This window comes from Rhinatrema bivittatum, chromosome 6 (genome assembly GCF_901001135.1).
Source record: "Rhinatrema bivittatum chromosome 6, aRhiBiv1.1, whole genome shotgun sequence".
NCBI lineage: Eukaryota > Metazoa > Chordata > Amphibia > Gymnophiona > Rhinatrematidae > Rhinatrema > Rhinatrema bivittatum.
Window position 1 is genome coordinate 300,074,231 of NC_042620.1, and position 144,179 is coordinate 300,218,409.

A 144,179-nucleotide genomic window follows, 5' to 3' on the forward strand; every position below is an offset into this window, starting at 1 on the left:
TTAAAGGGGTGTCCATCATGGTTAGCATAGGATTATACCAAATAGGAGCCATTATAGATTGATTCCACGAACACATGTGTTGGGGGCGAGTGGAATCAAAGAGAATAGGCTTTGTGTAAAGAACGTAAGATTGGGTTAGAGGCAAATGGTGCTGATTTTATGCCAGGAAAACAAGAGAGTGGGAGAGGAGATAGAAGAGAATGTTCTAATGCCAGCCATTGTGGTTGCTCCCACAAGTCGGTATTACAAGTAAAATGATAGGCCTGCTGAAGCATAAATGCTTGGTGGTATGCATAAAAGTTGGGGAAATTGACTCCCCCCCCCCCCCCCCCCCCCTCTGATTTGATAAGTTTTAACTTAGACAAGGCAATTCTTGGGGTTCTATTTTTCCTTAAAAGAGGAAAGAATCCTATCTACCTGTCTAGAAGGTGCTGGAAAAAAAATGGGTATCATAGAGAGTATACATAATTTTAGGGGCTACCACCATTTTGATGGTGTCTAATCGGCCCCACCACATCAGGTGAAGAGACCAACTGAGGGTTAAGTCCTTGAGAGATTGTAGTATGCGAGATTCAGTGTTGGAGATCGTTGATTGAGGGTCCGAGTAGAAATATACCTAAGTATTTAATACTATGGGGGACCTTCTGTATGACGGAGTTGGATAGATCAACCATGGAGCCCATAGCATTAAGAGGTAAGAGTTCAGTTTTGTGCCAGTTAATTTTATAGCCAGAGAGGAGTATGAAGTGATTTGTAATAAATGGGAAAGTGAGAAGTCAGGGTTGGAGAGAAATAGTAAAACATCTGCATATGCCGACAGCTTGTATACTTCAGATCCAATTGTTACACCTGTAATGTGAGGATTTTGTCGAATTGCAATAAGAAGAGGTTCCAAAGCCAGGTTGAAGGGGAAAGGGGACAACCTTGTCTAGTCCCTCTGTGTAGAGAAATAGGGGACCTGCGATTATTTATGTATAAGAATGCTGAAGGGGAGTGATGGAGTCTAATCCAGGAGATAAAATTGGGACCAAATCCAAATTTGTGGAGAGTGGGGAAAAAAGAAAAGACCATTCTATGCGGTCAAAAGCTTTTTCCGCATCCAGGGATATCACAATGACAGGAGAGGAGGCCGAAAAAAAACAGCTTCATGGATATGAAAAAAGAGCCTGGTATTGGCTATGAGCCTGTTTTTAATGAAACCAGATTGGTCTGGGTGAATCAAATGAGGCATTATTTTAGATAGTCTAGTTGCCAATATTTTATAATCTGTATTCAATAAGGAAATGGGTCTATAATTGCCAACTTCCGTTGCATCTCTTCCTGGCTTTGGAAGAACTACTATACATGCTGCAGAAGATGTGAAGAGGTGTGGCTGAGTCGGAGCTAAAGAATAAAATTTCTGTAAGTACTGTAAGTTCCTTGCTGAAGGCTCTTTAGAAGTCCATAGTAAAGCCGTCTGGTCCAGGAGCTTTTCCAACTGGAAGGGATTTGATTGCGAGTTCAATTTCCTGTGGAGTGATTGGCAATTCAAGGTCTTGATACTGTGGAATTGTGAGGGAAGGATGTGAAAGTGAAGAGAAAAATAGTGCATCTCTTCTGAGGTGTCAACTTCCTTTTGATAAAGCTTTGCATAGAAGTCACTGAAAGCTTGTAAGATATCTGCATCTTGAGTCAGAACTTGATTAGTAGCAGATTTGATTTTAATGATACGTTTTTTCTCTTCCCTTTTCTTTAAATAAGTTGCCAATAGGTGACCACATTTGTTGTTTTCTGCATAGTATATGGCGTTGGTGTGAAAGGCATGCAGACATACTGAGGCACTAAGCAACTGATTGTATTGAAATTTAGCCTTAACCACAGCTGCCAATGAGCTATTTGTCGGGCGTCGAATGTGTTCTGCTTCCAATGAAGTGACAGATCTTTGGAGGAGATCCATTTCTGCTTGTTTGTTTTTCCGTTGATGAGCAGAATAACTGTCTCCCCTTATGGTAGCTTTGTATGCATCCCAAAGGGTGGATAGTGAAATTTCGGGAGAAGAGTTAGTAAGAAAATATTCAGTGGTTTTTTTCACAGATGTTAACCAGGAATTCTGAGTCTGAAAGCAATGAGGGATTGAATCTCCACATTCTGTCCGCTGTGGTTGGTGATTGCAGGCCACATTGGAGGATAATCGCTGCATGGTCCGAAACTAATATGGGAGCAATCGAAGCAGAGAGAATCCTCGATTAGACGATGGGAAGTTAAAAAAAATCAATGCGGGAGTAAGAGGAGTGAAGGAATGAAAAAAACATTCCCTTTCTGCAGGGTTCAGAAGGCGCCAAGGGTCCGATAGTCCAAATGAAGACATGAGATGCTTGAGTGTTTTGCTTGATTTGGAGATATTTAAATGTGCAGATTTCCTATCTAGGAAGGAATCGAGAGCTTGATTAAAGTTGCCTCCAATAATGGTCGAGTTGGAGTCTGTAGTAAGATGAGTGAAAGTATCTTGGGAAAAGGAAGGTTCGTCCAGGTTTGGAGCATACAGATTAAGAATGGTGTAGGATTCCTTGTTAGAGGCTTGAATGAGATTCCATCTGCCATCTAGATCTGCCGATTGCTGAGTGACCATAGCGTCCAGCCGTTTGTGGATGAGGATGGCCGTGCCGCAGGACTGAAGTAGACTTGTCCTACCCATTGCTGTTTAAGAGATTCAGTATGTGTTAAACAAGTCCCCTGCAGGAGAGTGATATCAGCATGCAATGATTGTAGATAAGTAAAAATCTTTTTTTCTTTTAATAGGATGCAAAAGACCTTGAACATTCAGCAAAACCACAATGAAAGAAGCAATTGTAGTAGTCATATGTTGAAAATTGAAAAAGGGGATGTGCAATGAACAAACCTGTACTCCGCTCGCTTTGGTAGAGGTGGGTGATTAAGCAAAAACAATAACAAAGGAGAGAAGTAGTAAACGAGAGGTAGGGGAAGAGGAAAGAAGAAGAATATAGAAAGAAAGAGAAGAATATGAGTCTGGATAGGTTCCAAATAGTATTAGCACCAACCGTGCTAAGCTTATGATTCCCAAGAGGGATAACTTGACGGGCCTCTAGGTGGACCACTGGCCATTCCGAGCGAGTCTTGCCGCCGATATAGAAAAAAAAGTGATTCCAGTTAGGAAAAAAAAATTGAAAGGTCATCTTATATTACCTCCAGTTATCTTGCACTAGAGATGATACATGAGTATGCTCTTATTCCTATGTTGGCATCCAGATCCATAAATAATCAGGTCACCATGTCTTGTGCGTGGCCATTGACCTGAAGAAATTCCTTCTAGTTCCTGAGGATGTTGAAAGAGTCTCGTTTGATTATGGTGGGTAACCCGCATCTGCGCTGGGTATAGCAGACCATATTTTGCACCAATATGTTGAAGCCTCAGACGCAGTGCAAGAAAGGCTTTCCAGCACGCTGCAGTAGCTTTAGCCAAATCAGGTACAAATAATACGTTATGGCTTTAATATTGGACAGGCGCTTGAGTTCTGGCAGCCACCAGAATTTGTAGAACTTGAGGATAGCGCAGTAATTTGAAAATAATTGGCCTTGGGTATTTAGAATTAGGAGATGGCTTGGAAGGCACTCTGTGTGCCCGTTCAATTTCTAGCAATGAATCCATTTATATCATTTCCTTCTTCCCCCTTCTGTAACACCAAGTATTCGGACATTGTTCCGTCTAGTCCTGTTAGATTAAATCCTCCATGTTTTGGAGGCGTTCCATCTCCTTAGTCATATGTGGAACAGAAGCAGTAGTTAATAGTAATGAAGAGACTTGGGATTCCACATCATCTAGTCGGGATTGGTAAGATTCCAGTTTAGCCGAGACTGTGTGTAATTCACCCCGAATCGCATTAGTGGCGTCTATATTTACATTAATCAGGTCTTTTAGCTGCTGCAGTTCAGTGCGAACAACGTCAGCGGACGCCATTACCTTTGTTGGCAGGGCCTTGTCAGGTGAAGGCGGATCAGCCTTGGTTCTTTTGGTGCCTGCTGCCGCCGCAAAGGCCACTCCTATTTTTCCGGTTTTACTGGATGCCATCAGTAGCCGTATCGTTAGGGGAGCCGGATTGTTAAAGAAAGCTGGAGAAATGCAAAAAATAGTATTTCCTTTCTTTATTGAATAGACTCAAGCGGAGCTGCATGCTTAGGTGGCCATTTTGATCGCTGCGCGAGAGCGCCCCCGGCATCCCACTACTCTAACTATTGCCCAATTTCTAATTTGCTATTCCTGAGTAAACTAATTGGAAATCTGCCTTAACCAGGGTTGCCAACTGGCTCCAAATTTTCAGGACAGGTTGATCCAGCCCTGGTTTTACCCCATGGCATGCTGGGATTTATTCTGGGATCTATTGCATTCCTTAAGAAAAACAAAACTAACTGGTACATTTTTAAAGGCCGGCGCATGTGAATCCTGGGAGATGCGCACGCCAAGCATATTTTCAGAGCAGCCTGGTGCACGCATCTGTGCTCGGGTGTCCCACTTTTGTGCGCAAGGGGGAAAATCTTTTTAAATACGTGTGGCGATGCAATGTTTTTGCCCAGTTCCCTCCCAGTCCGCTCCAATTAAGGAGCGGACTGGGAGGGAACTTTCCTGATCCCCTAACTACACTACCTACCCTAATTTTTGTTTTATAACTTACCTGCTCCATCGGAGCAGAAGTAAGTTACATGCGCTGGCTGGCTGCCAATGCATACTTCCACGGGATATGCGTGAGGCTCGGCCCTTTCTAATATGCACTCAGCAAATGCAGGGTCCAGCCATGCACGCATCCCCCAGTTTTAGTGCAGGCAGCGCTTTTAAAATTCGGGTGATTGCTTCTTGCACATTCTAGGTCTTTACAGTGGGTTAGCATCTCTTGATCAGCTATTGGTTATTTAAAAAGATACTGCACTGTGATTTCTGTTTGCTACGGTTTCCTTGTCAACTTGTCCTGTCTCGGCTCTGACAAGGTTGTGAGTCACACAGGTATAAGTTGCTTGATTATAGTCGCTAATTTTTGCTCAGCAGCCATAGATTTCAATGGATGATAGACTTGAATGGGAAAGATAAACAAATGAGAAAGATGTTTTGTTTAATTCATGGGACCCTTCTTTTCATTTCAGGGATCCACAAAGGAAACAAAAATAGACTTGTTTGTGTTTTGGCCATTTGTTTCAAACACATGTGCATTCCTAAAATGCTGTAATTATGACATTGTTAGATATCTCCAGTGTTTTGACATGCTTTCCCATGATATTCTTTTGGAGATGCTCTGTAGCTTTTTATTGAGTTGCAATATATTATAGTGGTTCAGATCTTTTCTTTACTGATAGGTCTTTCCAAGTAAGAGGTGGAGAAAAAGTTTCCAGCTGCAAATATTCAAATTAAAGGAGTGTCCTTGTCAACAATTTTATTTAATATATATTTGGAACCATTAAACCCTCTTATGTATTTAAACATTTTATGTACCGCACAATCCTATGTTCTAGGTGCTTTCCAATTTAAAACATACATAATAAATTACACAGACAAAAATTAGCATTACAATTTACATAATACATACTTAAATGACAAATGTTTAACTTTCAAATGATGATCTCAAGTCCAACTATACCTGATCTAGGCAAAGGCTTGTTTAAAATTATAAGGCTTTAGTTGCTTCTTGCAGGTTATCCACTTCTAGAGAAGTTATCACCTCTCTTGGAGTCAATTATCACATTTATGCTGGCGATACCTGGCTTATTGCATCTTAACTCCTTAGCTCTATTAGCTTCCTGCATGAATGCTTTAAATTTTTGGATGGAGGATAATATATTTTAAATATGAATAAAACCAAAACATGCTGGTTTAGCCACTCTATTCTGCTGCCAGATACCTGTAAGCTCCGGCTAAATGGAAAACTGATTTCATTGTCTAAAGAAGTTTGTTATCATGGCATAATGATTGTTTCTATGTTATCAATGTTCTTACAGATTAAAGATAGATTTTAAAAGCCTTGCACAAGCAAACAGTCATTTATGCACTACTCTAGTACTATGTGAATTTTTAAATAGCTGGAAAGGCGCTCATGCATCATTGTGGGCAATATTATATATATATCTCGATCATTGTAAGAGGGCACTTTGATTTGGGGTAAGTTTTCAGGAGGTGGGTTGGGGGAGGTGTTATAGACACATTCAGAGGTATCCATTACAAAACTGACCTCATTAAAGAATTTTTGACCCTATAAGTGATAAATTCTAGCAAGAGGAGTTGATTTGTACACTGCAGTCTCTGCTAGCTGCATAATACAAATCAACTCCTTTTTATCACGTTAATGAGGTCACTTTTTCAATGGATACCTCTGTTTCTATAACATCCCTCTAACCCAAACTCACCCCAAATCAGTGCCCTCTTACAATGGTCTGTATATAAAGTATCAGACTGAGCCTTATAAAGAGGCTCTCCCCCTCTCCCTGATTCTCCTGCACCTAACAAGGAGCAGTAGCAAAGTGACACACAAATGCTTTTAGGTTATAAAATAGCACATATTTATGGGCACACGTGCAGCTCTTTTAAAATCTTCCTTTTAAGTTATTGCTACATGCTACCTTTATGCTGAAAATAACCCATTAAGTAAAACATCTAATTTTTTTAAAACTCTTTATTTTTAGTTTTCAAATCAAATTTAATAATACACAGTAAACAATCCAAAGTAAAAAATACTCTAAATGCCATATTAGACCACAGTGGGAGGAGGAACATATAGGAAAAGGCCATGGGGAATGGCTTTAAAACAATATGCAATATACTCAATTAACAAAGACAGCTGCTTAGCAGAAAGACAACCCAATTTATACAATATCCACTCTATCCGATGAAGAAAATGTCCAAATTCCCTGACTATCTTCCAAAAAAGATTGTAACTGGATAGGATCAAAGCAAACAAATTAGGTAGAGCAAGAGTTATCACACATTTACATGGATAATGTATAAAACAGATTGCTCCCAAGGAAAGTCCTTCATTGCTAAGAACTTCTTTCTCTGTTCTTACGTTGCCTTTGTTATATCTGGAAAAATCCAAACATTTTGGCCTCTGAATAAACAGTCTTTATTACAAAAATATAAACACAGAATATTATTGTGATCTTGCATAAAGACAAATGACACTAATAATGTAGCTCGGTCAATCACAGTTCCTTCTCCGGAATTTTCAAGGAAATCAGTTAAATTGGAAGGGACATCCACAGCATTGTTATCCAATGATCTATTAGCTGGAAGAAAAAAGATCTTCTCTATAGGAAGTGCTTTCTCTGGAATTTTTTCGAAATTCTTTTAAATACATAGAAAAAAGATCAGAGGGTGCACTTACTTAATTTTCCTTGAATTCCTTTATCCTCAAATTTGAAGATCTAAGAATTTTCAATATTCTCAATTCTACAAGAAGACAAGCTTTGACATGAACTTGTACATCTTGTATTTCTACTATAGTATTTTTCACCTCAGTCACCTTCTGTTCCAAAGAGACCAGCTGTGTTTCAAAAGTTTGAGATTTATAATGTAGGTCTGTAGTTAGGGAGACCAAAGAGGTGAGAGATTTATTGACTGACATTAGGATAGTCCAAAGATTGTCCATAGTGATAACATCAGGCTTAGCACATTCAGAAAGATAAGGAAAAACTATAGAAGGAGTCCCAGTAGATATAACAGTATCTGCCAAACCTGCTTTGTTTGAATCCTTCATCAAGGGAGATAATGAGACCTAACTTTCCTCTGCAAACCATGCCCCTCGAGACTCTTCTTTGGCATCCAAATGCTAGAACTGCACCAGCAAGATGGAGGAAACCGGGCCAGATGAGAAAACGGAGCCTTCCAGCAACTCGGATGCTCCTAATGAGGCCTCAACCGAGGCAACATGTCCAGCAGAAGGGCATGGTGATCGGGGCTGAGACATATGCCGCTGACAGGCCAGTGTCCCCAGATCTGGCCAAGCCAGCTTCAATCACTAAACTCTGGGTAAATTGCTTTTTATTCAATGATGTTTGAAGGGGAACCGGAGAACTTGCCGTCTTGCCCTGCCAAACAGCTCCTTTCCATTTCCCCATTGCAATGAAAAAAAGGTAGAAGTGGAAGAAATAGAATTATACAGGGAATTCCCAGGAGATGTACTGAAACGCATCTGCTATGCAGTGGCCATCTTGGATCCTCCCCATGTAAGATATCTAATATTAAAGAATGGTTTTAGAATCATAGTTCAGTCTCTGACTGGATCTATTGACTCTTGCAATGTTAGTTATATGGGTTTTCCAAAAGATTAATGGGTAGGTTTTAAAACCCGCACATGTTATAAAATACAATACGCACATGTGCGCCCAATTTTATAATGTGGGCGGGTTCAGACTCGTGTGTGCAATGGGGAGATTTGCCAAAAAAACACACGGCCAACGTGAGTAGGCCTTTCCCAGTTCCCTCCCAATTCACTCCAATTAAGGAGCTGAATGGGAGGGAACCTTCCTATCCCCCTAACTACCCTGCCAACCTTTTCCTCTCTCCTCTCCTCCCTGACCCCTAACCCCTACCTATCTAGCCTAATTTATTTTGTTTTTCAACTTACTACATCCTAGGAGTTGAAGTAAGTTGTGTGTGCCAGCCAGCTGTGAGTCACTGAGAGGTGCTGTCCTAGCCTGCCCCTTTTTGATGGCCCATCATTTCTGCACTTACAGGAGATATGCGCATGGCTAAGCCGTTTCTAAAATGTGCTTGGTGCACGCATGGCCCAGCCACACACGTATCTCCTGGTTTTTGCACACATGGCCTTTTGAAAATGTGGCCCTACATGCACAGTGAATGCTTCAGAATGTCCCATGAGAGAGCATATTTTATTTATGCTATGAGTTCTTCACTGACTACCTGTAACTTATAAGATACATTTTAAAATAGTTTCATTAGTCTTTAAATTCATCAATGAGAGGTCCTGGCTACCTGTCAAGGGTGATTTCTAAATATGTCCCTTTGTGATCTCCTGAGAAGCATCTATTGGTGCTTCCCACTGTCAAAAAGTTATATCTTCAGGAGCATTGGAAATGGAAACAAATATTCTGTAACTGGCAAAGTCCTATGGAGTTATCTTCCAGAGAAAGTGCAGATTATTTTAGATTTAAAGATTTCAAAAAGGAGATGAAGGCTTAGGGGTAGACTTTAAAAAATAGCGCGATCGCGTACTTTTGTTCGCACACCAGGCACAAACAAAAGTACGCTGGATTTTATAAGATACGCGCATAGCCGCGCGTATCTTATAAAATCCGGGATCGGCACGCGCGCAAGGCTGCCGATTTTGGGCAGCCTGCGCACGCCGAGCCGCGCAGCCTGCCTCGGAGGGAACTTTCTTTCGGCCACCCCCCCCCCACCCCCCGCTCATGCAGAGCCCCGGGACTTATGCACGCGCCGGCGGCCTATGCAAAATAGGCGCGCTGGCCCTGCTCACGTAAATCTGGCCGGATTTACGCGAGCAGGGCATTTAAAATCCGCCCGTTTATATTTTACACAAACTTTTAGCTTTTGTCTTCAACTGTTGAACATGAACATTTTACCATCTTATCATTGTATATATCTTATTTTGATTGTATTGTAATTGGTAATAGATATTTATAAGTTATGCATGTGTTATGTTTGTTTTAAATGTCTTCTATTTCATTAAAGCTGTTACAAGTTTTATTGTATAATGTGGGCTATAAATATTTCAAACAAACTATAATATGTTATTGTATACTTACTTGTTTGCAGGTAAACCCATAGAAGTGTTAGCTTTTAAAACAAACCATTTATTGATGACAAATGCATTTTAATACTTATTGAGGTGAACATTTCTAGTGGATAACTAGATACAAATATTTAAACTAAACATTTTAGGGATGATTTTATCTTTAGTCAAAAAGGTGGGAAGAGCAGTAACAATTTTTAATAGTTAACTCTTTTTTTTTTTTTTTGAAAGATTCAGATAAATGTAATTCTAGCTCTGTGTGACAGCATAAACCCAGATTAGGTTATTAATCTCCCAGAGTTATTTATTCATTTTGACATAGTGAAATTCTGTCTTTAATGTTTTTCTAAACCTTTCGAATGAAGTCATGAATTGCTTTCGGAGAATACAATTTGTTCACAACATCAAAAGCTGGGGAAGAGCAGAGAGCTAGGAGAAGTAAATGAAGTCTATGCTGGAAAGGAACCAGAAGAAGAACCTCTGGCACAAATCTTTAAAAAAAAAAAAAAAAAAAAAGACACATTCAATTTGCCATAAAGAAGGAAAAGAGTCATGTTTCTGAAAAAACTAGGTCATGTGATTTGTCAAAGCTGAGATTCTCAGGGAATGGATAATTTTGTGTCCATAATCCATTGTGATATATCTAACTTTAAATATTTTGAAAGTAGTTTAAATATGTAGGCACTTCAAGGTGAATTTTAAAAGCCCAGCACGTGCCAAAACTGGGAGACAAATGCACAGGCCGGGCCGGCGCACGCCAAGCTGACTTTAAAAGCAGTCTGTGTACACGCATTGTCTCCCACTACGTGCACAAAGGAAAAATTCCAAAAACGAGGCGGGGAATGGGCCTGGTCCGGCGGTGTCTGGATGTTACTGGATTTACCATAGAAATTTGTGCGTAAATACTTATGCGCCAGGGTCCCCTGCCACGAAACCTTTCTTCTGCTATGGACGACGTGCAAGTAACAAAATAAAGATAAGTAGGCAGGTCGGCGGGGGTTTTGGAAGACTTATTTCTTATCTGGGCAAACTGGGAAAAGAGGTAATGGCGTCAGCACGCATGTCTTTTAAAATCCTCCCACTTACGCAGTTGAACTGGCATTTGTGCGCATAGGCGCTTGGCCATTTAAAATCGTGCCATCAGGCTGTTTTATAATGTGCACCTCTACTTGCATATGTTATAAAATGGCCATGGCGCGGGCTGATGAATGTGCACCTATTAAAGTTGCCATCCCTGACGGTTACTTTAAAACAGGAACCTGGCCATCCACATACACATGTACATAGGGGAATGGCTAGATGCGCTGCAGTTTTTTTATATCCTGCGAGCAGATACACACTTATGTCATAAAATCGGCTGGGGCCTGCATTTGTATTCCCTATTTTAAGCATGTGTGCACACAGCAGGGGAATGTCAGCTTTGTGATGCACAAGTGAAGGAATATTGTAACAGGCACACATCCAGGACATCACCAGTTTCACCAATTCGCCCACCAGTTTGCCCAGTCTACAGCTAAGTCTTCAAGATCTCCCTGGTTCTTCAGCCTGCCCACAAATAAGCGATACATGGATGTCCATCTCCCGGTTTTGGTGTGCGTATCACTTTTAAAAATTCACCTTTTACTGTCTTTCACAATAGATGACAAGGAAATCATTTGTACGATATGAGACTACTTGCATTTTCCAACTTCTCCTTAGAGCAAATACATCAATAAATGAGAGAAAATAAATTTTAAATTCATTTTTTTAGTGAATAAAAGCATCACCTCTTGACTTTATTTATTCTTATTTTCTGCATCTTCCTAGAAATAGTTCACTGCAGATTAAATCTCAACATGCCTAAAATCCATCAAAACAGACATAAAATAAATGCATCTTACTAAACAATACAAAACCACAGACAAGTATGAGAAGTCCTAAAGAAAATAAATTCAAGGAGCACTTAAACCTCATTAAAACTTTAAAAAAAAAAGCATGTCTCTACTTTCTTTCTAAAAATGTTAAAATCCTTTTTCCCCTTGCACCTCAATCAAGGGCATTCTCAGAGTTGCCCCAACACATGAAAAATCTCAGGCACAGCAAGCAGGCATGAAATCTAAAGCTCCAGGGTGATGGTAGTATCAGCAAACGATCCCTAGATAAAAACAATCAATGGGCAGATTTATACCATTTCAACTTGTTACTTGAAGAACAGCGTCAGAAAATACGTTTATGATTAATGACGAGCAACATAAATAGCGCATGCCATTGCATATGGAGCCAATGAAGAGCCACTAATGTAGGAGTGATATGTTTAGTAGTTTAACCCTGAACAGCAGCATGGCAACAGAGTTGTGAATCAATTGAAGAATCCTTACAGGAGCCTTCAGTATAGACTATTGCAGTAGTCAAGCTGACCAAAGAACAGAGGGGGTCATTTTCAAAAGCTATCGCACGTGAAAAGGGACTTTTCGCGTGCGATCACTAAATGGGGTCTGAGTCGGGGCAGAGTCTGCCCCAGAAGAGGAGGAGTTGGGGTGGCACCAGGGCCAACGCTGCGGTGACATCACTGGCAGCAAAAGGTCAGGACCCTTATCGCCGCCAGTTTCGCACCGAATAACTACACCTTTTATGGTGTAGATATTCGGTGCGAAAGCTAGCAGCCAGCGCACTGCAGTGGTGCAATGGCTGCCGGCTTTCGCAGGCCCACCCCCCCCCCTCCCCCATTACTGCCGGATTTTCTAAGGTTTGCGACCTTAGAAAATCCAGGCCAGAGATTGTAAAATCGTTCTAAAAGAATTAGTGAATAAAAGGTTCCTTAAAGGTCTAGGCTCATTTTTCAAATCACAATGGACCATTATTGCTTCTGTTAAGGCGTTATAGTACACCCTAATGACTGCATCATAACTTTAATATTTAAATGAGGGAAAGGGGCAGGGTTAGGGCTGGGTAAAAAAAAAAATTATGTTGGTACCACTGCAGGCAATGTTTTACACATTATGGCTGGCATTAGTGCCAGAAATAACAATCCCTTTTGCAGTGGCGGTGCAGCCACAACAGGGCTGGATAAAAATACACTGCCGCAATGCGGCTGATTGCACACTATCACCCCCGCCCCTTTTCTGGCCGCAGCTCATCATTCCACCATATTTATAGTGGAATGATAAATCCTTCAGTTAATAGCTTAACCTTATAGAAATACATTTTAACCATATTTTTCAAATGTGATGTTAAAGATAATTTAGGGATCAATTTTAAGGCCAATGTGTTCACATGGCCATGCTGATTATGCATATCTTATAAAATCCAATGGCCAGGCGCACATGCACGCCAGATTTTAAAATTTGCACATGCTTCTGTGGGCAGCCTGTGACTCTTGCACGCGGGGGGGGGGGGGGGGAATTTTACAAAGCAACACTCGGAGACGCAAGGTTTCCCCAGTTCCCTCCCAGTCTGTTCCAATTAAGAAGCAGACTGGGAGGAAACTTCCCTATACCCCTAATTAACCTTCCTACCTTTCCCCCTCTCATCCCCAACCCCTACCTCCTGCCTAACAGTTTTTTGTGTTTTTTTTTTTTTCTGCTTACTTCAACTCCGAAGTTGAAGTAACCTTCATGTGCTGGCCTGCTGCATGCAGGCACTTCCCCGGGACAGCAGCTAATGGCGATGTCCCGGCCCAACCCTGCCCTCCCCTTTGGAGATGCCTGGCACCTCTACACATACCGGGGTTTACATGTGTGGCTGGGCCTGTTGTAAAATGCACGCAGCGAGCATAAGGCTTGGCCACGCGAGTAAACTCAAATGTATGCGTGTATCCTTTTTAAAATCCTGACTCTACAATCTAAAATCAATCTCAGATTAGGGGCTTTAGACACATTTTCATCACAGATTCCAACCCACCCTAGGGCAACCCTTTCCCTAGCCACAAAATGAAGGTCTTAAATTTGTTTAAGACCAACGCATTTTAACATAAGAGCATAAGATTTGCCATACTGGGTCAGACCAAAGGTCCATCAATCCCAGTATCTTGTTTCCAACAGTGGCCAAGCCAGGTCATAAGTAGCTGGCAGGATCCCAAGGAGTAGATTCCAAGTTGCTTATCCCAAGGAAAAATGGATTTCTGCAACTTTACCTTAATGGTTATTGGATATTTCCTCCAGAAACTTGTCCAAACCTTTTTTAAACACAGCTACACTAATACCTTTCACCACATCCTCTGGCAATAAACTCTAGAACTTAATTATATGTTGATCAAAAACATATTTTCTCAATTTTAAATGTTTTACCTATTAATTTCATTGTGTGTCCCCTGGTCGTTGTACTTTTTTAAAGAATAAACAACCAAATAAAGTTTACTTGTTCCATTCCACTCATTATTTTATAGACGTCTATCTTATCTCCCCTCAGCCATTTCTTCTCTGTGGTAAAGAGTCCTAACCTCTTTAGCCTTTCCTCATAGGTGAAATTGTTCCATTCCCTTTATCATTTTGGTCATCCTTCTCTGTAACTTTTCCAATTCTACTATATATTTTTTTGAGACGTGGTGACCAGAACTGCATGTAATACTCAAGATGTCACACCATAGAGCAATACAGAGGCATTATGATTTCTGATTCATTCTGATTCCTTTCCTAATAATCCCTAACATTCTACTTGCTTTCTTGGCAGCTACTGTACATTTTGCAGAAGATTAACATTTTCAACAATGACGCCTAGATCCTTTTCCTGAGTGGTAACTCCTAATGTGGAACCTTGCATTGTGTAGCTATAATTTGGTTTACACTTCCCTAAGTGCATCACTTTGCACTAGTCCACATTAAATTTCATTTGCCATTTGCATGTCCAGTCTCCCAGTTTTGCAAGGTCATCTTGCAATTCCTCACAGTCCTCTTGCAATTTAACAACTTTGAATAATTTTGTGTCATCAGCAAATTTGATCACCTCACTACTTGTTCCCATTTGCAGGACATTTATAAATATATTAAAAAGCACTGGTCCCAGAACAGATCCCTGGGGCACTCCACTATTCACATAAGAAAATGCCATACTGGGTCAGACCAAGGGTCCATCAAGCCCAGCATCCTGCTTCCAACAGTGGCCAATCCAGGCCACAAGAACCTGGCAAGTACCCAAAAACTAAGTCTATTCCATGTTACCATTGCTAATGGCAGTGGCTATTCTCTAGGTGAACTTAATAGCAGGTAATGGACTTCTCCTACAAGAACTTATCCAATCCTTTTTTAAACACAGCTATACTAACTGCACTAACCACATCCTCTGGCAACAAATTCCAGAGTTTAATTGTGAATTGAGTAAAAAAAAAGAACTTTCTCCGATTCATTCTGGCTTGTTACGGCGGTTACTACCCCAAACCAAATATCCAGATTACTACCTCCACCTTCCTCTATTCCTGATGCCTTTCAACTAGCTTGATCACTCCATTCTTATACTTCACTTTCAATGCATATCCAGCATAGTTCTCTGCTTCAACAGCAGGGGAAAAGAAAAACTGTTACTTCACACATCCAGCAGAGCTCTCTGCTTAAACGGCAGGGGAGAAGAAAAAAGGGTTCGCACTCACAAAGCGGGGAGTAGCTGGCTTGTTACGGCGGTTACTACCCCAAACCAAATGTACCTGATACTTCACTCTCGACGCATATCCAGCATGGCTCTCTACTTCAACGGCATCGGAGAAAGACTGATACATCACGAATTTCCAGCATAGCTCTCTGCTTCAACGGCAGGGGAAAAGAAAAACTGATACTTCACGCATATCCAGCATAACTTCAACGGCAGGGGAGAAGAAAAAAGGATTCACACTCACAAAGCGGGGAGTAGCTGGCTTGTCACGGCGGTTACTACCCCAAACCAAATGTGCCTGATACTTCACTTTCGATGCATATCCAGCATAGCTCTCTGCTTCAACAGCAGGGGAGAAGATAAACAACCAATAAGGGCTGTATAACATAATCTGGGTAAAAACAAATAAGCATGGGTGTAGCTTGCTTATTGCGGCGGTTACTACTCCTACTACCTCTAACTAATCAAGCTAGATATTTCACTTGGATGCAGCTCCTCCACCGCTCTCTACATTAATGGCGGGGGTGGAAGGGAATTAGAACCAAGAGCTAAGAGAAACAGATAAGTATGGGAGAAGAAATGAGGGAAGCTTGCTGGGCAGACTGGATGGGCCATTTGGTCTTCTTCTGCCGTCATTTCTATGTTTCTATGTTTCTATGTTAGTTTTAAATGTGCCCCATGCTATCTTCATAGAGTGCCCCCTAGTCTTTCTACTATCCGAAAGAGTAAATAACCGATTCACATCTACCTGTTCTAGACCTCTCATGATTTTAAACACCTCTATCATATCCGCCCTCAGTCGTCTCTTCTCCAAGCTGAAAAGTATTTCCTCATAGGGGAGTTGTTCCATTCCCCTTATCATTTTGGTAGCCCTTCTCTGTACCTTCTCCATCGCAATTATATCTTTTTTGAGATGCGGCAACCAGAATTGTACACAGTATTCAAGGTGCGGTCTCACCATGGAGCGATACAGAGGCATTATGACATTTTCCGTTTTATTCACCATTCCCTTTCTAATTCCCAATATTCTGTTTGCTTTTTTGACTGCCGCAGCACACTGAACAGATTTCAATGTGTTATCCACTATGACACCTAGATCTTTCTTGGGTGTAGCACCTAATATGGAACCCAACATTGTGTAATTATAGCATGGGTTATTTTTCCCTATATGTATCACCTTGCACTTATCCACATTAAATTTCATCTGCCATTTGGATGCCCAATTTTCCAGTCTCACAAGGTCTTCCTGCAATTTATCACAATCTGCTTGTGATTTAACTACTCTGAACAATTTTGTGTCATCTGCAAATTTGATTATCTCACTCGTCGTATTTCTTTCCAGATCATTTATAAATATATTGAAAAGTAAGGGTCCCAATACAGATCCCTGAGGCACTCCACTGTCCACTCCCACTGAGAAAATTGTCCATTTAATCCTACTGTTTCCTGTCTTTTAGCCAGTTTGCAATCCACGAAAGGACATCACCACCTATCCCATGACTTTTTTTACTTTTCCTAGAAGCCTCTCATGAAGAACTTTGTCAAACACCTTCTGAAAATCCAAGTATACTATATCTACCGGTTCACCTTTATCCACATGTTTATTAACTCCTTCAAAAAAGTGAAGCAGATTTGTGAGGCAAGACTTGCCCTGGGTAAAGCCATGCTGACTTTGTTCTATTAAACCATGTCTTTCTATATGTTCTGTGATTTTGATGTTTACAACACTTTCCACTATTTTTCCTGGCACTGAAGTAAGGCGAACCGGTCTGTAGTTTCCCGGATTGCCCCTGGAAATCTTTTTAAATATTGGGGTTACATTAGCTATCCTCCAGTCTTCAGGTACAATGGATAGGTCTGAAATTTCATTTTTTAGTTCCTTCAGAACTCTGGGGTGATTTACTACTCTTCAGTTTGTCAATCAGGCCTACCACATCTTCTAGGTTCACCATGATTTGATTCAGTCCATCTGAATCATTACCCATGAAAACCTTCTCCATTATGGGTACCTCCCCAACATCCTCTTCAGTAAACACCCTAGCAAAGAAATCATTTAATCTTTCCGCGATGGTCTTATCTTCTCTAAGTGCCCCTTTAACCCCTCTATCATCTAATGGTCCAACTGACTCCCTCACAGGCTTTCTGCTTCGGATATATTTAAAGTTTTTACTGTGAGTTTTTGCCTCTACAGCAAACTTCTTTTCAAATTCTCTCTTAGCCCGTCTTATCAATGTCTTACATTTAACTTGCCAATGTTTATGCTTTATCCTATTTTCTTCTGTTGGATCCTTCTTCCAATTTTTGAATGAAGATCTTTTGGCTAAAATAGCTTCTTTCACCTCCCCTTTTAACCATGCCGGTAATCGTTTTGCCTTCTTTCCACCTTTCTTAATATGTGGAATACATCTGGCCTGTGCTTCTAGAATGGTATTTTTTAACAATGACCACACCTCTTGGACATTTTTCACTTTTGTAGCTGCTCCTTTCATTTTTTTTTCTAACAATTTTTCTCATTTTATCAAAGTTTCCCTTTTGAAAGTTTAGCACGAGAGCCTTGGATTTGCACACTCTTCCTCTTCCAGTCATTAAATCAAATTTGATCATATTATGATCACTATTGCCAAGCAGCCCCACCACCGTTACCGCTCCAAGTCCTGTGCTCCACTGAGAATTAGATCTAAAATTGCTCCCTCTCTCGTTGGTTCCTGAACCAATTGCTCCATAAAGCTATCATTTATTCCATCCAGGAACATTATCTCTCTAGCGTGACCAGTCAATATTGGGGTAATTGAAGTCTCCCATTATTACCGCACTACCAATTTGGTTAGCTTCCCTAATTTCTCTTAGCATTTCACTGTCCGTCTCACCATCTTGACCAGGTGGACGGTAGTATACCCCTATCACTATAGTCTTCCCCCGACACACAAGGGATTTCTACCCATAAAGATTCAATTTTGTATTTAGTCTCATGCAGGATGTTTATCCTGTTAGACTCTATGCCATCCCAGACATAAAGCACCACACCTCCTCCCGAGTGCTCCTCTCTGTCATTGCGATATTTGTACTCCGGTATAGCACTGTTCCATTGGTTATCCTCTTTCCACCATGTCTCTGAGATGCCAATTAAGTCTGTCATCATTCACTGCTATACATTCTAATTCTCCCATCTTACTTCTTAGACTTCTGGCATTAGCATACAAACATTTCAAAGTTTGTTTTTTGTTTGTATTTTCATTCTGCTTTTTAATTGATAGGGATAAGTTAGAATTTTTTAGCTCAGGTGAGTTTTTAGTTACAGGCACTTGGGACTACTTTTCTAATTATTGGAACCTCACTGTCGGGATGCCCTAATTCTAATGCATCATTAGTATCCTTTAAAGATACTCCGAACCATGCGCTGCTGAGCAACTGTCGGCTTTCCCCTTTGTTCTAATTTAAAAGCTGCTCTAGCTCCTTTTTTAAAGGTTAGTGCCAGCAGTCTGGTTCCACCCTGGTTAAGGTGGAGCCCATCCCTTCGGAAGAGACTCCCCTTTCCCCAAAAGGTTCCCCAGTTCCTAACAAAACTGAATCCCTCTTCCTTGCACCATCGTCTCATCCACGCATTGAGACTCCGGAGCTCTGCCTGCCTCTGGTGACCTGCGCGTGGAACCGGGAGCATTTCAGAGAATGCTACCCTGGAGGTTCTGGATTTAATCTTTCTACCTAAGAGCCTAAATTTGGCTTCCAGAACCTCCCTCCCACATTTTCCTATGTCGTTGGTGCCCACGTGTACCACGACAGCCGGCTCCTCCCCAGCACTGTCTAAAATCCTATCTAGGTGACACGTGAGGTCCGCCACCTTCGCACCAGGTAGGCATGTTACCAGGCGATCCTCACGCCCACCAGCCACCCAGCTATCTACATTCCTAATAATCGAATCACCAACTATGACGGCCGACCTAACCCTTCCCTCTTGGGCAGTAGGCCTTGGGGAGATATCCTCAGTGCGAAAGGACAATGCATCACCTAGTAGGGGTGTGCATTCGGATTGACCGCATTAGTAAAACGCAACTCATATTTTTTTTTTACTTAAAAAATTGATTCGACAGAAACGATCGGATTTCCCACATATCGAACATAGATATGTTTGATATGTTGGAAATCGCGATTGTTGAGCCAAAATAAAAATATAAACCCCCTCACCCTCCTTAATCCCCCCCCCCGACTTACCACAACTCCCTGGTGATGGAGCGAGGAGTGAGGACGCCATTTCTGCAATCCTTGGCGAGAAGCATGTGACATCGGCGGCACGTCGAGTGACGCCGGCGTCACGTGATTCCCGGCTCGTTCGCGCTGGACGGCTCGTTCGGCCCAAAAAGAACTTTTGGCCAGCTTGGGGGGGTCAGGAGGCCCCCCCAAGCTGGCCAAAAGTTCTTTTTGGGCCGAACGAGCCGTCCGGCGCGAACGAGCCGGGAATCACGTGACGCCGCGTCACTCGACGTGCCACCGACGTCACATGCTTCTCGCCAAGGATTGCAGAAATGACGTCCTCACTCCTCGCTCGATCACCAGGGAGTTGTGGTAAGTCTGGGGGGGGGGATTAAGGAGGGTGAGGGGGTTTAAATTTTTTTTTTGCACATATGTACATATACCCAACTCATTGGATTTTTTTTATGTCCATATTGGCCGCAAGTGGGACCCCCTTTCGGACATAAAAAATATGAACATAAAATTTTGCTCTGCACATCCCTATCACCTAGAGAGCAGGTCCTTGCTACAGGATCCTTTCCTGCTACACCTGGTTGGTGCTCTCCCATTATGAGACCTTCTTCCTCCAAGGCAGCACCAGGGCTGCCAGTCTGAAGTTCGGACAACTACTATGTCCCTGAAGGTCTCATCTATATACTTCTATATCTATATACATTGCAGCACACATTACAAAATTTTCAACTTACTTGCGTAAAATCCAACATACAAGGGTTAAATACGTGTAAATTATATAGCTAAAATATTCATGCAAATAGTTAAACACACATAAAAATTCATGAGTATAGCAGTTGCAAATCTGGATAGTTTCTGTTTTATCCACCTATAAGCCTGATTTTCAAAAGCATTTCAATGTTTAAAAATGAATTTTACACATGTAAATGCACTTTACCTGTGTAAGTGCACTTTTGAAAATTACTACAATAATTGCCATTGAATTGTTCAAAAGATTTATCTGCTGAAGTGCATGTTATGCACATAAATGGCTTTTGAAAATTGCTATAATAGTTAAAATAATAACAATTTCTTTAAAAATCCACCTGTAAATCTTGAAAGTAGCACTTATCCAGATAGGTCGGAAATTATCTGGCTAAGGTAGTAGTGGCCTTTATCCGGATGGATTTATTCGACTAAAAGTAGCAGACAAGCTGCTATTTAGCCAGATAAAAGTGTTACTTATCTAGCAAAGTCAGATAGCAGGGTGTATCTAGAAAGCACTATTTATCCATCAATTTGACTTAGCTGGATAAATAGCGCTTTTAAGATGTAGGAGGGGTTTAAAACCTGGAGAAAAAGTCCATAGAACATTATTAGCCAAGTAAAATAAGGAAAGCCATAACTATCCATGGGAGTGTGTAATAAGAAATAGATCTTATTTATTATTATTATTTATAATCATTGTAAAGCTTGTTGCTATGTTATGTTACACTGTGAACCGAGGTGATGTTGTTTTACGTGCCCCGGTATATAAAAATTCTTTAAATCTTCTCTTTGGAATCTCCTATGTAATTGTGACCCAGGCTGGCCACCATGAGAGACAGGATCCTGGACTAGATGGGCCTTGGTTTGGCCCAGCATGACACTTCTTTCTATATTTATTTAAAAGATTTCTATTTCACTCACTCCAGTTCAAGGCAGATTACAGAAAGACATGCACAATAAAAGAATAAAAATAACAAAGATACACAAAAATAAACTCATATTTCAAATAAACCATAAAACAAAAGGGACCTAAACAATAAAAATAAAGGAAGTAAAACAAGCAAATTAACAAAAGAACTGGCAAGGACAACTGGATTGAAATCAACTCTAAATGCTTGCTTAAAGAGGAACATTTTTCAGGCTTTCTTAAATGACATTGGGTTCTGCATAGTTCTTAGCTGTGCTGGTAAGAATATTCCAAAGGCCAGACCTTCCACAGAGAATGCACGTTCATGAGCTTCAGAATGATGGACCGTTCGGTAAGAGGGCATTCCAATAAGCCAGTATTTGCTAAACAAAGTGTACGTGTAGGAAGATATATTTGCAAAACAACGCATATGTTCTTATCTACTTAATAACTCATGGAATAGTAATATCACTGCATTTTAGTATCATTGCTTGGTGTTGAGCATTACCACCTGTGTCTGCCTATACTTCCTTTGAGACCTAAAGAAGTACCTTTGTCTCATCTTGGTCAGCCACAGAGTCTCTGAACTCTCCATTTCCAATAATACTGTAATTTAACACCTTAAATCCACAGCATAACAAAACTAAGCAAGTCACTAGTATAGTGTCCTCCATTAATCTCTTTTTTGCTTTCTTTGGCATATTTACAACCTCTAGCTATATAATTTTCATTGTAGGTCGAATGAATCAAAAGCATTTGTAAAAATGAACTGATTTGGAAACTTCAGTAGAAATAGAAAAAACATTTAGTTCTAGGTTGGAAGTATTATTCATTCCTGCAGATGAATTTGAAATATTGCATAGTACCACACATAGGTAAAATTTTCTTTCAGTGTATTGATTCAGTGCCGCCTTTTACCACCTTAAAAATCATGCTTTAAGAAACTTCATTATTGTGCTCTTGCCATGATGCTGTCACATCTACGGTTGTTTATCAAGCTATGTAATTATTACAATTCTATTCTACTATGCCTGCCAGCTGCCAGAAAGTAAAGAGTGAAAATAAAACCCCTAGACTGCTGAATGCTTTACCAATGGATTGTTATTAAAACAAAATTCTTGGAAGCAGTGTTTATATGTAATAACTGAACTGTTTACCAGCCAATGCATTTTTTTTAACACTGGTAAAATCCAGCAACCTCAATTGAAGAGAGGGACAGATAAATGGATGGATAGAGAATTTTTTGAATCAGAAGAGAAAATACAATTGTGGGGACATTTAGAACCAGAATATTTTACTATGAATTGTACAATCTCTGTCTCTTCACATATATTTATTTGCACTCATCTTTTCTTTTACATGGTATGGTAGGTGCAGTGTTAAAAAATATTCAACTTTTAGGTATTTATAAGTCCAAGCATTCCTAATGTCTGGTTTCACAGATTATTCTAGTGATATTGCTCTCTGACTGCAGTTCTGAGCATGATCATTCCAATCACCTCCATCTGTTTTAGAGAAACTAGAAATGGGGCATCTATTCATGTGCTGGGAGGTAGACAAGCCAGAGAAAGCTACAGACCATAAATAGAAAAACAGCAGAGAAGGTATTTAAACGTGGAAAAACGTGTGTAATGTTTCACTTACAATGAAATACTAAATGATATCTGTTCAGTTCTTATTTACATTTTTATATTATGACTATTTGTTTTGCAGGCATATGCATTTGTTTGAAACAAATGGATAAAGTACAATGAATGAGTCTATATTCATTTCATTCATGGACCCCCAGAACAAATAGAGGTACCATAAATGAGAGAACCTTTTCTCTCATTCATTTATATATCCTTTTCAAGTCTATGGTCCATTAAAGTCTGTGCTATAAACAAACAGGTGTAGGTAATTATAGTAATAAAATCTTGCCTATGTGACCTCACTGCTTTGTCAGACATGACAGGACAAGTTGACAAGGAAACCACACAGAGGGCAAATCACAGTGCAGTATCTTTTTAACTAGCCTATAGGAACTTTAGGGATCAAGTAATGAGCTACTCCCATTTTAAACTCTGAGCATGTAGTTCCTTTCTAGCACTTGAATAAAAGAACATGTTTAGAGAATCTTTCTGAGATTCTTTTAAAAAGCTAGAAACTTTTGGATCTACCATTGGTAAAGGGTTGCTTCTAATCTTTGTGCTGCAGTGGATTCACTCACTGTGCCAGAATGATAAAAGCAATGGCATTGTTTTTGTGTTTGATTCTTCAACTAGATCTCTGTCCAGCTCTTCTGTTTGAGTTGGAATATAGACCATACTGATGTAAACGGAAGCACCATCTTCTTTTTTAAGGATAGCCCATAGTAGGGGTGTGCATTCGTTTTGAACTTAAATGTAAAACGCAACTTATTTTTTTTAACTTAAAGTGATGAGGCGAAAACGATCGGATTTCCAACTTATTCAACATAGCTATGTTTAAGTTAGAAATCGCGATTGTTGATCCTAAATAAAAATTTAAACCCCTCACCCTCCTTAATTCCCCCCCCAAGACTTACCAAAACTCCCTGGTGGTACAGCAGGGAGTCAGGACGCCATTTCTGAACTCCTTTGCGAGGAGCACGTGACGCCGACGTCACTCACTCCTCGTTGCACCCAAAAGTTCCTTTTGGGTGCAACAAGGGTCCCGGAGCGATCGCGCGAGGAATCACGTGACGCTGCGTCACTCAGACGTGACGCCGACGTCACGTGCTCCTCGCAAAGGAGTTCAGAAATGGCGTCCTGACTCCCTGCTGTACCACCAGGGAGTTTTGGTAAGTCTTTGGGGGGGGGGGGGGATTAAGGAGGGTGAGGGGTTTAAATTTTTATTTGCACGTATGGACATAGACTCAACTTATGGAGAATTCCATATGTCCATATTGACTGAAATTGACCCCTCCCCCCTTTCGACTTATGGACTTATGAACATAAACTTTTGCTCTGCACATCCCTAGCCCATAGTGCTTCTTCCCTAGTCCAAATCCCTTGCATTTCAGTTTCTCTGATATTGTTTTTGTCAAAGGGCTACTACTCCCCCTTTTCTGTCCATTAACCAGATATAACCCAGGATGACCATATACCAATCATGAGACTCAATGAACCATGTCTCTGTAATAGCAACTATGGCAAAGTCTACTTACACCATCAAGGCCTGCAGCTCTGGGATTTTATTGCCCAGACTATAAGCATTTGTGGTGATAGTTTTCCAATTTTTCTCCCTTTTTTTGCTGATCTTCCTATTTACCTTTTCTGCTTTTTTGAGCTGATTGTTTTCTCCTCCCAATTCCTGCATTGTTTGGGGGTGACATGGCAAATTAGTATTAACAAACCCTGTTGATGGTACGCACTTAACTGGCTTGCCAATGACTCTCTGCTGTTCCTGTGTAACAACTTGTCACTTATTCAATTCAATCACACTTTTCTAACACCTTTTCAAAGCAAGTTGCCTATTTTTCTGGTTTTTATTTCTTAATCAGATGTTTAATTCAGATAGTAGAAAAAAAAATGATTCCCTAGCTCCCTGGTCTTCTTTCTTTGTCAAAAGATACACACAGATAAACTAGAGAAGAAATTACCTAACTCCCTGGTCTCCTTTTAAATGAAAAGGCTTATAACCATACACTAAAAGACATTACCAACTTTTCCTGACTTTTAATCAAGGCACACACACTTGGAGTTAGTTTACCCCACAATTTCACCTCTCCCCTAACTTTTAAGTTCCAATATTACCCAGCAAGCAATACTTACAAATCTTTTACAGCTGCCCACCAAACCTTCATTTCCATACAATTCTCCCTCAGATTTGCAATACTCCTTCAGATAAAGTACAAGAACAAGGATACCAGGCAAAGAATACATGGACAAGGGACGAAAGGCAGAGAAGATTAATCTGAGATGGGAAGTATCCTGTGAGGGAGGGTTTTATGGATCTGGCCTTGCTTTGTCATGCAGCCTTCATGCCAGAGGATACAGAAGGTTTGAATGGCCCATTGAGGACCCCTGCTGGCAGGAGTCCAGCCTCATTACACCTTCGCAATATCTTTCTGTATTACTTACAAAAATGTTGAAAGAACTGGTCCATGGACTGCTCTTTGTAGCACAGCACTAGTAATTCCCATCTGCTTGGAGTGAATTCCAATTACCATAACCCTATGTTGACTCCCACTCATCCAATTGCTAACCTTATCTGTCAATCTAGGGACCATACCAAGGATGCTCAATTTATTTAAGCCATGCATGCAGAAATATGTTAAAAGCCTTACAGAAATCCGAATACATTACATACAGCACTCTCCCCTGATCCAACTCAGTCAAAGGAATTGATTATATTCATCTGACAAGACAAACCTCTGGTAAAACCTTACTGCCTCAGATCTTGTAATCCAATGGATTACATAAATAGCAATTTTATTAATTTACTCTCCAGAGACGTCATATAAAACAGATCTAATTACCTTGTGAGTTTGAGGACCAGGCTGGCAAGGGAGGGGATGGAAGGGGTGCGGTGATGCGTACGTTATCAATTTCTAGTCCTCTCATTGGTTGGGCTCCATGCACACCCTTCCATATACTTGGTTTTGTTTTTTTTAAATCGTGTTATTCCAACCATTCTTATAAACTCATAAACTATAGCTTCTCTCTCACACTATTTTCTTCTCTATCACAACAAAAGCCTCTCTAATACATATATCATATGTTATTGTTTAATGGCATTTGATATTCCACTTTTTATCATGAATGAATATGGTCATCCCCATAGTCAACTAAATGAAGATATTACAGGTTTTCTGACAGGTGCGATGCAACTGGACTGCTTGCAGCTGCAACTTCAAAATCAACTCAATCCCCCTTCATCTAGCTGTATAATTTATGCTTGTACTTCAGTATGACCTACAAGTGAAGGAGCATTTTTTTCTAGTCCAACACCCTGACTTACTGGAAATAAAGATGCTGGTGGCTAGAGTGCAGAAATGTGAGCCCAATAGATACAGGGGGAGTGAGGATTCAGCGGAGGAAAGAGTGGTGTCCCCTATCAGTAGTACTCTACCAGCTATCACTTCCTCCACCATCTTTTCATCCCGGCCACCCACAAGATAGGCTTTCCTGACACAGGACATAGATTCAGCAGTTGGCAGCAGATAACAATATTCCACCCAACCAAAGAAAACCTCTGCTCAAAGCTTCGTCATGCAGATCTTATTGCAATCACAGCCACAGATCCCTTGGCATACTGAGTACTCAAGGCCAGAACTGGCTACACCTCCTAAAGTCACCCAGCATCTCCTTTCTTACCTATCAAGCTGCTTCACTAGTGAAATGATATTCTCAATGGACCTTCACATTGTTTACGTCATCTAGCTTCAGAGATGATAGAAAAGTAGGGCTTCTTTAAGAAATACCTTCCTTCTCTAGGGTTTCCCTGAATTTCTATGTGAGTGGTAGAAGGACTGAGTGCACAGCTACATAAAACCAATGCTCACATTTTTTTGCCTTCAACACCTTGCTGTTTTTTGTCACCGCTGTTGCTTCTGATGCCTGGCTTCCTTCTCCTGCTCTGTCTCTCCCTTGGTTGCATTGGGAAGTTTCGGACCCAAAAACAAAATGAAAATCTTTACCTTCCCTGCCCCTCTCTGGATGCCTTAGCACCACTGTTTTATATACATTTATTTTTTTATTTGACTTATATTCTGTTTTTTTCAGGCATATCAAAGCAAATTGCTATGGCTGCCTATGTGTTCCTCCTGCTGTGCCTCTTTCTTGGTTCAGTGCCTTGTTGTGGAGATGCCATTTTATATGCTGCCTCATTGTGCCTTGCTGTTTTCATTCTACTAGGGATGTGAATCGTTTTAGGACGATTAAAATTATCGTCCGATAATTTTAATATCGTCTTAAACCGTTATGGAACACAATACAATAGAGATTCTAACGATTTATCGTTATAAATCGTTAGAATCATGAGCCGGCACACTAAAACCCCCTAAAACCCACCCCCGACCCTTTAAATTAAATCTCCCACCCTCCCGAACCCCCCCCCCCAAATGACTTAACCTGGGGGTCCAGCGGCGGTCCGGAACGGCAGCGGTCCGGAACGGGCTCCTGCTACTGAATCTTGTTGTCTTCAGCCGGCGCCATTTTCCAAAATGGCGCCGAAAAATGGCGGCGGCCATAGACTAACACGATTGGACGGCAGGAGGTCCTTCCGGACCCCCGCTGGACTTTTGGCAAGTCTTGTGGGGGTCAGGAGGCCCCCCCCAAGCTGGCCAAAAGTTTCTGGAGGTCCAGTGGGGGTCAGGGAGCGATTTCCCGCCGCAAATCGTTTTCCGTACGGAAAATTGCGCCGGCAGGAGATCGACTGCAGGAGGTCGTTCAGCGAGGGTTCCGGCGCCTCGCTGAACGACCTCCTGCAGTCGATCTCCTGCCAGCGCCATTTTCTGTACGGAAAACGATTTGCGGTGGGAAATCGCTCCCTGACCCCCGCTGGACCTCCAGAAACTTTTGGCCAGCTTGGGGGGGGCCTCCTGACCCCCACAAGACTTGCCAAAAGTCCAGCGGGGGTCCGGAAGGACCTCCTGCCGTCCAATCGTGTTAGTCTATGGCCGCCGCCATTTTTCGGCGCCATTTTGGAAAATGGCGCCGGCTGAAGACAACAAGATTCAGTAGCAGGAGCCCGTTCCGGACCGCTGCCGTTCCGGACCGCCGCTGGACCCCCATGTTATTTAAGTCATTTGGGTGGGAGATTTAATTTAAAGGGTCGGGGTGGGTTTTAGGGGGTTTTAATGTGCCGGTTTTGCGATTTTTCGATTTTTCACGATTTTTCACGATATTTTACCCCCCCAAACGGCAACAATACGATTCCCTCCCCCTCCCAGCCGAAATCGATCGTTAAGACGATCGAGGACACGATTCACATCTCTACATTCTACTCCCTACTTAACATTTTACTCTGTCTCGAGTGCTGATGGCGCTGTTGTTGATGCCCTTGCCCGTCCTTTGGTGCTTTGGATTTGCTGTGCTACCATTTGTGTTACTTTATCTCTACCATGGTACCTTGTTCTGCTTATGCTACTGTTATTTGTGCTGCTTTGCTCCTCTTTTGGTGCCTTGGGGACTTCATGCCACTGCTTTTGATGTCTCTATGCTGTTTCCTGTTTTCAGAATGAAATAATACACAAAATGTTGTGTTATTTTTCTATTTTATTCTATTGTTTTTAGTGCGCACTGTCTGATTAGTGTGTACTATATGGAATCAGTATGCACAATTTACAATACAAAGCACGCTATGCAGAAATACTGTGCACCGACTCTAAATAGGTGAATTTTAAAAGCCCAGTGCATGTCAAAACTGGGAGATACACAAATATGTTGGGCCAGCACATGCCGAGCAGATATTAAAAGCCACCTGGATATGCATGTATAGCCCTCTGCTTGCACACAAATATTTTTTCAAAAAAGGGGCAGGGCATGGGCATGGTCTGGGTGGGGCATGGGCATTCCTGGATTTCACATTGAATAAATGCGCACGCCAGTCCCCTGCCACATAACTTTACTTCTGCTATGGACGGCATGTAAATCATAAACAAAAAAATACCAAAAATCAGCGAGGCTTTAAGGTTCGGGGCTAATGGGAGAAGAGAGATTATTTAACTAGGGGGATTAAGAAATCCTGTCCTTTACATGAGCAAACTGGGAACGTGGCCAATTGCGTTGGCGCATGTGGTTTTTAAAATCCTCCCCCCCCACTTACATGGTAGAAGCGGCATTTGGGCGTAGAAGAGCACGCCCACTTAAAATTGCACGCACACGCTCAGCCTATTTTATACCATGCACACATATATGCGCTTAGTTATAAAATAGCTGTGTCCAATTGGCGTGAGAGGGCAAACATGCACACGTGCGCCCTTATACCTCTTTAAGAGTGTGCTTATAAAAAAACAAGAAAAATAATTAGGAAAAACATTAGCAACAACAAAAATCAACCCGTAAATAACACAATACGAAATGAAACAACATTTTTTTGCCTGCACGCCCCTTCTTTGTGTCACTTTGATCCATTCTTGGTATCTTGGGGTGCTGCTTCCTATGCTGCTGTAGCCTGTCTACACGTCTGATAACATTAGGATGGAAAGCCTCAAGAATAGAGTCCAAAATAGGATGCATTGCTTACCCCATTTACCTCAATTGAAACAACATAACAAAATTATTTAGCTTGAGAAATGATATGAGCAAAATGACAAACTGGCAAACAAAATGAAATAGTGATGTGAAACAAAAGCTTTTTCATGCACACCCCTAAACTAGAGGAGGAATTGTAAATCAAAAGAAGGAATGTGTGGAGGGCAGCAAACAAAAAAAGCTGAAATAGTGAATAAATAGTTTTGCATCAGGAATGAGCAAAATGTGTGAACTTTGTGTCATTATTTCTGTTTCTAAACAGCTCCAAAAAATACCCACATACATGCTCCCTTTCAAAATATCCCTTAAGTGATCAATAACATAATGGGAAAATTAGGTCTTGAGGTTATGTGTGTGTCAGTTATGTTCTGTCTAGTTACTCTTGCTTCTTTGTACATTGGAAGCATGATTTTGTAACAGTGCACAATTGGATAAAGTCTGTGTGCACATTTTACCAGCAGACTTTACCCTGAATTTTCAGTGAACTCAAGTGCATGTTTACTTTGAAAACTGGGCTGGTAAACATTAACCTTCATCAGCCCAAACTTATGCCTGCCCTGCCAGGTGAAATTATGTCCATACTTTTTAAAATACAAAATATAGGGCAGATGCGCGCATATGACCTGGCATGTTCAGCCAATCTCACACACGTATATTTACTACTGTCTGCCTGTATGCCCGAGCGACTGCTTACTTTCAAGTTTCCTCTATTGTTTCCGGTTTCTTGGCCTCCTCGCTCTGGGTCACTTGATTGTAACTGTAAAGTGTTTACATATGCACTACTGATTTTTGTCTAAGACTGCATCAGGAGGGGATAAGCATAAGGAACAGCAAATCAGTGGCATATTTTGCATTTCTTAACATGATTATAATATCTGCATGGGTCCTCCAATCTATACAGCTCAGAAGAGAAAGAGGACAATGCTGAGAACTTTACATAGAGTTTACAGGACTCAGACACATTTTCTGAATCTGTCTGAGGAGGAAGTAATTTGCAGGATCGGATTTAATTAGGAAACCATAATGTATCTCTGCCAAATGTTAGAACCTGAACTGCAACCTATCACTCAAAGGGACCATGTCTTGCCAGTACACATCAAGGGCCTTTTTGCTACCGGCACCTTCCAAACACCACAAGGAATCACATCTGGAATCACTCAGTCTGCCACCTCAAGGTGTCTAGAGCAGGTCCTGATTGCCTTGCTCAGGAAAACACACTTTATCTCCTTCCTCTCCAGAAGACAGGAACAACAACAAAAAATGACTGATTTATATCAAATTGCATGCTTCCCTCAGTCTTGGGCGCTATTGATTGCACTCACATGCCAATAAGGGCACCAGGAGGAGATTAGGTCACCTACGGCAACCGCAAGGAATTCCACTCCCTAAATATGCAAGTGGTCTGCAACGCCAAGGGCATCATCACAAATATGGTGCCCCACTTTCTAGGATCCACTCACGATGTCTACATTCTATCACAATCCAGAATTTATGACCACTTCCAGCAAGGACACATCACTGGGGGACGACTGGTAACCAGCTCAGGTTCGGACTGGTCAGACGCATTTCTGTCCTGCGGGTGATCCTGTAGCAGATCAGCCAGTGTGTTCTCTGGCTCCTCTTTCTCCTCAGGCTGTTCCAGCTGTTCATGGGCTCCCTCTTCCTCCACATCTGAGGAGTCAGGGATTACCCACAGATGGAGAAGAGACGGCTGAGGGGGGATATGATAGAGGTGTTTAAAATCATGAGCAGTCTAGAATGGGTAGATGTGAATCAGTTATTTAATCTTTCAGATAATAGACTAGGGGGCGCTCCATGAAGTTAGCATGTGGCACATTTAAAACTAATCGGAGAATGTTCTTCTTCACTCAATGCACAATTAAACTCTGGAATTTGTTGCTAGAGGATGTGGTTAGTGCATTTAGTATAGCTGTGTTTAAAAAAGGATTGGATAAGTTGTTGGAGGAGAAGTCCATTACCTGATATTAATTAAGTTGACTTAGAAAATAGCCACTGCTATTACTAGTAACAGTAACATGAAATAGTCTTAGTTTTTGGGTACTTGCCAGGTTCTTATGGCCTGGATTGGGCAGTGTTGGAAACAGGATGCTGGACTTGATGGACCCTTGGTCTGACCCAGTATGGCATGTTCTTATGTTCTTAATTTCTTATGCCGGTACAGCATTTAGGGTCGTCTAGGTGAAGGTCCAAGATGCTCATCATCTGGCTCCTCTACAAAAAGACATAAATAATATCAAACACTGCCAATCAGTGGGGTAGATTTTCAAAGGGATACGCGCGTACCCCCCGAAAACCTACCCCAAATCCTCCCTGCGTGCACCGAGCCTATTTTGCATAGGCTCGGCGGCGCGCGCACGCCCTGGGACGCATGTAAATCCCAGGGCGTGTCGGGGGCATGTTGGGGGGCATGCCGCAAGTTGGGGGGCATGCCGCAATTTGGGGGGCATGCCGCAAGTGCTTTCCGCAGGTGTAAATCTGCCAACAAAGGTAGGGGGGGTTTAGATAGGGCTGGGGGGGGGGGGTTAGGTAGGGAGGGGGAGGGGAGGCGGAAGGAAAGTTCCCTCCGAGGCCGCTCCGAAATCGGAGCGGCCTCGGAGGGAACACGCAGCGCGCGCCGGGCTCAGCGCGCGCAGGTTGCACAAATGTGCACCCCCTTGCGTGCGCCGACCCCCGGATTTTATAAGATACGCACGTATCTTATAAAATCCAGCGTGCTTTTGTTCGCGCCTGGTGCACGAACAAAAGTACGCCTGTGCGTACATTTATAAAATCTACCCCACCGTGTTCTGTAGTTTGGTTCATATGGGATGCATGCTACACTAGATAGCTCTGTACCTCAGGACTAGTAATTACGTCTATTAATGGCCCTAGCATTCTATATAGCCACAACCCAGCTTTAAACTCCAGCTGGCATTCCAAGCCAGGCAGCAGAGTGCTTGGGGATTATGATTTTCAAAGAGACAGACCATTTTCACTGTGCTGTACAGATTTGGGTCAGTCTACTACTTATACAAACACAAGGCTCTGTCCTTTGAAGATTCATGAAAGTAGATAGAATCATAACCCCCCCCCCCCCCCCAAAAAAAAACAAAAACCCGAGACCCCCAAATGTTTGCACTGCTGGGAAACATGACATTTCCTATCTGTTGGGGACCTTGTGAGGTGGAAAGTGGCAGTGAAATAGGCCTAGGGTGAGCATACAGCTCCATGTCAAGGGAGACTAGCCAATCAAGTCCTGGCTTTACCCCATTGCTTTCGTTGAAAAGTTGTTCTGACTTCTCTATTGATTTCCATAAGAAAAGCAAAACAATGTCTCATTGCATGCACTGGTGTAAGCCAGGAGCTGGTTCTTTGTATTTTCTGTTGACCAGGAGTTACTTGGTCACGCTACATGCAAAGGTAATTTATAAATCAGCCAGTACAATATTCTTGCTTTTCTCATGGAGCTAATCGTCACCCTATATAGGCCCTAATAAAGAACATCCCTTATGCTTTTTAATATACAGGCTATGTAAGTAGACCTTAAAGAGTCAACTTTATTAGGCCATTATAAATACTGACATCATTTCTTCATACACACATGAAAGACCACTGCACAGTTTGTCCTAGCTTGTATGAACAAAGCTGAAGCAGACAAGGTGTATGCTGCCTTTGTACATACATGTGTAGATCATACATTCCTACAATTTTAGGATGATTGCAAAAAAACAAACAAAAAAGTGTCCCCTGTGTTCATTAAAGAGCTTAATAGAAATTGCTATACACTATAAGAACATAAGAAAATGCCATACTGGGTCAGACCAAGGGTCCATCAAGCCCAGCATCCTGTTTCCAACAGTGGCCAATCCAGGCCATAAGAACCTGGCAAGTACCCAAAAACTAAGTCTATTCCATGTAACCATTGCTAATGGCAGTGGCTATTCTCTAAGTGAACTTAATAGCAGGTAATGGACTTCTCCTCCAAGAACTTATCCAATCCTTTTTTAAACACAGCTATACTTACTGCACGAACCACATTCTCTGGCAACAAATTCCAGAGTTTAATTGTGCGTTGAGTAAAAAAGAACTTTCTCCGATTAGTTTTAAATGTGCCCCATGCTTTCATGGAGTGTCCCCTAGTCTTTCTACTATCCGAAAGAGTAAATAACCGATTCACATCTACCCGTTCTAGACCTCTCATGATTGTAAACACCTCTATCATATCCCCCCTCAGTCGTCTCTTCTCCAAGCTGAAAAGTCCTAACCTCTTTAGTCTTTCCTCATAGGGGAGTTGTTCCATTCCCCTTATCATTTTGGTAGCCCTTCTCTGTACCTTCTCCATCGCAATTATATCTTTTTTGAGATGCGGCGACCAGAATTGTGACAGTATTCAAGGTGCGGTCTCACCATGGAGCGATACAGAGGCATTATGACATTTTCCGTTTTATTCATCATTCCTTTTCTAATAATTCCCAACATTCTGTGTACATGTGGATAGGTTGAGATGTCAGCGATATTACTATGGGAGTAACTTTAAGAAGGCTTTTTAATAAGTGCCTGATGGATATGAGTACATCCTACTTAAACAAAACATTACAATGATCATCTTCTTGCCGTAGATGAGGCATGGTATCCAGCTGGCCAGCTCCACCCACAGCTGCCTCAGATAAGGTGCTGAGTATCCTTCTCAGGAGTGAAGCTGATGTGTCTGCCTTCTTCCGCTGCAATGCTCCTGGACTACTTCTGCTTCACAAGTCTCCTCAGGTCTCTCCACTTGTGCATTAGTTCCCCAATGCTACGGTTGTGGTAGAACACTGAGTTGACAGTGTGCCTGATCCGCTTCCAGATCTGTTCCTTCCTGTATGCACCCACTCTCTTAGACTGGGGTCCATACAGCAGATTCTGGTACCACATGACATGCTCAACAAGCATGTCTACCTCAGCTGGCAGGAACTTGGGCTTGCGAATCAGAGATGCACATGCCTGAGACATGGTGAAGGTGGACAGTAAGTGGGCAATTGATCCTTTTGTAGGCAGCCCAATTTGAGTCTCACCCGCGTAAATTATGTGCACAGGTGGGTCCTATCTGTGCGCATTGCTGTTAAGTATGCAGTCATTAAAATTGATGTGGAACATATGCGCGTTGGCTGATTTGTGCGCGCTGCCTATTAACATTAATGGACATGTGCGTGCAGGTAAATTTGTGCATATAGCAATTATAAATTATATCCAACATGTCTGTGCGAGTTGATTTGTGTGCATTACAATTGACATTCCTGGCGCATATGTGTGTGCTGTTTCATTTTGGCACGTGAACTAAAGATTCTTTACCTACAAGAGTTAATTGCTATTCAGCTTAGGCTCCAACTACTCTTTAACATTGGGGAGAACCTGGCTGCCTTGCTGGGTGGGGGACTGGGTTGATTAGCAGCTGGCCATGATTGAGTTGACCTTCTCTCTGACCCTGCAAGCCAGATCTGGCAGTATTCACAAGGGCAATTATGTACACAATATCTGTGCTGAGGCTGTTTAAGCAATGAGGGGGAGCTTTGGAAGATGAAGTTTCATCATTGTGGAGAACCTGAACACTTGGCTGCCTTGCTGAGTGGGGAAGTGGATTGATTAGCAGCTGGCCATGACTGAGTTGACTTTCTCTCTGACCCTGCAAACCAGTTCGTGCAGCATTCACAAGTATGTGCATTTACTGGTGTGTTGTATGCTGTGGCAATAGGAACAGGAGTAAAATGTTTAGGTAAGAATGGTTTACAAATTTATGCCTAGGGGGTAATGTTAATGTTAGTTCTGGGATATTTGTGTCGAGTTTGACTCTCAGATTTGGTCTTTTCAGTGTTTTCTCTGTTAAAGGATCCATGCCAGAGTTTCGCTTTCAAACATGTCTTGTTTTCTTCGCACATGCCTGTGTGAGTTCAATAATCAATGTATTGCAGCTACTCACATTTGTATGTCACTTGAATCTTTTCCCACTATACTAGCTCAGCTAAATATCTTGTAGCCATATGGTATTCTATAGCTTTGCATGTTGAAGCCTTTTGAGAGGTAGAGGACCTGTATTACATACCTGGGACAACATAGTCTTTTTTTCCAGTCTGGGGGCAACCTAAAGCTCTAAAAGTGGTGAGGTAACAAACTAATTTGCTTTTCATGTCCTAAACAATATGAGCATGTGGATGGGTTGTACAAGATGAAAAATGTGGAAATGAAAGAACAGTAAATTGATAGGTAATGAGTACACTGTTTCTATAATTGACTACATATGTGCTGTGATATTTGAAGAGTCTGCAATTTGCTGAATTATTTTGTCCTATGCCTGCCCCTATACATGGCTTCATGGTCTGTACAGTACTGCAGAGTAGGCATTCTGTCTAATAGTAGAAAAAGGTATAGGGTGGTAAGTACAATGGTGTTCTGACCCTCAGCAGTTCCTCCTTCACGATGTGTTTTTTATAATCCATATGTGCACTACCACTACCCTCTGAGTGTTTAATCTTTCTTCTGTCTGCTGTATTAGTTACAATATGTAAAATAAACTCATAAACCAAAATATAACCAAAAACAGTTTTTGCTATACAGCCCTAAGTGCCTCTCTGAGGTCCACAGCTGTGAAGAAATAATGAGACTGCTAGGGAAGTTTTAGTCATGTGTTTTCCTATGTGTTGAATGTCCATGTAGTTGGACATCACAGCTGTACATATAGCTGGTGACTGTGCTGCTCATCTTCATTGTGATGCTGACTGTGCCACACCACCTTGGCTTGTCAGCTGGTTGTTCTTCTTTGACCATTGGAAGATATATTGAAGAGTTACCATAAAAGAAACCAGTGTCATTTTCTTTGTGCATGTTTTTTATAACTATATTCCCCATGACCCATTCCCTGAGCCACCCTTCCATTCATGACCCCCTTCCTCCTATGACCCTCACTTCCAACCATGACCCCCTTCCAAGAACCCACACCACCCATCCATTCCATGACCCCTCTCCTCCTTGAATGACACCCTCCCCCTTCCATCATCACCCCTCCCTTCAATCACCCTGCCCTCATCTAAAATGAACATGCCTGTGTAAAATAGCAAACATTTTTTAAAATACATTTGTCCAAAAATATTATAGCTTTTAAGATTATACATTTTTGTTCTTAAAAAAAAATAAGGGATGAGGAGAGAACTAAGGACCAAAACTATTTACAGAAAACAAAAACCCCAGGGAGTTAGGAAGGCCGGGACAAGGGTCAGGACCTGTGAATGAGAACACCCAGGGCCCTTACAGCTGCACCCAGCAGCTACACGGCCCTCAGGATCCCATCTGTGTTCAGGACCATTCTCACCTGGAAGGCATGCATGCCCCTCAGTTCCCCTCACACCCCCCTCATGAAAGCCCAAAATACCCACCTACTCAGAGGCTCATCATCGGGAGAAGGTGCTCCCATTGTTGAGCCTCTGCACTGCTGACGTGAGGGAAGGTGTAGAGGAACCAAAGGGCTGTGTATGCCTTCCTGGGCCAGCAAAGGCTGGCTTACCTGTGTCCCCAGATTCTTAAATCTCCGGGCAAAATGAGGAGGATGCCCTATGTGGGGGAGGGGGCTATGGAGAGGCCTCTTTATTTGGAGGTGGCTGCCGCCTGCAATGTTGCCTTGGGGAGGGGGGGGGGATTCCAGCTCCCCCCCCCTCCCCCGCAGCGGCTGCAGCTGGTTCTGATGCCGGAGCTGGGTCTGGCCTTTCCTGTTCAGGTTCTGCAGCATTTTAAAACAAAAGGAGGGGTCAGAATAAACTGTACATTCATGTGGAAAAACATGTAAGAATGTTCCATTAGCATGGAAGGATCACTTACTACTAGGCCCAGCCTGCTCTGCCCACAGCTGCTCTAGCCACCTTTTCTTTAGGTGCAACCACCAGGCCTTCTTCAGCTCCTCTATTATTTTTTATTTATGTTGACCTTTGATTTGAGATCACATTGGTTTACATTCAGGTACTGTAGGTATTTCCCTATCCACAGAGGGCTTGCAATCTAAGTTTGTACCTGAGGCAATGTAGGGTAAAGTGACTTGCCCAAGTTCACAAGGAGCAACAGCGGGAATCAAACACTGGTCTAGTGGTTTGTAGTCCACTGCTCTAACCACTAGGCTATTCCTCCCCCTTCTATCTATTGGAAACAATGGAAAGACTACCAATAATGTACTCTGTAGGTGCTAATAAGACTTGCATACTGGAATGTGACAATGAGTGCTATAACTACATTTTGCTACCATGATACTGAGGTTCAATACTCATGGAGCTAATAAGCAATGCAAATAATCTTTGGTTTACATTACACTCTACATCCATAACCCTATACTAAAACACTGTTTCTCATTTTCCTCCCACAGTGCCCCCATTTGTAGTAGATTACATAACTCTAAAGACTGTCCACTTACTCTGGTTGAAGTGGGCAGAACAACATCACTGGTTTAAGTTAGGCTGTGCTGCACCAGAGGTGGACACTTGGGCCAAGATGGGGTTGATGCTACCCGTAGGAGGGATACTATGGGTCCCCACCATTGACAGGTGGAGTGGGCTGAAGGACAGAGGCCAGCTGACACTTTATCAATACCAGCCCTCGTTCCCCACAGGTTGAGCCTTTGGGTACCGGGACAGGCTGGACTTAGGTGGGATTCCGTATGTCGTCATCGATGGAAGGATCAAGAGGTCAGCCCAAAGGCAGCAACAGTGGAGAGAAGAAGTCTGTACTGGACAAGGCGGAGTCCAGGAGACCTGCACACCAATAGAACCAAAGTCAGACAGGGGGTGCCTCGGCAAGAACAGGCCGAAACCTGAATAGGCCAAGTCCAGGACGTAGACTGACTAAGCATCATAGGGCAAGCTGGAGTCAACAGCGTGGTCAGGCAAAGCAGAAGTCATAATCAGAGAAGGCAATCTGAGGGTAGGTTAGGAATCAGGAATACAAGAATGAGGAAACCAGGAACAGGAGTCAGCGAGGATCAGGAACCAGGAATGAAGGAGAATCACCAGGAGGCAATGAGCACATGACCAGCGTGGAGACCTGTTGCAAAGGCAATCCTTAGGAGCCCAGCCCAGCCCTACGTACAGACAGTACTTAAGACAGATAGTGAAATACTAAGAAATTAGGGAAGCTAACCAAATTGGTAGTACAGTAATAATGGGAGATTTCAATTACCCAAATTTGACTGGGAAAATGTATTATTGGGACATGCTAGAGAAAGTTCCTGGATGGAATAAATGACAGTTTTATGGAGCAATAGGTTCAGGAACTGACAACAGAGAAATTTTAGATCTAATTCTCAGTGGAGTACACGATTTGGTGAGAGAGGAAATGGTGGTGGGGCTGCTTGGCAATAGTGATCATAATATGATTAAATTTGACTGGAAAGGGGACAGTAAGCAAATCCACGGCTCTCATGCTAAACTTTCAAAAAGGGAAAATTTGATAAAATGAGAGAAATAGTTAGAAAAAAATGGAAAGGAGCAGCTACAAAGGTAAAAACTGTGCAAGAGGTGTGGACATTGTTAAATACCATCCTAGAATCACAGTCCAGATGCATTCCATACATTAAGAAATGTGGAAAGAAGGCAAAACTATCACCGGCATGGTTAAAAGAGGAGGTGAAAGAAGCTATTTTAGCCAAAAGATCTTCATTCAAAAATTGGAAGAAGGATCCAACAGAAGAAAACAGGGTAATGCATGAGTGTTGGCAAGTTAAATGTAAGACATTGATAAGACAGGCTAATAGAGAATTTGAAAAGAAGTTGGCCATAGAAGCAAAAACTCACAGAAATCTTTTCTAAATATCTCCGAAGCAGAAAGCCTTTGAGGGAGTCAGTTGGACCGTTAGATGATCGAGAGGTTAAAGGGTCAATTAGAGAAGATAAGGCCATCACGGAAAGATTAAATTATTTTTTTGCTTCAGTGTTTACTGAAGAGGATGATGAGGAGATACCCATATCGGAGAAGGTTTTCATGGGTAATGATTCAGATGGTCTGAACCAAATCACGGTGAACCTAGAAGATGTGGTAGGCCTGATTGACAAACTGAAGAGTAGTAAATCACCTGGACCGGATGGTGTACACCCCAGGGTTCTGAGGGAACTCAAAAATGAAATTTCAGACCTATTAGTAAAAATTTGTAACCTATCATTAAAATCATCCATTGTACCTGAAGACTGGAGGGTGGCTAATGTAACCCCAACATTAAAAAAGGGCTCCAGGTGTGATCTGGGAAACTACAGACAGGTTAGCCTGACTTCAGTGCCAGGAAAAGTAGTGGAAAGTGTTCTAAATATCAAAATCACAGAACATATAGAAAGACATGGTTTACTAGAACAAAGTCAGCATGGCTTTACCCAAGGCAAGTCTTGCCTCACAAATCTGCTTCACTTTTTTGAAGGAGTTAATAAACATGTAGATAAAGGTGAACCGGTAAAAGTAGTATATTTAGATTTTCAGAAGACGTTTGACAAAGTTCCTCATGAGAGGCTTCTAGGAAAAGTAAAAAGTCATGGGATAGGTGGTGATGTCCTTTCATGGATTACAAACTGGGTAAAAGAGGAAACAGAGTAGGATTAAATGGACATTTTTCTCAGTTATAGGGAGTGGGCAGTTGAATGCCTCAGGGATCTGTATTAGGACCTGTACTTTTCAATATATTTATAAATGATCTGGAAAGATACGACAATTGAAGTAATCAAATTTGCAGATACAAAATTGTTCATAGTAGTTAAATCACAAGCAGATTGTGATAAATTGCAGGAAGACCTTGTGAGACTGGAAAATTGGGAGTCCAAATGGCAGATGGAATTTAATGTATATAAGTGCAAGGTGATGCATATAGGGAAAAATAACCCATGCATTAGATATACAATGTCAGGTTCCATATTAGGAGCTACCACCCAAGAAAGAGATCTAGGCGTCATAGTGGATAACACATTGAAATCATCAGTTCAGTGTGCTGCGGCAGTCAAAAAAGCAAACAGAACGTTGGGAATTATTAGAAAGGGAATGGTGAATAAAACAGAAAATGTCATAATGCCTCTATCGCTCCATGGTGAGTCTGCACCTTGAATACTGTGTACAATTCTGGCCGCCACATCTAAAAAAAGATATAGTTGCGATGGAGAAGGTTCAGAGAAGGGCAACCAAAATGATAAAGGGATTGGAACAGCTCCCCTATGAGGAAAGACTAAAGAGGTTAGGACTTTTCAGCTTGGAGAAGAGATGGCTGAGGGGGGATATGATAGAGGTGTTTAAAATCATAAGAGGTCTAGAACAAGTTATTGTGAATCAGTTATTTTCTCTTTTGGATAATAGAAAGACAAGGGGGCACTCCATGAAGTTAGCATGTGGCACATTTTAAAACTAATCGGAGAAAGTTCTTTTTCACTCAACACAATTAAACTCTGGAATTTGTTGCCAGAGGATGTGGTTAGTGCAGTTTGTGCAGCTGTGTTTAAAAAAGGATTGGATGACTTCTTGGAGGAGAAGTCCATTGTCTGCTATTAATTAAGTTGACTTAGAAAATAGCCACTGCTATTACTAGCAACAGTAGCGTGGAATAGATTTAGTTTTTGGGTACTTGCCAGGTTCTTATGGCCTAGATTGGCCACTATTGGAAACAGGATACTGGGCTTGATGGACCCTTGGTCTGACCCAGTATGACATGTTCTAAAAAAACAAAACAAAAAAAACCCAAATACTTTTTACCCATGATCTGTACTTCAATTTTAGAAGTGGAAGCATACATTGAAAACTGCAGCAGGTGCACAAAGTACCTATAGATATTTGCCCCTGCATTTATAGGGGTGCTTCTTGAATGGAAAACAATCTGTTATATTCCTTCCTTGGTAATGCCTCCTACCAATGTGGAAGGATGTGTATTTTTAGCTGCATTAAGGGATGGCAGTTTTCAGATGAGTGATTTTCATCATTAAGCTTTGAAAATTGTTCTGCCCAAGAAAGATTTCTGAAGGAGTTTAGCTAGCTAAGGAGTGAATTTTTAGTTTTGTGCATACAAATAGCATATATATATATATATGGAAGTAGTGAAGTAGCATGAAATCATGGATATTCTCTTTTATTAATGTCAGGAGTATGTGTGTACTTTCCATTCTACAGGTACATTTTACCATGGGGTAAGCTGAAGTATTCTGGGACTGAATTCAGAACTACACAGTTAAATATAATTTCCTATTTTCTACACAGCTACAATTAGGGCCGGATTTTAAGAAGTACGCGCGGGCATACATTTATGCATGCAACCTGGCGCGCACAAATGTACGTCTGATTTTATAACATGCGCACGCAGCCGCGCACATATTATAAAATCCGGGGTTGGCGCATGCAAGGGGGTGCACACTTGTGCACCTTGTGCGCGCCAAGCCCTAGGGGAGCCCCGATGGCTTTCCCCGTTCCCTCCCTCCTCGGAGGAAACTTTCCTTCCGACACCCTACCAAAACCCCCCTCACGTTTGTTTTACAAGTTGCGCCTCCCTCCAGGCAGGCATAGGTTGCACTCGCCAGCTGAGTGCCAGCACGCGATCCCCGGACTACCCAAGCCCTGCCCCTTCTTTCAAGACCCAGGACATACGTGCATTCCAGGGCTTGCATGCATCGCCAGGCCTATACAAAATAGGCTTGGCGCGTGTAACACCCCTGAGCATGTAAATCTTCTAAAATCTGCCCCTTAGTCTCTGTAAATGTAGGCAAGTCCAGCTAGGCCCCAGCGGCCCGCGGCGGCGGTTGCCGGGCCTTTGGCTGCACGCCTGGCCTCACGCCGGGTCTCGGCATCACAGCAGCTAGCCACGCCCCTACGCACACATGGACTAGCCACCCTGATATAGGTTCCAGGGCAGGGCCTAGTTCTGCAGTGCACCCTGATTGAACTCATGTTAAAAGGAAGTTGCTGGCCTCAATTCCTTGCCTTGCAATCGGGTCGGTTTGATCCTGAGATTTGTCTTGCTTGTGTTCCTGCTTGCCTGTTCCTAGCCTCGTTCCAGGATCCTTCTGTTCCAGTTCCATTCCTGCTTCCTAGCCTCCTTGTTCCAGGGTCTTTGTCTTCCCGGTCTTACTCGGACTGAGCTTCTGGTATAGACCTCAGCTTGTTCCTGACCTGCCTGCCACATGCCCAAGACCTCAGCTTGTTCCTGACCTGCCCAAGACCTCAACTTGCTCTTCGACCTTGCCTGACCTCTGGATCTTGACCCTTGCTTCATTGACCACTCCTCGGACTGACATCTGGACGCTGACCTTGCTTGCCTGACGTCACTTGATTCTGGCTCTGTCCATAGCCTTGTCATCGCCATCTCTGTTCTGGTTCGTTCTGCTCCAACCTGTTCCCAGCCTCAAACCTAATAGTGCTCCTCTAGCATCTGTGGGCATGCCGGACTTACTCTCTCCCAGGAGGCCCACTTAAGTCCAAGCGGCCCGGGTTCCTATGGGCTCCTCCCGGGGGGACCTCGGGCTTCCAGTGGTGAAGCTCTACACTGCCTTTGTCTCCTTCCATGCTCTGCCCCCTGTGGACAGTCCCTGTACTGCCACAGGACAAGAGTCAACCCCCGAGCGCAACAGGTTGCCAAGGCCATGGACTCGGCAGAGTCTCCTGCCTTCAGGGCCCTACCAGGACTGGCCGCTATAGTAAAGCAACAGCACCAAGCACTGGAGACGCTGGCTTCTTCAGCAGAGGAGCTACACTCCCAGCTACAAGAGACTGCTATGGCCAACCATGTGGACCTCCCAGCCGCTATGCTTCCTAAAGCAACTCTGGAACTTCCTGCATCTTCTAGATACAATGGGGATCCATGCTCCTGCCATGGATTTCTTAATCAGTGCTTTGTGCAATTTGCTCTCCAACCCTCCTTGTTTTTGAAGGAGATCACTAAGGTCACCTTCATCCTATCCCGGTTGGAAGGGAAGGCTCTGGCATGGGCTTCTCCCTTATGGGAACATTCTGATCCCATCCTCTCCAAGATGTCTGATTTCATTGCTCTCTTCAAGCAGACCTTTGGAGATCCTGGTCGGATGGCTATCGCCAATCATAATCTACTCCATCTTTGTCAAGGGTCAAGGACCCTCTCTGAATACACGGTGTAGTTCCAAACCTTAGCCACAGAACTTGGGTGGCAAGAGGATTGCCTGCAAGCCATCTTCCTAGATGGACTCTCAACTGCTCTAAAAGATGAGCTCTCCATCAGTGAGACTCCCATGTCTCTAGAGGACCTGATCTCCCATACTGGAAGGATTGATCATCTCCGGCAAAGACGTCTAGAAGTAAAGACTCCACGCTTTTCTCCAGTCTGCCCTGCTAGTGCACCCTGCACTCCTGCAAGGAATGAAGCACCACCACCTCCTCCATGGTTGAACCTATGGAGGTGAACCAGGGACAGTTGTCTCCCACAGAACTTCTCCACAGTAGAAAAGAAGGGCTTTGCCTTTACTGTGGCACCTCTGGACAACATTTGCAGTCCTGCCCGGTCCGTCTGGGGAAACTGCAACACCTGAGCCCGGCAGGGGTCACGAGCTTGGGCACTACTGTTTCTCGCCCTCAACCTTTGCTTCCAGTATCCATGGGCATCAAGGCCCACACGTTCAACACCACTACTCTCATCGATACTGGAGTGAGTGGCAGTTTCATTTTGGACAATATCGTCAAACTCCTGGGAATACCCCTTCAATCCATTGGAGGTGCGTCTTCGTATTGCCTCCATTAAAGCAGAACATCTTCCAGGTCTAATTACTCATCGGACCGTGGCTTTCACCTTTCAGAGGGCACCCTCCATAATGAAGAAACATCTTTCTATGTGTTGAAATGCTCAACACATCCAGTAATTCTGGGGTTGCCTTGGATTCAGACTCACAAATCCCAGTTCGATTGGCAATTCCTGCAGCTGGTACAGTGGGGGCCGAAATGCCAAGCTACTTGTCTCTGGCTGGTGTCTCCCATGATACTGGTTTTGAAGTCATCTATGCTTCCTGGTCTGCCTCCATAGTATGTGGAATTCAGCAATGTACTCTCAAAACAGAAAGCAGACACTTTGCCTCTGTTACGTAAGTTCAACTGTTCCATTGAACTTCTGCCAGGCATGACGCTTCCCAAAGGCAGAACCTATCCCTTGTCACAGCCTGAAACTCAAGCTATGTCAGAGTACATAAACTCCTTCAAGTTTTCTTTTATTAGACCATCCGATTCGCCTGCAGGAGCGGGGTTCTTCTTTGTGAAGAAAAAAAAGATGGTGGACTTCATCCTTACATTGACTATCAGGGTCTCAATGCTATAACGTGCAAGGACAGTTACCCACTACCCCTTATCAGTGAATTATTTGACCGCTTTGAAGGCGCCAGAGTATTTTCCAAGTTGGATTTGAGAGGTGCGAACAATTTAGTACGTATGCAACCTGATGACATCTGGAAGACAGCATTTAATACTAGGGATGGCCATTATGAATATGTAGTCATGCCCTTCGGGTTATGTAATGCCCCAGCTGTCTTTTAGTGTCTCATGAATGAGATCTTCAGGGATCTCATGTACAAGTTTGTCATCTACCTTGATGACATTCTGATATTCTCCAAGTTCATACTGTCTTCCAATGATTGAGAGAATCACTAGAGAAATGTTTGTTTGTACGCACTCGTCTACCTTTCCTAGGATTATATCTGACCGTGTCTTTTCCATGGAATTCCATGGAAACCGTGACTGGCCCCAGCCAGTTAAGCTGTGAGCCTTGCAACGGTTCCTAGGCTTCACTATTATCGAAGCTTCATTGCCAGCTACTCCTCCATGGTCACCCCACTTACAGCGATGACTGACTAAGAAGGGGGACAATACCCAGAGTCTGGACACCTAGAGCCATCGCGGCCTTTCAGAAGCTCAAGGATGCCTTCAGCTCCAGTCCGTGTCTCCATCATTCGGATCCCAAACATCCATTTGTAGTGGAGGTAGATGCCTCAGCAATCAGTGCCGGGGCTGTCCCAAGTCAACACTCACCCACGGGCAAGTTAATTCCTTGTTCCTTCTATTTCCACAAGTTCATCCCCACAGAACAACGCTACACCATTGGTGATCGTGAACTACTAGCAGTGAAGTTAGCTCTTCAGGAATGGCCCCCTGGTTGGAGGGGGCGCAGTACAAATTCACTATTTTCATGGATCACAAGAACTTAGAGCACTTCAGAGGCTCAGCTTCTAAATCCCCATCAGGCTCGCTGGGCCTTGTTTTTTTGAGAGATTCAACTTTAATTTCTGTTTCTGTCCTGGTTCCAAGAATCAGCGAGCTGACATGCTGTCTCAATCCTTTGAGCCCAAGGATCTTCTGGAAGTTCCTAGCTATATCATCGATCCTGCCTGTATATCAATAGCAGCAACCACTGCTATTCCAGTCGGGAAGACTGTCGTCCCTCGCTGACTACGAGAGCGGATCTTAAGGTGGGCCCATGATTCAAAGCTGGCAGGTCACTCTGGCCGTGCCAGAATGCTGGAGATGCTGTGCCGACACTATTGGTGGCCCACCATGGTACAGGATGCTTGGAGTTATGTGGAGTCCTGTCCCACTTGTGCACAACAAAAGCCACCAACAGGAAAGCCTTGGGGCTTGCTAAAGCCACTCCCAGTGCCTACTAAACCTTGGTCTAGTATTTCAACAGACTTCATCACGTATCTTCCCCATCGCAAGGCAACATGGTGATTTGGGTCGTAATTCACCGCTTTTCAAAGATGGGGCACTTCATCCCGTTGCTGGGTCTTCCATCAGCCCCAGAATTAGCAAAACTCTCTTCTTGAGAAACATCTTTCGACTTCATGGACTCCCCAAGGAGATTCTCCAATTGGGGACCATGGTTCGCTGCCAAGTACTGGTGCTCCCTATGTCATAAATTCAGTATTTCCCTGAACTATACCTCGGCCTATCACCCTCAGGCCAATGGGCAGGCCGAGAGAACTAATCAGACCTTCAAAATGTTCCTACATTCATATGTCAATGAACAGAATGATTGCTCAGACCTTCTCCCTTGAGCCAAGCTGTCACATAATATTCATCTCGCAGCAGCCACCAACACGTCTCCCTTTTCAGTGGTCTTTGGAAGGCAGCCCCATCTGCCTCTTCCTGTGCCTGTGATGGTTCTATCTCCTGCAGCACGATCCATGGCTCAAACTATCCAACAAGTGTGGACTCAAGTAAGAGAATGACTCTCACAGGCTGCTGAGCATGCTAAATGCACCTCTGATCTCCAACGACCTGCTCCACTCTTCTGACCTGGCCAGAAGGTCTGGCTGAGTGCCTGACACATCTGTCTCTGACTTCCTTCTCATCAGCTGGCCCCAAAGTATATCTGTCCTTTTCCAGTACTCAAAGTGGGAGAAGTTTTCTATCAGCTCCAGCTACCCCGGTCCATGGGCATCCACAAGACGTTCCACGTGTCTTTTGTTGAAGCCTCTTGTCTTGTCTTGGCCCTCTTGTAAAGACCCTCCAGCTCCATGCATCTCGGCAGAACCTAATACTTCTCCGCAGGTAAGAGAAGTCCTTGATGTCTGACGATGGCGAGGCAAATGGGAGTATCTCCTAGCTTGGCAATTGGGTCGGTTTGTTCCTGAGATTGCCCTTGCTAGTGTTCCTACTTGCCTGTTCCTAGTCTCGTTCCAGGATCCTTCTGTTCCAGTTCCGTTCCTGCTTCCTAGCCTGTTTGTTCCAGTGTCTTTGTTCATGTCCCTGGTCTTAACTCTGATTGTCCTTCTGGTATGGACCTCAGCTTGTTCCTGACCTGCCTGCCTGCCACCTGCCTAAGACCTCAGCTTGTTCCTGACCTGCCTGCCTGCCCAAGACCTCAGCTTGGTCTTCAACCTTGCCTGACCTCTGCATCTTGACTCTTGCTTCGTTGACCACTTCTCAGACTGACTTCTGGACTCTGACCTTGCTTGCCTGACCTCGCTTGATTCTGGCTCTGTCCATAGCCTTGTCATCGCCATCTCTGTTCTGGTTCGCTCTGCTCCAACCTGTTCCCAGCCTCGAACCTGATAGTTTTCCTCTATCATCTGTGGGCACTCCGGACTTACTCTCTCCCAGAAGACCCTGTGAGGCCCACCTAAGTCCAAGCAGCCTGGGTTCCTACGGGCTCCTCCCGGGTGGACCTCGGGCTTCCAGTGGTGAAGCTCTACACTGCCTCTGTCTCCTTCCATGCTCCGCCCCCTTTGGACAGTCCCTGTCCTGCCACAGGACAAGGGTCCACCCTGAGCGCAACATATACATGAATAGTTTTTCCTGCCTAATCTAATTCAGAGAAATAGTGTGAGTACTGTCATACCCATGTAAACTTTAGCAAATGTTCAAAGAAAAATTGTCTGAATAGTTTCTTGTTGAATTTTTTATAGTTACAAGGGTAAAAATGTACACATGTACTTTATCACTAGGCAGCTTAATGAAAATTGCCTTCTTAGTGCTCAAAGAATATTCTAAAATGGATAGATTCCTTCTATTGTCACTAAACAATAGGAAGACAGTCACTGTGAAATGATATCAGATAACTGATAGCCACAGACTCCAAAATCTGTTTTATCAAAGGATGTATCCAAGTCTTTGGGAAAAAACCATTGATAAATCAAACATAAAGTAGGAGAAAACCCATAGTGTGTCTGACCCACTGTTTGCTATTCTTAGTAGATTATGCTGAGGTACACCAATACACTGATCTAGTTGAAAATGAAAAAATAAGGCACAGACTCCATTTTTTTTCTCATAGAATTGGAGATTCTACATTCATGGGCTCAATGTATCTTGTACTGCAGTGATTAATCAAACTGTGCAGCCCATCAGTCTGAATCAATTAGAAATCTCTCACAAAGCACATTACACTGAAAACCTTTGCTTTGTTACTAAGGTTTGATACTATTCTCTTCAATCTTAAAAGACAGAAAGCAAAAAAAAAAATAATGGAACAGCGAGAGCAACATACACATTTTATGGAGATAAATTGAAAGCTATTTGCTGCAATATTTGCTTTTAATACTTTAATTTTTCAAACATTTCAGCATGAGAGAGAGAGGCATACATATTTTATTGTAAATCTTTTTTCTGTTTTGTGTTATGTTAATTTGTCTTCCTTGTCTACAATTTCAAATACCATGCTATCATTTTAAAAAATGATTGTTATCAAAATAATGCTGTAAACACCGAGATATTCTACATCTTTCAGTTTTCTTTCCTTATCTTTTACATACAGTTCAGTTTTCTGGGAATCAAATTTATTTGACTAAGTTACAAAGCAATATATGGAAGAGGACATCATTGAAAAGATGCATGATTTTGTTTTAAATTTATGACACTGGGTGACAGATGGAAAGAGGCATAAAGAGCTCATGAGCCCATTATGTTTACACCTTCTCTTCCCTCCCACTAGAGCATGCAATTAATTACTTCAAATAGATATTGTGCACTGAGTTATAGTTAAGTGATATGAAAACATGTAATCTGCATATTGTTCACAGTGCAGTGACTGAACTGTAGGGAAAACTCCACATTTGGTAAAGGAGTCAAAGAATTCAAATCAAGCAAGGAGGCAAACATTAGTCTGGCTCAATCTTTGTTAACAAAAATGTTTTTTTCTCCTCCTGATCCACTGGGAAAATCCATATTTTTCCTGCCAGATCAATGGAAAATTGAAAGTGGATCTGCAAAAATTCTAAAACTAGCTGAAAAATCTGATGAAATCCTTTCTGACTTTTCCAAAACCCCCAAACAAATTTACTAAGATTTGACGCAAAGTCCAAAAAAATCTACTCAAGCACTATTAACAAGTTTGAAATTCTTTCAAACTTTTAGGGCCTGATTCATCAAGGTAATTTTCCCCATAGACAGAGAATGGGATAAAAAGCCTTAGTGAATCAGGCAGTTAGATATCTAAATATTAAAATCCCACATTTCAAGATTTTTTTTGAATTTTACTAGTAAGTCATGAAATTTATATCAAATCTATTTTTGAAAGATGTATATATCTTTACTAGGAATATTATTACATGGAATATACTGAACAATGGTTTATCTGAATCTTGTTATTTGGAACTTACATTTCTCCTTTAAATTATTTTATGCAGTTATTTTCTAATCCATAGAAAGATATATAGTGGTCCATATTCAGTCACTGTCTGGAGAGCAAAGTTAGGGCCTGATTCAAGGTATTTCTCCCATTCAGGGTCTATGAGGAAAAGACTTGATGAATCAGGCCCTTAGCCAGATACTTAACTGACTAATTTTGGAGGTATACTCAAAAGTGCAGCCGTACTATTAAATATAGCAGGCAATCTTAAAGGTAGCCAGGTAACATTAGGACAGCACTTTGGCCCAACCAGCCTTAGCTGGATAAGTTATCTGGCTCTGAATCAGTTAGCCAACTAATGTAATTCCTCCCTGAAACATCCCCAGAATGAACATAAGAACATAAGAAATTGCCATGCTGGGTTAGACCAAGGGTCCATCAAGCCCAGCATCCTGTTTCCAACAGAGGCCAAACCAGGTCACAAGACTGCTTATACAGTCTTGTATATAACCTATGTATATGTCAATAAAATAACCTATGTCAATTTGCCAATGTATATAGATGTCAATAATATAACCTATGTATACGTCAATAATCTCTCGACCCCTGTACATATTACTCCTTTTGTACCTGTTTTCACCCTCCTCCCCGCCCCCTCCCCTGTCTCGACCACCCCTACCCCTCTTCCCACAAGTTTGCTAGTTTTTGCTCTGTTTCTGAGCTTATGTTAAACACTGTTCCTTGTAAAGGCTTTGCCTATATATCCATTGTTGTAAGTTATCTGTAAACCGGCACGATGTGCAAACGGTTGCCGGTATATAAAATAAATAAGAACCTGGCAAGTACCCAAACACTAAGAAGATCCCCTGCTACTGATGCAATTAATAGCAGTGGCTATTAGCCAAGTAAACTTGATTAATAGCAGTTAATGGACTTCTCCTGCAAGAACTTATCCAAACCTTTTTTGAACCCAGCTACACTAACTGCACTAACCACATCCTCTGGCAACAAAATCCAGAGCTTTATTGTGCACTGAGTGAAAAAATTTTCTCCAATTAGTTCTAAATGTGCTACGTGCTAATTTCATGGAATGCCCCCTGGTCCTTCTATTATCTGAAAGTGTCCTTAATGCCCTTAAGTTATCCAGATATATTTTAGCCAGATAAGATAACCGGCTAAAATATAGCTGGCATGCCCAAATGTTTATTTAGCTGGATAACTTCAGAGTTGTCAAAATGCTTCTGGATATTTGGGGACAATCAAAATATTGGCATTGGTGCAAACCCAACAGGTAATTCTTACCCTTGGGGTTTGATCCAATAATCAAAGCAAAACTGCACAGGTTGCTTTCCTTTAATTATTGCTCCCTCAAGTTATCTACAATGGTTTCCTCTGCAGTTAATCTCTTCACCTAAAACATCATGCATAGTTTTGAATAATTAAAACTATGTGAATTCAATACTTTACTCTCTCCCTACTCCTTGCTATTTTATAAACATCAAAAGTATGTGCATATTTTTGGTATTACACACATACTTAACTGCACAAGAAATAGGCAGTTTAAGGGTATTCCATAGCAGGGCCAAGAAGAATGTGCATACGTTGCTGTTTTATGAGATTTACATGAAACATTAGTTTACACTGTTTTACACCTGCTAATTTTCTAGTGCAATTTATCAGACGTCTGCGGTTTGCTATTGATTGGGTGTGAGGTCAAGGTGAACTGGATGACATTCAGGGTAATAGGAGATTTTCTATGACCTGGAGAAGGATTGGATGAACTGGTGGAGATATTGTCTAACTGGTGATTTCAAGTGCTTGCACATTTTTAAAAATATACCAACTTGAGACAGGGGCAAGATGGCATCCTGATTAGTCACGAAATAGAGCCGCCTCTATTTCCTCAGAAAAGTAAGCTGTTCGAGCTAACTAATGCCTCCCAAATGCAAGGGGAAAGTGAGGGTTTTTCCCCCTCTATCTCCACACAACTCACCAAGCAGGCACTAATTACCAACTTTCTGACTTTCGGCGCTGCAAATCCTGGGGCAGTGTCCCCTTCCCCCCCCCCCCCCTCTCCCCCGATGTGATCTCGCCTAGAGTCAACTGCCAGGGGTGGAAGTTTCCCTCGGCCCCCCCCCCCCCCCGACATACGACCGCCAGCAGAGGACAGCGGATCCCAGACGCCCTGCAGGAGTCGCTGAGTGATGAGGTCAGCGGCGTGGGACTGCAGGAGGAACTACTGCTGGCATCAGCACAACCAGGAAGCAGGAGAGAATCAACGAGGGAGGATTCTGCAACCCTTGACAGTTTGGCTACTCTGTTGCCTTCTGAAAGCACCCCCTCAACATCAGGTGAGCAACCTGAGTCCCCTGCTAAGCCCGCGGTCATAACATTGGAGGCCCTATGGAAGTTAACTGCTGGGCTTTCTGTAACAGTGAGAGCATGTAATAATAAGATGGATTTATTAACTACTTCGCTGAGCTCCAAAATTCAATCTCAGAATTCTCTTTCAATTGTGAAGTCTTCTGTTAAGAGTTGAAACTGAAATTCAACTTTATGGCAACGATTAAGGATAGAGCAGCCTTATCACAAAGGCTGTGTTGCGCTGGAGGTGGACCCTTGGCCCAGTGCAGGATTGGTATGGCCCTCTGGTGGGACCCAGAGAGCGCCTACCACCAGGAGATGGAGCACACAAGGAGGCAGAGGCTAACTGGAGCTTCGCCAATAGCAATCCGGGGTTTCCGCAGGTTGAGCCCTTGGGTACCCGGACCACCTGGACTTAGGTGGGCCTCAGAGGGTCTCCCAGAGAGGTAGCAGAGAAGTGTGCCCACCAGGAGCAAAGGTGTGTGGCTAGTGATGAATGGAGGCACTAGACCTGAACCAGGATCACCGGAGACTTCTGGAATGCAGCAAGAGATGAAGATCCTCTGAGCGAGATAGGCAGACACTGCCACGGGCAGTGTCTGAGCAGGCAGGTCTGGTGGTCACAGGAGCAGAGTTTCCGAGTGTAGCGCAAGGGTCAAAGCCAGGGTATTAGTCCGAGGGTGGTCAGCCAAAGCAAGAGTTAGTTCCAAGATCAGTCCATACGTAGTCAGCAGAGCAAAGGTCAGTTCCAGGTGGCAGTCAAGCGTGGTCATATACCTTCTACTACAAAATTGGATCCCTATATGGTTCAAGCATTATGTGGCATATAAATCTAAATAGGGTATCAATTGTTCTATGGCAAAAAATATATAGCAATCATTATCTTGATACGTTTACACAAATACCTCAATAACAAAGTGGCTCCCAAAGAAATAGTCTCCTGTCTCATGATCGAAATGATATGTAACTTTGCTACATGAATTTTGGTATATAAAAATGTTAAATGATTAGAAACCCCTTTCGTCTCTCCTGGGTAACCTTAGATATCAGGAAACATACGAATCTTGAGGTGCAAGCCTATTTTGCACCCTAGGTAAAGCTTTGGTTATTTACACCCCCCCCCCCCCAACACACACACACACACACACACACACACACCCCCATTGGAGAAGGATCCAGCACAGTACTCCCTCCTCCCTACAGCAATGGATATACAGCAGAGAACTGCTCCCTTCATTAGCAGTTTTGACTCTGGCACACTGGTGGGATTTTGCCTCATCCAAAATCTTGGCATTCTAGGTGACTGCCTACTTTGCCTAATGGAAGCACCAGACCTGTAGGTACTGTGGACTATAGCAGAACCCTAAAAATGATAGAAAACACAATCTACTCTGTGAAATCAGAATTCTGGAACTGTCTTTGATAACTAGCCATCAAAAGAATTTGAAAGAGCTATACACTTGTTTAAAATAGATTTGCTTAGCAATTTACTAAATCTCAGAAAACTCTGAATTGACTCCATTTTATTTTTAAGAAAATCAAAATGGATTTAATCAGATCAGTGGATTTGCTTCAGATATGTTTATTTTCAGAATGTCTATGAAAGTCTGATCCAAAAAACCTTTAGAGGACCAATGTCTGTATTAGGTGGGTGCGCAGTAAAGCCCACCTATACCCTGATACTTGTTCACTAATAGAGCTGCTGCCTGCCCCTGCCTCAGCCAGGTCCCACCAATGTGTTGTCAGGGAGAGGTAAGTGTGCAGCATTCATGGCGGTCCAGATATCGCAAGTGAAATGCACACCCCCCTCTGCCTTAGCTAGCAGTGCTTGATGCGACTGCGACACTGGTTATACAGGCTGGGGTTGACCTTTCTGCTGAATGTGGTTCTGGAGGGGACTTTGTAACTTAGACCTAAGACCTTCAGCAAATGCTTGAAACCCACATTCTCCACTACCTGCAAGGGGCTGGTCATCAAGGGCAATTATTTCCCCAATGCTTCTGGTTACAACTTTGGAGGCTGCCTACCTCCTACCCAGGGATAGCGTTACTGAACACCACCCCAATTTCTCCATGGAGGGTTGTCGCTTCTGACACATGGCAGGGGGCTGCTGGCCTGCCAAATGACTGCTAGAAGGAGCTGAGGGCATAGGATGACTCTACTTCTTTTCAACCACTTTACGCTGCCTGGAAAAAGGGGTCCCCTGACTGGTACTGCAACCATCCCCAGATGGCAGTACCGTTGGGTGTTTCTGCATATGATGCATCATTCCAGAATTAGTTAGATGTCCCATTTGCTTGCCTCTGCAAATAGCCCTGGCACAGTAATTACACTGAGCAAAACGCGGGTCCTCCGTCACTTTAAAGTGGCTCCAGATCACAGCCTAGAAAGGGGGGGGGGGGTAGTGTTGCGCGCTCCAGCCGCATTGGCACCGCAGCCGGACCTGCTCACCTCGTACGGCCCTCCACATGCGCTGGCTTTGCCGCCGCCGCTAGCTCCCAGCGACCAAGGCATCCTACGGCTTCTCCCGGGCCTTCAAGGCCCTCTACCTGTCCTGTCCTCACGCCGGGGCTCAGTGTCTTCCATGACATCGGCCCCACCCCTAGGCACGTGGACCACGGTTCCCTTTAAAGGGCACAGTGTGGGAACCCAATCCGCGGCGCCAAGATATGACATCACGTAACCCAAGAGGTGAGGTTTTCCCCCAGAGCCTGGCCTTGGCAATTGGGTCGACAACGTTGGTGCTCTAGTTTGCCTCGTGTGTTCCATTGTCTCCTGTTCCAGCATCTCTTCATTCCCTGTGTCTCTGTGTTCCTGTAGCCTTCTCAGGTAGTACCTCTTCGGACTGACTTCTGTCTGCCGCCTGGAACTGACCTCTGCCTGCCTGACCATTCTGTCTGACCATCTGGAACTGACCCTGGTATTGACCCCTGCTTTGGCTGACTATTCCTGGACAGATACTCTGTTTCTGACCCTTGCACTTCACTCACACTCTTTTCTGGCCTACTGGGACTACCAGACCAACCTACTTGGAAACTCACCACGGCTCCTCCTTGACTAGACCCACCTGTCTCGCTCGGAGGACTGGAACCTTCCTAACATCTCCAGAACTTCTACTTTGGGTCTAGTCCATCCATTCTGCATCAGCCATGCACCCTTGCTCATGGTGGGCACACCCCTCCGCTATCTCTCCGGGACACCACCAGGGTCCCACCTAAGGGCTCAATCCGTGGAAACCCAGGACTGTTATTGCTGAAGCTCCAGTTAGCCTCTGTCTCCTTGTGTGCTCCGCCTCCTGGTGGCAGGTGCTCTCTTGGTCCGACCAGACGGCTGTACTAATCCTGCACCAGGCCAAGGGTACACCTCCAGCGCAACACTGAAACCACCTTACTGATAGCTGAACCAAAGTTGAGAGTGCTTCAAAAGTAAAGAGAAAATTGAAAACTAAGAAAACACTTGCTGCGAAAAAATCTGGGCACGATGATTAAACACTTAGAATGAAAATTGGCAAAAAAGGAAAATGAGCAAGACTACCTGCAACAGTAGGAATCAAAATTATCTGGTGTCAGCAAAATTCTAAGCTAAAGTGTCAAGTGTTGCAGAAATGGAAATGCCATTCATATAAGAACAGAACTGAAATTTCTGCAATTGAAAAAAGAGAATGAAAATAATAAACCCAGAATGGGAAAACACTGGGTTTACTACTTAACCTAAAAGTTTGCTTAGAAGGAAAATAATTTAAGAAAAAATGCTGTGCCACAGATAAATCAGGGCATGACAATTGAACACAAAATTTGGCAAAGGAGAAAAAGTAAGCATGGATACCTGCAGAAGTCAGGGGCACAATTCTTCTGGTGCCCCCAAAAAACTGGCATTGGCAAAGCCTTGAAATGAACTGCCATGCATGGCAGAAATGGAAATGGCTTTCATACAAGGACAATACAGAGGTTTCTGCATTTCAAAAAGAAAGAAATAGAACTTGATAAACAGTCACACTTTAAAATGGAATTGTCTATGAAAAGAAGAATGAAATATATCTGAAACAATGTTGACCTTCCTTCTGCTTACTGACCAGGAGCAGAAACATTTTTGAGGCAGACTCGAAGTAGGCTGCATCCGGGTATTATATAGGGTTAAAAAATCCCTTGAAAAACAGGCACCCAATCAGAACAGCTGCCCATAAGCAGTGAATCAAAATGAAAAACAAGTGACGGTAAGTGGGAAGAAACTATCTGAATTAAAAATAAAATAAATGAAATGAAAATAAAAGGCTGTGAGTTACAAACATGTACTGGGGAACTGATTTGACTAAGGAAAAGGTTATGTAAAAAGCTACAGATTCAAAAACATTTTTTTTTCCCAAAAAATGCCTCCCACTTAATCATGGAATTTAAACCTCCCGGGATTACTATCTGCCAGGTGTAAATATATTTCTGTTCACACCGTAATAACTGTAATGCAATGTGACCACCTCTGGTTTCAGAAAGCCGTTGAATAATGAAAAATGTAAGTTGGTCAACAAGCCGTTAATGGACTTCTCCTCCAAGAACTTATCTAAACCTTTTTTGAACCCAGCTACACTAACTGCACTAACCATATCCTTTAGCAACAAATTCCAGAACTTAATTGCTTTCCTTCTCTTGAAACCGCAAATATCCTTGCTAATGCATTATCAAATATGCAAATAATACTTATATTTTTTTTCGAGCCCCCGCAACTGACTCAATTTCTCATTGGGAAAACCCCGCTAACACCCGTAGGGAACAGTACTGCTTTAAGTCCCTCATAGAAAATTATTAGTTCTCTGTGGTTGCTGTGTTAATTGCCTCAGTAAATAAAATAACTTTTCTTGAAGTTGTGTTTCCTACCCCTCCATATTCTGAGGACTTAATTTAGAGAATATTTTACATTGTGGGAATGTCTTTTTTTTATTGTATTTTCTTACAAGAATAATCTTGTAAATTTTTGTTAAAATGCATATACAAAAAAAAAGACGGAGGCAGATGCAGAGGTTCTGGACAGGATTCAGGAGGAAGGCATGAAGCTCGGAGGCGAAACTCAGAGCCTGGAACACTAGGACGGAAGCCAGTGCTATGCACAATAAAAGCCAGAATCCTCAGGAGGTTTGTCAGAATCTGCTGTTATCTCCGAGAGGAGATGGCGCTCTGTAGAGAAAGCTGGGAGTTAGCAATCTGTCAGAAAGCTCTGTTAAAGCTTGTATTAGCAATCTGCAGTTATTTAGAATAGTAGGTGGATCCTTGGGCCAGTGGCGGGTGAACACACCCTCGGGGGAAATCCCGAGAGGGACCACTGGTCAGGCTTAGTGTGGGAGACAGACACACACTAGTTCTTTTATTAGACAATATGGTAAACCACCAGAGGTGGCAGTAGTGAGCTGGAAGCACCCTGGCTGGGTTGTAGTCCCTCAGGAATTGGAACAGCAATCCCAGGGTGCCTGAGCTGTAGAGAAACTAAAACAGTGAGTAGGAAGTATATGCTGAGTTCTGGAACAAGTCCTTGATGGTAACACTCACACAATAGTCTCTTAAGGCAGCCCAGGAGTTGGTATGCATGTTGTGTCCATCGCTGCTCGATGCCCTCATTCTGCCCTCTCTACCTCTGTGGTCCCTCCAGGTCTGATGGACGGCTGGCTATCACGGCATCTCCATGTCATCTTCCGGACCGGCTCGACGCTGCAACTCCACCATCTTGTCCTGATACCTAGGGTGTGTGTGCATCCTGACTCTTGTACCAGCAAGGGCACGAACCTCAGGGCATCCCCCTGAGATGACGTCATCTGCTTCCAATATTTAAAGGTCTTTGAAAACACTAACAAATCGAGTTAGCAAGGGAAGGGATAAGGTTACGGACAAGGTTTCCCTATCCAAGCTACTCTGCCTCCTCGGACTTACCAGAGGTACCCGCTCCTCGGGGGCCTCGCTCTTTTCTTTATTTTCAGATTATAGATAGGAACTGGTACTCACTCCTCGAGGGCCTATGTTCCTGGACACTCTGAAGATTCTCTTCTGCCTGGAAGCGATCACTGCTACAAACAAATGTGAGTTACCATCGCTCTCTCAGAGCTTTCCCTAGAACCAGGTACTCGCTCCTCGAGGGTCTAATCCTTTCCAGCTCCTGAGCTTACTTGAGACCTTACGTGAGTTTTGTCATCTTGTTCTATTCATGAACTCTACCTACTCTGCCTACTCACTTTCTACAGTTTTTCAACAGCTCAGCCATCCTGGGATCGTTGTTCCAGTACTTGAGGGACTACAGCCCTGCCGGGCATATCAGCTCACTACTGCCATCTCTAGTGGTTTCTAATAACCTGTTTAATAAAAGAACTAATGTGTGTCTGTCTCCATACGCCAGCCTAGCCGGTGGTCCCTCTTGGGCTATTCTCCTAAGAGCGTGGTCATCTGTCATCAGCCCAGGGATCCACACACAACTATATCAGATTCATTACAGATTGCTACTCCTTAGCAAGACGATATCTGAGACACTACAAGATTGCTGACTCCTCCCTCTCCAGGAGCCTGCTACACAGAGCCTTCTCTACAGATTGTTCTTCCTATCTGATTGCTTCTCCCATCAAGCATCTTCTCTATACAGATTGCTATTCGAGCAACAGATATACATAAGATTCACATAGAAGATACAAGGCACAGCTTCTAACCAAAAAGTCAGTTACAGGAGGTAACTTTAAAGACTGCTGTACCACTGGCAGCTCCTATCCGCTTTTCCGGAGAAATTCAGAAGACCCGGGGCTTTCTGCACCAGTGCTGCAAGCACTTTACCTTACAGCCAACTTTATTTCCCATGGCTCTTTTGAAGACCACCTACATCCTGTCATACATGGATGGAAGAGCTCTGCCGTGGGCATCTAACTTGTGGGAACGCAAGGATCCTATCTTGCAGGACATAGAAGGGTTTGTGGACTTGTTTAAATCTGTCTTTGATGACCCTGCATGTAATTCTGTTGCTGGTTTTGCTTTAATGGACTTGAAGCATATGGCTGCTGGGCATATCCGCTCACAACTGCCACCTCTGGTGGTTTCTAATAACCTGTTTAATAAAAGAACTAATGTATGTCTGTCTCCATACTCCAGCCTAGCCGGTGGTCCCTCTCAGGGTATCCTCCCGAAAGCATGGTCATTTGCCATCAGCCCAGGGATCCACCCACAACTATATCAGATTCATTACAGATTGTTATTTCTTAGTAAGATGATATCTGAGACACTACAAGATTGCTGATTCCTCCCTCTCCAGCAGCCTGCTACACAGAGCCTTCTCTATAGATTGCTCCTCCTATCTGATTGCTCTTCCCATCAAGCATCTTCTCCATACAGATTGCTACTCAAGCAACAGATATACATCAGATTCACAATAGATTGCTAACTGCCTAGCAAATCTGTAACAGATTCAGAACAATGCATTAAGCCCTCGAGTGAGTACCTGATTCTAGGAAACACTCTGAGAGATACACAGACTCACTGATGTTAAGCAACAAAGACTTCTTAGAAGCATATTAAGTAACCAAAGGTGGCAGTAGTGAGCTGGAAGTGCCCAGCTGGGCTGTAGTCCCCCAGGTATTGGAACAGTGATTCCAGGGTGGCTGATCTGTAGACAAACTTAATGGTAACACTCACACAACAGTCTCTTAAAGCAGCCCAGGTGGTCGTATACATTAGGCCCTCGAGGTGCCAGTACCTGTTCCCACGGAAAGCTCTGAGAGATAGATGGAAACTCACAATGTTGTAAGCAGCGATGACTTCTTAGTAGAAGTGGTATTCAGGAGCAAGTCCGGGATGTGGGCCCTCGAGGAGCGAGTACCGGTTCTGTACTGTGACCTGCAAAGAAAAAGAGAGAGCAATCTGTAGTTATTTAGAATAGTAGGTGGATCCTTGGGTGGGTACCTCTAGTGAAGTCCGAGGAGGCAGAGCAGCTAGGGACGCGGAGAGCGAATCCCATCCGCAGTGACCAGGAGGAAGCAAACCCTTTGCTAACTCATCTTGTTAGCAAAAACTGAGACCTTAAATATCTGGAGCTGGTGATGTCATCTCAGGGGACGCCCCTGAGGGTCGCACCAACGCTGGTACATCAGTCGGGCCGCGTGCCCCTAGGCATCTGGTCAGCATGGCGGCTTGCAGCATTGAGCCGGTCCGGGAACGCCAGAGAAAGACGGCCTGGAGATGCCACAGCAGCTAGCCTTCCATCAACCCCGAAGGGAGTCACCAACAAGGTAAGGTGGGCGGAGCAGTGACGTCGGACAGTGAAGGACACACTTGTGCTGCCGAGATGAATGACATCTGGACATCAGGAACATGGTCGAGGTCTGACAAGGGACGAGAAGACTCCTCGGTGATGACTGATGGAACTGTCCCACCGAGCACCCTACACACTCCAGCCGGGATGGTCGCAGACCACTGGACCATTGCACGCCTTACACAGCACAGCAGGACTGGTCGTGGACCATGCAGGGAAGGGACAAGCTGAGCCTTGAAGACATCTGAACAACGGAGACATCTGGACAACGGGATCATCAGGAACCTGGATGATGAAGACAACTGGAATATCTGGAAACATCAGGAACATGTCAGCAGAGACCAGGAACAACAATGATGAGGGATCCCATGAAGAACAAACAAAACCAAGCAGGGATAGGAAGCAGGAGTCCTAGGGAGGACTATGGCCATGCAAAGGCAACACAGAACTGGAACCCAAGCCCTTAAATAAGGCTGAAGATGAGGAGATGCCCAGGGAGGAGTTTCAGGTGGGGCCCGAGGCATATCAGGCCGTGGGCCCTTTAAATATCTTGAAGAGGCGCGGCCTTGCCCCTTAGGGGAAGTGGTCAGAACAATGGACAGTGGTGCCCATGCCAATGAAGAGTGCAGGAGCCGAAGAAGGACCATGGGCAGGTCCTGACGTCAGAGGTGGCTTCTTGCCACAGAGGCGGGACTTCAGAGCGGCCTCCAGGCCACATGGGACCAGCAACAATGGCGGGCCCTCTGCGGACCACAGTGGCGGCTCCATGCCGCAAGGAAGGTTCCAGGGTGGAGGGGAGCAAAGGCGGCGTCCCGCCGCCGAGCAGGCCTGCAGGAAGATGGCGACACCGGCAGCCCAAGCCACAAATGGAGGCTGAAGTCCGCGGCTCACTGTCAGTGAAGAAGGCAGGCGGCGGCTCCCTGCCAAAAGGGGCATCTGCATCGGGAGTCAGGCCAGCTGACTGAAGGGAGGTAGGAAGCTGCCCGCAGCTCCGGCTGCAGGCAGAATCACAACAAATATAACTTTTCAATCTCAAGATAAGGGCGATTGGATACATCTATTAAATGCCTTTTTCCCAATATGGGACTATTTCTTTTGTTTTCTCCCGTGATTGAGATTTTGTCCTTAGAGTCTTTTCTCGGAATAGACTTTCTTTTTTTCTTTTTTTTTTTTAGACTTTCTTTTTTTTAATGGCCAATGGGTCTGGATTTATTCTGATTCTACAGGTTCTACTCAAGTATAACAGAAAAAGTTTCTTAGTATGTGATCTGAGACTGTGGCATTAGGCACAAAGTTTCTTCTCAAATATCTGTGCAAATGTGTAATTTCTCATTTAGGATCTAGATTTGTTTACTTTGATCCTGCTCATTTGCATCTTTATCTTGATGATCATACTTAAGATATTTCTGTTTAGTTTGTTAATTGCCTGGATTTCTGTACTACTTAGCGCTTGTCTCTCTTAAAATTTTTTATGTTATATTGTAATATACTAGTGTATCACTCCTTTTGTTCCTCATGAGTCTCCCTGTTTCTTATTATTCATATATGAGACTTAGTTTATTATCATAATGGTAGGCTTCATTTCATGTAATCTCTTACGAGTATTCTTGTTTGTTCATGAAAGTTTCAACAAATATATATATAAAAAAAGAAGTGAAATTGAAGGAACATCACTGAGAGTTACTCTCTATCATGCTCACAATAGTGGATGATAGGGCAAAAAAATACCAGGAATAAGGCTCTTAGGTAATTTTCCAGGCCATTTACCTGGGCAAATAATGATTTACCTATGTAACACTGTCTCTAATGTGCTGGGACCTATTGCCTGCACCTTAGATGTTTGTAAAGGGTTTTCCATATTCTATTTGTCCTATTGCCTGCACTAGTATCATTTATTTTGAACACTGAAAACCAGCAACAGCATGGTTAATCTTCCCCTCTGACCAAAGTGACCCCCTTCTGGAAGGAAAAGAATGACAAGACTACCTTCCAATCATAAGCATGCTTGAATCTCAGTGACTCATTTGACACTATTTCCTGTGTTTGAGACCTTGCGGAAGGTGTCAGAGGAGAAATCATGATTATTCTTCCAGGATAGATCAGTAATAGCCCATGAGGAACATTGGTTTTGCTGAACCAGTGTAGAGTGAAGAAAACAGTCTGCCTCAGTGAGGAAGAAGTAATTTCAGGCTGGAGTTCATTGTGAAAATATATAGAGAGAGGGGCAGATTTTAATACCTACGCACGGGCGTAGATTTTATATCATGCAATGGCAGCCGCGCGCATGTTATAAAATCTGGGGTCAGCGCGCGCAAAGGGGTGCACACTTGTGCACCTTGCATGTGCCGAGGTCTAGGGGAGCCCCGATCGCTTTCCCTGTTCCCTCCGAGGCTGCTCCAAAATTGGAGCAGCCTCGGAGATAAACTTTCCTTCTGCAGCCTCCCCCCCCCCACCTTCCCCTGCCCCCCAGCAATCAGTGCTGGTCCCATGGTACTTCCTTCTACCTAAACCCCCCACAACCTTTGTTTTGCAAGTTGCGCCAGTTGTGTGCACCGGCCGAGTGCCGGCACGCAATCCCCCCGGCCTAGAGGCCCTATGGAAGCCTCTGGCCACGCCTCTGACCCGCCCCGGGACACACATGCTTCCCGGGGCTTGCCCGTGTCGCCGGGCCTATGCAAAATAGGCTCGGCGCACGTAGGGCTTTTAAAATCTGCCCCAGAGTGAATACAGCATCCTGACTGGTGACCACAGTGCAGGAAGCCCCAGTACAGAGACAAAAAATCCTCCACCAGCCTAACAGTCAGACAGGGAGAGACTAGACCTTGACAGAACACTTTCCAGTGTTTGGAGCCTCAGCTTTTGCAACACAGTCCCCAGTGGGGTGAGTAATGTGGAAAGAAATGCTTCCAGGAAAAACCACTGTCCTCCTTGCAAAGTAAGCTGAAAGGAAAGTTGTTAGGGACTGTAATTTACTGACTAGATTTACAGGCTGCACTCAAGGTAAGGGGTCCCCCCAAATTTACACAATCGATATCCCCCTGAACAGTCAGGGACTCTGATAACATTGCATCAGGAACTGGGGCTCGCAGACACTGATCTGCTTACATACCTCATTCCTATTCCCATATTCTTTATTTGGTCTTATTTTGAAAACAGTATGAGGGGGTTATGCATGTAAAATTAGCATATACATGTTTAAGTAGAGTGTACTATTTTGCAGGCATCACAAATATACATATATTTGTGGAGTCACATGTAAATGATAACACAAAAAAAGGCAATTTAGGGTCCTTCCAGGGCAGGGTTCATAAGTAATACACAAACTGTTATTTTGTAAGTGGTATATGCAGATACAATTCCAAATTGGTCCATACACATTTACACCTGCTTATGGAAATTTAACATAATCATCTGTCTGCAGTTTTTGGGTGGGAGATGTAGATTAAAAATTGGTGGAGGGGAGGTGTCATATTGAAGTGCTGGAGGATCAGGGTAAACATTTAAGTATTTTCAGAACTGGAGTATGCACATTCTTTATAAAATACATGCCTCCACATAAAACATAAGGAGGGTTTTTTTTAAACCTTTTTATTTATAAGAATTTAGAATACACCACAAGAAGCTGCTGCTGAACAGAAATGTCAAGATTTCTGAGCAATATGTAACAGATGAAATACAACAAATAATACCTTTAACCCACAATCCAAGAAGGAGGGGGTGGAGAGTCAAAGAATTCAGATATCAAGAGAGAAACTATTATTAAATGCAAAAGAACGAGTACGGCATTAACAGAGGTCTGGGAAACCACATCTATGACTCTCGGCCAGTCTGAATTCCATCACCATCTCGAATGTCAGGTAAAGTAGAGCACTTCTTCAAATATATAAAAGCTCAGTTGTTCTGACTAAAAAAAAAATGTAGTTAACCTGAGCATAAATTATTAAATATTTGCTTGAGTAACGAAAAAAGCAAAGGAAGCAGCAAGAGCAACTGCTTCTTGGTGCAAAGCAAGAAATAATTCCCTTTTCTCTTGAGTCAGCCTTGTTACATCAAGGAAGACCCAGATATGCTGGCCCATACATTCTAATGAAACTGTCTGAATATATGACCAGAAAACTAGATCAAAGTCTTCTTTAAAAATAAAAGAAGCCCAGTAGTGTTGCTCTATTTGATTCTTCAACCCCTTTTCATTCCAATATTCCCACCAAAATGGGGATGAGGGAGGTAAATGGTAAATAATATACTCTATTTAAAGATGGGGCTGCATTTTGAGGAATTTCAAGAACTTCAATAAAATATTTTTTAAGAACCTCTAGGAGTAGATCTAGCAACCCTTGGAAAATTTAAGAAATGAAGATTCAAACATCTGGCCTGATTTTCCAGTTGTTCCAGCCTTCTCTGAATGGCCAAATTATTTCAAATCAAAGAAGTACTGACTGTCTTAATTTGTCTTCCTCTTGTCTTTTTGCAAGAGACTTAATGGACTGTGTTAAAATAAGAATATCTTTGGATGTAGCAGCTAACGAAGAATCCAGCCTAACTAGAACAGCCAAACAGAAGCAAATGAAACTATAGGAGGCTTAGCAAGAGGAGGTAACTTTTGACTTTCTTGTATGAAAAGAAGAGAAGGATCCAGCAACAGTAACTTTCAACGAGACAGGACCCATTTGTTTCAAATTCACCACAGTTGGTTCTGCTTCCACCTCTATAGCAGTCACCAACATTCCTGTTTCTCCAGCAATCAGTGCTGGTCCCATGGTACTTCCTTCTACCTCATCTGAGTGAGATGAGCTAAGAATCGGGACCTGGGTGCAAGAAACATGGGACTGGCTGTAGAGAATTAGGAGGGGTAAAGGGAACCTCCTCTCCCAACTGGTCCAGTGTTCTCTCAATGGACACTTCACCGGAGACCATCGCCTCCTCAGAGTCCAGAGCCCTCTCCACAAATGCCTCCATAGTAGGGATGTGAATCGTTTTTCAACGATTAAAATTATCGTCCGATAATGTTTATATCGTCTTAAATCGTTATAGAACACGATACAATAGAAATTCTAACGATTTATCGTTAAAAATCGTTAAATCGTGTTAGTGCGCACTAACTCGAGTTAGTGCGCACTAACTCCCCGTTAGTGCGCACTAACTCGATTTAGTGCGCACTAACTGAAAATGATACAAATAAACACTTTCCAGGTCACTGAAGGTCAGTTAGGAATGAATATGTGTTCCTATTGGCTGGCTGCCCTCTTATCTATTGATGTTATCAAGGTTACCACTGAGGTGATGGTTGGGGGGATGGGAAATGGAACTGGAAACTAACGAACACCAACAGAAAATGAAACAAAGTGTTCACACTTCCCAGGTCAGTAAAGGTCACTTAGGAATGAATATGTATGTATGTATTCCTATTGGCTGGCTGTGCTCTTATCTATTGATGTTACCAATATGGTTGGGGGGATGTGAAATGGAAACAGTTGGAAGCTTGACAAAAAAAGTAATGTAATGATCAGCACTCACGTGACTAGAACTTGTTTGTTTATTATTTTTGTTAGCAGGCACCTGAAATGCTAGTGCATGTTGAATTTGCCAATCACTGTGCATTTTAGAAAGGTGGTCCTGGCTGGAACTGTACACAGTTCAAATATATGTAATTGATTGTTGGTAAGTGTATTTTTTAAGTAGCCACACTGGCACCAGTATGTTTACTTTTCCTCCTACTTAACTCACTAGCTCAGCTTTGTAAGAAGGGCTTCTCTGCTTGTGTGTTGTTTTTGTTTGGTGTGAGGGAGAGCAGAAACATCAGATCTTTATTCAATCTACTACAGTCATCTCTTACAGTGCCCTATCCCTATTAATACCAGGAGTGTTGTGATCTTCCTGCACACAGTGCCCTAACCCTGATACCAGTCTGAGACAGCTCCCTCCCTGCATTACTAGTGAGAGGCTGGCTTCACAGACAGGGGGGAGCTGCCTCACCCTCACTCCTGACTTCCCCCATGTCCCAGCTAGTGAATGGTGTGTGGGTGAGGGGGGGGGGGGAGGATGGTGAAGTCTGAGACAGCTCCCTCCCTGCATTACTAGTGAGAGGCTGGCTTCACAGACAGGGGGGAGCTGCCTGACCCTCACTCCTGACTTCCCCCATGTCCCAGCTAGTGAATGGTGTGTGGGTGAGGGGGGGGGGGGAGGATGGTGAAGTCTGAGACAGCTCCCTCCCTGCATTACTAGTGAGAGGCTGGCTTCACAGACAGGGGGGAGCTGCCTGACCCTCACTCCTGACTTCCCCCATGTCCCAGCTAGTGAATGGTGTGTGGGTGAGGGGGGGGGGGGAGGATGGTGAAGTCTGAGACAGCTCCCTCCCTGCATTACTAGTGAGAGGCTGGCTTCACAGACAGGGGGGAGCTGCCTGACCCTCACTCCTGACTTCCCCCATGTCCCAGCTAGTGAATGGTGTGTGGGTGAGGGGGGGGGGAGGATGGTGAAGTCTGAGACAGCTCCCTCCCTGCATTACTAGTGAGAGGCTGGCTTCACAGACAGGGGGGAGCTGCCTGACCCTCACTCCTGACTTCCCCCATGTCCCAGCTAGTGAATGGTGTGTGGGTGAGGGGGGGGGGGAGGATGGTGAAGTCTGAGACAGCTCCCTCCCTGCATTACTAGTGAGAGGCTGGCTTCACAGACAGGGGGGAGCTGCCTGACCCTCACTCCTGACTTCCCCCATGTCCCAGCTAGTGAATGGTGTGTGGGTGAGGGGGGGGGGAGGATGGTGAAGTCTGAGACAGCTCCCTCCCTGCATTACTAGTGAGAGGCTGGCTTCACAGACAGGGGGGAGCTGCCTGACCCTCACTCCTGACTTCCCCCATGTCCCAGCTAGTGAATGGTGTGTGGGTGAGGGGGGGGGGAGGATGGTGAAGTCTGAGACAGCTCCCTCCCTGCATTACTAGTGAGAGGCTGGCTTCACAGACAGGGGGGAGCTGCCTGACCCTCACTCCTGACTTCCCCCATGTCCCAGCTAGTGAATGGTGTGTGGGTGAGGGGGGGGGGGGGGAGGATGGTGAAGTCTGAGACAGCTCCCTCCCTGCATTACTAGTGAGAGGCTGGCTTCACAGACAGGGGGGAGCTGCCTGACCCTCACTCCTGACTTCCCCCATGTCCCAGCTAGTGAATGGTGTGTGGGTGAGGGGGGGGGGAGGATGGTGAAGTCTGAGACAGCTCCCTCCCTGCATTACTAGTGAGAGGCTGGCTTCACAGACAGGGGGGAGCTGCCTGACCCTCACTCCTGACTTCCCCCATGTCCCAGCTAGTGAATGGTGTGTGGGTGAGGGGGGGGGGAGGATGGTGAAGTCTGAGACAGCTCCCTCCCTGCATTACTAGTGAGAGGCTGGCTTCACAGACAGGGGGGAGCTGCCTGACCCTCACTCCTGACTTCCCCCATGTCCCAGCTAGTGAATGGTGTGTGGGTGAGGGGGGGGGGGGAGGATGGTGAAGTCTGAGACAGCTCCCTCCCTGCATTACTAGTGAGAGGCTGGCTTCACAGACAGGGGGGAGCTGCCTGACCCTCACTCCTGACTTCCCCCATGTCCCAGCTAGTGAATGGTGTGTGGGTGAGGGGGGGGGAGGATGGTGAAGTCTGAGACAGCTCCCTCCCTGCATTACTAGTGAGAGGCTGGCTTCACAGACAGGGGGGAGCTGCCTGACCCTCACTCCTGACTTCCCCCATGTCCCAGCTAGTGAATGGTGTGTGGGTGAGGGGGGGGGGGGAGGATGGTGAAGTCTGAGACAGCTCCCTCCCTGCATTACTAGTGAGAGGCTGGCTTCACAGACAGGGGGGAGCTGCCTGACCCTCACTCCTGACTTCCCCCATGTCCCAGCTAGTGAATGGTGTGTGGGTGAGGGGGGAGGGGGAGGATGGTGAAGTCTGAGACAGCTCCCTCCCTGCATTACTAGTGAGAGGCTGGCTTCACAGACAGGGGGGAGCTGCCTGACCCTCACTCCTGACTTCCCCCATGTCCCAGCTAGTGAATGGTGTGTGGGTGAGGGGGGGGGGAGGATGGTGAAGTCTGAGACAGCTCCCTCCCTGCATTACTAGTGAGAGGCTGGCTTCACAGACAGGGGGGAGCTGCCTGTCCCTCACTCCTGACGTCCCCCATGTCCCAGCTAGTGAATGGTGTGTGGGTGAGGGGGGGGGGGTGGATGGTGAAGTCTGAGACAGCTCCCTCCCTGCATTACTAGTGAGAGGCTGGCTTCACAGACAGGGGGGAGCTGCCTGACCCTCAGTCCTGACTTCCCCCATGTCCCAGCTAGTGAATGGTGTGTGGGTGAGGGGGGGGGGTGGATGGTGAAGTCTGAGACAGCTCCCTCCCTGCATTACTAGTGAGAGGCTGGCTTCACAGACAGGGGGGAGCTGCCTGACCCTCACTCCTGACTTCCCCCATGTCCCAGCTAGTGAATGGTGTGTGGGTAAGGGGGGGGGGGGGAGGATGGTGAAGTCTGAGACAGCTCCCTCCCTGCATTACTAGTGAGAGGCTGGCTTCACAGACAGGGGGGAGCTGCCTGACCCTCACTCCTCCGGGGTATTGTGATCTTCCTGCACACAGTGCCCTATCCCTGATACCAGGGGTGTTGTGATCTTCCTGCATGCAGTGCCCTATCCCTATTAATACCAGGAGTGTTGTGATCTTCCTGCATGCAGTGCCCTATCCCTGATATCGGGATGTGTGCAAGAAGATCACAACACCCCCGGTATCAGGAATAGGGCACTGTGTGCAGGAAGATCACAACACCCCCAGTATCAGGAATAGGGCACTGTGTGCAGGAAGATCACAACACCCCTGGTATTAGGGATAGGGCACTGTGTGCAGGAAGATCACAACACTCCTGGTATTAATAGGGATAGGGCACTGTGTGCAGGAAGATCACAATACCCCTGGTATCAGGGTTAGGGCACAAGTTCTAGTCACATTGACTGATCACATTACTTGTTTTGTCAAGCTACCAACTGTTTCCATTTCCCATCCCCCATATACTGTCAGTAGGAAACTTGGTAACATGAATAAATAAGAGGGCAGCCAATAGGAATACATATTCATTCCTAAACTGACCTTAACTGACCTGAAAAGTGTCAAATTGTATCATTTTCAGTTAGTGCGCACTAACTCCCAGTTAGTGCGCACTAATCGGAAAAAACGATTTTTAACGATTTTTTAACTAAAAAATCGTGCCTAAGACGATTTTCTTGCCCTGCCACACGATTTCTATCGTTAAGACGATATGGAAAACGATTCACATCCCTACTCCATAGTCCACTGAACCACAGGAATCAAAGACAAAGATAATGACCACAAGTGTCCTTTCCTCTTGGAATGCATTAGAGGACGTTTGAGAAAAAAAAGAGAGAGGGAAGGAAATAAACAGAGAAATAAGAGAAGCTGGAGAATCACATATAAAATATGTGTGCATCATGTTATAAAATGGGTACAGAAAGTATATTTTCCTTTATTTCAGATATATGCATATACTGAAACACACATGTACTTTTAGGGCTGAAATATGCATCATTTTATAAGTTGTGCAACTCCTGCCACACAGTTTATAAAATACTGGCATAAATCTGCACGGGCACATGTGATGACTTGCACAGACCATTTACAATTGTGTCTCCTAAGATCTCATTTTTTTTTATTGTGAAAACAGAAGACATGATATCTAGGACACAAACTATCTTTGTCTTTTCACCCTTTTCATTCTAGTTAATAGTTTGCCTATTTCTTTCCTTTGATAATAATAATTTTCTTGTGTTTTACATCTTATTCTGTGTTGTGCCATTTCTATTTGCACCTAATAAAGTAAAATTTGAATTCTGACCCTGCTGCATGTTTCATGCTGTTTTCTCTTAACATAGGAGGAATAATTCATGGGGCATCTTGTATCCATGGCACATTTGTGTGAAGTTGGATACAAAGCAATGCGTGAAGCAAGGGGTTTTTAAAGATGTCTTGCCCTTCAGATTAATGAATTAATACACTTTTTCCACTATTAATGATTGTGTTAATTTTTAGGTGTACTACTACAAAGTAACAAACAATGCCTTATATGTATGCTATGACTATTCATCTGTCTGTGTATGACCTCATATCCCTGCTAAAAACACAATACCCAGAGTCTTTTCATGCATGGCAAGCAAGGGCAGTAGTGTTGAACTACCACATCCTGAGTTCTGATAGTTGTTAGTGGAATGAATGTGTTACAGGAAGGTTAGAAAACTGGAATGGGGGAGCTATGTATTCTAACCAGCAGCTAAGAGAAATTAGTGCTGGGATCCAGATGCAGCCACAAAGCTATACCACAGACATTTCAGCAGTAGAGACCCCTTCAGCATTGCAAGAGACATTTCATTCCAGAGAGGAATACTACTGGGACATGGCTGCACAGCAACACACATGCTGTGGATAAAACAGTGCAAGAGAATGACTTACACTGCTACATGCAGCAGGTTGGACAATACACAGGGAATCATTGGAAGCACTGAGGGGAAATAAGAGTCAACGGTAGAACTCTTATATGTACAGTATATTGTCAATGGGAATATATCTTCTGTTCTTGTTTTATTCTATGGGAACATCTCTCTAGGTGCCAGCATATATTTATTTATTTATTTGTTTGTTTTTTATATACCGACATTCAACTAAAGTCATCACATCAGTTTACATATAACAAAAATTAGAGAGGTTGCATTGTAATAGAAAGTAAAACAGAGAAGGAGAAATAAAGAGAGATAAGTTAGAATTAGGTGTTAATTCTTCTTATCATATTATAAATGCTTTTTGAAAAAGCCATGTTTTTAGATTCTTTTTAAGTTTGTGAGGATGATTCAAGTGTCAGATCAGTTGGAAGGGTATTCCATAAGAGTGGTCCGGCTATTGAGAAGGCACGTTGTCTTTTGAAGTGAGGTAGGACAGTTTTGGAGAGAGAGCTTCAAGGAGACCAATGTTTGTGGAATGTAAATTTATTTTTGAAACTTGGAAGAAAAATGTTGTATCCATCCAATTTGTCTTGTTATACAAAGTTTTATGAATAAGAGATATGGCCTTGTATTGAATTCTATAAAATATTGGCAACCAGTGTAGGTCTTTTAGAACTGGAGTAATGTGATCTGATCTTTTGACGTTGCTGAGTAACCTTGCCGCAGCATTTTGTAAGAGCTGAAGTGGTGGAAGCAGGTAATCCAAGAAGAATTGCATTACAATAATCTAATTTAGAAAATAAAAGGGTTTGCAAGACAATGCGATAATCATGGTGATGAAGGAGAGGTTTAATCCCTTTTAATATTTTAATAATTGAAGCTTGTAGAAGCCTTCTTATGATATTATTATGTTGCTTAAAACATAGTTCTGAGTCTAAATTGACTCCTAGATCTTACGTGTGTATTGTATTTTTTTTTTATACTTTCGTTCACCACCAAAGGATAAGATATTATGATTTATCTATTTTAAAGCGGTCACAGATAAGAATGGACATAATGTATCACACCCACCACTTAGTATTATGATGAAACTATGGTACCGTAACTTGATGGCACCTGTTTAATGGATAAAAATCAAGACATCTACCAACATTAATATTTGTGCCTTGTTGTAAACATTGTGATGGTACATAGCTTAATGATGGTATAGAAAAGATTTTAAATACATTTTTTAAATAAATTACATTTAGAATTTTTTGTTAGTTATATAGTTATTGAGATGGAGGTCAATTAAAGGTGAGGATTAATTACAGATATAGAGAATTTCTGTTTTATTGTGATTAAGAGTGCGGACCAATTGTATTAATGGATGTTGGATTGTAGTGAGGTAGGTGATCCACAGGTTAAGAGTATTAGAAATGTTATTTATCGGGAGAATAATTTGAACATCATCTGCATAAATGTAATATGATTTAAGATCAGATAGGAGTTTACATAGTGGGAGTAAATATATATTAAAAAGTGTTGAAGATAATGAAGAACCTTGAGGGACTCCATGTGAAAGAGGAATTAATTTGACTATTTACGATCTATTGCATAGGTATGATGTGAACCAGTTGACAGTGGTATCACATAAACCGATTTCCTCTAGCCTTTTCAGAAGAATATTATGGTTTACGGTGTCAAAGGCAGCAGAAATATCAAGGAGAATAAGGATTAATTTTTGTCCATTGTCTAATCCTTTTAGGATTAAATTAGATATATTAATAGGGTTTCCGTGCTGAGAGTACTTCTGATACCATGCTGAGCTGGAAAAAGTATTTTGTTTTTCAAGGTGTTCTTGGAGGTGCTGATTAACACATTTTTCTAATATTTTGGCTATGAAGGGGAGATTGGATATAAGTCTAAAGTTGGTAATGTTAGATTGGTCAAGATGAGATTTTTTGAGAGTAGGTTTAATCACTGCACTTTTTAATTTGTCAGGGAAAATGCCTTCATTTAGTGAAAAATTTATAGTATCTGCAATTGGCCTAGCAATACTGTTAGAGAATAAGTAGTTTAGTTGGGATAGCATCAATTGGGTGAGAAGCTGGATTCATTTTTTGAATGATGTTTTGAACTTCAGTGGAAGCTATAGTATCAAAAAAAGACGAATTTGAATTTGGTTTGATTGTAATGGATATGGTGTTTTCTTTAATTTTTGGTATATTCATGGTAAGGTTGAGTATTTTTTCTCTAAAAAAGGTAGCAAAGTCATCACATGAGATGAGTTTTGGGCAAAGGAGGTTTGCCTTGCTGTGTGAGTTCTTTAATGTATATAAAAAGTTATCTAGGATTGAATTGATATTTGTGTATTTTTTCAGCATAAAAATCTTTTTTTAGCTTTAATATCTGATTTATGTATGTAAATAATAGTTTTGTATCTGTCTTTTAATTGATTTGTTGGGTTTTTTCTCCATTTTTTTTTCTGCTAATCTAAGTATTTTTTTATACTCAAAGGGAGAGCTAGTCAAATTGATCTGGTTAAAAACTGCCCTACTCAGAGCAGTTAAAAAATAAATATGGGGTTCATACTAAAAAAGAAGCATCTAAGGAGAAATGTGGCTGGTTGGCCTGGTGGAGACTAGCCACATGGTGCCATGACAAAAGGCAGAGTGGCTGGTCTGGCCACAGAGGTAAGAGGGAGCAGTTCATGAGAGCAGCTCACGGGTTACCAAATGCAACAACTTCAAGGCAACAATAGATATAAAAACAGTACAAACAATGGCATGAAGTCTCCAGAGTCCCATGAGAGGTACAAAGCAACCACCTATAGTGACAAGAACTCTAAATGAGAGGCAAATGGCACTAATAAATGTGGTATGAAGACCTCCAAGGCACCTTAGCATGACAGAGGAGACATGCAGAAGAAGGTGAAAATGACAAAAAGAGAGTCATAATCATAAACTTTTGAACATTTCACAGACACATGTATTTCTAAGCAGTAGGTTAGAAGAAATCAAGTCTTTGCTGTCATTGGCATTATTATTGTGGTCAAAGTTTAGAGGCTTGAGAGTGAACAACAGTCTGACCCTCAAAATTTTCTTTGAACTTATCAGTTGCTTTGGTTTGAGTGCAGAGCTCTTTTCTGTCAGCTTTGAGGTACAAGCAAACTGTATGGTTCAGTCATTGCAGTGCCTATTCTATAAGGTGATCATATAGAAAACATGTTCAGCTGCTGGTGCCCTTCTGAGTCAGGGTAACCACATTCTTCCTTAGATCACCCTCATCCAAGATCCCTTCTCTTCCAAATCATGTCCTCTAAAACTAATCTTTGAAGACCCTTAGTAAAACAAGGCAGATGGTTCTAAATATGCTCTCATGTCAGTTTTCTGCACTCCTGGAACTCATTTCTACTTTCACTTCCCCTTCAGGAATAACAATCCCACTTCTTCTCTCAACAATAGCAAACAATCCCCATGTTCAAGGTTTGTATATTTATACTTTGGAAGCAAGCAAGAGAAGACAATAAGAAAAAAGAATATATCTTGATCAGTTTAGCACTATTACACTATTTAGTATAGTGTCTGTTGCGCCCGGGGGTGGACCCTTGTCCTGTGGCAGTTGCCTCCCCTCAAGGGGTGGAGCACGGAAGGCGACAGAGGCTAGGAAGGGCTTCACCACTGGAAGCCCGAGGTCCCCCTGGGAGGAGCCCATAGGGACCTGGGCTGCTTGGATTTAGGTAGACCTCGCAGGGTCTCCTGGGAGAGTGGAAGTCCGACATGCCCACAGACAGAAGGGAGCGCAGTCAGGTTTGAGACTGGAGGTCAGGTGGAACAAGGCTAGGGACAGAGCCAAATCTGAAGACAAGGTCAAGCAGGCAGATGACAGAGTCCAAGCATCAGTCTGAGGAATGGTCAGCAAAGCAAACAGAGGTCAGTACCAGAGAGACAGTCCAGAGGTACTACCTGGGAAGATGAACAGCAGGACGCTGGAACAGCAGGATGCTGGAACAGAAAAGTGCTGGGACAGCAGGACACCGGGACAGCAGGACAGAACCTAAAACAAAGGAGAAACCCTGTTGCAAAGACAAGCTCTGACTGTCAGAGATTGCCTTAAATAAGAAGGTCCAAAATGTCATCCGGGTGGGCCTGACAGCCCTAGCGTGCCGCGGCCCCTTTAAACTCAGAGGAAGGAGGCGTGTGCGTGCTAGGGAAATCCTGGAAGTGCAGCAGCCTCGGTGTCGGCGTGTCAACCTCCGGACAAGCCCAGGGGGGGTGGCTGCGGCACCTCCAGCACGACATAGGCCACACACAGCCGGCAGAGCCGCAGCGGAAAGGTGAACAGGAATGGCCACGGAGCCCATGGCTGGCCATTGCAACAGTACCCCTTCTTCAAAGCCCCCCCCCTGGGAGGGGGGGACTTGTGCACGTATGATCGACTTTGGTTGGAACATTGGAGAGTGACTCTCTCAGAGTGAACCTGAGAGACGGTTGAAGGTCTGGAGGATATAGAAGAAGCTATGGAAGAGCCTCTCTCCTGATTTTCAGGATGTAGCCGAGTCCGTAACTGCTTAATCTCTTCTTCTTTATAAGCCAGGGGAGACACAAACCCTTTCACAGTTCACTTGTGTTCCCTTTCCAGAGTCTCGTATTCGATCATCCTGTGTGATAATTGCTCTCTTTGCTGTGTAAAGATGGTCTTTAGTAGATTCTTGTGGAGGAAGTTGGAATTGGTCTGAGACTCTTGGGACCTCCTACTAGGATTCAGAAAGCTCGGCAGGGTGGTGGCCATGATTAGAGAGTGGGAAGGTTCACTCTGATCCAGACAGGATTCTGAAAACTTTGGTCCCCACCAGATCAGGACAGTAGTAGCCCAGTCGACCTGGGGCTGATGCTTTCGTAGCCATGGTAGGCCCAAAATGACTGGTTTCACCGCTGTAGGTAGGATAGAGAAAGAAATAAGCTCTGAGTGATCTTGGCTGATCATCAGAGTAAGGGGTTGGGTGGTCCAAGATATTACCCTGGGGAGGACATCACTGTGGAGTGAAGAGAGCCAATGGCAGAGTTAATGGGCATGTAGAGATTTTGCACTGGTCCACAAGGTCTTGTTGGATAAAATTTGCACCTGCGCCAGAGTCCACTAAGACCTGGGTAGAAAAATTGCCAGAAGACGTCACCACTGAGGCAGGCAACATAAAAAATGGTGATGGCGAAGTCGTGGCAAGACCTAGAGGAATTGTCACAGGAACCTCTTGGCGTGAGATCGTGCTCTTTCTTGGGCACTGTGGTAACTGATGGCGATGAGTTCTTTCCTCATCTGAAAGGCGGGTCCAGCCCAGCTGCATAGGTTCTTCACTGGAAGCCCCCGATGGTAGGGAATTATCTCGGAGACAGTTCTTAGGATTAGCACGGTTCTCCCGTGAATGTTCTTGGAGACATCTATCGATCTTCTCTGTTAGATCGATAAGGCCTTCGCAAGAAGGAGGAAGCTCCCATGCCACTAGTTCATCTTTTATTCTGGGAGCTAGGCCCTCTAAGAAAATTGCGTGCAGACTATGCCCTTGCCAATTTAATTCCATAGCTAGAGTCCGGAATTCGATCATGTAGTCGGAAAGGGAATGGGAGCCCTGATGTAACTGTAGCAGATCTGATCCCATAGTCAGAAGTCTGCCTGGTTCCTCAAAGACTTGCTTAAAGGTGGCTTCGAATTGCAGAAGGTTTGTCAGCATGGGATCAGAGCGCTCCCACAAGGGGAAATCCATGCCAGTGCTTTGCCATCCAAAAGAGACAAAATAAAGGTAATCTTCACCAGATCAGTCGGAAACAGCACCACTTGAAGTGTGAAATACATGAGGCATTGATTCAGGAAACCCCAATATTGTTTGGGGTCCCCTGAGTAGCGTGAAGGAGCGGGCATGGAAATGATCACCCGTCCAATGTCTGGGTTCAGTGCGGGTGCCGGAGTAGATGGTATCGAAGAAGATAGAGGAACGTTTATCCGAATTAGGAAGTCCTGTCAAACTGCTAGGCTATTCATGTCTGCTACAACTTGGTCTAGCATTGATTGAAGCATCTTGATGATCCCGGGATAGGAATCCAATAGGGCATGCAGGCATTCAAGGGAGGAGAACAGGGTCTCAAGACATTGTTGCTGCTCTTGTACCTTGGAGACCAGATCAGGAATGACCTGCAGAGTGGAGGGCTCCACAGAGTCCATGGCCTTCGCAACCTGCTGCGCTCGGGGGTGGATCCTTGTCCTGTGGCAGTGGAGATGCACCTCCTGGTAAGGACAGGGAGGCAACTACCCTCAGGGGGTGGAGCACGGAAGGAGATGGAGGCTAGGAAGAGCTTCACCACTGGAAGCCTGAGGAGCCCCCAGGAGGAGCCCATAGGGACCCGGGACGCTTGGACTTAGGTGGGCCTCGCAGGGTCTCCTGGGAGAGTGGAAGTCTGGTGTGCCCACAGACAAGGGGGAGTGTGGTCAGGTTCAAGACAGGAGGTCAGGTGGAACAAGGCTAGGAACAGAGCCAAATCTGAAGACTAGTTCGAGCAGGCAGACAACAGAGTCCAGGCGTCAGTCTGAGGAATGGTCAGCAAAGCAAACTGAGGTCAGTACCAGAGAGACAGTCCGGAGGTACTACCTGGGAAGACGAACAGCAGGACGCTGGGACAGCAGGACGGAACCTAAAACAAAGGAGAAATACTGTTGCAAAGGCAAACTCTGTCAGAGCTTGCCTTAAATAGGAAGGTCCAATGATATCATCTGGGTGGGCCTGACAGCCCTAGAGTGCCGCAGCCCCTTTAAACTTCGAGGAAGGAGGTGCGTATGCGCTAGGGAAATCTTGGAAGTGCAGCAGCTTCGGTGGTGGCATGTCAGCCGCCAGACAAGCCTGGGGGGTGGCAGCGGCACCTTCAGCACGCCATGAGGCTGCACACAGCTGGCAGGGCCACAGCGGAAAGGTGAGCAGGACTGGCCACGGAGCCCGTGGCCAGCCGTTGCAACAGTGTCCCCCTCAGCAACCAACTTACTCATGTAATTTAGGTAGCCAATGCATTTGTCAGTTTCCATGAATGAATGAAAGCAGGATGATTTTTTTTTTACTGTGTACAGATGAAATATATTTGCGTCTCTTATTAACTGGCATTTAAAACTGCACATTAATTTATTTTCATATACATGCTATTGTTTTAGCATTTGTTTTATTACATAGGCTCCAATATGAATGTTAACTGGACTCAAAAGACAGTAAACTTCTTGGAATTTATACACAAGCCAAAATTGTTTTCATAACCTTACAATGTCTCTAATGTCAGTAAAGATAAAATTGAAATGACTATAATCTACTTTTGAAATCTGTGTTTCAAACCAACAAAACATTTTGCTAAACTTTTAACTTGAATTTGTGATTAGTAGAATGAATAAACTACCATGTCATCTATATACTAGCAGTATGATATTTTGCATTGTGTTTGAAAGATTGCAAACAAAGGGAACTAGTGCTCTGCAAAGCAATGATTGATTGAAGTGTGTGCTTTAACAATGAATAGAGTTTTATAAAGCAGCCTTCACACCTTCTCAGACATCTGCTCCTGACTGAACAAATAACAACAAAATGTCAGACAACATACTACAAATTTTGCAGGAAGACCTTAACATCTTCTCAAAGTGTTCTGATATTTTGGTTGACTACTAGCTGAATTACTGAACCTAGTATACATCAAATACTATTTCAAGTTATGCCAAAAATGTCAGCATGAAAGATAGAATGTGTCCCATCAACCCTGACCTTCAGGTCCCTAACTGAAGATTAAAAAAAAAAATTAGTAGAATGCAGCTGTCAGATTTAAAGTATGAAGGAAACTGTTGGGGAACATATATACCCAATCTATTTGGTCAATTTCCAAGTGCAAAGGATGTCACTGAATGAGCATCTAGAAAGGTGACTCAGAAACATGAAAGATAAAGTATTTAGATTGATTAAGGTTGGACATTTTTACAAAGTTACAATATTTTTATGTCTGCAAGTGAAACTAAAATAGGAGATGGGAGAGAAGAGTGTGTGTGTTATATTTGACTATTATGTCAGTATTTTAACATACATAGTCAACACTTGAGTATAGTGAAGTGGCTAGGTTAAACATTATACTATCCAATTACAATATCGTTTAAAGGTAAAATAAGCATAAATACAGGTTACTTTGATATTTTTAGCTTTATAATATATATAATACACATGTGGAGGAAGAAAGCTGTTATTGTTGTTATTGGCATAAAAACTTGGCTAAAGAGAATCACACCACCCAACAATTCAGAAAACCACTTAGACAATAGGGTAAGTGTAAATAAAAAAACAAAAAACCTCAATACACAAATGCAAATGTGGGTTGAAATTTAAAACTACATTGGGCTGATGCTTTATGTTACATCAGCAGATGTTTTGTGTACTTGTAAGGGTTGAAATTTAAAACTATATCTGGTTAATGTTCTAATTTACATCAGTAAATATTTAATCCTTAATGGTGAAGTTTTTTTAAGAGCGATTCAAAGTACTTTGGAAGGACTTTGGAAAGCAATAGTTGTATGAGTGGACCCTTGGACTGGGATGAGGTCAAAGTTACCAGCAGGGGGAGCCATGCAAGTCGTCATTGTCAACAGGCAGAGTAGTCTGTTCAGAGACCAAACAGGACCTTCACAACTACCAGCCCATGTTTCCCTCAGGTTGAGCCCTTGGGTGCTGGTGCCAGCTGGACTTAGGTGCAGTTCTCCAGTGATGAGGGTTCCTATGACAGTCAGCTGATAGAAGAGTTGAGAGATTCCTAGGGTCAGCACAGGCAGCTGGCAATGGAATGTGGCAGGCGGGTCAGGGGTCGAGGCAGGTGGTGATCAGGCAAGTCCAGGAAATGTACCAAGGTCAGGGCAGGCAGCGATCAGGCAAGTCCTGGCAATGTACCAAGGTTGGGGCAAGTGGTGATCAGGCAGGTCCAGGAAGAAGTCTGAGGTCAGAGCCAAGATTTAATCTGAGGAATACGAACCAACACGTCGGGAATACAGGGTCAGGAACACGGAGTCAGGCAACCAGGCAGCTACTCACATGGAGTTTGATCTGTTGCAGAGGCCAGTAACCTGACAGGATCTTCACTAGGGGTTGTGCATTCATTTCCTACGTATTGGTAATCCACAACATATAAGGCCATATTCGGTAGAGATGTGAATTGTGTGCCTGATCGTTTTAACGATCAGGTTCGGATGGAGGGAGAAAAAAATCGGATCGTTAGAGATGTGAATTGGAATCTGTTCCGATTCCAATTCACATCGTTAATTTTTTAGTGAGGCCTGAGCAGATAACCCCCCCCCCCCTGACCCTTTACAAATGACCCCTTTGCTCTCTCACCCTCCAGACATGGAAAGCAGACACACTCCACAACAAACAAGCTGATGCAATAAAGTACATTCGGCCGAGTATACTGCTTAACATGTGCTTGGATCTGCATTTTGGACGTGCGTCCAAAACCCCTTATACAATAAGGGAATTAGCACGTCCAAAGCATGTCCTAACTAGCGCATGGCCAATAGCACTCATCACATGTAAATTCATATTGATGTGGATGCAAAAAAAATGTGCACCCAATGCACACATTTTTATTTTTGAAAATTGATGCCTGCCCCAGAGCAGGTGTTAATTCTTGAGGAGCTCCTAAAGTTAACAGAAAAGCAGAACATACTGCTTTTCTATTCTTTTTTTGGTTCCTCTGACTTAATATCATGGCTGTGCACAGATTAGGATAACAGATGTTTGTAAAATTGAGAGTCCGTTTCCCGAACCCACACTGACAGCAACCTCTCCTGGGTGCCCGCTGTGGAAGTGACGCTAGGTGCGCACAATTTCCCTTAACACCTACTTTTTACCATGGCAGCTCATTTAAATATTATATCAGGTGCATGTTAGGAGAACAGGTATTCAATCATGAGCAGCCATTTTTTCATGCACCGATATTTCATCGGCCTGCAAGAAACCAGACACAAGGTGAAGCGCACACTGAATGACAAACAGAAAAGACAAACAAACTGATAAACAAAGGAAATCACCGAAGAGGTACAAAAACTGCACACAAACAAATAGTTATTAACAGGCACAATCATTCCAACCAACACAACTTCAAACATTCACAAACCACTCCCACCAATCTCCAATTTTCCAGTACTCACCACTACTCGAGGCACCAGGTCCCAAAAGACAAGCGAGGTTCAAATTTCATGACATAAACTACAGGCATAAAAACATACACTTGTTTCAGGAGGTAGGTGTGTATTCCATTTATAAAATACATACATGTGTGCGTACTTCCAAACTATGCCCCGAAACATTTTTTTTGTATGTGCATATTTTTCCACTTAGTGGCAACAGTATGCATGTACTCCTGCTCCTCTGAAAATTCACTCGTCTCGCATGGAAGCTACTTAAGCAGATTTATGCTGATTTTATGTACACAACCCCTGTATAAATCTTTAAAAATTAACCCCTAAATGACTAGTCAAAGGCAACATTGAAACACTATACTTTACATAATTTCTAAATGTAATTAAAGCCTTATAAAAATCAACAAAATAAAGCAAGGATATAAAATAAAGTGTTTCACAAGTTACCTATGAAATAAGGTTTTAAAAAAATAATTATTTCCCCTTCTCCCAATCTAACCCAGCCATCATAGGGACAGTCCTTGCTGAGTTGTGATAGACTGCAATTCCTGCAAGCAGTTAGTACATTCCGAACAGTACTTCAATCGCTTATCTTCGGCAGCCTTGACTACTGCAATTCGCTCCTGTTAGGTCTTCCCAAATCTTATCTAAAACCTCTACAATCACTACAAAATGCCGCAGCCAGAGTCCTAACTGGCAAAAAAAAATCTGATCACATCACCCCTGTGCTGAGAAGTCTTCACTGGCTCCCAATCGACCAGAGAATCCAATTCAAAACCCTCACACTAGTGCACAGCGGTCTACACAAAACAGAAAACAACGCACTCTACAACTTGATACATCAACACAAACCTCAGAGACACACCAGAACTTCCAGCAAACTACTCCTGGATATTCCAACACTTCCAGCTGCCAAACTCACGTGCACGAGAAACAGAGCATTCTCAATTGCAGGGCCACACTTATGGAACTCCCTACCACAATACCTAAGCACAATATCAGACAACAAATCCTTTAAAAAAGAACTCAAAACCTGGCTCTTCAGCAAAACATTCAGAGATGGCGTAGGCTAACTTCATTAAAAAAAAATACAACAGCGCCGCAGTAATCTGAGCACTCCATCCCCTACCACCCCACCCTCCTGCCTGACCCCCCCCCCCTTACCCCCTCCCCAACTTCGCTAGAAGTTCCCTCCCCATATATTCTTGTGCATAGTTATTTATTTATTTATGTTTTACATATGCTTCCGAGAGAGTAATGCTCTAATGTTTTTATGACCTGACCTTGTTCATTCAGTTAATTCCAGTTATAGATTATTTACCCGTTCAGTTTGATGTATTCTATACCGTTATATGTAACAATTTGTTCGATTGTAAACCGGAGTGAAGGCTAACTGCTAAACCTCGGTATAGAAATACCTCGAAATAAATAAAATAAATACATATGTTGTGTGTCCCGTCCGTGCTAGGCCCGCACCCGGGCCTGCTCACCTTGCTCCTGCGCTAACGGGTCCCGAGCTGTCCTCTCCCACTGCAGCTGCCAGCACTGCCCATCCGTGGCGCACCGCGGCGGTGTCTCCCAGGATCTCCATGTCAGGCCTAGCTCTACGCCGGGGCGCAGCGTCCTCTCTGGCGCCAGCCCCGCCCCTAGGAGCACGCGCATGCGGACCACCCGGCCCTTTAAAGGGCCAAGGGTAGGAACCAGCTCTGTGGCACAGCCCGATGAGAGAACCTAGTTTCTGTATAAAAGCAAGCCCTGTCCCCTAGGACCTTGCCTTGGCAATCGGGTCGATACTGTGGTGTAGTAAGCTTGCCTAATCCTATTCCAAGTGTTTCCTTGTTCCAGCATCTTCTTGATCCAGCGTCTCCTTGTTCCAGCGTTCCCTGTTCCAGCTTCTCCGTGTTCCTGAGTCTCCATGTGTTCCCGTATCCTCAGGTAGTACCTCCTCGGACTGATCTCTGGTACTGCCTGCCTGACCATTCTTTTGTCTACTGCCTGGAACTGTCTGCTGCCTGGAACTGACCCTTGCTTGTTTGACTGTGCTCAGACTGACCTTGGTGTTGACCCCTGCTTCGGCTGACCATTCTGGACTGATACTCTGGCTCTGACCCTTGCGCTTCATTCAGACACTCTCTTCTGGCCTACCATGACTACCAGACCAAGCTGCTGGGAATCCACCCGCAGCCTTCACCTGACTAGACCCGCAGGCGCTGCCTGTCATGCTCTGAGAACCTTCCTGAACTGTCATCTTCCTGAGGTCTCTGAAGCATTCAGTTCGGGTCTGGTCCATCCTCTCTACCTCAGCCACACACCCTTGGTCGTGGTGGGCACGCCCCTTCGCTATCTCTCCGGGAGACCTTCTGAGGCCCACCTAAGTCCAGGCGGTCCGGGTACCCAAGGGCTCAACCTGCGGAAACCCTGGTGGTGTTGGTGAAGCTCCAGCTAGCCTCTGTCTCCTCCTGTGCTCCGCCTCCTGGTGGCAGGTGCTCTCTGGGTCCGACCAGAGGGCTGTATCAATCGTGCACTAGGCCAAGGGTCCACCTCCAGTGCAACATGTGCACACTGAGCCTTGACATTCGGTGTCACCAGTGATGTTTTTCTAGAAACAAAAGTGACAGTACTCACATGTAGAGCTGTTTGTTTCAGGGGTGGGGCCTACTGCCTAGGGCCATCCCACCTAAAGTAGTCTCACCCCTTGCAACCCACTGCACAGCTTATGAAGAGACCTAAGAATTGAAAATATTCTACTAGGCCCTATAACACCAACACACCTCTTTTTAGGAAAACAAAACAAGCCAATACTAAAGATTTCTACACAGAAATTACATGCTAGTAGAATCTGTGACCTTTGTCATAGGCAGAACAAGGACAGAATATCACCTAATACAGAATAAGTAACCATAAATTAGAAATAGAAATGTACAGACAAATTGAGCTTCAAACACCACAAAGCCAAACTCTGTGCACACACAGAAGATGGACTAAGCATCCCCAAGTTTATGTGGGTTTCATCCCCACGTTTTGTGTGTGGGATTAAAACCTCTATCCTTCCACAGAAAATGTTGACAATGATGAGGTTTCGGCAACCCCAACACAACGCCTTCCCCCCACCCAGCAACAATTATCAATGCTCAGTGGCCTTAACATAACACCTCCCATCCCCACTTCACACTACTTTGCCCCTCTTTCTCTCCAGAAAGCCCTCTGTCCAGCACCTGTTTCCCCCCTGAACCCCTCTCTCTTTTCCCCTGGACCAAGGATCATTCTTTTATCCAGGCAGCAGCAGCATACCCTCTATCTCCTCCTCCACTCCCTCCAGCAAGCAGGCAGAATCCCCTCTCTCTTTTCTCAGAGTCTGGCATGCCCCTGGAGGAATGATATTAGGTCCTGGAGAGAGACATGGGGGGATTCACCAGCATCACCTCTCTTCCCTTCTCCACTTCCCTGCCTAGGCACCAGCATACCCTCTCTGTCTCAGCTCCAACCTTCTCTTCTCAGCAGGCAGGCAGAATCCCCCCCTTTTTTTGCTCCCTTGAAGGATGACAATGGGCTTTGGGGATAGAGCAGCGATTCAGCCTGCCTTTGGGAGCTGGGGGAAGAGGGTTAGAGGAAAGGATTCTGTAGTGAAGGCAGCTTCTGAATATTGAGGGAGGAGCAAGCTCGGAGTGGGGAAGGGGACTCCTGCAATTGGCAAGAGCAAACTTCCTCCTCAAGGGAACAGCAAAACCTTTTTTTTTTTTTTTTTTCTCTCTAGCTTTACCTGGCTTCCTCATCCTCCGCAGAGCCTTTCTTGTGTGGAGAGGTTGCTGCGATCAGATTCAACTTCCTTTTCAAGTAGTAAAGCAGAGCAGTGAAGCCTTTCCTCCAGTGAGCTGGTGTGCAGTGCCTGACTCCCTTGTTCTCGACAGAGCCATTTTTCAGGCGAGGTGGTGTTTGAAGGAAGGTTTGAGCCCTGCAGAAGGAAGGGTGGCGAGAAAGATAAAGATCCAATGCTTTTACTCAGTACTGGCAGCTGTACATGTGGTAGCCTGCTCCCTGCGCTTTTGATGCCCCCACACGTTGACTCACACCAGCCTGTGCAGGATATGGGATCATGCAGCAGAAAAGGATCAGGTACTTAGTATTGTCATACCACGAGGGAAAAAAAAAAATCCCTGGGTGTCATCAATGTGTGACTGCTGAGGTTACCTCTTAGGGAATGTGAACACTGCTTCCTCAACATGATTGAGTTGACTCAGCGATTTAGAAGCTGGTCCTGGGAATCAAACCTAGGTCCTGTGCATGTCATGGAGCTACCGGGTAAGCATATGTTTAGAAAAATAAAAAAACTCAGCTTTACATGTAAGCTCTGACCATTCCTTTTCAAAGTATATTAATCACAAAAACACACGTGCGCCCATAAACCATATGCACTATTTTATAAAGTATACGTGTAAGTTATAAAATGTTCTTCATGCATGTATATCTGCAGCTCTGTGCACATATCTTATGTGCTGGGGGAGAGGGGGAGAGAGAAGAGAAGGAGAGAGATTATAAGGCTCAGTCTTATACTCTATATATGGACCATTGTAAGGGGGCACTGATTTGGGGTGATTTTTCGGGAGGTGCTTTGTATAAATCAGCCCCAACCCACTTCCCAAATACTCACCCCGAGACAAAGTGCCCCCATACAATGGTCCATATATAGTCTTTCTCTTTCTCTTTCTCTCTCTCTCTCCCCACCTTCTGAGGAGCTGTAGCAAAGTGGTGCACATGACATGCATGTGCCAGCTGAGGAAAATTAGGGGTTACGTCTGTCAGTGCTGGCCCCACCTCTGGAACGCCCATGTCCTGCCCCCTTTCCACCTAATTTTTCTGAGTGCATGTACATTAAGAACATAAGAGCATAAGAAATTGCCATGCTGGGTCAGACCAAGGGTCCATCAAGCCCAGCATCCTGTTTCCAACAGAGGCCAAACCAGGCCACAAGAACCTGGCAATTACCCAACACTAAGAAGATCCCATGCCACTGATGCAATTAATCACAAAAAACGTATCCACCACAATTTATAATAATATTTTACCCATTAAGGTGTTTTTTCTATTACTGAAGCAATTAATAGCAGTGGATATTCCCTAAGTAAACTTGATTAATAGCCGTTAATGGACTTCTCCTCCAAGAACTTATCCAAACCTTTTTTGAACCCAGCTACACTAACTGCACTGATGTAAGCACACCCTTCCTGGCTATTTAAAATTTGCATAGCTCCCGCATGGCCAACTTACGTGCATATGTGGCCGTTTATGCGCGCGCAAGGCTTTTAAAATGTACCTCAAACAGTATAATGTTTGCTTCACTACAATTTTAGAGAAAGTAAACAGCTATAATAAAATTATTTACAAACAGAATATATATTAATAATTTAGGTATAACCATGATCAATATATATTTTTTTAGACAAAACAAATTATGCAGTAAAAAAATGTTGCCAATCCAGAAGAAGAGCTGACTGCAGAACTTTCATTTACTTATAGTAAGTGTTGCACTGGAGGTGGACCCTTGGCCTGGTGCAGGATTGGTATGGTCCTCTGGCCTGCCACCAGGAAGCGGAGCACACGAGGAGACAGAAGCTAACTGGAGCTTTGCCAATAACAGTCCAGGGTTTCCGCAGGTTGAGCCCTTAAGTACCCGGACTGCCTGGACTTAGGTGGGCCTCAGATGGTCTCTTGGAGAGGTAGCAGAGAGGTGTGCTCACCAGGAGCAATGGTGCACAGCTGATGCTGAGAGGATGGACCAGACCCAAACTGGAAGCTCCGGAGACCTCAGAGAGGTAACAGTTCAGGAAGGTTCTCCAGGTTGAATCCAAGAAGGCCACGGGTTGAATCCAAGCAGGTTGGTTGGTAGTCACGTTAGGCCTGAAGAGAGTGTCTGAGTGAAGAGCAAGGGTCAAATCCAGTGTATCCATCCAGAAGTGGTCAGCCAAAGCAGGGGTCAATACCAGGGACATTCCGAGTGATGTCAAGGCAAGAGAGGGTCCGTTTCAGGCAGCAGACGAAGAGCGTAGTCAGACAGGCCAAGGTCAGTACCAGAGATCAGTCTGAGAATGTACTACCTGATTAAGGACACAGGACGCAGGAACACAGAAGATGCTGGAACAAGGATCAGATACAAGGAACAGGGAAACTAGTGCACCGAGGTATCGACCTGATTGCCAAGGTGAGGTCCTGGGGGCAGGACCTCACTTTCTATAGGGCTTCTATATGATGTCATCAATTTGCATCTGAGTCAGGTTTCCCGTGCTTGGCCCTTTAAATCTGAGGACTTCGGCCGCGCACACACCTAGGGGCGGGGCCGAGGCGACTAAAGACACGGAGCCCCGACGGGAGCTCCGCTGCGAGGCCTGTGGCATGGAGGAAGCCAGAGGGCTGCGGTGAGCACTGGGGATGCCAGGAGCTGGCAGCAGCGGCAAGACCGGAGCTTGTAGAGGGCAGCACGAGGTGAGCAGGCCTGGTCGCGGCACCCACGTGGCCAGGACGCGCAACAGTAAGTTGGACATGTTGGGAAAGAATACCTAAAGTCTCAAAAAAGTAAAAAAGAAATTCTTAGAGTTAAACTATAACTGGCTGCGTTTACTGTGTGTTAGTTTTTAAGACTAGTAGTTTGCAAGTGTGTGTGTTTAGAAATAGGACTTTGGGTTATTTTGTGAGCTTGTATGAGTTAATATTTGCAGTGATAAGAATTGTCGGGCGGATTTTAAGGGCCCTGCTCGTGTAAATCTGCCCAGATTTACGCGAGCAGGGCCTTCGCGCGCTGGCGCGCCTATTTTGCATAGGCCGCCGGCATGCACAGGGCCCCGGGACGCGTGTAAGTCCCGGGGTTTTTTTTAAGGGGGCGAGTCGGGGGCGGGGCCGAATGACGGGGCGTTTTGGGGGCGGGACAGGGTGCGTGGCGCCGGCCCGGGGGTGTGGTTGAGGCCTCCGGACCAGCCCCCGGGTCGGATGACGGCGCGCCAGCAGTCTGCTGGCACGCGTAGATTTACATCTGCTTCTAGCAGGCGTAAATCGAGGGACAAAGGTAAAGGGGGGGGGGGGGGGTTAGGTAGGGGAAGGGAGGGGAAGGTGAGGGGAGGGTGAAAGGAAGTTCCCTCCGAGGCCTCAGAGGGAACAGAGGCAGGCTGCGCGGCTCGGCGCGCGCAGGCTGCCCAAAATCGGCAGCCTTGCGTGCGCCGATCCAGGATTTTATAAGATACGCGCGGCTATGCGCGTATCTTATAAAATCCAGCGTACTTTTGTTTCCGCCTGCTGTGTGAACAAAAGTACGCGATCGCACTCTTTTTTAAAATCTACCCCTGTGAGTTTAGAGATAATAGGCTTTGAGTTAATTATGTGCACTTTCATAAGTTAATTATTTGCCACTGTTAATAATTGTGTGTGTTTAGAAATAGGACTTTGGTATACTTTGTGAGCTTGCATAAGTTACTATTTGCTTTTAAGTATTAAAATTGTAAGTTTGCACTTACTAGATCAGACAAGGTAAGGATATTGGTTCTAGAGAAGAGTGGAGGTTACTGTGAAGAGGAGTTGTGCAGATTCTTTACCAGTAGCTTGTGCAGGAAAGCCAGTCAATCCCTTGCTGGCAGGGCTGATATTGGATGGTGATTGCCTGCTCATGACCAGTTAACAGTGAGTAGTGACTGCTACTGGAAATTAGAGATGTGAATCGTGTGATTGATCGTCTTAACGATCGATTTCGGCTGGGAGGGGGAGGGAATCGGATCGTCGCAGTTTGGGTTTTTTAAATATCGTGTAAATCGAAAACCGGCACACTAAAACATCCCTAAAACCCACCCCGAACCTTTAAAATAAATCCCCCACCCTCACGAACCCCCCCAAAATGCCTTAAATTACCTGGGGTCCAGTGGGGGGGAGGGGAAGGGGGAGGGCGGGAAAACCGGCACACTAAAACAACCCTAAAACCCACCCCGACCCTTTAAAATAAATCCCCCACCCTCCCGAACCCCTCCAAAATGCCTTAAATTACCTGGGGTCCAGAGGAAGGTTCCCGGTGTGATCTTTTACTCTCAGACCTCTGGTGCGTTGTAGAAATGGCGCCGGCGCTACCTTTGACCTGTCATATGACAGGTCAAAGGTAGCGCCGGCGCCATTTTGTTTTTTGTCCCCCGACGTCAGGAGCGTAGGAGATCGCTCCCGGACCCTCGCTGGACCCCCAGGGACTTTTGGCCAGCTTGGGGGGGGGGGGGCCTCCTGACCCCTACAAGACTTGCCAAAAGTCCAGCGGGGGTCCGGGAACGACTTCCTGCACGCGAATCATTTTTCCGTACGGAAAAATGATTTGCGGTAGGAGATCGTTCCGGACCCCCAGGGACCCCCAGGGACTTTTGGCCAAGCTGGCCAAAAGTCCCTGGGGGTCCAGCGGGGGTCCGGGAGCGATCTCCTACTGCGAATCGTTTTTCCGTATGGAAAATGGCGCCGGCCATACGCTGTATGGCCGGCACCATTTTCCGAATGGAAAAATGATTCGCGTGCAGGAAGTCTTTCCCGGACCCCCGCTGGACTTTTGGCAAGTCTTGTGGTGGTCAGGAGGCCCCCCCCAAGCTGGCCAAAAGTCCCTGGGGGTCCAGCGGGGGTCCGGGAGCGATCTCCTATGCTCCTGACGTCGGGGGACAAAAAACAAAATGGCGCCGGCGCTACCTTTGACCTGTCATATGACAGGTCAAAGGTAGCGCCGGCGCCATTTCTACAACGCACCAGAGTTCTGAGAGTAAAAGATCACACCGGGAACCTTCCTCTGGACCCCAGGTAATTTAAGGCATTTTGAGGGGGTTCGGGAGGGTGGGGGATTTATTTTAAAGGGTCGGGGTGGGTTTTAGGGTTGTTTTAGTGTGCCGGTTTTCCCGCCCTCCCCCTTCCCCTCCCCTTCCCCCGATTTACGATTTTTTTGACGATAAATCGGGGGAATTGTTGTTGTATCGCGGCTCTAATGATTTTTGACGATTTAAAATATATCGGACGATATTTTAAATCGTCAAAAAATGATTCACATCCCTACTGGAAATTGCCTTCCCCATGACCAAAAGCAGTGTGCTGGGACTTTTATGCTACCACAGCTGACTCCTTGCCTTGTTTTTTGGGTGCTCACTACATACAGAGGCCTCCTCTATCAGTGAGTACAAACTGATTAGTGGTTGTGAATTATATAAGAGAACCTAAGTGTAACACAGATCCCTAGCACTAAGGCCTTCAAAGGTAAACCCCAGTATTGTAGCTCCCTGGTTTCAGCCATCATACCAACTGGGGGGGAGGGTGTCCTGCTACAAATGATTAGGAAAAAACTGAAAGGATCAGCTAAAAAAATGAAGAGATTACATCAGGCATTGATGTTTAAAAATACATCTGGTCTGGGCTTCCAAGATGATATTCTACATATTTAAAAAAGCTAAAAGGAAGGCCAAACAATTGCCAGTATAGTTAAAAGATAAGGTGAGAGAGGCTATTCTAGCCAACATAACATCCTTCAAAAAATAGAAAATGGATCTGAATGAAGAAAACAGCATAAACACTGGTAAATTAGATGCAAATCATTGATAATGAAGGCAAATAAAGAATATGAAAAGAAGCCTGCTGTGGAAAAAACAATTCATAAAAATGTTTTGAACTATATATGAAGCAAAAAGCATGCAAGAGAGTCATTTAGACCATTAGATGATCAAGAGATCAAAAGGAGCACTAAGGAAGGTCAAGGCCACTGCAGAGAGATTAAATTATTTCTTACCTTCAATCTTTTCTGAAGAAGATGTAAGGCAGATTCTAATGCCAGAAGTGACCTTTAAAGGTGATGATTCAGAGGAACTGAAACAAATCTCAGTGAACCTGGATGATATATATAGGGCAAACTGACAAACTAAAGAGTAGCAACTTACCTGGATCAGATGGTATGAATTTCAGGATGCTGAAAGAAGAGAAAAATTAAATTGTAGGCCTACTGATAGTTATCTGTAAAGTATCATTAAAATCAATGTAACTCAAATTTTAAAAAAGGGTTCCAAGGATAATTTGAGAAACTACAGACCAGTGAACCTGACATCAGTGCTGGGAAAAATATTTGAAATTATTCTAAAGAACACAATTATTGAATATACAGACATTTTTAATGGGATAAAGTGAACATGGATTTAGCCAAGTAAAGTCCTGCCTCAACAATTAGTTATATGTTTTGGAAGACATGAATAAACATGTGGATAAAGGTGAGTTAGTTGATTTAGTACTGCCTCCATAACATGCACATTTTCTCTCATGCATATTCATTGTGGATATCCTGAAAACCTGACTGGCTGGGGGGTCCCCAGGACAGGTTTGGGAACCACTGATTTAGTATATGTGGATTTTCAGAAAGCTTTTGACACAGTACCTAATGATAAACTCTTAAGGAAATTAAAAAGTCATGGGAGAGGAGACAATGTTTTATTTTGGATTGAGAACTGGTTTAAAGAGAGAAAGTAGGGTTACATGGTAAATTTTCTCAATGGAGAAAGGTGAATAGTGGGGTACCCCAGGAATTTGTTCTAGGATCACTACTTTTTAGCATATTCATAATTGACCTACAGAAGGGAACAACAAATGAGGTAATAACATTTGCTGATGCAAATTTATTCAAAGTTATATAACCACAAGAGGATTGTGAGAATTGCAAGAGGACCTTTCCAAGACTGGGAAACTAGGCATCCAAATGGCAGATGTAATTAATGTGTGGTCGAGTGCAAAATGATGCTTGTAGGGAAGAACCCAAATTATAGCTACATGGTGCAAGGTTTCACATTGAGAGTCACCACCCAAGAAAACAATTAGGTGCTATCATGGATAATATGTTGAAATCTCCTGCTTAGTGTACATCAGCAGTGAAGAAAGCAAATAGAATGCTAGGGATTATTAGGAAAGGAATGAAGAATATAACAGAGTATCATAATGCCTCCATATTTCTCCATGGTGCGACCGCACCTTGAGTATTATGAGCAGTTCTGGTTACTACATCTCAAAAACGATATAGCAGAATTAAAAGGTACAGAGAAGGGTAACCAAAATGATGAGGATGAAACAATTGTCCTATGAGGAAAGGCTAAAGAGGTTAGGGCTCTTCATTTTGGAGAAGAGACAGCTGAAGGGAGATATGATAAAGGTCTATAAAATAATGAGTGGAGTGTAAACACAAATCAGTTCTTTACTCTTTCAGAAAGTACAAAGTCTAGGGGACATTCAAAGAATTTTCTAGGTGATACATGTAAGAGAAACTGGGGAATTTCTTTTTTGGATGATAATTAAACTCTGCAATTTGTTGTCAGAAGATGTGGTGAAAGTTGTTAGTGTTACTGAGTTTAAAACAGTTTTGGACAAGTTTCTGGAATAAAAGTCCATAAACCATTATTATGATGGATTTGGCTAATTCTACTGCATATCTCTGGGATAAGCACCATAGAATCTATTGACCTTTAGGGAACCTTCTAGGTACTTTAAATCTAGATTGGCCATTGTTGAAAACAGGATACTGGGCTTGATGGTCTGACCCAGTATGGAAAATCTTATATGCAGTTATATTGTGCATTAACAACATATAATTCTTATTTTGACCTCATGGCAAGTTTAACAGTGTAGAATAAAACAGTTAACCATGAATATATGATAATAATACTGAAAAATATAAAGTACTCATCCAAAGAAACTTTAAATATTGATCTCATTTTGGGCCCAGTCGGCATCTGGAATACTTATGATAGTCAGCATATTGCCATCCCCAGTCTTTTGTACTGGTAATTAAAAACATAGCCAATGAAATTGATAAATCTCATATATCAGTTCAAAAGGGATACTGATGTAACTATTAAGGTTAGTCTCAGAGTAATGTGCAAGAGATCATTTGTGATAGATTTCCTTTGGTGCACATTTAAACGTTATTACAGCAGGCCATATCGTAACTACAAGAAAGATTTATAGAACACTACTTTTAGAATCATCAAATATGTTTTGGCAAAGCATTCTTGGAAACATGAAAAATATTTTTGCTTGGCTGAGATTCTTAGAAGCAAACTAGTCATTTCAAGGGCTTCCATTTTTCAGACATCCAGGATCAGGCAAGTACATCCTCAGAAGTAAGCAGGTTCAGGGCCGTATTTATTACTTTCTGTATATTTTAAACAATAAAACCACTATGTACCATGGCAAACTCAAATCAATACAGTCAGCACCTAATGATTATATAGATATATAGATATATAGATAGATAGATAGATAAACAAATATAGTATATACTTTATATTTTAGATTTAAGAAAGCAGATAGCTTAAATATTGTATCTATGCAGCATTTTATTATGCAACCAAGAGCTACAGTATACAGCAACTAGAAGTATTGAGTCTCTTGTTCATTGCTAAAATGGTGCTAGAGATATAGAAGTGCATATAAAGCAGCATGGAGACGGAGTAAGTTCTTTGGGTAAAGGTAGCCAGATAATTTTAAACAGATATTCAGCAGATCACTGCCAGTTATCTGTTTCTCTGAATAAATCTCAATCAAGTCCAAGTTATTTAGGACTGCTCTCTGGCACAGCCACAATTAGCCAGATAACTTATCCAGATAACTGAATACTGGAGTTATCTGGGTAAATTATCCAGCCAAGTTAGCCCTGCAACAGAGCACCCTCAAAATGCCCCCATCCCCTCCACCAATTTATCCAGGTAAGTTATATCCTGCTAAAAACTTATCCAGATAAATTGGAACCAGTCAGTATAGAAGAACCTTTAAATTCTGCATTTCTGTCAAGTCCCAAACATAGCCAGACAAACCTTTAGAATACAAAGCTCATAGCTGATTAAAGAAGGTATGGATTTTTATTTAAAAGAATATATATTTTGCTACGTCTCACTAGGTTTATGCCAAGGATGTTGTTTCTTAGGAGATGGAATGAAGGCTTTATAAAGCACAGAAGCATTGCAGTTCTTTCCTCACACTCGCAATTTCTACCTGACTTTAGACCAGTCAGTTTATTTCCTTGTGCCTCAGCTGCAACTGTGTAATAAAATTAATCTTTTTCAGCCTTCATTTTTAAAGTTGCCTTGAAGTGCTTGAACACTAAAAATATACTTCTGAGACATCAGTTCTGTAGGGTTTGTTTGGTTTTTTTTTTGTATGTTTCTAAAGTAGTAGTAACTTGTGTACTGGAATCCATTTTCCCTAAATGTTGCTATCCTAATTAGCAACATGTTAATGATGATTGCTACACCTTCCTACTAATGCTATTAGATTTCATAAATTCAGGCCCATTTAATAATTCTTATTCTTCCACATGGCAGAAAGCATCTATCCACCAAAAGTCAGATTTTTTAAAAAGCAGGTCTTAAATAAAAATGTTTTTTTTCTTGAATCATTTCCTTCAGAATGGAGTTCCACAACTCTGGGGTCAATTAAAAGTGAGCCTGATAATGAGTTCAAGTGAGCCTACCTATTCTTACAGAGTCAGATAACCTTCATTAAGGAATCTCAATGAATGAGAAGGCACATAATCAGATGATTTAACTTGTTAACTTTTCCTTCATCTGCTCCAAATTTAGGAACCTCCGTTCCTTGTAAATAGTTACCCAGTTTCTGTTTGCTGATGTTTATCTATTGTATGCAAAGTTTACTGTTCTATGTAATGGCAGTGCCAAATGTTCTGTTTAATGACACGCACATCGTATCGGTTTCCAGAAACAAAAACTTTTTGACAAACGGCTATCGGTATATAAAGAACCTTTAAATAAATAAATAAATAAAATAAATTTAGCAGAGAGGTTTTACTAGGATCTTCAGTCATTTGAAAAGAAAATGAAAGAAGTGATGAAAGAGTCTGTTTTCATTTTGTTTCAAACAAACCAAATTTAATTTGTCCCAAAACAAAAAATGTGTGAATTTTTCATTTCAGGAAATAGTATACCCTATCAGCAAATAAGGTACACAATTATCAAAACAGACATCCAGCAGGATCAGGCCCTGGTCTAGTCCCATCACCGGGGCCCCAACCAAAGGCCTAACCCTTTCATTGTGGCCAGGCCAAAGTTGGGTCCTGTCACCTAGGCCTTGGCTGGAGATCTAGATCCAGGTCTGGGCCCTATGTTGAGGCTTGGGCTCATTAGCAGGGCCCAGACTTGGCTGGGTACCATCACTGAGGCTCCAGCCTAATGTCAAGCCCTGGCATGCAGTTTAGGCTTAGGCTCACACATTAGTGTTGGTTACCAGACTCAACCAGGCCTCGGTGTTGAGCCTGGGCCTAGGCTTGGACGTTGGTGATAGTACCCAGCCTTGGCTAGCCCTGACATTAGAACTAGTCCTTGCCCTAGGCTCAAGCCTAGGCATAGGCCTCAGAAGTGGGACTCAGTCTCAGGTTGGGGCCCAATATCTGGACTGACCTAGGACTGTGCTGTGCCTCAGTGACCAGATGTGCCCTCAGATCAGACCCCAGCATCAGGCCTGGGAAGAAGCATAGTCCTGGGCCTTAGTGATGGGACTTGGTCTCAGGTTCGGACCTAGCATTTGGCTTGGGCCCAGTCAAGAAAAGCAAATGAAATGAACCGACTATATATTTTTTTTCATTGAGATGTACCTGATGAATAATTGTGCCCAAGGAAACAAATGAATGAACCAAACCAAATATTTTACCTGTGCACATCCCTGAATATTGCATAGAATATAAAGACATGCCATGCTGAGTCTGACCAAGATCCATTAAGCCAGAATCTTAACTCCTACATCATCTGATCCAAGAACATAAGAAAATGCCATACTGGGTCAGACCAAGGGTCCATCAAGCCCAGCATCCTGTTTCCAACAGTGGCCAATCCAGGCCATAAGAACCTGGCAAGTACCCAAAAACTAAATCTATTCCATGTAACCATTGCTAATGGCAGTGGCTATTCTCTAAGTGAACTTAATAGCAGGTAATGGACTTCTCCTCCAAGAACTTATCCAATCCTTTTTTAAACACAGCTATACTAACTGCACGAACCACATTCTCTGGCAACAAATTCCAGAGTTTAATTGTGCGTTGAGTAAAAAAGAACTTTCTCCGATTAGTTTTAAATGTGCCCCATGCTAACTTCATGGAGTGCCCCCTAGTCTTTCTACTATCCGAAAGAGTAAATAACCGATTCACATCTACCCGTTCTAGACCTCTCATGATTTTAAACACCTCTATCATATCCCCCCTCAGTCGTCTCTTCTCTAAGCTGAAAAGTCCTAACCTCTTTAGTCTTTCCTCATAGGGGAGTTGTTCCATTCCCCTTATCATTTTGGTAGCCCTTCTCTGTACCTTCTCCATCGCAATTATATCTTTTTTGAGATGCGGCGACCAGAATTGTACACAGTATTCAAGGTGCGGTCTCACCATGGAGCGATACAGAGGCATTATGACATTTTCCGTTTTATTCATCATTCCTTTTCTAATAATTCCCAACATTCTGTTTGCTTTTTTGACTGCCGCAGCACACTGCACCGACGATTTCAATGTGTTATCCACTATGACACCTAGATCTCTTTCTTGGGTTGTAGCACCTAATATGGAACCCAACATTGTGTAATTATAACATGGGTTATTTTTCCCTATATGCATCACCTTGCACTTATCCACATTAAATTTCATCTGCCATTTGGATGCCCAATTTTCCACTCATAAGGTCTTCCTGCAATTTATCACAATCTGCTTGTGATTTAACTACTCTGAACAATTTTGTGTCATCTGCAAATTTGATTATCTCACTCGTCGTATTTCTTTCCAGATCATTTATAAATATATTGAACAGTAAGGGTCCCAATACAGATCCCTGAGGCACTCCACTGTCCACTCCCTTCCACTGAGAAAATTGCCCATTCAATCCTACTCTGTTTCCTGTCTTTTAGCCAGTTTGCAATCCACGAAAGGACATCGCCACCTATCCCATGACTTTTTACTTTTCCTAGAAGCCTCTCATGAGGAACTTTGTCAAACGCCTTCTGAAAATCCAAGTATACTATATCTACCGGTTCACCTTTATCCACATGTTTATTAACTCCTTCAAAAAAGTGAAGCAGATTTGTGAGGCAAGACTTGCCCTGGGTAAAGCCATGCTAACTTTGTTCCATTAAACCATGTCTTTCTATATGTTCTGTGATTTTGATGTTTAGAACACTTTCCACTATTTTTCCTGGCACTGAAGTCAGGCTAACCGGTCTGTAGCTTCCCGGATCGCCCCTGGAGCCCTTTTTAAATATTGGGGTTACATTTGCTATCCTCCAGTCTTCAGGTGAAATGTTCCTAGCAGATCTAATAAAGTTGATCAATTTCTGGTTAGTCACTCCCAGGGATAGCATTATATTTATTTAGTCTACCGAGCTAATGATGTTTTATGGACTTTTCCCCTAGGAACTTGCTCAAGCCTCTTTTAAACTCACTATGCTAGAAACCTTGATCACATCCTCTGGCAAAAGGTAATGCACTGACCCTTAGATTCATCAAAATGCTATAAATTTCGCATGAATAATGTCTGCAATAAAAAAGTGGTGTGGTCAGTGTAATTTTTTAGCAACTGCAATGTGAGAGCGAGAGACTCTATAAGGCTCTCATATTAGTCAACTATTTATACTACTATAGGAGAAGCAACTAATAACTTGAGGTGAGGTTTTGATGGTCATTTAGGGTTTTGGGGCCAGTTTCACATGCACAGTCAGAGGTACGAACAGCACAATACACATCAGTGAAGATTTGATGTGATTTGGAATGAGGAAAGGTACACAAAGATAAGATTTCTACAATGTACTCTCACCCCAGCTTGATGTACTCTCTACCTGGGTACCTTAAAGCTAGGGCAAGAGAATATGGCCGTACACATGGACACGCTGATTTTATAGCATGTGCGCCGATGCACACATATTATAAAATCAGATGACCGTGCACACATGCGCCTGATTTTAAAATCCACACTTGGGTGGGGGGCAAATTTTCATAAAATACATGTGGCAACACAATCGGGCTTTCCCCAATTCTCTCCCAACCCCACTACCTACACTTCCTAACTCTTCCCATCTCCTTTCCACCCCCTAAAACTAATCTTCCTTTCCCTAAATGTTCTATTTTATTACTTACTTCTCCTCCGGAGCAGAAGCAAGTTACACACACTGGCCAGCTGCCAGAACAGTGGCTAAATCCAGCTTTCTGAGCTGGCCTCCATCTTGCTCCATCCCTCCCTACCCAGACCACACCCCCCATCCCACCCTTTTTTCAGGGCCCACCACTTGTGCACATACTGAGGTTTACACGTGTGTACACGCAAGGCCCAGCTGTAGTTACACAATGTTAGGTTCCATATTAGGAGATACCACTCAGGAAAAAGATCTAGGCATCATAGTGGACAATACTTTCAAATCATCGGCTCAGTGTACTGCAGCAGTCAAAAAAGCAAACAGAATGTTAGGAATTATTAGGAAGGGAATTGTTAACAAAATGGAAAATGTCATAATGCCTCTGTATCCATGGTGAGACCGCACCTTGAATACTGTGTAAAATTCTGGTTGTCGCATCTCAAAAAAGATATAGTTGCAATGGAGAAGGTACAGAGAAGGGCAACCAAAATGATAAAGGGGATGGAACAGCTCACCTATGAGGAAAGGCTGGAGAGGTTTGTTATTAGTCTGCTGTCTGATGGGAGGAACAAACAGTTAGGGGTTAGTAATCTTATCAGAAACTGCTAGGGGTTAGCAGTCTGTTATAGTTGTGGGTGGATCCCTGGGCCGGTGGCAGATGACCATGTCCCCAGGAGGATATCCCGAGAGGGACCACCGGCTAGGCTTGAGTATGGAGACAGACACACATTAGTTCTTTTATTAAACAGGTTTTTGAAACCACCAGAGGTGGCAGTAGTGAGCTGATATTCCCGGCAGGGCTGTAGTCCCTCAGGTACTGGAACAGCGATCCAGGATGGCTGAGCTGTTGAGAAACTGTAGAAAAGTGAGTAGGCAGAGTAGGCAGAGTTCATGAACAGAAGTGGATGACAAAACTCACATAAAGTCTGAGGAAGCTCAGGAGCTGGAAAGGTTTAGGCCCTCGGAGCGAGTACCTGGTTCCAGAGAAAGCTCTGAGACAGCGATGATAACTCACGATTGTTTGTGGCAGCGATAGCTTCCAAGCAGTAGAGAATATTCAGAGTGTCCAGGAACATGGGCCCTCAAGGAGCGAGTACCGGTTCCTATCTGTAATCTGAAAGTAAAGAAAAAGAGCGAGGCCCCCGAGGAGCAGGTACCTCTGGTAAGTCCGAGGAGGCAGAGTAGCCTGGATAGCTGAAGCGAGTCCTTGCTAACTTAGTTTGTCAGCAAAATAGAGATCTTTAAATATTGGAAGCAGATGATGTCATCTCAGGGGGATGCCCCTGAGGTTCGTGCCCTTGCTGGTACTTCAATCAGAGTGCGCCTGCCCTAGTCTTCAGGCAACATGGCAGATCTGTAACGTTAAGCCGTCCAGGGACACCGGAAGGAGATGGCATGGAGACGCCGTGGCAGTCAACCATCCATCAGACCCAGAGGGAGTTGCCACAGAGGTAAAGAGGGCGAAGTGAGGATGTCGAGCAGCGACTGTCGCAACAAGGTTAGGGCTGTTCAGCTTGGTGAAGAGACGGCTGAAGGGGGATATGATAGAGGTCTTTAAAATCATGAGAGGCTTGAAAGAGTAGATGTGAATCGGTTATTTACACTTTCAGAAAATAGAAGGACTAGGAAGCACTCCATGAAGTTAGAAAGTAGCACATTTAAGACTAATCGGAGAAAATTCTTTTTCACTCAATGCACAATTAAGCTCTGGAATTTTTTGCCAGAGGATGTGGTTAGTGCAGTTAGTGTAGCTGGGTTCAAAAAAGGTTTAAATAAGTTCTTGGAGAAGTCCATTATTTATTTATTATTTATTTATTAATTTTTATATACCGTCATTCGGTTTAGCCATCATAACGGTTTACAAAATCAAACAAAAATAGATAAATTATACATAGTTGCAAAAAATAACAATGGGGGGGAGGAATGGACAGAAGGGGAAGATGGTGGGGTGAAACAGGGGGGGAGAAGTGAAAAAGGTGTAAAAAAGGAAAGTAACAGTATTAGTATTAATTCATCTTAAAGGAGGGCTTCAATCATTATTTCTTATAATTTCTGAATTGTAATGATGCTGGTTGATGTCAGTTGTAGTTATTTTTTCTTTCTTGTCTGGGTTTGGTTGGTTGAGTTGATTGTAGATGGATTGTTGATATAGATGATCATTAATGTAGTCTGTATGAAAGAGGAAAGTTTTTAGATCCTTCTTGAACTTTTTGATATTAGTTTGAGTTCTCAGAAAAGGTGGTAAAGAGTTCCATTTTTTTGGACAAAAAATGGAGAAAGCTCTATTTCTAGTGGTTGATAGTCGAGCATCTTTGGGAAGAATTTTTAGACAAGAAGTGTTATTAGATTGAAGATTTTTTTTGGTAATTTGTGGAGTGACTTTTAAACCAGTATGTTTATAATGATCAGCATGTATTAATTTGTGAATGATGGTCAGGATCTTATAATCAATTTGAGATTTAATGGAAAGCCAGTGAAGCGACATTAGTATTGGGGTGATGTGAACATATTTTTTTGTTCCAGTTAAAATTCTAGCTGCTGAATTCTGAAGAATCTGCAGAGGTTTGATGTTTATGAATGGAAGACCAATCAGAAGGGAATTACAATAGTCTATTGTTGAGAAAATTATGAGTTGCAAGGCAGTTCTGAAATCCAATGAATTTAGGAAAGGTTTTAAACGTCTGAGAACTAGGAGCTTGTGATATCCTTCTTTGATTTTAGTTGTTATCATGGATAAAAACCTTTCCTACAATATACACATAACTCCAAGGTTTCTGGTGTGATCGACAGGGGATATAAAATTGATTTGATTGTTAGCAGTGAATTGAGGTGATGGAATTAAGTTGGGTTTTTTGTTCATGATTATTTCAGTTTTATCAATATTGATTATTAGCTTTAAATTTGAAAGGAGTTGTTTTATTGAATCAAGTATCATGGAAGTATCTTTATGTTTCATCAATGGAGTTTTTTTATGGGAATAAGAAGTTGTATATCATCTGCATAGAGGTAGTATGTTATTTGTAGATCATCTAGTAGTTGGCACATTGGTAAAAGGTAAATATTAAAGAGAGTGGCAGACAATGCAGATCCTTGTGGTACTCCAGTTTTGAGGTCAATTTTCTTACATACGTTATTATTGAATGAGACTTGGTAGATTCTGTTGGTAAGAAATGATGTGAACCATAGTAGAGTTTTGCCAACTAGACCAATTTCTGACAATCAATCCAGAAGTATTTGATTTATAGTATCAAATGCTGCAGAGAGGTCAAGTAATACAAGTAAGTATTGTTTTCCATTATCAAAGCCTCTTAGAATGGTATCATTTAATGAAAGAAGGAGAGTTTCAGTATTGAGGTTTTTTCTAAAACCATATTGGTTTGGAGATAAGATGTTGTTTGACTAATAGCTATTAATCAAGTTGACTTAGGAAATGGCTCCTGCTATTACTGGCATCAGTAGCATGGGATCTTCTTAGTGTTTGGGTACTTGCCAGGTTCTTGTGGCCTGGTTTGGCCACTGTTGGAAACAGGATTCTGGGCTTGATGGACCCTTGGTCTGACCCAGCAGGGCAATTTCTTATGTGCATAAACCCTGGTTTTTATGCACTTAGGCCTTTGAAAATTTGGCCTACAATGTTTCATCCCATCCAACATCAAAAGACTTTCCAGTTCTTTGACAGAATTGTGACCTAGCATAAGTTCCTTGATGTGACCTAGCATAAGTACCTTGGTTTCATCAGGTTAAGCATACATTTATTTTGCATGTCCAGCTGGTGATATGCTCAAAACTGGAAATGATTTTCTGAATTGTGTAATTTCTATATTTATATAATGTGATCCAGAGCTATCCCCCTTTTGCACAAATAAAAAGTTTAAAATTCATCTGCCTGATTATATTATTCAATGGCTTATAAATGTTAAAAGACAGAAGAGATAGTAATGACCCCTGTGGGACCCTGTAACATAATGGAGTTGCCCCTGATCTAAAATCTTTTATGGACACTGATTTGAACCCTAAAGATTGAACCTCCCAGACCAATTGACCAAAGATGCTTAATCAGGATAGTATGATCAAAAGTGTCAAAAAGAGAATGGATATCCTGTAGATTCACATTGGTTCTTTAATCATCAATCTAACAAAATCATTTAATAGAGATGTTGCTAATGTTTCTGTGTGGTGTCTGAGCTTGAATCAAGACTGAAATTCATCTTGATGGTTCCCCCTCCTCTATGCACCTGGTAGTTTGCTGGATCACTGGTTATTTTATCAGTTTAGATAGAAATGGCAGGTTAAAAACTGGACAAATAGATTTCCAATCCTGCAGGTCTAACAAAGATTTTTTTTTAATTAATGGATGTATACTGACCTGCTTATTGATGGAGATAAATAGCCTTTTCATAGAGGAATTTCAGATTAGGATTTAAGGTCAGTCTAATGCTCATCTCTTGATGCTTTGAGCCAAGAGGGCAATGAATAGAAATCGCAAACTGTGAGTTTGGCAATGTCTAGAAGTTTCCTCATCTCAATTGAGCTTAACGTTAAAATAATTACTGAATTTTATTTCTGGATCAGCTACCACTTCTCTAAATCCTCAGAAAGCTGTTTACGGTTTTCTCTTGAAAATGAGTCAAACTTTTCACAATTTGTGACCAAAAGGATGATAGAAGTAGGACATAAATTTGGGGGCGTGAGTGGCGGCAGCAAAGGGGAGTGGAGAATTCCCCCGGTCGTAGTCCTGACTCCTACCTCTCACACTCGTGGCCCCACATGGCCCACGAATGGCAGCGGCAGCAAAACGGAGCGAAGATTCAAATCCCCACTCCTCTTTGCCGCCGCCGCTCATGCCCCCTAATGGTCTATGCCCTAGGCCCAGGCCTAGCTCTCCTAGTGCTTCCACCGGCCCTGTCTAGGATTAACATTATTGCTCAAAAATGTCTTGATGCCCCAAGTGCATTGAATTGGTGGAGGCCTGGAAAAATAAGCTTTTGATAAGTGTTGATTCAATCATTGCTCTGAAATGGTGTTCAAGAAAGTTAAATAGCACCCTGTGGTTGTCAGAAGAATTCAATCTGCTTAAATGTAAGAAATATATTCATGAAAGGAAATGTCTGAAGTCAGTCAGTCACTGATAAAAAAAAAAAAAAAAAAAAAAAGCATGAAAGGATCTTAATACATGTTATAATAAAGCCTTGTGTGAAGCTAAGCAAACTCACTCATGAGAGGTAGGAGTCAGGGCTGTGCCTGGGGGCGGGGGGCGGAACAGGGCACAAGGACCCTAGGGTGCCTAATCTCCTTGCACCAGCCCTGACCCTAGACTATCTCAGTATTTAGAACTGGTCCATGGCTGTACCCCAGAGCTAGAAATAATGTAACTAATAAAACATGATTAGACCAGAGACTGAGAGGAAATGTCTGCTAATTTACAAAGCTTAGATAGTATGCATGGAGCAGTAATTGGGTACAACTCTTAACAGAAAGGTTGTTGGGCAGACCGGATTGACCATTTTGGTCTTTATCTGCTGTAATTTACTGTGTAACTATGAGGGCCAATATAATCAAGTTTATTGAATTTCCTCTCTGAATGGGGACTTTAATCAGTTTCTCAAAGCCAAAGTTCACATACAGTTTACAAAATGTGAAGCCTGACTATTATCCAAGTCATCAATATGCAGGATAAAATCATCTAAAACAATATATATTGTCTGATTTTAAAGTCAGCTGTTCAACTGTCTGTAGAAATGGAAGCTAAAAACTGCATAATCCAAAACCATCATGCCTAGACAGGGATAATACCAAGCATTCACTTCCCACCTGTTGCCAAATAAAACAATATGCAAATGTAGAGAATTTTTGTAGATATTAGCTTCTCTTCTCCCTACTCTCCAGATTTGAGGTGTTGTTCTAGAAAAAATCATTGGGAAAATAGCAAAGGTCTACATTATCTTCATTTGATCACCATGTCTCTGTTAAGCACAGAATAGCAGTATTGTTACACATTTGGGGGCGGACTTTAAGAGCCCTGCTCGCCTAAATCCGCCCAAATCCGGGCAGATTTAGGCGAGCAGGGCCCTGCGCGCCGGTGAGCCTATTTTACATAGGCCTACCGGCGCGCGCAGAGCCCCGGGACTCGCGTAAGTCCCGGGGTTTTCTGAGGGGGGCGTGTCGGGGGCGTGCCCGAACCGAGCTGCGTTTTCGGGGCGTGGCTACGGCCCGGGGCGGTCCGGGGGCGTGGCTGCGCCCTCCGGACCCGCCCCCAGGTTGCGTCCCGGTGCGCTAGCGGCCCGCTGGCGCGCGGGGATTTACGTCTCCCTCCGGGAGGCGTAAATCCCCCGACAAAGGTAAGGGGGGGGTTTAGACAGGGCCGGGCGGGTGGGTTAGGTAGGGGAAGGGAGGGGAAGGTGAGGGGAGGGAACGGGGGTAGGCTGCGCGGCTCGGCGCGCGCCAGCTATACTTTTGCTGGCGCCTGATGCACCAGCAAAAGTACGCCAAATCGTGCGGTTTGAAAATCTACCCCTTGGGTCTTTCTCCCCCTGCCCCAGAGACCAAGGATTCAATGGTGGCTTGTAACAAAGAAGGGTTTATGCAGAAAGGGTACAACTCACTTATTTTATATACATACTTTAACAGCAGCAGTGTTGCAGGTAGAATCTGCTTACTCGTGGTTTTATTTGGTGTCACTGTTTCCTAGAGATGTGTATCGAACCGGCAATCGTTTCCGGTATCGTTTTCGTAGAAAACCCCCAAACCCACCCCAACCCTTCAGATCTAATTATTTACAATCCCCCACCCTCACGACCCCCCAAAACTTGCCTAAAGTCCCTGGTAGTCCAGCGGGGGTCCCGGGAGCGATCTCCCGCTCTCAGGCCATCGGCTGCCAGTAAACAAAATGGCGCCGGTGGCTCTTTGCCCTTACCATGTGACAGGGGCTATCGGTGCCATTGGCCAGCCCCTATCACATGGTAGGAGCAATGGATAGCCCGCTCGGGTCAGCCGAAAAAAAAAAAAGCGGTTAGAACCACGGGAAACGAAGATTTCCCGCGGTTCTACGAACACGATACTGGAAACGATTCCGAAAACGATTCACATCTCTACTGCCTGAGTCCAGACAACAGTGGCTGTTCCACAGTACATTGGTGAATTCTAGTGGTGCTCAGGCATGGGCACTGGCAGGCAAGGTCGGATACCACAGAACCTACCTGGGTACAGCTATCCTTTTTCGTCCTGTTACTGGCTGGGCCTCCCAGCTTCCTCACTGGGGTGTCCGTCCCCCCCTTCCCCACACACACACACACACACACAGGATGGGTTTCCTTATCTAGGTGCAGAAACCTGTCCTCTAAAGAGTCCTAACAACCCTTCCTATAAAGCTTCAAGTACACCTTCCTCTAGCTAACATTGACCCTAATTGTCTAGATATACAATAAACTAACACTACAGCAACTTTAATAATACTCACTCACAGATCTATGCTTTATGTCTTGGCTTCTTGGCTGTGTGTCCTTGTGAAGTTTCCTGATGTCTACAGCTTCCTCTCTAGTAGGCCCCCCCCCTCTCCTCACATTGGCTGGCTTCCCTGTCCTATATCTGCATACACACAAAGAAGGGGAGCTAAAGGGCAGATTGTAAGGAGCCAGGGGTCTTGCTCTGTGCTTGCAACACGGGAAGTAACAGGGGGAGGGGGTGGAACAATATAGCAGCAGCTGCAAAGTGGCAGGGGCACATATGCTACTGCCCAGGTTCATAGCATGTTCTTCCTCTAAGTTACATGTGAGCAGGTTTGTTAATTACTGATCTGGCATTTAAAATAAGTAGTTTAAAAGAAAATTACTCATTTGCATGAAGTATCTTAGTAGTAACTGGAGGATAGTGCAACCATTTATCCCATTTTAAAACATTAGATCAGTACATTCTAAAGTAATGCTATTTGCCCGTACCCAGAATGAGATGAAAACACCCAAAGCATTGACAACAATCTGGGATGGAATAAGAAATGGATGAATTGCTAACCTTTCTTATGTTAAATCCTATCTTTTCATTATAGCCCATATCCTGCACAATCCTAATGGGGAACTCCAATAATCTCACTTCACAAGATAGAAAACTGCAGTCTGTTTTTCAGCTGTAAAACACGTTAGGAAACTGACTGGTCTGTTTTTCAACATTAAAATCCATCAGGTTCCCAGGGGATTCAACAGAAGGAAATATCTAAACAGGCAGACATCTCACTGGACAGGAACTCTTCTGGGACTCCTTTGGGAACTCTGAAGGAAACCTAAAAGATTTCCAAGAAGAATAAAATAATGAAATGTTTCCAAAAAATGGCCTGCTAAGATACATTTGAGTTTCCCATTCTATTAAACAAATAGAATCTGCTGAGATTTCTTTACATTTGTTTGACTTTTGGAACTAAAGGTTAACAAACACAAAGTAATATAAATTCAGTTAATACCATTTTATTAGACTAAATATGGGTGACTTTTGCATTGCTTTGCAATTTTCCATATTGATGTCATCTATCATTTGCATGTCCACCCTCCCAACCTTGTAATTTCTCACAATCTTCTTGTGATTTAACAGCTTTGAATAAATTTGTGTCATCTTCAAATTTGATCACCTACTCATTGTTCCCATTTTCAGATCATTTATAAAAAAAAAAAGCATTGGTCCCTGAAAAGATCCCTGGGATACTCTACTATTCACCTTTTTCCATTGGGAAAATTTTCCATTTAGACCTGCTCTTTGTTTTCTATCTTTTAACTAGTTGGCAATTCACAATAGGACACTGCCATCTATCCCATTACTTTCTAATTTCCGATGAAGTCTCTTATAAGGGACTTTGTCAAATGTTTTTTGAAAATCTAGATACACTGTTATAGCTTTGTCATCCCTAAGTGCTCCTTTTAACCCTTGATCATCTAATGGTCCAATTGTCTCCCTCACAGCCTTTTTACCTCAAATATACATGAAAAAGTTTTTTATTATGAATTATTGCTTTCATGGCAAGCTTCTTTTCAAATTCTCTCTTTGCCATCCTTATCAGTGCTGTGCATCTGACTTGCCAGGGTTTATACTGTTTCCTGTTTTCTTCATTCTGATCCCTTTTCCATTTCTTGATAGCTATTATTGGAAAACAACTTATTTTAGACATTTGTTTAAGAAAATAGAACTCAGTTTAAAATAGAGTAATTATAGGTTAAATGAAAAACAGCTAAATTAAGGGTTAGGGAGTACAAGATTAAATCATAGATATAAAGGAAGGAGATTCCCCACCATAGGATCCAACAATAGCTTCACAGATTACTTCATGCATCCTTGTGTCAATTTTTTCTGAGTTTTGTGTTAGGTATATTAGTAAGCACATAATAAGATGGTACATGCATAGTATCTTTCATGACGTCAATATTCAGCTGCTGAGTGGCTAGTTAAGTTAGCCAGATATACCACTGAATATACCCAACTATCTTAAAGTTAGCCAGATAGGTATATTCATCAAACTTTAGACCTGCCTTACAGTGCAGCCAGAATTAGCTGGTTAGGTTAACCAGTTAACTCTAAATATCAGAGCTAGTTAACCTACCTGCTTCTCCTGGAAATACCTATTGACTGCCCCCAGAACACCCGTATCTTAACTGGCTATATTCTAGCCGGATAACATATTATCCGGCTAGAATATTGATGGGTAAGACTGTTAAGATTGCAGTTTGGCCATTTGGATGGATAACTTTTCAGTTATCTGTTTAAATGGCTTTTGAATATCTATCCCCATATGTTTTATGTGAAATGTTGCTATTATTAATTGTTGCAAATTAGGGAGATTTGAGCTTTACTGAGTTATAATCATATCTATTCCTAATCACACATCAAATCAATCAGTTCTGTTTTGAATGTCAGGGATTTCAGGAAGGAATGACTAGGGAATCTCTTCTGCCCATTGAATCTTCCCAACTCACATGGAAAGTTGGGCCTAGGATTTAGGGGGTTGGGGTAGGGATTCCTTGTGTGTGTGTGGGGGGGGGGGGGGTATTTAACCTTCAACAGAAAGCATGGCCTGCTTCTAAAGGGGGGTTGTACTTGGGTGAGTTCTGCTCCAGTAGGCTGAGTATTTCTCATGCATAAAAGGTACATATGTATGTCATTTGAAGATTTTTAAAAATATGCATTGATCTCATGTCACCAATTTTGTGGGCAATTTTGCATGAGCAATGCTTTTAAAATCAATCTCATAGATTATGTGGGGTATCTCAACCAGTGCAGATACAGCAAAGTCCCCAAGGTGTAGAGTGCAGCTAGGGTACCACAGTCAGCACAGAGGCATCAAAACAACAAGGCATAAAGTGTAGCTGTGGTATCATAAACAGCAGAGTCATCAAAACCTCTAAGGTATAGATTGCTGACAGAATATAATGATCAGCACTGATTCATAAAATTCCCAAGATATAGAGTATGAGAGGGATATCACAAAACAGATGCATCAAAACCCCAAGGAATCATAAGAGTGGCAAGAGAAACCAACAATAGTTGCATGAAAAGCCAAAAGCAGTGAAATCACTTAAAGGGCAGCAAAGGTAGCACCAACAGTGTCATGAACTCTCCAAAGTACCACAAAGTGGAAAACTGGTACCCATAGTGACAGGTGTTCTCCTAGGCATCAGGAGAGAGCCAGGAGTAGGCAGCAGTGGAAGACTTAGGAAACTGTAAAGCTAGGAAAGAAATGAGGTGGGAGTGGAAACTCTAATGTTTTTTTTCTTTTTTTAACATTATTTCTTTTTTTTTTTTTTTAAACAAAACACCCCAGTTTAAACAAGAGAGGAGCAGCATGAAAGAAATATATAGTGAGATCCTAGAGGTATACAAAAAACTATAGGGTGGAGATGTGGTATGGGAGGAAAAATGTCTTTTGCTATGCTTTGGAGATATTGCTATCAATTTTCTTAATTCCATCCATATCCCTCTTGCTAAAACTTGAGGTTTTTACTGCCACTTTGCCTACATGTCATGCCTCTGATGCTATAATTTTTTGATTCCTCCATATTGTTGTCACTTGGAAACAAGCCTAATTCTTTCACCTTAAATATTTCTTTCTTGGACATAGTAGAGTGTTTCGTCCCTCCAAAAAAATGTAAAAAAAGAAAAAAATATATATGTATAGCACCAAGACAGAGTGGCAGCTAGACCCCCAAGTTGTAGTATCAGGAGCATGGTAGATATGTATAGTGGCAGCAAGACCTTCATTGTGTTTTCAGTCATCTTGCCACTCTCATGGAAATTCTGGAAACCCACCAAAGGAAATTGATTTTCAAAATGGCCAACCTTTTCATAAACTCTGGTACTAGCCCCAAATGATGAGGGCTCACAATTAAGAAGACACATTCATTGAGCACAGTGGTCGATGGGTAGGAAAGAAAATGCTGAGAAACCTTAGACATGTCTGGCAAGACTGCAAACGAATGTGCCTAATATGCTAGTAGATCCGTATCCATTTCCTCAATGAGCTGTGTTAGAGTATCACAGACATTTCTGCAGGGGGTCTCCTTTGTGGGGGTGGGGCAAGGATCTCTGTTGCCATCTATTTTAGCCATAGCCTGTGCCAGGAGTGATGGCTCTGTGGGGACAATGTAGCTTTGATGTATTGAAGTGATAGAATGTGGCTCATGCTCACACTATTTTCTGGGATGGCCACTGTTTCCTGTACTACATCCCCATTGCTCCACTGTCTCTGGAACTACTAGCCACCCTAGCCACTAGATGTTGGGATCAGAGGATGTGATTCCCTTTTACCCATTGACCACAATGTGTGGCAAGCATGTAAGTATTGTTTTCTGTTTAGGGTTTTAGTCTCTCTTGTACCTGCTGCTGGAAGGAGTCCACAAACTATAACATCTCTGCTTCAATTTTCTCTAGTTCACAGAAACCCTCTAACATTTGTTCCAGAATATGTATTATAGGAATGATCCCCACATTGGTGGTGTTTCCGGAACTCAGATCCTCATGGAATCCTTGAAGGGATTTAGCATTTGAATCTGCTGCCTTATGTTTACTAATTGAGATGCCCCATGGATTAATTCACACGTATCTCTGTTTCTAGAGACAGATCATGAAGGGATGTATGCTGTTCTATTAATCTCTGTAGCATCAGATAGGCGCAATTCCACCTTTACTAACATCTTGAATAAGATGCTTATGAGGCATCCTAGATTATTCCTTCTCACAAAGATGCTTTGATGAAAATGCCCCACTTTCCTGAACCTTTTTTTCAAGTTCTTCATGACTGGAGTCCTGTGGTCATTTGCTCTAATTCTAGGATATCCCTCATTACAAAGTGCAGTAAGTGTACAAAGCAATGCATCTTCTGAGAACCTCCATGTTATTCTGCAATTATCATATTTTTCTCACTGTCTGTTAAAAAAAAAAAACAAAAACCTGCATGAAGACACCAATCTCTCTGGTCTAGCTGCCTACTCTCCAGCATCTTTGTTATGGATGTTAGGATATTACACAAGTCATCAGGCTATCCATCACCTGGGTGTGCAGCACAGCCCAACTGCACTCTGAATCTTTGACCTCTTTAGAGCTGCTGCCTGCCTCTTCCTCAACCAACTCCCACCAGTGCTGTCAGGGAAATGGGAGTGCATTGCATTCATGCTGGTCCAGATCTTGCTGGTGAAATATACGCTACTCCCCTCCGCTTTACCAGCTGTACCTGTTTGTGAATACTGAACTGATTGTAGAGGATGGGGTAACCTGCCTACTAAAAGTAGTCCTGGAGAGCACTTTATACAGCATATGGTTGAAACTCAGGTTTTCCACTATCTGCTGGGGCGGATTATCTAGGCCAATCATTTTCACAAAGAAACTGGTCACTACTTTGGATGCTGCCTGTCTCTTGGCCTTGGACATTGATACAAAACACCATTCTATTTTTTCTATGGGGGTTTTTGTTGCAGAGATATCACAGGGGAATGCTGGCCTGCCATCTGACTGGTGGAAGAGGCTCATTAGGTAAGCTTGAGGAAAAGTTAAAACCTTTTCTATTTATTTATTTTTATTCTACAGAATTGTATTCCATAATATGTAAAGCACTAATGTAGATCACAACTAAAATACATAAAGATAAATACAAACAATACAATAAAATAATGCATATAATAAAATCATTAATTAAAACTTCTCAAAACAAGTATGTTTACTATGCCTTTTGAAATTTCATATAATCAGATATCATATGAATTTCAATAGCAATAGAATTCCAAAGTTCAGGGCCCAATACAGAAAAGGCCTTAGATCTGGTTCTGATTAACATTAAAGACTTTTCAATCCTCTTTCTATGACATCTGTTTTGAGTATCAGAAGGGGTACCAAGGCTAGTACTGCCATCCTCCTCTGATGACAGGGCTTGTCGGTGTTTTTTCTGCAAGTGATTCTATATAACAGCATTTGTAAAAAGCCCATGTACCTTCTCTCTATTGATGGCTTTACTAAAGTGAATACATTGAAGAAAATGAGGGTCCTCCCTCATTTAAAGTGCCTTCTGACCACTGATATCTTGCACAATATCTTCTCTGCATTCTTGGGGGCTGCTGCTGCTGCTGACACTGGAGTTTAGGGTAAGAATTAATGTAAGTTAAAAGGCTAGGAGCCTTGCTTATTATCTCCTGGTACTTACTCTTCTTGAGGGGTTATTCTCAACACTGTCACTATCTTCTATGTCCCTTGTTCTCCTCATGGGAGTCTAAGACACTACTACTACTGACTAGAGCTCCTAAATTCCTTCAGCTACTAGCTCTTTAATATCTTTTCTTTCAGGGACTCATTGATACAATTCTTTCTCACAATCAGTTCTTGAAAATACTGCCTCTATTACCTCAGAAGTAATAATCATTGAGGAACGTGCTGAAAGTTTTTGGTGTTGCACTTCTACTGCCCCTGTCACGTCCCTGCCTATCTAACGCCAACCTTGAATAGCTTTCCCACTTTTTGCCCTGCTCCAAACCAAGAGGAAGAGGAACAGGTATCGGTGGCCTAGGCTTTTCCTGTTTCATTTTTTATGGCTTAAGTCAGTTTCCAGTTCTGGTGTTCTGTGACTAAAAAATCCTAATTCGGACTTAATCCTTCCTACACACCTGATGCAAATTATCATGTTTTTTTCACTACCAAACAAACATAGATTTATTCTCATAATACTCTAGTCGCATTTAATCACCTGTTACATGTTTGACTACCAATCTTTACTAACTCTGTTACTTAAGGATTCTATGTCATTTTGAGTTTAATTGTTTTATATCCCAGTTCTTATTTCCTGTTCTCTGTAAGACTCACGTTAGTCATTTCAATAGTTGTCTGTAAACCGAAGTGCTTAGTGATTTTGTCTCTAGAACCTCGGTATATAAAAAATGTTAGATAAATAAATAAATGTTTAGTGACAGGACTCCCTTTTTTCTCGCTGCTATTAGCACTTTTGTACTTCTTACAGGCTGGATGGCTTTGCAGAAATATTCAAGTCTCTGCCCTTGCCATTTCTTCCTCTCCCCATTTCTCTCAATAGAATGATGGAATATGAAGTGGCTCCAGGGGGTTTTGGTATCACAATAGATTTTATTGATTCCATATCGGTACTGACCAGTTCTACTTTAAAACTAAATGAGTTTGTCTATCACACACAATCAATAAAGTTCACAGACTGAGTTCACTTTAGTGCTTAGCAAACACAGTGCAGAGTTAGTAACTTCCTAATGGTACAAACTCTGTCTTTCTAGGGCTAGCTCTCACATTATGTACAAAAATGTCTCTGTCATACTCACATATACTCATTGTATATGAGTGCATCACTGATTGACTCCTTTTGCGCAAAACACACATACAAAATTGTTACAAAAATAACCAGGAAAGTTGGCAAAGCTGTGCTTCTCTTCTTTTCAATCTGCCTATAGATAACCTGTGCAGTGTACTGTGTTTCATCAGACAGATAGCACCGTGAACAGACAGAGTATTGCCTCTGTCTCAGTCACATTGAATTTGACTTTTTAGAAAAAGTTCTTTCAATATTATACCGAATAACCCTGTCTCCTAATGAAACAAGAACTACATCCAAGACAAGGTCCCTATTTTTGCTCACCCAATAACATTGTACTCATCTAATACTTTTAATTATTCATCAATTTATTTCATCATTTTATTTTATAAACTATATAAATATATCTTCAATATCCTTCATATTTAAAAATACCCAACCATCCATTCATCCATCTAGATTCATACTCATCCACATACAAACCACATACCCAAAACCCCATATAAACCACTGATCTCCTATTACTTATTTTAAATAAAACTTTTGTTACCAGGGCAAAAGGCCCTTTCTCAAATGGTTCTCTAATCAGTCACTTGAATATATCCTCTTGCTTTAACATTGTAGTTGTATCACCGCATCAATGTGGCATGATCATTTTAGAGTAATTGTCTCTTCCAATCAAAAAGTCCATCAAATAATGGAGCAATTCGATACTTTGTTACCATAAGACCTTCAGAGTCTACTGTGATCTCTTTTCCGATGTTGAAAATCATCATCAATACTTTAGCTCCACCCGTATCACCTGTGTCAAAAGGCAATGCAATCCTTCCTTGTGAAGTGTATATCCACCTTAACTTCAACTAACAAACCATCCTTATTAAAAAAAATACCCGACGCCATGGCGTTTCGGTGGCTCTTTTGCCACCTGCATCAGGGGAGACTTGTATATCAAATTTGTGTTTAGACCGGCTCAGGACCATTAATCAATGTTGCAATTCTCAAGTACCCCTTGGCTGAATACTAGTCTCCATCATGTGGAAGCTGGTTCTCATATCAATCTGGAAATAGACAATACTCAAATAACCTCTATTTAAAACATCCCAAAACTCCCAATTAAATATAACACATTCACACTTACCAGACTGCATTCAATACACATCTCCAATCGATGTACACTTCAATGTCTCAGCAGTTGTGAGCTTTGCCGCTAAACCTCAGCTTTAAAAAGCCATAACCCCACCCTGCACATACAACCCCCTCCCTCCCCTTACGTTGTGACATCACAGACGCCATTTTGTCATAGCACATCTCAAATTTACCGCTATTAAATTTTTGTGCCAACTACCAACTAATTCTCCTACCTATCTGCAATTATAATTATCAATATAAATTCCATCTATGATGAAAACAACCATCTCTCTCTCAGGTCCCTTTATCCCAGTACTCATTTTCGAGGGTAGCCTACAGGTCTAATTGTCCTCCACCGATGTGCTCCTTACAAGGCTATTATTATACCATGATAACACCAGGATCCTGTCCCTTTCAGTTCCCCACTGAACTTAATATTACAACTCTTCCTCTTTATCCTATCTCTCTACAAATCTAGTATAGATCCACAAGATTTATCGTTGTGAACACTATCCCTATTTGCTATTATCAGAACAACATTCCACTCCACCTCTTTATTGAGGCCCCTCGTGGCCACCATGTCCCATTGGAAGATGTATTTTTGTTCCTTAATAGGAGTTTATTGATATCCCCTCCTCTCTTCCTTAATTAAACCTGTTCTAAGACAGTAAATCTCAGATCTTCAACCTCATGATGGGCCTCCCCCCAGTGTTCAATTAGAGGAGCCTCTACACGGTTACAGTGTAGGCAACTCATATGTTCCTGGATCTGGACTTTAAATTTTCTCATCTTCCCTATGAATCTCAGCCCACATGGCCTCCAAATCAAATATATAACCCTTTCCGATTAATAGGTAGTGGATGATCGTAACTTGAACACATTCTCATCTGTCTGTCTAATCTCGTTTCCCTGAAAGGACTGTGGGCAGATGTTACAATGGCCACATGGGCTACACCCATTCAATACACCCTCCTTCCTCTTCCCACTTGAAACCCCAGCATGCACCAGTTTATCCCTGAGATTGGACACCCAAGAAAAGGCAAATGATGAGTACAATGTTATTGGGTGAGCAAAAATAGGGACCTTGTCCTGGATGTAGTTCTAGAAAAAGATCTTTGCCAATGCAAATGCCCATTATTTAAATTTTTTTTTTTTAATTGGCTTTGAGAGAGCTTCTGATCCCAGAACCTTTATTTGCAATATCCAATACAGAAAATGGACTTTCTTTGCACATAGTCAGATCTTTCAATGGGAAGATGTTAGCATCATTTGATCTAAATGGCACCTACAGGCTAGTAAAAAGAATGCTTGTTCCTCCACCCTGCCTATCTCTCATCCTTAGCACTGGCCTGGCTGCTAGCTCACTCAGGCAGTGGTTGGTTGCTATATTTATTTATTATTTTTATATCTTAATTGAGATATCACACTGGTTTACATTCAGGTACTGTAGGTATTTCTCCCCAGAGGGCTTACAATCTAAGTTTTTGTACCTGAGGCAATGGAGGGTAACGTGACTTGCCCAAGGTCACAAGGAGTGACAGCAGGACTTGAACGCTGGTCTCCTGGGTCATAGTCCACTGCTCTAACCACTAGGCTATTCCTCCTACCTGTTAAGCCCTATAGCTTTCTCAGTACAGAAGAGCTGAAAGGGCCATAGACTGTTACGTGTGCTGGGCACGCAGACCTGCAGCCCATCCCCCTCACCACTCTCTGGCAAAACCAGTGCCTGGTTCCTCATCTCTGGTGGTGGTGGGCTGCAGGTTCCGTCCTCGGGCTGCCCCCAGTGCCTCAGCTTCAGCTACAGATTCCTGTGCTCCACGTCAGGCCTCTCCATGTGGACTGTGGAGAGACACCGCTGTCCAGCACTGCGCCCCTCCCTAGGCGCGCACACACACATCACTGACTCTTATGAAGGGCCTGCGGCGGGAACTTGGCCGCGGACCTGGATGATGACGTCGCCGGAGTTCCGGTACTTAAGGCTGGACTTGGCTTCCAATGATTGCCTTTGCAACAGGTCTCCACAATGGTTGTGTACTCGTTGACTCCTGGTGATTCTCCTGCATTCCTGGTTCCTGATCCTTGCAAGTTCCTGTTCCTGTTCTCCTTCGTTCCTGCGTTCCTGATTCCTAACATTTCATTGGATTGCTTTCTCGCACATGACCTCTGCATTGCCTGACTACGCCATTGACTCTCTCCAAGCCCGGACCTCTGCATTGCCTGACCATGCCATTGACACTCTCTCCAACTCGGACATCTGCATTGCCTGACTTCACCATTGACTCTCTCCAAGCCCGGACCTCTGCATTGCCTGACGATGCTACCGAATCTCTCCTCATCCAGACCTCAGCCTTGTCTTGCCACCACTTCTTGATTGCCACTAGCCTTGACTACAGCTTGCTCTATGACGCTTCTTTAGTCTATGTCCTGGACTTGACCTATTCAGGCTTTGACCTGTTATTTCTCAGGCGCCCCCTGTCTGACTTTGGTTCTATTGGCGCCCATATCTCCGGGAATCCGCCTCGTCCAGTAAAGGCTTCTCCATTCTACTGTTGCTGCCTGTGGGCTGACCTCTTTGTCATTCCATTGACGACTACATACAGAGGCCCACCTAAGTCCTGCCGGCCTTGGTACCCAAAGGCTCAAACTGCGAGGAATGAAGGCTGGTATTGATGAAGCGCCAGCCAGCCTCCTTCCTTCAGCACACTCTGCCTGATGATGGTGGGGACTCATAGGATCCCTCTTACAGGAAGCGGCAACCCCACCACGGCCCAAAGGTCCACCTCCAGTACAACAGGTTGCAAAGGCCATGGACTCGGCGAAGCCACGTGCCCTCCAGGCTATTCCTGGCCTGGCTTCAATTGTAGAAGCACAGCAACAGTTTCTTGAGGCACTGGCCTCCTCCCTTGAGCATCTGCATGCCCGGCTTGATGCTCTGTCCAGTAATTCTGTTCCAGTACCGGCTTCCTCTCACAATCAGCCATCTCCCTCCACTCCTAGAGCCTTGCTGGCTCTACCAGCTCTGCCTCATTTCAATGATGACTCCAACCTCTGCAGAGGGGTCATCAACCAATACTACATGCAGTTCGCTCTGCAGCCCTCCATCTTTCGAGATGAACTCACGAAAGTCACCTTTATCTTGTCTCGTCTGGAAGGGAAGGCATTGGCTTGGGCTTCGCCTTTATGGGAGCGATCAGATTCGCTCCTAAAGGAACTGTCTCGATTCGTGGCCATGTTACGAGGGACCTTGGATGATCCTGGGTGGCTTGCTGTGGCAAGCACTAATTTGCTACACCTTCAACAAAGCCAAAGAAGCCTATTTGATTATACAATTGAATTTCGGATCTTAGCTACAGAACTCTCCTGGCAGGAAGACTGCCTATGTGATATCTACCTGGTTGGACTATCCCCACAGCTGAAGGATGAATTGGCAGCTCGGGAGCACCCTCCCTCACTTGAGTATCTCATTGATCTGACTGGCCGAAATGATCATCTCCAAGAGCGCCACCGGGAGAATCGGATACCCAGAAGGCCCTCTCGGGTTTGCTTCTGCTTGCCACTGGCCACTAGCCCTGCCTCCGGTAGGGTCTCCATCATGGCCAAGAAAGAAGAACCCATGCAGTTGGGCTGTGGGTAGCTGCCCCCGGAAGATCACATCTGTTGGAGACAAACTGGCCTGCGTCTGTACTGCGTAACACCTGGCCATCACCTGCAGGCCTGCCCAGTCCATCCGAGAATCTACCCGGCCTAACTTCAGATGGGGTCCTGAACTTGGGAACAACGTCACCAGCCCCTCAATTGTCTTTGCCAGTTACTCTGATTTGGGAATTCCCGGTCCTTTCCAGTTCTTGCTCTGGTGGATTCTGGAGCAGGAGTAAATTTTATCCTCAAGGATCTAGTTCAACTTTTGGGTATAAATACCCAACCTTTGGAGACCTCCTTGTGCATTGCTTCAATTTCCGGGGAATCAATACCCGACCAAATTTCCCTGACCATCTTGTTACTGGTGCCCTTCATACTGAAGAAATTGAATTATTGGTTTTAGAGAAATCTATCCACCCAGTAGTCTTAGGACTACCCTGGCTCTAACGTCATTTGCCCCAATTTGATTGGGGGTCACTCCAGCTGGTGGAATGGGGTTCCACCTGCCATCAGACTTGTTTACAAAAGGTGGTGTCACCCCCTGTGATTCCTCTGGCAACCACCTCCTTAGGCATACCAGCTCCTTATGCAGACTTTGAAGATAGAAACATAGAAATGATGGCAGAAAAAGGCCAATCGGCCCATCTAGTCTGCCCAGCAAGCTTCCACACGTATTTTCCCATACTTATCTTTTTCATCAACACCAAGTTCAGGGCCCTTGTTGGTAACTGTTTGATTCTAATTTCCTGCCATCCCTGTCATTGATGCAGAGAGTAATTTTGGAGTTGCATCAAAGGTAAGCATAAGGCTTAATGGTTAAGGGTAGTAACCGCTGCATCAAGCAAGTTACCCCAATGCTTTTTTACCCAGACCACACAGATCGATGCCTTGTTAGATGTTGTCTGAATGTAAATCCTGTTTTCCACATTTCCCCCTGCTGTAGAAGCAGAGAGCAATGCTGTATATGCATTCAAAGTGAAGTATTAGGCTTAATTGGTTTAGGGTAATAACCGCTGTAATAAGCAAGCTACCCCCACGATTATTTGTTTACCCAGATTGTGAGGTTCAGTCCTTGTTAGATGTTGTCTGAATGCAAATACTCTTTTCCACATTTCCCCTTGCCGTTGAAGCAGAGAGCAATGTTGGGGTAGCATTAACTGTGTGAAGGCTTTTTGAGTAAGGGTAGTAGAGATGTGAATCGTGTGATCGATCGTTTTAACGATCGATTTCGGCTGGGAGGGGGAGGGAATCGGATCGTTGCCATTTGTGTTTTTTAAATATCGTGAAAATCGAAAACCGGCACACTAAAACATCCCCCACCCTCCCGAACCCCCCCCCCCCATGCCTTAAATTACCTGGGGTCCAGTGGGGGGGAGGGCGGGAAAACCGGCACACTAAAACAACCCTAAAACCCACCCGACCCTTTATAATAAATCCCCCACTCTCCTGAACCCCCCCAAAATGCCTTAAATTACCTGGGGTCCAGAGGAAGGGTCCCGGTGTGATCTTTTACTCTCGGACCTCCGGTGCTTGTAGAAATGGCGCCGGTGCTACCTTTGCCTTGTCATATGACAGGTCAAAGGTAGCACCGGCGCCATTTTGTTTTTTGTCCCCCGAGGTCAGGAGCGTAGGAGATCGCTCCCGGACCCCCTCTGGACCCCCAGGGACTTTTGGCCAGCTTGGGGGGGCCTCCTGACCCCCACAAGACTTGCCAAAAGTCCAGCGGGGGTCCGGGAATGACTTCCTGCATGCGAATCGTTTTTCCGTACGGAAAATGGTGCCGGGCATATGCCGTATGGCCGGCGCCATTTTCCGTACGGAAAAATGATTTGCGGCAGGAGATCGCTCCCGGACCCCCACTGGACCCCCAGGGACTTTTGGCCAGCTTGGGGGGGCCTCCTGACCCCCACAAGACTTGCCAAAAGTCCAGCGGGGGTCCGGAATGACCTCCTGCAGTCGAATCGTGTTGTCTACGGCCGGCGCCATTTTGCGCCGCCATTTTGTGCCATTTTCCGTACGGAAAAACCAAAGGTAGCACCGGCGCCATTTCTACAAGCACCGGAGGTCCGAGAGTAAAAGATCACACTGGGACCCTTCCTCTGGACCCCAGGTAATTTAAGGCATTTTGGGGGGGTTCGGGAGGGTGGGGGATTTATTTTAAAGGGTCGGGGTGGGTTTTAGGGTTGTTTTAGTGTGCCGGTTTTCCCGCCCTCCCCCTTCCCCCTTCCCCCGATTTATGATTTTTTGACGATAAATCGGGGGAATTGTTATTGTATCGTGGCTCTAACGATTTTTGACGATTTAAAATATATCGGACGATATTTTAAATTGTCAAAAAACGATTCACATCCCTAAAGGGTAGTAATCACCAGGTAGTAACCACCATTCCAGCAAGCTACCCCCATGGCTCTACTCTTAATTCCCAACCTCTAGCCTTTATGGAGCCACAGTTTTTATCCCATGCCCCTTTGAAATCCTTTACAGTTTTAGTTTTTACCACTTCCACAGGAAGGGCATTCCAGGCATCCACCACCCTTTCCATGAAGAAATACTTCCTGACATTGGTTCTGAGTCTTCCTCCCTGGAGCTTCAGATCATGGCCCCTAGTTCTACTGATTTGTTTCCAATATAAAAGGTTTGTTGACCATGGATCATTAAAACCTTTCAAGTATCTGAAAGTCTGTATCATATTACCCCTGTTCCTCCTCTCCTCTAGGGTGTACATATTTAGGTTCTTAAACCTCTCCTCATAAGTCATTTTATGTAGACCATCCACCTTTTTCGTCACCCTTCTCTGGACCGCCTCCATCCTGTCTCTGTCCCTTTGGAGATACGGTCTCCAGAACTGAACAGTATTCCAGGTGAGGCCTCACCAAGGCCCTGTACGAGGGGATCATCACTTCCTTTCTCTTACTAGATATTTCTCTCTCTATGCAGCCCAGCATTCTCCTGGCTTTAGCTATCGCCTTGTCACATTGTTTTGCCAACTTCAGATCATTAGGCACTATCACCCCAAGGTCTCTCTCCTGCTCCGTGCATATCTGCCCTTCACCCCCCATCTAATACAGTTCTTTCTGATTTCCACACCCTATATGCATGATTCTGCACTTCTTGGCTTTGAATCTCAGCTTCCATATCTTCGACCACTTTGACCACTTCGTCCACTTTGACCACTCTTCTGGTAAGTCTTGGGAGGGTCAGGAGGGTGGGGGGGGGGGTTAAATTTGCTGTTTTAGATGGCCAAATAATTCGGCGAAGATTCATTGTATTCGTCGGGAATCGCAATACGTTTCGCTTCCCCACGAATACAACTAATATGGCCCTATACGTTGCGGATTACCAATACGTAGGAAACAAATGCACACCCCTAGCACATATGTTTGGTTATGTGGAAGCACCTGCAATGCATTGAAATCATGTACTTTTCCTACATATTTTATAAACATAGGCATCTATATTTTACACATGAAAAATGTGTTCCTTCCTAGAGATGTGAATCGTGTGATCGATCGTCTTAATGATCAATTTCGGCTGGGGGGGGGAGGGAATCGGATCGTCGCGGTTTTGTTTTTTTAAATATCGTGTATATCGTAAATCGGGGGAGGGCGGGAAAACCGGCACACTAAAACATCCCTAAAACCCACCCCGACCCTTTAAAATAAATCCCCCACCCTCCCGAACCCCCCCAAAATGTCTTAAATTACCTGGGGTCCAGTGGGGGGGTCCCGTTGTGATCTTCCACTCTCGGGCAACGGGTGCGTTGATAGAAATGGCGCCGGCGCTACCTTTGCCCTGTCATATGACAGGGCAAAGGTAGCGCCGGCGCCATTTTGCTTCCTGTCCCCCGACGTCACGAGCGTAGGAGATCGCTCCTGGACCCCCACTGGACCCCCAGGGACTTTTGGCCAGCTTGGGGGGCCTTCTGACCCCCACAAGACTTGCCAAAAGTCCAGCGGGGGTCCAGGAACTACCTCCTGCACTCAAATCGTGTTGCCGTACGGCCGGCGCCATTTTGCAAAATGGCGCCGGCCATATGGCATATATTCTATTAACGCACCCATGGCCCGAGAGTGGAAGATCACAATGGGACCCCCCCACTGGACCCCAGGTAATTTAAGACATTTTGGGGGGGTTCGGGAGGGTGGGGGATTTATTTTAAAGGGTCGGGGTGGGTTTTAGGGATGTTTTAGTGTGCCGGTTTTCCCGCCCTCCCCCTTCCCCCGATTTACGATTTTTGACGATAAATCGGAGGAATTCCTATTAAATATCGCCTCTAACGATTTTTGACGATTTAAAATATATCGGACGATATTTTAAATCGTCAAAAAATGATTCACATCCCTATTCCTTCCCATTTCCCTTTTTCATGTCATGTCTCCCATTCCTTACAGCAAATAGATAAAATGCCCTAATAATCTGGGAATAGTTTCAGTTGGAATGTTTAGGACTTCCAAGAAGTATCTTCTAAACATAGCTTCTGGAGAAAACAATAGGGATTTAAGAAAATGTAGGAGGCGTAAATTTAACTACCACCCTGGACTATTTTAAGCCTCCAATTTCCTATGTATCACAATATAGTCCTTCATAAGAGCAAAGTTAGAACTCCTAATATCAGTAATGTGTTGACTCATTTGTTTATATTTACTCCTTTGCGCTTCTAAAGCATGTTCGTATTTCTATACTTGTTCCTTTAATTCATCAGAAAAACTTAACGCCTTGTCAATTCTCTGGGTAATATATCTTTCCAATGAAATAATAGCAGCCCATGGGGCCTGCAAAGTTACCACTGACAACATAGATGGTACTGAATTAGGCTTGCTCCTTACCTGAGAAGATTTAAAAACAGGAACCAATAGCTTCAGAGGTTTGCACTAAGGGAATGGTGGTATTCCTAAAGCCTTCAGGCTATCAAACTACATCCTCGGATGTCCCTGAAGCTCTCCTTCCTTCATCCTCTGCAGACTGAGCTGAGGAAGTGGTCATCCGAGCTGCTACCACAGGGGATGCTAACTACTCCAAACACATGGCAGCAATTGCTCCTGATTGCTCCACTGACAGTCACTCCTGGAATTGCAAGTTCAATCCTGGGACTCAATGAAGTTTCAACTTTGAATAGGCAGACACTTCAATGTCAAGCCCAAGCACCGAGGTGTAAAACGAGCCAAAGCAAAAGAATCCAATATTGTCAATTGAATGGAAGACAAGGTAGGAGCTGTAAAGGGGTGAAAACTCTTCCCTTGTGCTTCACTGTAAGGAAATTGAGATAAGGCAAAAACGAGCTCTGCCGATTCTTTGTGCACAAGCTGTGACCAACATGGATTCCCCCACTTCACTTAATTTTTCTATTCCATCCTTTGCAGCTGATCAGCTGCTTCAAGGCAGATTACAGTGTGGTACATTACAGTAAGTTAAGGAGATTTTACATGATGAGGGTTACTTAACAGTGAGATAGGTAACAGTAAGATATAATACAGTGATGCATATTATTTTGAGGTGAATTAGGTCAAAAGCTGGGATGTTGCATTAAGGTAGATTACAGTGGGAACATTAAAATGAGCTAGCTTAAGTCAAAAGTTAGAGGGCTGTTACATAACAAGCTGTATCTTCCTGTCTCTAACAATATTCATGCTGTAGTGTTTTGTCTCATATATTCACTTGTTTTTCAGTAGTAAAAGATTGGATGATAAATAATGCCTTGCTTCTAAATTCAAATAAAACAGTTAATTGAATTTCAAGAAAACCAAGACCAAATGATTTAGTATTCATTAATATAAATAGAAGTGATATTTCATTTACAGACAACGTTTATAATTTAGGATTTTACTTTGATTCTTCCCTAAGTTACAACTGCCATTTAAGATCCATTTTCATTTTGTCTACTGGATATTTTAAATCAAAGTTGCTTCGCCATCTAAAACCTTTGATTGATTGATCAAATTTTTGTATGATCACGCAAGCATTTGTTTTGACCACAATTGACTACTGCAATTCTATTTATGTAGGCCTCACTAAAGTTTGCATCCATGTGATACAATTGTTACAAAACTTCACAGCGCATTTGGTATTGGGAGCCTTCTAGAGAACATATCACTCCACTGTTTCGTTTTCATTGATTACTGGTGGAGCAATGTATAAAATTTAAAATGTTGATTATGGATTTTAAGTCTTTACAAAATGTTGCATAGTCATTTATCTGATCTATTCACTGTATATGTTCCCAAGAGATACCTACATTCTGTTAACAGTCATTTATCAAGCATTAAAACATGGCAAATATCACACTTAACATACCAAGCTAATGAGATATAACAAAGTCACATGGTATAACTACTCAGACTTCCGATGCCAACTAAAAACATGACTGCTTACCCAATAGACTATTGTTTTCTGTAATTTATACACCTGATCAGCATTGGCTAATCACAAAGAAACTGTAATATTTAAGGGTGAGGAAGAGAGATCCAAGAAATTTAGGGGCCGTTGTCAGACGCGGGTTAAATAGGCACTAATCCACCGCCTAATGCAATAGGGGGATTAGCGCCTATTTAATGCACGTCCAATGCGGAGTGAATGAGTTAGTGCTCATCACATGCAAATGTATGTGAATGAGGCTATTACTCATTCACTCCGCATTCAAAAAAATAAATGTGCATCTCAGATATTAATGCCTGCCTGGAGCAGGCGTTAATAGCTGAGCGCATGTAGAAGAAATACAGAAAAGCAGAAAAAGCTGCTTTTCGGTACTTCTTCAATAAAAAAAACCAAACAAAAACCTCTGCAGACCGCCTAGTTATGAAGTCCAACACCAGTAAACTCGGCATCGGTTTTCATAACCAGCCGTCTGCCAGTAATGAAAATGGATGCCAAAAAACTCAGTGTCTATTTTCATTACGGGCAGATGGGCCATTATGAAAACCAATGCAGAGTTTACCGGTGACAGTCTTCATAGCCGGCAGGCGCTGCAGGGTCGCGTTAGCAAGGAGGTACTAAGGTCACGCAAGTGACCCTAGCGCCTCCTTGCTAGCGTGACCCCCTAATTTGCATATTGCATGGTACCCCCCTTGCGGGCGCCATGCATGCGTTAAGAAAGCGGGCACTGAAAAGTCAGAGCCCGCTTTCCACAAAATTTATTGCATTGGCTCCAGAATCTATGTAAAGAACTTTATTTATTTATTAATTTATTTATTTATTGGCATTATTTATAGCCCTCCTCCAATAAACAAGTCATGCTAGGGGGGTTATAATAAACATTTAAACATCATGTAAAACTATTAAAACAGCCAAAACAACAAAATACATCCATAAACAAATTAGAAAACATTCAAATTAATTCTAAAAACTACTCAGAAATTATTATAAAATCTTCCTAAAAATAATATATTCATCACCTAGGGCCTCATTTTCTAAAGTATCGCAGGCTTGCAATACTTTAGGTAATGAGGGGCGGGGGTGCTGAAATGGGGGGCGGTCCTGTGCTAGCCGGCAGCGATCGCATCGCCGGCTAGCACAGGAATATTATTCCACAAAATGGGTTCAATGAGAGAGCACATTTCCTTGTTTCTTGCAAATGAATTACTTTCAATCTCTAATACTTGTAAATTGGCCCTGGTAACTTACAAAAAGTATTGCACTGTAGTACATTGGCCATGAAATATTATTATCTTGGATACAAGTATGTATAGAAACGTAATGAGAATTTGAATACATCAAAATCTGTTACAATTGATACTGCGTAAGTGCGTATACATTTTACTACAAATATTTTCATAAAATAAGTTTTGACTATTAACAAAACAGAATTATTTAATATTACTATTCATAAACAAGTTATTTAAGAAAACATTCAGTTATATTGACTACTGTTTTTTTGCTGTAGAGGCTCTACTAATTCCCCTATTTACAGTTTTCCTGGTGCCACAAAATAATTAGATTATGATCCATTATGAGGCTGTTTTTCCATCTGTAGCTGTGGATTTCATCAAAATTAACAGGTTGCATAAATTTCACATGTTTATTTAAAATGTGATTAGATTGATTATGTATAAAGTAAATCTTACATTTAGAAGCTCATTAATTTAATTATAGTGATTGGTTTGAATTAATTAGGAACAATATTTGTGTAATTTGAGGTATTCATATTGTATTACATGTTTTACCTTTTATCCTTATTTGATCAATAACACATTTTTTCACCCATACATTTTATTTGTGTAATTAGTATCTAAAATAACGAATTAGTAGAAATTCTGCTACAGAGCTACAACTACAGTATACTGTAAAACTGACTTGGTTACCAATACATTTTTACACTTTTGCATTGTAAAATAAATTACAATATTATTTACCTGCCAACACTGAAATTATAGCATAACTGCAGATTGGTAGTCAATATCTTTGGTTTAGTCAAGCTCACATATACCAAAACTATATATATATATATATATATATATATATATATATATATATATATATGAATTATGCAAATTTAGACTGATGCTCTGTAAAGATTGGGTATATTTTAAACAACTATTGTCCTTTGACAAAGATATTGAATCTAAGAAATTCAATTGATGCTCTAGCCCAACCTGAAGTGCCTCAGGGATTTGTACTTGGACCGGTGCTTTTCAATATATCTATAAATGATCTGGAAAGGAATATGATGAGCGAGGTTATCAAATTTGTGGATGATACAAAATTATTCAGAGTAATTAAGAACATAAGAACATGCCATACTGGGTCAGACCAAGGGTCCATCAAGCCCAGCATCCTGTTTCCAACAGTGGCCAATCCAGGCCATAAGAACCTGTCAAGTACCCAAAAACTAAGTCTATTCCACGTTACTGTTGCTAGAAATAGCAGTGGCTATTTTCTAAGTCAACTTAATTAATAACAGGTAATGGACTTCTCCTCCAAGAACTTATCCAATCCTTTTTTAAACTCAGCTACACTAACTGCACTAACCACATCCTTTGGCAACAAATTCCAGAGTTTAATTGTGCGTTGAGTAAAAAAGAACTTTCTCCGATTAGTTTTAAATGTGCCACATGCTAACTTCATGGAGTGCCCCCTAGTCTATCTATTATCCAAAAGAGTAAATAACTGGTTTACATTAACCCATTCAAGACCTCTCATGATTTTAAACACCTCTATCGTATCCCTCCTCAGCCGTTTCTTCTCCTAGCTGAAAAATCCTAACCTCTTTAGTCTTTCCTCATAGGGGAGCTGTTCCATTTCCTTTCTCATTTTGGTCACCCTTCTCTCTACCTTCTCCATGCGGCGACCAGAATTGTACACAGTGCAGTCTCACCTTAGAGTGATACAGAGGCATTATGACATTTTTCCATTTTATTCACCATTTCCCTTTCTAAGAATTCCCAACATTCTGTTTGCTTTTTTGATTGCCGCAGCACACTGAACCGATGATTTCAATGTGTTATCTACTATGACGCCTAGATCTCTTTCTTGCGTGATAGCTCCTAATATGGAACCTAACATTGTGTAACTATAGCATGGGTTATTTTTCCCTATATGCATCACCTTGCATTTATCCACATTACATTTCATCTGCCATTTGGATGCCCAATTTTCCAGTCTCGGAAAGTCTTCCTGCAATTTATCACTATCTGCTTGTGATTTAACTACTCTGAACAATTTTGTATCATCTGCAAATTTGATTACCTCACTCATCATATTCCTTTCCAGATCATTTATAGATATATTGAAAATATGGGTCCCATTACAGATCCCTCAGGCACACCACTGCCCATTCCCTTCCACTGAGAAAATTGTCCATTTAATCCTACTTTCTGTTTCCTGTCTTTTAGCCAGTTTATAATCCACGAAAGGACATTGCCACCTATCCCATGACTTTTTACTTTTCCTAGAATCCTCTCATGAGAAACATTGTCAAACATCTTCTGAATATCCAAATATACTACATCTACTGGTTCACCTTTATGTACATATTTATTAACTCCTTCAAAAAAGTGAAACAGATTTGTGAGGCAAGACTTGCCTTGGGTAAAGCCATGCTGACTTTGTTCCATTAAACCATGTCTTTCTATATGTTCTGTGATTTTGATATTTAGAACACTTTCCACTATTTTTCCTTGCACTGAAGGTCAGGCTAACTGGTCTTTAGTTTACTGGATTGCCCCTGGAGCCCTTTTTAAATATTGGGGTTACATTAGCCACCCTCCAGTTTTCAGGTACAATGGATGATTTTAATGATAGTTTACAAATTTTAACTAATAGGTCTGAAATTTCATTTTTTAGTTCCTTCAGAACCCTGGGGTGTATACAATCCGGTCTAGGTGATTTACAACTCTTCAGTCTGTAAATCAGGCCTACCACATCTTCTAGGTTCACCGTGATTTGATTCAGTCCATCTGAATCATTACCCATGAAAACCTTCTCCAGTACAGGTACCTCCCCAACATCCTCTTCAGTAAACACTGAAGCAAAAAAATAATTTAATCTTTACGCAATGGCCTTATCTTCTCTAATTGCCCCTTTAACCCCTCGATCATCTAATGATCCAACTGACCAGATATATTTTAAAAAGTTTTTACTGTGAGTTTTTGCCTCTATGGCCAACTTCTTTTTCAAATTCTCTCTTAGCCTGTCTTATAAATGTCTTACATTTAACTTGCCAATGTTTATGCATTATCCTATTCTGTTGGATCCTTCTTCCAATTTTTGAATGAAGATCTTTTGGCTAAAATAGCTTCTTTCACCTCCCCTTTTAACCATGCCAGTGATCGTTTTGCCTTCTTTCCACCTTTCTTAATGTGTGGAATACATCTGGACTGTGCCTCTAGGATGTTATTTTTTAACAATGACCATGCCTCTTGCACACTTTTTACCTTTGTAGCTTCTCCTTTCAGTTTTTTTCTATTTTTCTCATTTTATCAAAGTTTCCCTTTTGAAAGTTCAGCACAAGAGCCGTGGATTTGCTTACTGACCCCTTCCAGTCATTAATTCAAATTTGATCATATTATGATCACTATTGTTAAGCAGCCCCACCACCGTTACCTCTCTCACCAAATCCTGTGCTCCACTGAGAATTAGATTTAAAATTGCTCCCTCTCTCGTCGGTTCCTGAACCAATTGCTCCATAAAGCTGTCAGCAATCTAGGAATTTTATCTCTTTACCATGTCCCACTGATACATTTACCCAGTCAATATTGGGGTAATTGGAATCTCCCATTATTACCACACTACCAATTTGGTTAGCTTCCCTAATTTCTCTTAGCATTTCACTGTCTGTCTCACCATCTTGGCCAGGTGGATGGTAGTATACTCCTATCACTATAGTCTTCCCCAATAAACAAGGGTTTTCTACCCATAAATATTCAATTGTGCAGTTAGTCTCATGCAGGATGTTTATCCTGTTGGACTCTATGCCATCCCGGACATAAAGCACCACACCGCCTCCAGGGTGCTCCTCTCTGTCATTGGGATATAATTTGTACCCCGGTATAGCACTGTTCCATTCTTATCCTCCTTCCATCATGTCTCTGAGTTGCCAATTAAGTCTGTCATCATTCACTGCTATACATTCTAATTCTCCCATCTTACTTCTTAGACTTCTGGCATTAGACTTTGCTTTGTTTGACCACGCTATAGCCTATCTCCAGACCTTCGCTACACCTGAGTACATTATAGCCTATATCTCCAGATTCAGACCTCCGCTACAGCCTATATCTAGACCCAGAATTCCGCTACGCCTAATTACACTACAGCCTATCTCCGGACCCAGACCTCTGCTACGCCTCACTATGCTACAGCCTATCTCCGGACCCAGACCTCTGCTACGCCTCACTACCACTATTGACTTCTCCATGATCAGACCATTGCCTTGATTGACTAACGCTATTTACTTTCTCTGAGATCTGAACTCAGCATTGCTTGCCACTAACTCTGCTTTGCTTCCAGCCCTGATCCAAGCCTGTTATTGACGTCTCCTCTAGCCTACTCCCTGGACTTATTAGGCTCTGGCCTATCTTTGCTTGAGCACCTCCAGTTAATCTCTGCTCCATTGGCGCTTGAGTTCCAGTACTGTACCCAGGCCAGGATAGGACTACGCCACCTATCATCTGCTGTCTCTGGGCTGAACCAACCTCTCTTTTTAACCAACCTCGAGGTCCACCTTCCTGCCAGCCCTGGCACCCAAAGGCTCAACCCGCGGGGAATGAGGGCTGGTATATGTGAAGCTCCAGCGGCCTCTACTTTCAGCCCACTCCACCTGCCGATGGTGGGGATCCATAGGTCCTCACCTACGGGTTATGTCAACCCCACCTCGGCCCAAGGATCCACCTCTTTTGCAACACAGAGGAGGCCACATCAGTCAAGAGCTAGAGCGGTCAGCCGGTGTGATTGGCACAGTTGCTCTGGGAGTCCTGACACTGCCCTAGCTGCCCAGGGTTTGTTTCTAAAAATAACTGCACCATTGCACAAATGGCCATAACTAGCATTGGCAGCCTTGGGAAATCTGCCGCTGCAGACACTGAGACTGACTAAGGCAAGCCCACAGTGTGATATTGAGACACAGGTTGGGTCCCACTGATGTCATCAGTGACATCTGCAGGTGCCTGCTGGACAGCCAAAGACTATTTTTTTAGTTAAAAACAGGCAAATTAGCAATTTACATTTTTAAAAAGCCAGTGATTTAGGTGGGCAGCCTGAGGAGAGGCTCCTACCTGAGTTTGAATCCTCAGGAAGCACTTTGGCATTATGGTGCCACAGGGCTAAACTACTTTAAATTTAATAAATTTGAAATGTTTGTTAGTAGTGGTCAAGTGTGGAGATGGAGGACTAGAATGAAAAAAAAAACTTGGTTGTAAAAATTAATTTTAAAGCTTGAATTTTACCCATTTTACATGGATCTCATCCAGGTTAATTAAAGTGCATAAAATGCCTCAGGAAGGTCAGAAGATTGTTGGGAATATTGGAGGGGATGCAAAAGTTTGCTGTTTAATTTTTCTTTTGAAGAAAACTATTTACATTTGGAAGTTTGGGAATGAGAGTATTCCTAATGAATTTTAGTGGGGTTTATTGAAATAGGGATGTCCCTAGAGCAGTGGTTCTCAACCCTGTCCTGGGGACCCCCCCAGCCAGTCGGGTTTTCAGGATATCCACAATGAATATGCATGAGAGAAAATTTGCATGTTATGGAGGCAGTGTATGCAAATTTTCTCTCATGCATATTCATTGCGGATATCCTGAAAACCCGACTGGCTGGGGGGATCCCCAGGACAAGGTTGAGAACCACTGCCCTAGAGGATATGAGAGTGAAAGTGGGTAAGTTTGGATTAATTTTGGGATGTTTGTGTGGGATTTTATAGTTTTGTTTTATTCTTGCTTATTTTCAGTTTTAATGCTGAGTCCAGCAAAAAATGAGATTTCACAGCTGGAAAGACAGGACCACCTTGACTGATAACTAGGGAAACTATTGCCAAGGCAATACTATTGCAACAGCATGTTTGTCCCACGCTTAGCTGTATTGGAGTCTGAATACTTATACAGTACTTTTTATAAGTCAAAGCACCATAATTTTTTATTATTTAATTGGATTAAATAAACATTTTAATAACATTAAAAATTAGTTTGATCTTCCCTTGCATGGGCTAGAGGGTTTAACAATTCTTCAGTTGTAGTTTACAGGTGATACAAGTGAAGAAAGTACTATTTCCTTTGACGACACGACAGAAAGAAAGGATTCACTGATCATCAGCTGAAAGTGACAGGTAGAAACTGTGCTGATTTCAGAGGAGAGAATCTGTAGTGCTTTGAATCCCTCTCAAGCCTAATTAAAGTTTAAAAAAACACTAAATAGTAGTTCATTTGAGGGTGTGTGAGTGTTATGTGACTTAAATGTTTAGCTAACCTGGAAAAGGTAAGCAGAGGCAATAGTGAGTTAACTTTAAATTATAGATGAGCTGCATTATTTCATCAGATTTATCAGTTAGTGGTGTGAAGAACATTGAAGTGAGAAAAATAAAAATAAATGTGTGATCAGAAAAGTTAGATGATAACATAAGAATTCCAAAAGAACATCAAATTCTCAGAAAGTCATAAACCTCTGAATTCTTATTGAAAAGAAGCTTATATGTTTTTAATGCACTGTAAAACTTCCAAAATGTATTTTGAATTTTAAAAGTTTTTGTGAAAAAAGTCAGAGTCTACAAAAGGAGTGTTGAGTGCTGTTAATAATATTTATCAAGAAACTACTCTAGTTCTTATAGTTGGAGGGAACTGAGAAAACATTTTTGTAATTATCAAAGAAGTTAAATGCTGAGTCTGTATGGAAACAATTTGGCTGCTTTTTAAAAAAAAAACCCTAAACAGTTGAAGAAAGGCAGATCAGTATCTAACAGCCGATTGTGAAATAACTCTACTGTGTCATATTAACCTCAGGAGGAGAGAAAGAAAGAGTGACAGGTGTGCAAACATTTAAAATAATTTTGAGAAGCCTGCTACACTGTGTTTCTCTGGTGAGCTCCTGATGAGAAACCATTTGCCTCTATCTTGAGATATATAAGATAATTAATGCATCTCAAACTTCTTTTACTACTACTCCTAGACAGGGCTGATCAATTATCATTTAATTTTTTTTAGCTAAAATTTCTTAGTACAATTCAGTTGCAACACTGAGGGATTCACATTTTAGGAAGCAGAAGATACCACGGTGTTAGAGAGGTAGTCTTTGTTATTTGGTGGTTAAGGTCAGACCAGTAGGCATTCCTGTCCCTTGAATGCCATGGTCAAAAGTAGATCCTGCCATTGTTATCAAACCTCGCTAACCATCAGATGACCCTAGTCATTAAAGTTTAAGTGCCTCAGGATAAGCAGGAGAATCTACAACAGCTGGCTGCATTAATGAGCTTTGAAGACAAGCATCCAAAGGCAAAGCTAAGGGGTAGATTTACAAAAAATGCGCGTTCCTGTACTTTTGTTGGCACACCAGTCGCAAACAAAAGTACGCTGGATTTTAGTAGAAACGTGCGTAGCCGCTAAAATCCAGGATCGGCCTCGGAGGGAACTCTCTTTCGCCCTCCCCTCACCTTCCCCTCCCTTCCTCTATCTAACCCACCCCCCCCGGCCCTATCTAAACCCCCCCTACCTTTGTCGGGGGATTAACGCCTCCTGGAGGGAGAAGTAAATCCCAGCGGGCCGCTAGCGCGCCGAGACGCGACCAGGGGGCGGTTCCGGAGGGCGCGGCCAAGCCCCCGGACCGCCCCGGGCTGAAACCACGCCCCCGGGCCCGCCCCCGAAACTCCACGTCCCGCCCCCAAAACGCCGCGCCGATCGGCCCAGCCCCCGACACGCCCCCGACACGCCCCCCTCGAAAAACCCCGGGACTTACGCGAGTCCCGGGGCTCTGCGCGCGCTGGCAGGCCTATGGAAAATAGGCGCGCCGGCGTGCAAGGCCCTGCTCGCATAAATCCGCCAGGATTTACGCGAGCAGGGCTTTTAAAATCCGCCCCTAAGTGTGTGCACACCTACAAAAGACTAAGCAATACAGACATACACAGACTCAGGAAACATATATAGAGGTAGAATAATAAAGAGGGAATGCACATTTAGGACCAGATTTTAAAACGTATGCTCGGGCGTAGATTTGTGCACGCAACCCAGCACGCACAAATCTACGCCCAATTTTATAACATGCGCGCGCATGTCATAAAATCCAGGGTCGGCATGCGCAAGGGGGTGTACACTTGTGCCCCTTGCGCGCGCCGAGCCCAAGGGGAGCCCCGATGGCTTTCCCTGTTCCCTCCAAGGCCGCTCCGAAATCGGAGCGGCCATGGAGGGAACTTTTTTTTTTTTTTTGCTCCCCCCCACCTTTCCCTCCCTTCCACTATCTAACCCACCCCTCAGCCCTACCTAAATCCCCCCCACCTTATCTTGTTGAGTTATGCCTGCCTCTACAGGCGTAACTTGCGTGCCCTGGCTCGCCATCCCCTGGCACAGGCCGCTGTGCCGGAGGATTCGGCCCCACTGCTGGACCGCCTCCGGGCCGCCCCAAACCAGCCCTGCCCCCAGACCACCCATTTTTGAAAGTCCTGGGACATATTCACATTCCAGGGCTTGTGCGTGCCACCGAGCCTATGCAAAATAGGCTTGGCACGCACAGGAGCAGATTTTCTCGGGTTACGCGTGTGTGTTATGTGCGTAGCCTTTGAAAATCTGCCCCATAAAAAATAAGAAACAAAAAGAACCTAAGAAGGAGTTGAATTCATTTTCTCTTTCTTGGCAGTAGTCTTCTGAAAGATTAAAGGGGGTAATTCATCAAAACGTATTAGGGCCTTATCACGGGCATTAGAGCCCTAACACCCGCGCTGATGCCATAATGCCCACAATAAATAACACATCACAAGATGTGTATGCAAATGTTACAATTGTTCACGAATGGGAGGAGTTTGAGCAGAGTTAGGGCAGAGTAAATTAAAATGAAGGGTGCTTAGCATTGTGTGTGATAGCGTAGCACACATTATCATACATTTTAACACTGGAAATAACTACACCTTTTTTCCTGGTGTTATGCTGTGCGACATGCCTGGAACGGGATTTGTGCTAAAAATCACAAATCCCATTTCAGAGAGAAAGGAGAGCCTTAGTCAACTTTTTATACCACTGTAAGAGGGGCAACTAGTAACTCAAGATGAGGTTTTGTACGCTCAACCTAGTTTGATGCACTCTCTTCCTAGCTGCTATCAAACTAGGTCCAGAGTACAATGTACAAATCTCATCTTTGTGTACCTTTCCTCACTCCAAATCACATCAAATCTTCAGTGATGTCTACTGTGCAAGTAAAACTGCCCCCCAAAACCTAGACCACCACCAAAATCTCACCTCGAGTTACTAGTTGCCCCTCCTACAGTGGAATAAAAAGTTTACTTATATAAGAGCCTTATAAAGAGTCAGTCTCTCTCTCTCTCTCTCTCTCTCTCTCACCAGGAGCAGCCCAAACATGGAATATCACAAGCACTATTCATGTGAAATTTATATCAAAATGATGAACTTAGGTTAAAGTTTGCACAAAGAACCAGCCCTCACATAAGATTGGCAGCATAACCATAATTCCAGTTATATAACACTAAACCATCGACCACCTCAGTGACAGTACAGAATTGAAGTTCATTTATGACCCAAAGGGTTTACAGTTGTAGTGCTTGCTTGCTATATGCGTTACACAATAGCTATCCGGTATGGCATCCCAGCGGAGATAATCCATGATATCGAAGAGAATGCAATGTGTCCTTCTGAAAAGAAACAAATGAGTGTGTCAATTGCAGTATTAACACTTCTTAACACCACATGTGCGTAACGCTAGAGAACTGTACACATTTCATACACTTAACCATCAAAGTGACATGTCAAAGTTTATAAAATTGGTGATACCACAGACCCAACTCCTCTGTCAGCACCCAACTCCTCTGTCAAAAGCTTAACTGTCACCTCTGCTGCAGTATCAAGAACTGGTGGCAAGCCTTCAAATACCACAGATCCCAGCTTCTCTATTAGCCTCTCCTCCATGTGTGTTAGGGTAATAGGGCAAGGTGCTCATCTGTGATGGCCTGCTGGTATTTTTTATCTTCATGACCATTTCCATCAGTTGAACTTTAGATCATGGTACTGGTGTCCCATCTGGTCACTGCTGTGGCTCAGCCACATTTGACTGCTGATCCTCTCACATATCCTGCCATATAAGGTCTTCACTGCTTTGGAGGTCTTGGTTGCCATCCTTAAAAAAAAAAGAGACTGAATTAGCCAGCACACCTTCAATAAGGAGGTCATTCTGATCCTGGGAAAACTTGCGGGCATGCAGCTGCTTCCTGCCCTCTGGTTGATTACCTTCAGCCTTGGTTGCCACTTCCAGAGGGGTCAGGTTCTTTCCTACCTGATGCTCACTTCCACTCCCAACTCTCATCTCTTCCTCATCCTCCACATCCATTGGCATGAGCCAGCAAACATGCACACGTGCGCCCATGCGTCTGTTTAAAAGTTACCAGCTAAGGTCTTATTGCATGTATTGTTTCCTGCATGTATGCTTTCAAAGTAGCTTCAGTGTGCATGCTCACTTTCAGTGCATAGATCCATTACACTGGATAATTTAAGTTGCTTGTTAATATATTTCCAAATTGTAGTAATGTATGCTATAGTTATCTTAAAGTGATTAAAAGTATGGAATATTCTTACAGTAAGCAATTACATTACTTGTTTCAAACTTGGAGGAGTAACTTAGTGGTTACAGTAGCAGGCTACAAGCCAAGGAAGCCAGGGTTCAAATCCTACTGCTACTTCCTGTGACCAGGATAAGTCACTTTACCCTTTATTGTCTCATGTATTACTTTAGATTGCAAGCCCTCTGGGGATAGGAAAATACCTACAGTACCTGAGTGTAATCTGCTTTGAAGTACCTGAAAGGTGAAATTTAAATCAAATAAATAAGAATATCATGTTTATGATAAAGACAGAATATATGGTCTCCTTGCTGTTATTTTTGCCAGAGCTTAAACTACTTCTGTTAGTGTCTCTAACTTATTGCTTTATATTCCTAGAACCTATGGGCCGGATTTTAAAAGGGTTACGCGCATAAGTTATGTGCGTAACCCCTTTAAAACCCCCCTGTGCGCGCCGCGCCTATTTTGATTAGGCTCGGCGGCACGCGCAAGCCCCGGGACGCGTGTAAGTCCCGGGTCTTGCCTGGGGGGGCGTGTCAGTGGGCGTGTTGGGAGTGACGTGGCATTTTCAGGGTGTGTCCGGGGGCGTGTTTCCGCCTTGGGGGCATGGCCGAGTAGCCCGACACAGTGGCCTGTGTAGGGGCCTGCTGCGCCGGCGCGCGTAAGTTGCTACTGCCCGGAGGCAGTAGTAACTAAGATAAAGGTAGGGAGGGGCTTTAGATAGGGCCGGGGGGGTGGGTTAGGTAGGGGAAGGGAGGTGAAGGTGCGGGCGGGTGAATGGAAAGTTCCCTCCGAGGCCGCTCCGATTTCAGAGCTGCCTCGGAGGGAACGGGCAGCGCGCGCAGGGCTCGGCGCGCGCAAGGTGCACAAATGTGCACCCCCTTGTGCGCGCCGACCCCGGATTTTATAAGATACATGCGGCTACGCGCGTATCTTATAAAATCCCGCATACTTTTGTTCGTGCCTGGTGCGCGAACAAAAGTACGCGCGCACGTTGATTTGTAAAATCTACCCCTATGTGTAACTAATGCAGCCTGAATTTCTCCATTAACATTACTATTGAAGTCAATAGTGTCTAATTTATGAAATAGTTACAGTTTAATGGTATCAGTTTAGATCTATCATTACAGTATCTCACTTTGCACTTCTGTGAAAGAACTACATGAGCTTCTGGATTTCAATGGCCAATAATCAAATGGAATAGAGCATAGTATCTTTTGGTGAAAACATATTATATTTTAAATGTTTTCCATAGAAATCAGCTAAAAAAATGCTCCTGTAAAGCACCAATCCTGCTTTGTCCAGCATGCATCTGCAAAATCCTGGGAAGCATAGATATGAACCATTTAACAGATGGCCTTTCAAATCTCAATGGCCAATGTCCAACTGACTGCAAGATGGATATTCTTTACGAAATTGGAAATAATCATCTTAATGCAAATACCTCTTCTACTTATGCTGTTTTGCCTAGCAATAAACTAAATGCTGCTATCAAGCATTGCTTTGTAGCATGCACATATAAACAAACACCATAAATGACAAATGTCATTTGGCTCAGTGAATGTAACTCAACAACAGTCAGATGATTGCCAGCTGCTAATTGATGTTAGCATATAGAATACAAAATTCTTATTTAAATCATCTCTGCTACGTCTGTGGTTTACACTAGTTTTAAAATATTTGTTATTTTAGAATGACTTGTCAAATCCTATATTATTTATTATACTCAATAATCTTCAGAAAAAAGTAATGGGAACCAGGTACTTTGTGGGCCCTTCAGATTTAAAGAGCTCACAATATTCTAACTCTAACTTCACTTCTCTCCCTGAGACCATTTTATAATTATTACTGTCATCACACCTCTCCTTCACTTTGTACTATTCTCCTCCTCCTTTTTTCAGCTGGAGACATCTATCCCAATCCTGACCGCAGTGGATGGCATCATTTGAAGCAGACAGAAGAGAGAAGAAAGAAGACTCCAATGAGGTCTCAACTACAACTGATCCTGGGATGAGGCCCCGGCGGCGGACCTTAGTCCAGGCTCTGGCTTAGGCCAAGGCCCAGGTGTCATGACATGATCTCGGGATCAGCCTCGGTCTCAGGCCTGGGCTCAGGTTCTGGCTTAGGCCGTGGCCCAGGCATTGGGATGCAGCCTCTGGACCAGGTCCTATGTTGGGACTGGGCCCGCGGCAGGTGTTGACGCGAAGTGATTTCTGCCCAGTGCTCTGGGGCACAATATATAAACAACACATCTCCATTCAATTAAAGTTTTCAAACAGACAACTCCTTGGCGTCCAACCTATTTTGTTGCCCTCACGGCTTTCTTAGATAACCTAGCCTCCTGTTTTATCGGACCACTACTTTTCTTTGTCAGAGGCCTAATTCATCTATCACTTCACTCCACTTGCACTCTAAGTTGCTGTCATCTCCCTAATAAGTCCCCTTCCTCCTTCCTTACTGACTTTGACTCCTGGCTTTCTTTCTTTGTTGAACCATATTCCCATTAACTTATTTTTAGGAACTTTAAGCTCCACGTTGATGTACTCTCCGACTCTTTTTGTCTCAAAGTTCCTTGCCTTAGCCTCCTCTTATAATGAAAAAAAGGCAATTAAACTATCTGCACTGCAATCACATCCGAGGCAAGATAAATCAGTATTCCATCAGAGGCTGGAGAAATTGGAAAATTCAGGAACACAAGTCAATCTTCACATTTTGAATTTCCTTAAAGTTTTTTTTTTTCCATTAGATCTTTTTAAGAAACATCTGTTGGAGATCCTGTTAGTTCTCACTGAAGCTATTCCACCAATTAATGAAACTTTTTACTTTCTGTTAAAAAAAAAATAGTTTTGGCACTGGACTTGATAGTTTGGATTTGACGGGGTTGCTAGAGAATTCATCTCTTGAAGATGCTGAGTTACGCTGTTAGTTTCTTTGGTTTTTCTTCAAGATCTGCATATTGTCCTCCACCTGTATTTTCAAAATCGATTAAAACCTTTCATGAGTCAAATAATATCAATTTGTCTGGCCCTATGTAGGACTAACAGGAATGGAGGCAGACATTTCTTGCTATGAGATAGGAGTCTATCCTACTTGATGCAACTTTTTAAATTTGATTTCTGAATAAATGTTTGCTAAAGACAGATTACAGTATATATATATTTTGAACCATCTCAATGAAATTTCTTAGATTTAAAAAAAATGTAGGTGTTAACATAAGGGTGGATATATTGCATGATCAGAGATGGGGTATATAGATGAACTCTATATATTATAAGGAATAATGTCACATGTTTCATCATTTTTCTTTTTGCCTTTTTCTTCTTTCTGTATGATCAGCTCCCAGACCTTTGCAGGACTTCATTAATTATGTGGTGAACTGGATATATGAGTTTTTGACTTTGAAATTTAAAAAGGTTTCTTCAGGTGTCCTGTTTCTGGTTTTGCTAATTCAAGTTATTGAAAGATATATATAAAAAGTAAAAAAAAAACAAACACAAAACCTCCTAATTTGATTTCCAGTTATGCTCTACGGGTTCCATCCACAGCATGGCCACTGCCTTGACTAGTCCTTTCTTCCAACTGCTTTCCCTCAGGCTTCTCCACCTGTGTTCTTTCTCTGACCATCGTCTGGTAACTTTCACACTTGACCACTCTCACCTACAGTACCATCCAGCCATTACCAACAACTGAAGGCGTATCCAGGCTGCTGACCCTTGCATTCTTTCTAGTGCTGTCTCATCTCCCCGCTCCACTCCTCTCCTGTCCAACCTCGCTAGAGTCTGATAAAGCTGTTTCTTATTATAACACTATTCTCTCCTTTTGCTTTGGACACTCCTGCCCACAGAGACAACTCAACGCAATCTGCTGCCTAGGTAAGGGATGAGATGGTGTTTCTTACCTGGGTTGTGGTGCAGATCAAATCCCTGAGGGTCAAAAAGGGGGGGGGGGGGGTTCTCTTACAGTTTTGTTGTGAGTGTCCCTTGGAGTTTGGTCCTTTCATCTACTTAAAATGCTGAGGAAGGGGGTATTTGCAGATATAGTATCAGTGATAATACTTCTAGCAAGCTGGCAACCTTGCCATTCTGCCAGGAACCCTACCCCCTGTCTCCCAACATGTGCCTTCCTAACAAGTGGAAAATGGGTGGATGGTAGGGGTTTGTGTAGGGTGCACTTTCACCTCCCCATCCATTTTGCTCCCTTTTTTCAATTTTTCCCTCCCCTTTTTCCACTTCACACCCATGTTCCCTTTCTCTTCCCCTTTCTCTTCCCGTCTTTTCTACTCCCATTCTCACTAACCTTTCCCTCCCCTCCTACTTACACCCCCCCCCTTTGCTCCCCAGCCATTCATGTCATTACACTGTGCCTCCTGCAGGCATCTACCTTAATTGAATTTAATTAAACAATTTATATTCCACAGTTCTTAGTTATAAATCGAATGAAATAGTGTACAAAAGCATCCTAATCAAAACATATAATTACATAATCAAAGTGCATTGCTTTTGTGCTAAAAACTGATCATTGTCCAGTGTTTCTACTGAAAGAAGGCCCTGCTACTAATTGATCAGCCCAGGTCTATGTAACTGCCATAGATTGCATCCCAGAGCAGTCCCTTGGATGAGCAAGCAGGTGGCCGGCACTGTCCCTGGTCAGAATAATAGCCAGGATCAGAAAGAAGAGAGTGACTGGCTGAGGAAGGAGTGCAAGGTGTAGATTCTGGTGTGTGGCCCTGCATCCCTAGGCTTAGGCTTGCTGTCACCTAGGCTTAAGCCTGCTGGCAGTAGTTTTTGCTGTTGAGAGATGCCAGGCTCTCCTCCTCCTCCTCTTCCTCCTCCATCCTCTGTTTCATGAATTCCAGCCATTTCATGGGAGTTTTGGTGAGTGCCTTGGCCTACAGGTACTGCCAGGGTTAGTGGCTGCTGTAGTCAAGTTGGTGAATGTCTGTGCCAAAGGCCTCAGGCAGGGCCTTGTTTATTTATTTATTCTTATTTGATTCATATTCTGCCTTTCAGGCAGAGCAGGGCCCTGCAAGATGGCCAAATACAGCAAAGACAAACCACTTCATCATGTCCAGGGGCAGGTCATGGTTCCAGATGAAGGCAAGCAGCCAGATCAGATCCTCATGGTGTCCATGCTTGGCCACCCAGTGCATCACTGAGTAGCTGGTGATAAAGTCCAGCCAGGAGACCAGGCTTGAGCCAGTGGACAGCTGCTCCTTCAGGCCTGTGTAATTGCTAGGGATGTGCAGAGCAAAATTTTATGTTCATATTTTTTATGTCCGAAAGGGGGTCCCACTTGCGGCCAATATGGACATAAAAAAAATCCAATGAGTTGGGTATATGTACATATGTGCAAAAAAAAAAATTAAACCCCCTCACCCTCCTTAATCCCCCCCCCCAGACTTACCACAACTCCCTGGTGATCGAGCGAGGAGTGAGGACGTCATTTCTGCAATCCTTGGCGAGAAGCATGTGACGTCGGTGGCACGTCGAGTGACGCGGCGTCACGTGATTCCCGGCTCGTTCGCGCCGGACGGCTCGTTCGGCCCAAAAAGAACTTTTGGCCAGCTTGGGGGGGCCTCCTGACCCCCCCAAGCTGGCCAAAAGTTCTTTTTGGGCCGAACGAGCCGTCCGGCGCGAACGAGCCAGGAATCACGTGGCGCCGCGTCACTCAGACGCGACGTCACGTGATTCCCGGCAAGTTCGCGCCGGACGGCTCGTTCGGCCCAAAAAGAACTTTTGGCCAGCTTGGGGGGGCCTCCTGACCCCCTCAAGCTGGCCAAAAGTTCTTTTTGGGCCGAACGAGCCGTCCGGCGCGAACTTGCCGGGAATCACGTGACGTCGGCGTCACGTGATTCCCGGCTTGTTCGCGCCGAACGAGCCGTCCGGCGCGAACTTGCTGGGAATCACGTGACGTCGCGTCTGAGTGACGCGGCGCCACGTGATTCCCGGCTCGTTCGCGCCGGATGGCTCGTTCGGCCCAAAAAGAACTTTTGGCCAGCTTGGGGGGGTCAGGAGGCCCCCCCAAGCTGGCCAAAAGTTCTTTTTGGGCCGAACGAGCCGTCCGGCGCGAACGAGCCGGGAATCACGTGACGCCGGCGTCACTCGACGTGCCGCCGACGTCACATGCTTCTCGCCAAGGATTGCAGAAATGGCGTCCTCACTCCTCGCTCCATCACCAGGGAGTTGTGGTAAGTCGGGGGGGGGGGGATTAAGGAGGGTGAGGGGGTTTATATTTTTATTTTGGCTCAACAATCGCGATTTCCCACATATCGAACATATCTATGTTCGATATGTGGGAAATCCGATCGTTTATGTCGAATCAATTTTTTAAGTAAAAAAAAAATATGAGTTGCGTTTTACTAATGCGGTCAATCCGAATGCACACCCCTAGTAATTGCCTTTAGCTGTCACCAGGATCCACGTATGTTCATGGGTAACAGGGCCAGTCAGGCAACTTTCCACAGATTTCCCCAGAGGCACTGCTACCACCACCAGGATCCAGATCCTGGCCAGTGCTCTTTCTCTTTTGGCAGTGGCACTGCTCAGCAGGCTCTGTCATTGATCCCACAAACTCATGCTAAGGTTGCCTAGAGAAGAACAGGAGAAGCCCTTATTAGCTGCTATCAGCTCCATGGAACTCTCTCACCACCATTTACTGAGCCCTACAGAATCTCCTATATGGCCACCGGTGGTGCCACCGGTGGGTGCTGTAGCTCCTAGGCAGTGGTACCTGGACCCATAATCTCCATGCTGCTCTTAGGAATCCAGATTCATCATCTGCCCAGCTGCTGTTGGCATGGCTCCCTGCCTACTTAGGTAAAAATTGAGGAGGCTGCCACATCAGTGTTTTGCTGCTGCTCCAAAATGTTAGCACCTTACGATGCCTAATGATATTTATTTATTCATTCATTCATTTATTTGAGCATTTTATATACCATCATTCCAACAGATCACAATGGTTTACAAAACCAACATTCACATTTTAGGTCAATACAACATCAAAACATGTTAAATAGATTATTAAAATAGTCACCGAGTTGTCTTAGTACTCTATATTTCTTAATAACTGTCACTCTTTCATCAGACAATATGCATGTAATTTCTCTGCCAGTTATTATACTTTAGATCGTATGCATTTTTTAAAAAGCTGATGTGCAATCGTTTGTCACGAATTAGGCAATTGCAACGAAATTGCCTAATTCGTCGTGGTTCGGGGACCCCGAAACCCGAAAAGGATTTTCACCGAACTTCGGGGAAAATCCTTTTTTCGGATTTGTAAGGGGAGAGGGGCACATCTTTTTTTAAAATTAAAAATCACCCCAAACATTAAGATTAACTATAATACAACCACCCTCCCCCCATCCCGATCCCTCCCCAAGACTTACTAACATCCCTGGGGGTCCATCGGGGTCCTGGGTTCCATTTGTCCCTCCGTGCCCGGTGTGCCACTGCCAGCCGTGCTCAAAATGGTGCTGAATAGCCTCTGAACTACTATGTCACAGGGGCTACCGGCGCCATTGGTCAGCCCCTGTCACATGGCCATTGGCACCATCTTGTGCTCCTACCATGTGACAGGGGCTGACCAACGGCGCCGGTAGCCCCTGTGACATAGTATGGGCAAAGGCTATCGGCGCCATTTTGATTCCTGGCATCCGACGGCATGAGTGCAGGAGATCGCTCCCGGACCCCCACTGGACCCCCAGGGACTTTTGGCCAGCTTGGGGGGGGGCCTCCTGACCCCCCCAAGGCTTGCCAATAATCCATGGGGGTCCAGCGGGGGTCCGGGAGCGATTTCGTTGTCGGCTGCCAGTAATCAAAATGTCACCGATAGCCTTTGCCCATACTATGTCACAGGGTCTACCGGCACCATTGGTCAGCCCCTGTCACATGGTAGGAGCACAAGATGGCGCCAATGGCCATGTGACAGGGGCTGACCAATGGCGCCGGAAGCCCCTGTGACATAGTAGTTCAGAGGCTATTCGGCACCATTTTGAGCACGGCTGGCAGTGGCACACAGGGCACGGAGGGATAAATGGCACCCGGGACCCCGCTGGACCACCAGGGATGTTGGTAAGTCTTGGGGAGGGATCGGGATGGTGGGAGGGGGGGTTGTATGTATGTATGTATTAAAATGAATTTAAATGCTTGGGGTGGGTTTTTTTTTAGCTTCGTTTTCCCGCGTCGTTTTTTGGGCCGGTTTCGGTTTTCACCGTTTAGTTTTTTTTCGGTTTTCAAAAAAACTAAACGATAAAACCCGAACTTTACCACGAAGTATCAGAGTCAAAAAACGACCCGGTAGAAAAAAACAAAGCACATCTCTTTTCAGCTCATGTTTGAAGCTTTTCCTTTCACTGGTCAGACATAACAACTCAGGAAGAGTCCCACAGCTTGGGGCTCGCTATAGAGAACATGCAGTCTCTTATTTGTGTCTGAGTACTCCATGATGTAGGTACGGTTAATAGTACTTTGTTTTGTGATCTTAGCGTTCCCTGTGGTGTGTAATGTGGGAGAGTCACAATTAATAACCCTGAGTTTCTGTCACTGATTATGTTGAAGATCAGTGGTACTTTGTAGTGGAGTCTTGATTGTACAGGCAACCAGTGTAGATCTTTTAGAGATGGGGTGATGTGGTCACATTTCCT